The sequence below is a fragment of the Thalassophryne amazonica genome, chromosome 20, assembly GCF_902500255.1.
Source record: "Thalassophryne amazonica chromosome 20, fThaAma1.1, whole genome shotgun sequence".
In the NCBI taxonomy this organism is placed as follows: domain Eukaryota; kingdom Metazoa; phylum Chordata; class Actinopteri; order Batrachoidiformes; family Batrachoididae; genus Thalassophryne; species Thalassophryne amazonica.
The window spans coordinates 36,160,608-36,282,503 of record NC_047122.1 but is presented as its reverse complement, the minus strand read 5'-3'; the positions used below and the strand labels follow the sequence as shown (position 1 = coordinate 36,282,503).

Here is a 121,896-nt window from a genome sequence, read left to right as displayed (position 1 = left end):
GTAGGCACATTTAACAAACCGGCATAAACTGGATTCCAAAAAATATTTGCTGTGCTGATGCTCTGAGTAGTCTAACCCAACCGGCTGCAGAAGTGGTAATTTAGTTGTCAAATTACAGGAGGTGAATCCTGATGCACGCCACAATTTTGTGTTATATTTATTTATTTATGTATAATTTCGCACTCACTTACCTCATTCACTTTCAACCGCTTACTGCATTTCAGGGTCACGGGGGCAGCTGGAGCCTATCCCAGCAGTCATAGGGTGTGAGGCGGGGTACACCCTGGACAGGAACACACAGGCAAACAAACACATTCACACCAGCATGTGCACCTGCGGTCAATTTGGATGTGGGAGAAAGCATGCAAACTCCACACAGAAAGGCCACAGCTGGGAATCGATCCCATGACCTTTTTGCTGTGAGGCAACAGTGCTAATCACTAATCCACCATGCTGCTGTGTATAATTTCTATCTTGTTGTATGTATTCTTATTTTGAGATTAAAGAGTATAATTTTAAAACTTGTCATTGAAGAATCTGATTAGAAGTTTGGGGAAATTAACGGACCCAGTTTTATGTAGATACTTTTTTTTCCAACTTTTTGGAATCGTCTTACACCAGCTCGATAGGTGGCGACGACGCACCTTTCAGCTTGCATTCCAACGCCTAGTAAAAGACGAGGAAAAAGAAGAGCCGTAGCCGTAGCTGAGAGGAGAAGAAGAAGAAGAACTATTAGCTGGCTACAACGTTTTGAACGTTGAGCTAGCGAAAAATAAAAAAAAGTAACCTGCAACACCACCACGGATTTCTTGTGGGATAAACGTACAGGCTTGGCTGCCAAAACGGTAAATGCAATCTGCAGTCCATTTGAGCCACATTAGTATGGTGCAGTTCGAGTTAATTCACAGCTAAGCGATTAGCATTGTTGCTAACATTAGCTAAGGTAGTTAAGACAAGATGGCGGTCATATTATTTACGTTAGCCACTCTTCGTAGCTAAGTATGCTAACTACCAAGGCGTCACTTGTGGATCAGATTAAGCAGACTTTAAACATAACTTTGTTGTTGGCAAACGCTGGACATTATACATAAATTTATGCTATTATTTTTATGTCTCTATTTAATTAAGATCACAACGCGAACAACACAGGAAAAACGAAACAACTTGTGTTAATAGAAAAAAAAATGTCTCGACTGTTTCTGGCTATGTGCTTTTCTTGAATGGTTGTGTGCTAATCAGAAGTGGATTGGTTCACTTTATCACCAGTGCATTTACATGTTCATATCAGTAACATTTGGTGTTCTAGTTGCAATTTGATTGTTTATTATTCTGCTGTCCAATAACTAAGGAGTTGGTAGGTTGATCCCCGATTGCCAATGTGTTTCAGAGTGACTGAACCCCGAAGAGCTCGGTTTTGGGTAAATTGTACCCACACATTGAGTCCACATGGTGGAAAATTATGAAACTGTTTGAACATAGTCCTGTCACAATAACAAATTTTGCTGGACGATATATTGCCAAAGTAAATATCACAACATACAAATTAGTTATTTCATGAGGTGAAAGATGGAATGTTCGATCTTTCACCAAAATATTCATTCCATTGCAAGAATGAAAAAAAATCATTATTTGTTTTTTTTATAAAATATAAATATTATATAAAATAGATCCTTATCATTTGATATTTTATTAATGTATAAACAGAAAAGGGACTTACATTTTGGTGTGTATCACTGGTGCTTTGACATCAACAGTCCAACATGAACTTTAAATAGGAATTCAAAATTGTTCACAGTCAACTTGCAAAAACAGTCAGTCAGATAGTTGAAAAATAATTCTGACAATGTAGTCTGTGATACTGTGCATTGTGTACAGACTGCTATCTGCTTTTCTCAGTCCAGCAAAAAATTGCATCAGAAAGTCGTCCAGCTCTTCATCCTAACAGGTGTTCATGCCTCCAGATGCCTTATAGCATAGTGGATGTGTGCGTGTGTGTGTGTGTGTTAGAAGAATTAGCACCGTCGATTAGCTCCTTCAGATTGTTGTCCACCAGCAAAACAAACTCCGCTATGTTTAGCTAAACGCCGTCCCTGGTCAGGGTGTGCAATGACACATTACATATAGTACCAAAATTACACGCTAAAAAGCACTGTTGCACGATAAATGAGACACAATGGCAAATGGTACAAATAATCCATGTCACGTGACATACAAACCACCAATCAAATGACAAAGATCTACTCAACCGTTATATAATAATCAATAATATTGTGATAAACTCAACATTATTTTAAGACCATTTTATGCCACTGATGTAATTAGAGCCCGACTGATATGGATTTTTTTTTAGGCCGATGCCAATAACGATATTTGGATGAGAAAAATGCAGATATTCAGTAAATCGGCTGATTTGTCGACTTCCGATAAATCAGCCGATATTATTATTATTATTTTTTATTTTATTTTTTTTTTAATGAATAAAATGTTCTTTTTTGGACCGTTAACAAAAAAGGTATGCGCTAGTTATTTACAATTTAGTAAAGCTTGGTCCCAGCCGTCGTATACGACGGCGTTGGCCCCAGAGGGTTAATGGCGAACGGTAGTAATTCCCAGAACCCTTCTGGACGACCGTTGAATCTGAATGTTTCAACCTCTTAGCAGTAAATGAAAGTTTTTCATGCTAGAAATAAGGTCTACACAACGTGGGCTTAATAAAAAGTGTGACCGACGCAATGAAGCGCATTTGACACATTACTACATAAACTGAGTTAATCAAACAGTTGAACTGAAATGGGAGAAATGTGGGGTGAATGTAATCACAAAGTTATTACAAACAACATCCTTATAAACTTACTTGTATGCTTTTGTCAGCCGATCAGTGCAGTGTGACGGTGAACTACGGGGGCCGGTGATGAACACATTTAAACAGGGGTGTAAGCAGCTCTCAGTTGAATGGAGTCAGAGCTCCATCTACTGGACAAACGGTGCAAGGACATTTTACATTGCCGACACAAACATTATTTCAGTAACTGTTCTGTTTATGAAAAATTATAGATGTTCTATTGGCAAAATTTCGGCCGATAGTGAGTACTTTGAAAAGGGCTTATAGCGGCCGATAATATCGGCCGGCCTCTAGATGTAATGATATAGCATAATAATGCAAGTCCATCTTTTCAAATGCTGGTTTTTCAACTGTAATGTATGGCTGCACCTATTTATTTATAATATGTGTAATACTCTTTCTGAATGTGCGTTATTTTATGCTGTCTTGTTTATATTTGCATTGTTGGGCAAATGCATTCTTAATAGCAAACTGGCGGGGGGTCTCTCCGTGTCCATCTGCAGTTTTTGTTCCCAGTTTAATCAATCAATCAATCAATCAACATTTATTTATAAAGCGCTTTACAGCACCGACTGGTGTCCAAAGTGCTTAACATTAAAAACTCAAATTTACAAAAATAAAACACATATAAAATAAAAATTTTTTTTTAATTTTTTTATAACAACACATAAAAAAGAACATAAAAATAACAGAACATGTCACCTCCCCACTAAGTGTTAAAAGCCAGTTTAAATAAATAAGTCTTTAACTTAGATTTAAAAAGTGCTAGGTCAGGAATAGTACGTAACTCAAGAGGTAGCTCATTCCACAGTCTCGGGCCAGCTACTGCGAAAGCATGATCACCCCAGCGTTTATATCTTGACCTTGGAACATCTTATTAAAGCTGGCCAGACGCCCTTAATGTCCTACTGTAGGTGCGCAAAGTCAAAATTTCAGACAAGTAGGGAGGTGCAAGGCCGTAAATAGCTTTAAAAACAAACATTAAAATTTTAAAATCAATTCTAAAACGAACTGGAAGCCAGTGGAGTGAGTACAGGACGGGCGTAATATGCTCACGTCTAAAAGTGTTTGTCAAAAGACGAGCAGCAGCATTCTGCACCAACTGGAGACGTGCAAGAGACGACTGATTAGACAATATCAGTCGTGGCAGGGCTCTCCCTAAGCAATGACACAATGTCACTGTGCCATCATGCAGATTTTTAGTGTTTTCCCTACAGCAACAAAAATCACACCAAAAAAATATACAGCAAAATCTACTAATTTGGATGTCAAATCATATATATATATATATATATATATATATATATATATATATATATATATATATATATATATATATATATATATATATATATATATATATATATAGTGGTTTAACTAGTAATCTGTTAGCGGCAGCATGATTTTAAACACTCCCACTGCTGTCGACATCAATGCAGAGCTTTCAGTAGATACTAGGGATTTATGACCATGATGTTGTATATTAAATTCAATAGGCCTAAATGGAATATAGAGAAATCCCATGTGACAAGACTTTTATTTTCCCGGTTTTTCATACAGTGACTGCAACAGAATGTACAGTGTGTCATGGATGGAGGGTATTTGGCTGTTTGATACCTGAAAAATTTATGGAAGAAGGCAATTTAGCCCTCCATTTTTAAAATATATTTTTATCTATTTATTTGTTAATTTATTGGTGACAGTAAGCATTTTATGAATGCTAAATATCATTATTGCACAACAGTGTCATTAATTTTTGTTATTGAATGCCGGTGCCTTTTATGCTTCCTGAAAAAAAAAATGCACCAGATGCCTCACACTAGAAGATACTCCTCTTCAGAGAGAGACAGTCGGAGTAGCTACCAAGACCGTTACAGAGACAGAGGGCGCAGACATCGACATCGAAGATCACCTACTTATTCATCCAGCAGCGACAGAGACAGAAAAAGAGGATATAGACAGGAGGGCAGCTGTGTACGCTCCAGAAGGTATGATTATGTGGCTATTGGTTAGGGGTGTCATGGATCGCAAAACCCACAGTTCAAATCAGATATGTTTTTTAAGACTGTACGGTCCATACGGACAATGGATCAGCTGTGATCTAGCACCATTACTGTTGGTTAAATGTATCATTTTTGTTTATTATAGTTGATGTACTTTTATAATATTAACTAATGTCTACATTTAACACAAGGCTTCGATTTTTTGAGTGTTCTAAAGGGTATGCTTACCCTTGGGTCTTCATTTTATGGCGTGTTTTTAAACCTCTAAATTTTAATTCTGTGGTGTTTATGATTAAATACCGTAATTTCCGGACTATAGAGCACACCTGAAAATAAGCTGCACTCACCAATTTTAAAAAGAAAAAAAATATTGTACATAAATAGGCCACACTTGTCTATAAGCCGCAGGTCTCCACATTGTAACATGAGATATTTACACAGAAATATGTTAGACAGAAACATCTTTTAACTTTTAATTAAATACGTACTGTAAATGCTCTTTTTTTCTGAAGGTGTTACACGTAAATATTGACCAACACTGCATTCAGCACGCACATAGTGTCACACGGCGTCTCCGCTTCACAGAGAGAACTGAGTAACTTTAACTTTTTTTGTCTTTGGGAACATGAGATAATTTCATTGCGTACAGCCAGGATTGCCTGGTGTCTGTGATAAATGAGATGTTAGTGAGGCACTGTGCCTTTTTCAACTTGTGGCGCAAAGACAGAGACCTGGTGGGGAAGGTTGGGGGGAGAAGGCTCCGCTGACTGATCTGACGGTGCAACTGTGGTGCAAAGTGCAGAGAGTGACTTTTCTTCAGCAACAACAAGGACTTAAAAGTATTTTTTCAGATGTCGTTTTCTAAGGGCCCTGTCCCACTGGCGTTTAGGAGGATTTGCGGATGGAATGCGCACAAAAGTGGCCCACATCCGCCAAACAACCGTGTAACATTCCTGTATGAGTCGGCCGCCATCTGAACACGTCAGTGATCATCTGCAGAGGCACGCATGTCCGCAGCCAGGATTTTTGAGCGGCTCAAAAATCCTGCTGCGGATGAGATCCGCATCACTGCCTGAACGCATACTGAAGACATACGCAGGACATACACAACCAACGCGCCGCATATCCCCTGTCATCCGCTGATATCCGCAACCGACGGGTTGGCGCGGCTTGGCGGTGGACCGGGACAACGTGCAAAACAGATATGACGCGTGCCCGGCATGGCCACATCACGGTCACAAATGGTATGTCGCGCATGCAGACAGAGTGGGCACGGATGGAGCAAGTACATCACGGCCGCTGTGCCCCTCATGGGGGTGCCTCCGCGGTCGCCTTCGCTTCTGTTCCCTGTTATATCCACTTCCTCATGTATTCGCTGATCCACCCCGGGACATTTGTCATTTCCGCCCACCTTTGTTGCGGATGCTCAGCTTTTGTCTCCTCATTTCATGCGCAAATCCTCCTAAATGCCAGTGGGACAGGGCCCTAAAATCAGGAGGCTTTATGTGGATAATTTTTCTTCAGGACGTGATAATGAATCCACTAAAACGAATAGGTGAGACTTTATATTTACTTTGTGTGTGAATTTATGCTGCAAGAGGGCCACAGCTTTCAGCCAATCAATGGACAGCATCAATTGGTGTATTTCGACTTATGAGAAAGCCTGTAAAAATCCATAAATTAGCTGCATCATTGTTTAAGCTGCACTGTTCAAAGCGTGTGAAACAAGTAGCAGCTTATAGTCCGGAAACTATGGTACACAATCTGTATGTTTTCCAGAGCCCTGTAACAAAGTGTATGCATATGTACATAATGTGTTTTTACTTTTTTGTGCAATTGCTGTGACTAAAGTCACACTTGTGAAGCATAAACACCTGCCTCTGTATTCTGATACAGTCGTAGCTATGACAATCGCTCATTGGAGCGCCGGCCATTTGACCGGAGATACTGCGAGGGATACAGACGCCTGGATCAGAGCCGGGATGTTGATCGAGACAAGGAACCGCACGGAACAGCTGAAAATTACTACCCACGCAACTTCTCTCCGGCCATATATGACTACCGTCGCGGGCATGAGAGGGACCGCGAACGAGAAGAGTCATACCGACGGAAAGGCAGCAGGCGTAAGCACAAAAGAAGGCGGCGTAGAACCAGGTCCTATAGCCCGTCCTCCTCGGTGAGTACAACCAGACCTGAGATTGTGTTTTACGTTTCCTGATCCTGTCTCCGTCCCTCTCTGTCTCTGTCACTTCCACTCTGTCTCTCTTTCTTTAACTAATTCTTTTTCAGAGCCCTTGGATTTGGTAAGTAGCACAATCTTTATGATTTGTTTTTCTTGTGGCAGATTTTATTTGATGAGTTATGTTTACAGCAGGGCCCTTTTTGGGAAGAGCATTTTCATTTTTTTATGCCCCCCCCCCCCCCCCCCCCAAGTATTTTTATTTCAATCAAGCTTGAGTCGCATTATTCCCTATTGACTATCCTTTTGCTTTTGAACATCTAGCTAAAGGTGGCACTTAATTGACAGTGATTATACATACTTTCCCCCATTTGTTTTTTTTTGTTGATAATTGATACAGTTCTGTTGATTTTTATGGTTTAATGCCGATAGACTGAAAAGTGAAAATGTTCTCCCAAAGACTATGTAGAATTTAGGTTTTGATTGTTTACAACAGGGGTGCGCAAGTTCGGTCCTTGAGCTCTACCTTCCTGACACTCTTAATTGTCTCCCTGCTTCCAACACACTTGACTACAATGAAAGACTCATTAGCAGGCTTTTAATGAGTCTTTCATTGGATTCAGGTGTGTTGGAGCAGGGAGACAACTAAGAGTGTCAGGAAGGTAGATCTCGAGGACCGAAATTTGGCACCCCTGGTTTACAATATTTTGTTAGAATATTTTCACATCTAAAGTGTGCTAGACTTATTAAAACTCAGGATTGAATTTGATTTAGGATTTGTCTGTTGTGGATAGCTTTAATTATTTTCTTTTTTGCATTATGAACTTTTAATTTCATTTACCATCTTGGATAATAATCAACCTGTTGCAATTTAAATTAGCTAAATTTCTTTCTTAATTGGTTTGTGCGTTGATGAATGGGTGTGCCGGTTGCTTCCTTGTTTGTAAGCAACTGTGGTTTTTAGATGGGTGGGGGAATGGGTGAAGAGCAGAGGACAACATGTGATCTTTGACTTGTTCCCTTGCACTATATCCCTATCGTTTATATATTTCCTTCACGTGGTGTCATGCGTGAATCGCTCCATGACCACCAAACCCACCTACAACCACAACATCAACTACAACCAACACCACCCTTCTTCTCCCTCCGCATCTACCTGTGCCTCCTGATGCCATGGCTGTGGCTGTCCCTGAAAACCCCCCTGTTGCCTTCGGTCGTGTTGTGACCTGCTGATGGCGGTTTGGGTCTGAAAACAGCGGAGCGACAGCCGGACGCGGGCACTAAGTGTGAGGGACGACGAGGAAGGGCACCTGATCTGTCGGAGTGGGGACGTCCTGCAAGAGAGATGTACTCACTGCCACTACTCTATCGTAACCCTTCTCCATATGAATATTAAAGCATAGAGCATTTACATGGGAGTGCCTGATGATGATGATGATGATGATGATGCCTTGCTAGAATGCTCTTCGCTCCAGCTGACACAGCAGGGCGGACTGCAAAAATATACAAGAATCAGGGAGGGACTTTAGATACATGATATTTTGTATTGTAGGATTTTAGGCTGTGGGGCATTTCTGTGTTTCACAGGTTATTTGATTTTCCCAAACATAGAATCTTGTGTAGGTGTTTGTGGTACAATTTTGGTTTAAAATATGTTAGCAGTTTTAAATCTCCATCTTAAGATATCAGTCTGAGGATGTTAGGGGTTGGCTTCCTTGTGTTTTATTTCTTTTCTTTTTAAAGTAGGCTATTAGTTCTTTACTGCTTTTCATTAAGATCAGGCCTGTCAGTGGACAGATAGTCTGCAGTTATGTTGACACTTTCAGCCTTCGTAAGATGAGCAGTTCTATAATTGCACTACTACTGAGTGAAATTTAACACACACAAAGTATTTTTTATATTACGCTTTTGTCTGTTTGGGCAATAACATCCACACCATGAAAAGATGTGCCCTTATTTTTGATGGCTGCAAATTGGTCCTCAAAAGGAGCACATTATAGTTTCCTGTATTTTCTTCACGTTTATCGTAGTTCTGTCTGTCATGTGTTGTAATCTTTCCAGAATGAATAGGCTTTTGTTTGAAAAAGCGATGGGCGTTAATGTTGATAACGCCCATCAAACGACTGCATTGGTTATTCCTGCTTAGGTCCACATGTCTTATTCTCCTTTTTTTCTTTTTCTTCTTTCCGTACTATCTCTTTCTTTGTCTGTGTTGTATTGTAGATGAGATTGTCAGCACTCTGGGAGAAGGCACCTTTGGGAGGGTGATGCAGTGCATCGATCATCGCAGGTGTGCATCGCCAAGATTTTTTTCAGGGGGAGGGGCTGGTCAGCCATCAGTGTTTGACATCATATTTCCCCATACGTCAATGGTCACTTGCCCCTGGACCCCCTAGATTAGACTTTTTTTTATGGCGAAATACTCTTGAGGATTATTATCAGTCTTTAACATTTAACCTTAGCATTCTTTTGTAATGGGGCAGCACAGTCTCGTTTGACCCTCTGTGTGATATTGAGGGATTTGACCACTTCCGGGGACAGTGCCTGCCGTTGCGCAACACAAACACAGCATCATTTCACATGGAAAGATGATGTACTGTTTTGTTTTTGGCTGCAGTCACCGAAGCAGTCGCGAAAAGTGCAGTTTTTTTTTTTTTTTCAGTTCCCAGTGGAGAAGGGAAGACAAGGCAAATGGGAGAGGTTGTGACAGTAGGATTTAGCAAGATTTAATGTGAATAATGAGCCAGACAAGTGACTGGGCGATAATGCGGCTGTCCCCGGAAGTAGCATATGCACTTTCATTTTAGCCCTTTATCGCCCACCCTCAAACGAGACTACGGTGCCCAGTTGTTGCTGTTTACATTTTAAGTTGGTAAATAATATAAACTTCCAGCAGACCATCCCCAGCGTTAGTAAATTATTTTGCTACTTATGTTAACTCATTAGAGTTGCTGTATTTCAAACGTTAACTGTTGGCTTTTATGAAGAGCGTGTCTGTCATCTTTTGCTTTTCATCTTTCCTTTTGTTAAATAAGGGGAGGAACCAGTATTGCTCTAAAAATTATAAAGAATGTGGAAAAGTACAAGGAAGCAGCTCGTCTGGAGATTAATGTACTAGAGAAGATCAACGAGAAGGACCCAGACAACAAATTGTGAGTTTTGTTGGTGCGCTCTGGTAGTGCAGTGAAATCCGCATCACGGCCACAAGCCTGAGATTGACATTAAGATAATATTTCTTTTGTATGATTGCTCTGCCAAATTGTAAGCCTTTGCCAGTTGGTTTTGAAGGCTTCATCTTTTAAACCTCCAGTTGTCTTTGTCCCGATTTAGCAATAAATGTTTGAACTAGAGCCCTGTGCTTGTACAGCACAAACCTCTGCCAACACTAGTTTCCAATTCCACAAATTTTTACCTTTGGAAAAAGGTCAAAGTCCTGTTAGATATGACTTTTCATAACATATAGAACAAAAGGGCTTTTCAACGTTAAAATCAAATATCTACTAAATCTGCAATACGGATCAGATGTGGATCAAACTTGAACGTGCCAGTTTGCACCTCGCTCTCACAAATGAGAGATTGAGGTACTTTTGTTTGAAATGTAATGCAAAATGTACACCAAATGGGCTTTTCAATATTCAAATGTTCATGAAATACACAATAAGGGTCAGATCTGGATCAAACAATGCTAGACGATAGTGAGTGCCAGTCCGCACCCCACTTTGAAATATGAATGTGATTGGGACACGTTTGATTAAGATATAATGTAAACTATATATTAAATGGGGGTTTTCAATGTGTATGCAAATGGCCACAAAATCTGTAATCCAGAGAACTGGATCAATATTTGCCAGTTGATAAAGGATACCATCCTAGAAGAGGCTGTCAAATATGAAAGAAATTTGATCTTTTTTAACAGAGTTGTGAATTTTTGAAAATCTCTTTAATTTTAAAGATAGGGATTTTTCCTGACTTTGCCCTTTGACCTATGACCTTGGAAATTTAATCACTTCTTGCCTATCAGGATTTCAGTCTTCAGTAAAAAAAAAATTCAAAACATTATATGAAACATTGTGGGCTCCAGGCTGTTCACACACCGACAAACAAACAGGAAAACGTAATAATCCCCTTCAACTTCATTGGCTGAGGTAATTACAGCTCCATGCTTCCAATTCCCTGAAACAATTCTTGTGCCTGCCTGAGTTTGGTAAGGCTAGTATCTCACTGGGCTGTGACTTGTGGAGAGTAGGTGGAGACACAAAGCAGTGCCACACTGGGAGAATAGGCAACAAAGTTTTCATTTGGAGTCTTAATGTATTGGTCCTCCCGACACATTCACACATGATGGAAGAATGTTTTCCAGAGTGGTGGGAAAAATACAGCCATAACTCCCAAGAAGTCTGCACACACATTGTGCTAGAGTCATTGACAGGCCATGTGGTACAAACACGAGACTCAAGCAGTAGTGGCACTGCCTTTGCAATAGCAAGGATTTGCATGTGAACACCGCCATCATTCTCACAGATGTTGAGCACCACAGGTGTGGCTGAAAGATGACACGTTTGTGCACACAGTGCAGCACAAATATATTGCCATAGTAGAGGGCAATTATGCAAAAGAGGTTATGAAAATTCCCTGACTATAGGCAAATAAGAAAAAGCACTGTTAATAATAATAGTAATAAAAATTAATAATAGTTAATAATAAATAAGAATTCAAAACGCAAGAAGAAAAGTGTGGACAGCCACTCAAGGCCTTGCAGAGTGATGTCCAGGAGCTGCATCTCCTCACTATTATTGTCCCCGCTGGATGTAGTGTTCTGTCCTTGGAATAGCCAGCATACAATCCTTTCCTGGCCGACCTCTGGGATGTTCTGGAAGCACTCCTTGGTGCACTGGAATGAGCTGATAAAGTTTCAATTTCAATTTTTCAATTTATTTTCATTTATATAGCGCCAAATCACAACAGAGTTGCCTTAAAGGGCTTCACACAGGTAAGGCCTAACCTTAACAACCCCCAGAGCAACAGTGGTAAGGAAAAACTCCCTATGAGGAAGAAACCTTAAGCAGACCAGACTCAAAGGGGTGACCCTCTGCTTGGGCCATGCTACAAACATAAATTACAATTCACAGAACAATTCACGGACGAATATACAAGAAATTCTATTGGCGCACAGGACAGGAGGATCAACAACACGAACACAACTCCCATCTCTGGATGGAGCTGCACCTTAAACAGAGAAAAAACAGAATCAGGCAACAGAAAGACAAAAAAATATGTATAATTTGCTAGCATTAAACAACAAGAAAAACAGAAATACTAAAGTGATCGCCGGCCACTAGCCCTAAACTTCACTAAAAGACCCAGAATTTAGGTAAAGTTGAGGCCGCAGCCCGCTCCAATTACTAATAAATGAAGTAAAAGAGTAAAAAGCGTAAAACAAAACTGTACCAGTATGCTAGCCATATGAAAGGGAAAATAATTGCGTCTTAAGTCTGGACTTGACAATCTCCCCAGAATCTTGACTGTTTTATTGATGCAGGGAGATCATTCCACAGAACAGGGGCACGATAAGAGAAGGCTCTGTGACCCGCAGACTTTTTATTCACCTTAGGGACACAAAGTAGTCCTGCACCCTGAGAACGTAAAGCCCGGGCCGGTACGTAAGGTTTAATTAGGTCAGCTAGGTAGGGAGGTGCCAGTCCATGAATAATTTTATAGGTTAGCAGAACCTTAAAATCTGTTCTCACTGGGACAGGAAGCCAGTGAAGGGATGCCAAAATGGGTGTAATGTGGTTGTACTTTCTGCTTCGTGTCAAAAGTCTGGCTGCAGCATTTTGAACCAATTGGAGACCCCTAATGCTAGACTGCGGTAAACCAGAAAATAGAACATTGCAGTAGTCCAGAAGAGATATCTACAAGAGATAAATGCATGGATCAGGGTCTCGGCATCAGCCATAGACAGGATGGGACGAATCTTCGCTATATTTCACAGCTGGAAGAAAGCAGTTCTAGTAATATTTCTAATGTGGGGGCCAAAGGACAACGAAGGATCAAAAATTACCCCAAGGTTCCTCACTTTGTCAGTGTGATGTACGACACACGAGCCAGAAAGTTATGTTGATATCCCCACACACACACACACACACACAATCTCCTGATTGCGTGCCTTGTCCACAGCCTTCACACAGGTCTGCCCACTGTTCCTGTGTGCACGGGGCTTGTCACCATCTGAGGCGTTAAAATTATTTCCAGTGCAGTACTTAAAAAAAAAAAAAAAAAAAAATGCAATGCAACTTTTTTAAAGTTTTGCTTTAAAATGATTTGCTTTTTTACTGCTCTGTAAATCAGTCTATCATCTTGTACTTAATCTGTAATGGTCAGTATATGTTATTGGTCACATTGCTTATTTTGTTTATCTTCTAGTCTCTGTGTCCAAATGTATGACTGGTTTGACTACCACGGCCACATGTGTATCTCCTTTGAGCTGCTAGCTCTCAGCACTTTTGACTTTCTGAAAGACAACAACTACCTGCCGTACTCAATTGGTCAGGTCAGACACATGGCCTACCAAGTCTGTCTTGCTGTGAAATGTAAGTTTAAAATTTACAGTGCACATGATTTTGAAGAAATCGTCAACATTCTAACTTCTCAGTTCCTTATGCCGGTAATACTGATGAGTTTCCCCACTTTCCCCCCTTTCATAGTTCTCCATGATAATAAGCTGACACACACAGACCTAAAACCTGAGAACATCCTGTTTGTCAGCTCAGATTTCACAATATCCTATAATGTAGAAAAGGTAAGAGACAAAAGACATTTTAACATTTTCCTAGTCATAGTTGATGTTGATCAGGTCACATAAAAACAAACTGATAAAGTAGAACTCAATGTTTACTTGCTTTTTTTTTGCCTTTTGAATGTTGCTCCTACTAATGAAAATTTACTTGATTGTTTGAAGTAAGTACTTACAAATATGTAATTATTTCTTGAAAAACCTGGAGCTCCACAGTTTACGACATTTCTTTCCAACAGAAGCGAGAAGAGCGGACGGTTAAGAGCACAGCAGTCCGGGTGGTGGACTTTGGCAGCGCCACTTTTGATCACGAACACCACAGTACCATTGTGTCGACGAGGCATTACCGAGCCCCCGAGGTCATACTGGGTGAGAAAACTTAAGTCATCTATGCATAAATGCTTTTCTTGAGACTGGTGCATCTCAGAACTGAGTTTCTGAACTGCAAAATCAGTGTGTATTGCAGAACTGCTTGTCAGATCCTTGTGTATGGCTGTATGTTAAATGAGTGGTTACTTTGGGAGACTCCGAGGAGTATCACTTTTTATTATGAGGGTGTGGCAACTATGATGTTTTACCCATGTGACATATTTCTCTGGGTATGAACCACCATGCATCTGCTTCAATACTGAAGACTGCAGCGGCTGGAAAAGGCCAAGAGGACGCCCACGCTCTTGATGTGGGGTTGGATTGGTTGTCTGCCTGGGTGGTTAACATCTAGGACGCAAGGCCGCTGTGTAGTGTGGCGGATGAGACACCAGTGCACGGTCCCTGAATGGACTGAGCATGTGCATCAATTAATGATTGTCTGTCTCCAGATTGGGGAGGCACAGTGTCAAAACCTGGTAGTCATGCAAGTTATACTGCATTAAAATTATAGGTCTTGCAGTTTGGCAGTGGCATTCTTTTTTTGTGTGTGTGTGATTTCAGTGTTAGAACTGAATTTGAGTATTGAGAGTGTATAACACATCTCAGAGTTTTTAATTGTGTTTTTGTCCTTCAGAACTGGGCTGGAGCCATCCCTGTGATGTGTGGAGCATTGGTTGTATCCTATTTGAGTACTACTTGGGCTTCACCTTGTTTCAGGTTTGTGAACTCCCAGCAGGCCTGTCAGGGTCACATTATTGATTTATCTTATGATTCTATGAATGTGACCTTGTTCATTTTTCACGTTACCTAAGAATGTTGTCAACATGATGCCAGAATAAACAGTGGGGTTTTCACTACTATGGCGTCTACCCGCCTACTACTTGTGTCATCCCCTGAGCAACTCTCATTCTCTCTGCACACCGACCACTGGAGTTAAATCTGGCAGCTTCTACTTCAGTGGACTTCAGAGAGCATTGCCTATCATTCCAAGCTCCCTTGACCACAGTTGAAGATGATTGTCTTTGCTGAGTGCAAGTGTGTTCCAGATGCCCACCTGCACGACCCATCTCCGGTTCAGAGTGGACCATTGCACCAGTTGCCATCCTCTAGAGACAAAACCCTTGGTACTTTATCCCAGGGGTGAGGATCCAAATGGCTTTCCCTCACTCCCTTCATACTGCAGATCGCCCTCTGGTGGAAAGCAGCAGTAGTCTTACTTTCATGCTGAGATGACCTTTTCTGAAGGCCAGAGAATCAACCCTGCATGCTGCTGGACAGCCTACAGCCCCATTTGCAGTTTATCGTCGTCATTCCACAGCCCAGCTTTTACTATGAAGACTTTTTACTACTCAGCTGAAAATATAGATAATTTAGGTTGGATGTGAAATAAACATGCTGACACATACGCTCACAAATAACCATGTTGCAAATCAAATCGGCAGTAATTAAATCTTTCTTATCTTAATCTGTCTCTACAGAAGTGATGGCTGTTTGAACCAGTTAGACTCAATTGTTTCTTTCAGACTCATGACAACAGGGAGCATTTGGCCATGATGGAGCGCATCCTGGGACCAGTGCCTTCAAGAATGATTCGCAAGACAAGGTAAGAAAGCAAATACTTAAGCCTCGGTCCCACCGAATAATGAAGGCTGAAGAAGGAGCCACGCATGGGTGTGGGGTGATTATTTGAAGAATGACCCACGTTTTCATCTATCACGTATCCACTATGAAGGTGCCACTATGTGCCTCTCTGTACTCCACATGTGCCACGTAGCAGCCTCTAGTGAGCTACGACCACCTGTCATTATAGCCTCGAATGGCTCGCATCAGCCACACTAAGCCACGTAGTGCCATGATAACGCCATGTTGGCGCACGTTTAGGCATGAGTTTGGTCCAAACCTCCAGCCCTCCCACACCTGGTCCCTTCAAAGTGTGGGTTTGCAATTCACAGATTCACAGCAGCATTTAAAGATGTCCCTTCTTCTTTTTTTTTTTTTAAATGCAGTCCAAAAATAGACACTCCATCACAGTTCCGCAATTGTGCGCTGTGCACCAGGCTGCTGTCCACCTGTAATGCACCAGACCAGCTAGACCCGAACCACGGGTTCCTGGAGAGCTGCCTCTGTGCTCCTCGCTGGCTCTGCGGCTCTCTGGTTTTTTTTTTTTTTTTTTTTTTTGCGGCTTTAAACACACAAAACTTTATGTTTGTCCGTTTATTTCTGCAAAATCGCTCTTTTGCGCGTGCGCTGCTGTTGTCCTTTCATGGACAGCCGCCTCTCTGCTCTTTCTGGCTTCCTTTCTATCCGTGGCTTGCTGGCTTTATTTTTTCACTGGCTTTAAACACAATCATTTTTACAACGTGAATCCACTTTAACTTTGTGTTCGTCCGTTTATTTCAGCAAAAGCACTCTTTTGCACACGCGCTGCTGTTGTCCTTTAATCGACAGCCGCCTCTCTGCTCTTTCTATCCGTGGCTTGCTGGCTTTATTTTTTTCCTGGCTTTAAACACAATCATTTTTACAACGTGAATCCGCTTCTGACTTTGTGTTTGTCCGTTTATTTCTGCAAAAGCGCTCTTTTGCGCGCGGTGCCGTTCTGCATACAGAATGAGGTGGCCATTTTATTATATACACCTGTGGATCATTTTCAATATATATATATATATATATATATATAATATATATTTCTTCCGTAGCTTACAAGTCACCATGATACAACTTTTAACTTTGTGTTATGTCTTCAAAATCGGTCTTTTGCGCGCTCTCCACCTGTGTGGCCGCACAGCTCCTGCTCTTAGCTGCTCCACTGGAGTTATTATCTTCCATGGCTTTAAACACACATCCACTTTCACGCAGTCAACCAAAGTTTAACTTTGTGTTCATCCAATATTGACTGAAATATCACTCTTTTGTGAGCTGGTGTTCTGCCTAAATGCTCGTTTGAAGTGTGATGATGAGTCACTGCCTCAGTGCGCGCACACAGCGCGGAGCTCATGTGATCCATTAATTCCAGAAGTGATTAGAGGTGTTTTCAGTATCCAAGGTTTGACAGAAAATGATTAATCCGCTACAAAATAATTATTTTATATAGAGTCCAGCGCACAGAGCAGGTGAAATTGTGTGCGCAAGAGGAGAGCCCTCCCAAAATAGCCTCTCGGGTCCTGTCTCAGTGCGCACACACAGCGGAGGTCATGTGATCCATTAACAAGATATTAAATCAACATACTTTTACATACAACAGACATCAACATACAGACATACTTTTACAGCTAGGAACTGTTTTATCAAGCTATAAAAAAACATTAAAAATAATTACCTTAAGCTGTTCAAAATACATCCCACATGGAGCAGGAAAGAGAGGAAAAAAAGTGTCCAGATGAAACAGTCCTCTGTGATGCCAGAAGTGATTAGAAGTGTTTTCAACATCCAAGGTTTGGCAGAAAATGATTAATCCACTACAAAATATAAAGAGTCCAGCGCACAGAGCAGGTGCAATTGTGTGCGCAAGAGGAGGAGCCACTCCAAAAATAGCCTCTCAGGTCCTGCGAAGGTGCCAGGCGCACGGATAATGGACTTTTTGCAGACTCGTAAGCACCACGCAAATGCCACTAAGCCGTCGCAGTAACTCGAACACAAACTGCGCCACGCTGTTGTTGCTAAATTTTGAACATTTTGAAATTAGCGCCACGCTCAGAGAGGAGCCTCGTTAACTGAAGATAATGCCTCTAAGAGCCACTCTGAGCCACTATAATGCCACGATAGCTCACGAAACCAAAAAAACAGGGTGCGTGGCTCCTTCTTCACTCCTCCTTCACTCGGTGGGACAGAGGCTTTACAAATAAAAACAAAAAACTGAGCACTGCTCACACCGATCTTCTTACTTGCACAGGAAGCAGAAATATTTTTATCGAGGCCGTCTGGACTGGGATGAGAGTTCCTCAGCAGGGAAATACGTCAGAGAAAACTGCAAACCCTTGAGGGTAAGAAATGGATGTGCAGTGGCCAAAAAGAAGAAGCTGTTTTTAGGTCTTGTTGATGGTAACGTTCAGCCTCTCACATCGTGCGCTTTACCTGACAGCGGTACCTGCTCTCGGAGGCGGAGGAGCACCACCAGCTGTTTGACCTCATTGAAAGCATGCTGGAGTATGAACCATCCAAGCGGCTGGCACTCTCTGACTCGCTGAAGCACCCTTTTTTTGAAAGCGCCAGGATGTGCGAGGCAGCCAGCAGCAAGAACTGGGAGGGGAACCGAGACATCAGCCGGTGACCCCACGTCCCTCAAAAAGCCGAGTGGCCGAATCCAGCAAAGCCTACGAGACGTGGAGCAGGTTGCCTGTTGTCTCCCAGGGCTCAGATGCATTACGTTGTCTTTGAAGCATGGACACTATAAGATGTTACTCCTTCTCCTCCTCCCTGCTCCTCTGTTCACCTCCGCTGCCACAGGAGGACCCCGTTCATAGCAGAGGGTCCAGAATAACACACGAAAGCCAAAAGTCTCTCTTGCCGTCACAATCTAATGGATGTCTGTGCCCACAGTCAGCTCACTATGCAGCTTTTGTCTTCCTGAACATCTTTGGTCACTTTCCAGGTGTGACCGTGTTGAGACAATAAGAACTGATAGATCCTGAAGTGTAAGGAAAGGGCGATAACACCTGCATGTGCAGCACAAATATTGATCCACAACCTTAGAAACATGAATGTTGTCATAAAACATACAGGTAGTTTGATCAATTAACCTTTTTACATGAGTTATTTATATGTGCAAAGTAAATCCAAAAACAAATGATCAGAGTTTGTTAAATATTTAAGTGACAAAAGTTGTTGTTGCAAATATTTCCAGCAAGTGTCTCAGCTTTTTGTTTACTTCTGTGTTAAAGTGAGCACTTGCGTTGTGTATCAGTTTTTTGTTTGTTTTTTATGAAATTACACACAGTTTTGCCCTTAATTTTGTCTTTGCCACTGAGATGACGGTGATGGGCACTCCGAACCTTTGGGCTGCTGTAGCCCGCGCATGTGATGTGTACATGTGTGTGTGTGTGTGTATGTGTGCATTGCGTTATGCAAAACTTTCTGAGTGTGTAGGGGTGGGGGTCTTTGTTTTGCTCATCAGAAATTCTCACAAACTGTCTCTATCCACGTGTGGGTCAGTTTGACCTGTGGTGAAACATACTGACACACGCACAAAACCCCTGCTCATGTATGAGTTCCAGTGAACCCCCCCCCGCACACCACCACCTGTAAACAGTTTATATTTTGTATAAAATTATAGTGTATAAAACTGTATATATGTATGATTGTGTAGAATTAAAGTGAAGTCCTCCTCGCCAAAGCCTTGCAGTGCGCTTGGTGTCAGATTGGGTCTCTGGTGGAGGAGGTGTTCTGTCTTAAATATGTGTACGAGTTAATCTGTTACTCATTTAAAGCCATCATCGGGTAACTAGTTTCTGCTGTTTTGTCGTGTTTTACATTTTTGTTAATTCATAAAGAATAGCTGATGCGTTACATTGGCATTTTAATTGCACATCCTGACATTTACAATCTGACTTTCCTGTTGAAATGGGATGGGAGAGATGAAGAGCGGAAGCTCTTGTGCAGGTGAGTCTGCTGTGCATTGTCATGGAAGCTTCACCATCTGTCTGTAACTTGGCCGTCTGTTACTTTGCTGACCCCTTACAGAAGCATTCTTTCCGTGGGTGGTTGTTCCAGGAAGGGCCATGTTGGTGGATTGTCGAGGTGAGATCTTAGACCTCAAACTTTTAAACCTAACACCCTGCCTGTGTCTTTAGGTGATGCCATGGAGTGACCTCACACCAGCTGATGCAACTCATTAGGTGCCTCCTTCGCCGGTTGCTGATTCAGCCTTTGCCCCATTCTGAAGAGAAAAAAAAACATGAGGCAACTGCAGGTAAGAAGGTACAGGATGAGGCTAATGAGATCGACCACATGCTGTATCATCTAAAGTGCTGACCTCTGCCAAGGAGGTGATGGTTTCACTGCTGTTTCATTGGCTCTTTAAATTTTAGCAGGATTGTGCAGAAAAACAACTTATTGTAACTTGGGGAGGTAATGGTCTAGTGGTTAAAGCCTTGGGCTTGAGACCAAAGGATCCTGGGTTCAAATCCCAGTGAAGCATTGATGTGTAAAGCGCTTTGAGCATCTGATGCAGATGGAAAAGCACTATATAAATGCAGTCCATTTACCATTTGTGAAATTTGGTGGAAGCGTGCTCTAAGAGCCAAGGAGGAAACCAGTAACTTTTAGGATGGGCTGCTTGGTGTACTGCAACGCGACAAGTGACCGAAAATGAATAGTGCAATAGGAGACTGGGAACTTTAATGGCAGATGAGAAAATGTTTTGTGCTGAAAATTCATTCAGTATAAGTCAATCATTCAGCTTTATTTGGCTCCTCAATGAAGGAGCTTTGAATGGTTTGATTACTGGGACCTGAAGTGTTCATGTGGTTTGGTACTAAATCCAAGAGTCAAGCTGCAGCCTGATGACAGTTGGAATCACACGCTGCTTTGTTTAGAAGTGATCTGCTAATGACATTAAGGATTCTTGCGTCCGCAGCTAATCTCTTTGAGCATCAGGGAGGTCATCTGACAAATTCTCTTAAGAGGAGACGGCGACGGCGCAGAGACAAGTACACGTGGATGCTGCACTTTACAGCTTGGACAAACGAAGCCACTAATCTGAAGCAGGTATGTTTGGAGCCTTTTAATTTGCACTATTTGTGTCACTGTAATGTACAGTACAATAAAGAATTTATTTCCAAACTATGTACACAAGTAAAATGCTGATTTATGAGTGACATTCATACATACAACACATTCAATGGGAAAAAGAAGAGACTAGAGATACATAAGTAAACTAGAGCACTGCGCTCATAGAGCGCAAACCTATGTCAACACTAGTTTCCAACTGTCAAGAGGATGTATTTAGTTCATGCACTTGAATCAATTTTTTGTGGTGTTGTCACATTTTCTTTTTTCCTCCAACTTCGGTTTCTGAACTATTTTTCAGATCATTTTCAATTAACATTGGTTATCTCTGCTATGCACAATTTCATTGCTTTTTGGCATTTGGTTTCTGACTGATAGCCAAACAGGCATAAAATTGAAACCTCCATCCAATTTTGGCGGTGTGGGTAAATCTATGAGTGAGGCACTTTTGATAGAGATATAATGCAAATGTAAACCAAATGGGCTTTTCAATGTTAAACTCAAATGTCCACAAAATCCACAATCCAGATCCAGATAAAACTTTGTTAGGTGATAGTGCCAGTCTACATTTCACTTTCAAATGAGTGAGACTGGTATTTGTTTAAGATATAATGGAATATCTATATTAAGTGGGGTTGTCAATGTTGAATGGCCACAAACTCTGGATCAAACTTTGTCAGTCGATAAAGGATAACATCCTACATAACGCTGTCAAATACGAAAGAAATTCTTTTGACGGTTATGAAATTTTGAAAATTCGTTCAATATTAAATATAGGGATTTTATCTATGACCTTTGACTTTGAAAATTGAATCAGTTCTTGCTTATCAGGATATGAATCCTCTGATTAAAAAAAAAAATATATCAATGATAAATTATTAAAAAAAATGTGTTGCAGGCTGTTCACAAACGGGTGAAAACATTACCTCCGCCCAACTTCACTGGTGGAGGTAATGAAACAAATATGATTTAGCACACATCATATGAAAACAGTAACCAGTGAATACAGATGATCAAAATTCTGTGGTGTGTGTAGAATAGTTGTATTGTGGAGTCATGTTAATATTTTTGAGCTACTTTAGTGTAAGACCATTCACAATTTTGTACATCAAGATGCATTTCATAGGATGGAATCTTTGCCTAATATTTAACCATTTGAGTGTTGAGCATATCAGAAATGCAAGTCTTAATATGACATCCTTGTACAATGCGCATACCTCTATGTAATGTCTCTGTAGCTGATTGATGTTAGAATCTGAACATATATGGTACAGCAAGTCAAAATGGGGTGAAACTAGTTTTGTACATAATGTGAGCTGACAGAGGGGAAAAATTGATTACATCTTTTCCAAAATTCCCAGAGATCTGACTTTAACAGTGATATGAATATCAAATATAAACTCTTGGTTTGTAACCCTGAGGTATTTTAGTTCATCTACTTGTTCTGTTGATTACAGAGAAACTGAGTGAAGGTTGGTGTAAATGCAGTTTGCTTTGTACATAGCAGCATACAAGACATTTTGCCAATATGTAAGCTTAGTTTGTTTGCATCTAACCAATTACTGACATTACATAGATTGATTTGAAGCATCTGAGCTATTCAAGTTATGTTGGCCATGAGTATAAAACACATCATCTGCGTCCATGTTAACTTGACAGTGTTCTAATGCACCAGATATGTCAACGCACAATATAAACAGAGGTCCAAGAATGGAACCTTGTGGAACCCCTGCTTCAACATATAGATTCTGATGCAACACCAGTGATGAGAGGGTTCAGGGCTGTAGCCATGGCAACATGTTTGCCTGCAGATCTTCAGATAGTTCGTATTGCTGCTGAAATATGACGAATAGTCTTTCTGTTTTCAGACTTTCCCCTGGTTTAGACGTTAGTACCCACACTGCTGCTCCTCCAGATAATCTGCCAGATACTTGAGTCTGCTGCGGAAATGGCTTCCCTCATGTCTTTGGGAGCTCCTTTCAAGCAGTTCACCAGCTGCATGTCGGGGAGGAACACCGAGAGAGGGGAGAAGAGGAGCCAGTCTGCCCGCAGAATGAGCTTCACCTGGAGGAAGAGCATCAGGAGGAGGAGTGTCCCCTGCAGCAGCCAGAAAGTTCCAGACTCCTGGCTCAGGGTCTACCAGGCTGAACTCAAGAAAGAAAGGTAAAGAAAAAAAAAAACTGTGCTGGAACATTCTTAAGCTCTCAGGCAAGTTTTTCAGTGACGCAGAATGGTGGCCAGACAGATTTATCTTCACAAAGAGGATGTTCTTTATCCAAATAAGCTGCTTGAATGTGCTGTTGTGTGTTGTTGCCAAAGGAAACGACAGCAGGCCATGTTGGCTAAGAAGAACGCTGAAAGGACAGTGAGAAAAACTCACTTCAGGAGCCACCACTGCCTGCCCAGGGTGAGTGAGCAGCTCAGTGTAGGAAAGACCAGCTTTTACTCAACAGTATCAAAAGTCCAACCTGCTTCCATGTCTATATTCAGCAGAGCGCCACGGCCAAGAAACCAGTCAAGGGCGAGTCCTTCTTTGGTGCCTTCCAGGGTCTGAATCTGGACGGACTGACATTAGCCAATCAGGGTTCTGCTGCTGCAGCAGACCAGTGCAAAGTGATGTGAGACCCATCAAAGATGGACTACATAAGAAAACGAATGGGGGTGGGGGGGGGCAACCGATGTGGAGAAGTGATTTGGGGGGAGGGGGGGAGCTGTTATTAAAAGAACTACAACTTATTGTTCAGTCAGGATGTCTCAACAATCTTACAAATGTTTGTAAAATGTAAAGAATTTTTTTTTTTTTACTGAAAATTAAAAGTGAAAATCCTGCACAACTACTTCAGTTAAAACCACGGTAGTTGGAAAAGATGTTTAAATGAGTTTATTGTAGGTTTCCAAAACATAAATAGGAATTTGTTCTCTGGTAATTTCACTGACCATATTTGTACAGAAGACATGCACAAAGACAAACTGCATTTACACTGCAAGACGAGTGTAGAATTACTTCTCTAAAATCAGACTGTGACTTGCACATTTTAGAAGTTGGCTTTTGAAGATGATGCCAAGGGGAGGCTTCACGGGAACAAGATTTATTTCTAAAATAAAAAAAGGTCTTACTTACATATATTGAATATGCATTCTCTTTTGCAGATGAGACAAGTACTGAGTTCAGAACATCAATATTTACATTAGAAAACGGTACAAAACTACATGTGTCAGGATGGTAAAGTCTGAGGCGAGGGACACTGAACTTTGAAAATGATGATTTGTAATCGAATGAAGTCCTGTTTTCCATCATCATTCTCTCTGTTCCATCTTGACTTTTGGGGGTTTGAGGAAGGACCGGTTCTTCTTCTCTTTGCTCTTCTTGCCTTTAGCCTGGAAGTTCCTCCAACTGTCCACACGTCCGTCTCTCGTTTCCTGGCAAGATTTCACAAAATGTGTCATGAAGAATGCCAGTAACAAAACTTTTTGACTCAGTTTAGTAACTGAACACACCTCAAAGTTTTTCTGCCACTCTCTCTCTCGCTTCGCTTTTTCTGCAGCCTCGATTTCCTCTTCTCTTGCTCTTTTCCTGATGAAAAGTCAACCCAAAGAATTTTAAATGGATGTGTGCACCGGTGACAAAAACAGAAATTATTTTCAGACGTCATTGAAATCTGTATTTTTTTTTTTTTAAACATCTTGTAGAACTGGAATGGGGCTGTGCCAAATTAATTAGTTACCTTTCATGCATTTCCTTTGCTTCCCGTTCCTTCCTGTTGATTTCAAGCTCCGCAAACAGCTTCATGGTCTGTTTGTAAACGGCCTGTTTGAACTGAAGGTGGAACAACAAAAAAGTCAAATAACCCAAGTACAGTCACTTGCCCAGTTCCGGATCACTGCTGTAGTTTTTGCGCCGCCGTTTCTCAATCAGCACGAATAAGCTAATACTTGGTACCAACGGAAAGATTGATGTTTTGTCTACAAACGACCACAAGCTCGACTGGATCCAGCCGTCCTTGTGATCAGCAGAGGAATCAAAACATCCCGGTGTCTGCGGTGTGCGCACTTTTTCTGACTCACTCATTCCTGCAAGTTTTAAAAGTAACGATCTCTAAAACATAGCAAAGGTGAGTGAGCCAGTCGGTGTTTTTGGTTCTAGAGTGGGAAAATACTTACTTACTTGGGTAGAAAACGTCTGTGTTATGTCATGCTGTTTAATTGCTGCGTGCATTTATCTGTGACGCGAAAATTTGTACAGCAGCCTCGTGTCTGTAGTTGTGAGTCATGTGGACGTTGGGGGTCATCTCAACATCACAAATGGGCATGAATGTGGGGGCTTTTACTTTTTAATTCGGGCGAAATCTCAGCTCCATACTTCATTTTTTGCTCGTAAAAACGTATAACGGCGCTTTTCGAAACGAAGTAAATTCTCATTTATTAAGTAGAATTTATATCATTTTGTGTTCAAAACACATTCTCAGGCACAGTGTGCATCATTCTGTATTAGAAGGGCTCCAGCCCGATGCCAGGAATGAACCCAAAGTGATGCAGAGTGTCGTGATCCGGAACTAGCAAAAGTGATCCATTTCTGGCAAATGTTTGCACCACACATAATGTGGCTTCACACTTTAAGTAGAAGCGCTACTCCACCCAGACTTTTTCAGCTAAATAACATCCAAATACCCCATACAACAATACACAATAAAGGACATTCAGTTGCATTATGGCTCCGTATAGCGGGACTTTAAAAAAGGTGATCCGGAACTCAGCAACCGTCTGTATTCTAATAAAATCTGACAAACGCAGTGCTGTTTAGAGGGACTGGAGCTATGAATAAAAACATCAGGATGATGACAATTTCATTTGACAGATCTGCTAGTGAACACAAAGTTTAAAAGGTGGTCGTTTTTGAAAAATACTTGGTAATAACTAAATCTGGTTAACTGCATCTTTCACACAGCATCGAAATGAATACTTCTTGTAAGACAATGAGAAGTGGAAATTTAGATAGTGATTTGCCTTTCCACTGAAGTTTTGGATGGAATGTATGTATTTATTGATACTTTAGCAGGTTTTTTTTTTGTTTGTTTTTTTAAGGCATGCACTTTTGTGATCTTTACCACTTCAGGGTCATCCTCTTCCACAGTCTGTGATTTTCCAGCCTTCTTCAGCTGTTTCTTTTTCTCTTTTAACTGATGGAACACAAAAGAATAGGAGGAAGAGTTACAGAGCAAACAGAACAGCTGAGTGAACTCTTTGGACAGTAACTCCCTCACCATGTGTTCCACGTACTCCTGGCCTGCTTGGATCACATCTAAGGCCCTCTTCTTCTGCTCGGGGTCCAGTAGGAGTTTGTACGCCTTGTCCACAGCTGCAACACAAAATATTCAGCTGGAATCCAAGCTGCTCATTTAATCTCCACATCATGACAGTGAGCCCAACAACCATGTGTATGTTCAAACCTTCAAAAGCTTTCTGTGCTCTGTCTGCATCATCCTGATTTTTGTCTGGGTGGACCAAAATTGACAACTGTGAAGTAAAATACAAACACTTTGATTGGAAAGCCAGCAATCAAAACACAGCAGAAATCTAATTCTCTCTACCGATATCGCACGTCACTGAAATTTTTTTTTTTCTTACCGCCCGAAATCTTTTCTTCAGTTCCTCATCTGTAGCATCTGGATCAATCTGCAGCACCTTGAGATTGTGAACCATTAAAAAAAATGTTTAGGTTTCCTTTAAACAAGTCTGAACAATGTGACAAATTCAATTACTGAAATCCAAATGTTAAAAACAGTGGGGCTTTTTTGAGTTTATCACTAATAATGATCTGTTGGTTGGGAAACTGTGATATGCAATATTTGTGCTGCCAAAATATTTATGTACATAATGATGCACATTAAACTCGCAGGGAAAACTGATCTCTACATGACAGAAATAATTAAAAAAAAAAGCCAAAACAGGGATGTACGTAAGTATAATAACGAACAATCATTTTTACAACCAGTTTCCTTTAGCCAGGTCAGGTGATGGATACATTTCCAAGTTACTGAATATATCTTCGGTTTCGTTTATATTAGGGTGACCAAACGTCATTTCTTTCCCAGGACACGTCCTGTCCTGGCTGTTTTTTTTTTTTTTTGAGTAAACTTTAAGTATCATTTGTGTATCTCTTGCCAAGCCAAGTGTCCTGGTTTTCATTAATCAAAATATGGTCACCCTACGTTACATCTTTCATCCGGCACAAAGTATGTCAATTTGCATACAGAATCTTTGAAGTATGCTGATTTCAGATTTTGCCGGATCCAAGCACTTTTCCCAAGGGATCCAAAAGTAAAATGAGAATTAAAGATGGCCACCGACGTTATTGGTTCATTAGATTACATACTCCAATCTTTGACACAACATTACCTTTGAATGTCAGTAGGACTCAGGATAGCTCAACGGTTAGTGTTGAGTTCTCAAAAACTGAATGGCTGTGCAAGAAAGAGACTAGTGAGGAAAGCCACCAAGACACCCATGACAACTCCAAAGGAGTTATCAGCTTCTGTGGCTCCGATGAGGTAAGTTATGCATAGTGCAACTTTTGTCTCTTGCATCACCACACAGCTTCTAAGTGTAGCGGAGAAAGATTTTCATAGAACATGTTGGGTCAAGTTTAGGCTTGCATCTCTCATGTGCCTTCTGGTAAACTGTAGCAGAAATTTCACATATTTTTTAAGAAACTCCTCTGCCGAAATTACACCACGTACCATGTTACTCCAGTACAATAAACATGCATTTATCTAGCACTTTCAGCTGGAGAATTTCAAACATGCTCTCCACAGTAGACAAATACAAAATCTAAACACTGTCAGAACACCATTCCGATTTCTCCTCAGCTGACTACCAGTTCACACCTGCACACCTTGCTGGAACCTAATCACATGATGACAACATGGAATCCGTGATGACCTAGTTGCACACGGAAGTGGGAAAACTCTATTGATAATGGCTTGACATCACAGTTGTGTGACACAGGGCGGCATGGTGGCTTAGTACTAGTGCCTCACAGCAAGAAAGTCACTTCGCTTCTCGCCCTTTCTGTGTGGAGTTTGGTCCAAGTATCTGCATGGGTTTTGTCCGGGCACTCCGGTTTCCTCCCACAATCAAAACATGCTTATTTATGGTTTGCTCCTTTCACTGTTCCTGACAAAGGCAGTGTCTCTACTACATTAATTAAACAGCAGAAATGCCAGGAACCTGCCTCCAGAAACATACTGAAGTTTGTTTTACCCTCTGTCTGGGTTGCTACGGCAGCCAGTGCATCACTGGGCAAAGTGAAGATCAAAAAACAACTTTCAGATGAACCCTCATACAACATGAATGTAAACAATGAAAATATACTTTGTCTCACTCATTTACCTCAAAAGGATTGAGATTAAAGTATGATGAACCAGGTCTGAGAAGCCTGTCTATCTGCTGTTTGGAGGTTAACACAGAATCTCTCTTCTCAATTTGTTTCACCTGAAAACAAACAGAAACAACTTTACAGTGTTGTGAGTTTGAGACTGACACGCTGGATAAAGATATTAAACTAACAATAACGCGTCCTACTGAAGAAAAACAAGAGCTGAGGTGGTGTCCATCCGCTTACAAAAAGTATAGAGTTGTTTAATATGAAGCATCTTATTAATCGCTGGATAGCTCACAGTCGTTAGCTTCTGCTCCTTTCGGGCCTCGCAGCCACAAACCTAAGCACAACTTTACAGACTTCAGCATACGTATGAAGAACAGACTTTCGTATGAAAAACTAAATTCACAAATCTTATCGTACCTCCGAATAAAAATTCTGAAATAATTCGTCGGATACACTCGGAACGGAAGACTCTCCTGCGGCGGCCGCCATTTTCACGCAGGTTTACGTAACGCCAAGCACCACGTGACAAGCAGCGTTGTGCGTGCAATGCAGCGTTATATATGACGTAATTGGCTCGCAGCGCTGAACTCGAGTTCAGTGGCTCGCAGACGTCTACGGTCAAAACATGCTGGCTTTCTGAAGGCGGAACTTAAGTTATGTGACAAGACTACATTTTGTTGAACACACGCTGACGCCTTCTCTATAAGGAAGTTTTTTTTTCCTTGTATATCTTTTAAATTATAACGGTGATACTGTGACTTTTTTAGGGCCTTGTGCTTTGTTCATTTGTTTGTTATTGTATTTGTTGAAAAAGTTTTGGAAAAAAATAAAACATGCTATTTCCAAACAACTGTTCGCACGCGCAACTTCATGTCAACAATTCATACAATTAACATTCTTGAAGACGTATTTTGGGGGCAGCCCCACATCGTGGTCGCTTACGCTTTTATTTTGAAATAATCAAGAACAATTTCGGACATTTTCCCACAAATTTTAATGTAACCCCCCCCCCAAAAAAAGCGACACTACGCTGTATCCCTCTTGCAATTAGTTTATTATTCCATAGCGGTGGGTTCGCGATCGTTTTCGGATCACGGACAACTTGATGGAACGCCCTCATTTTTTTTTTTTTGTACGCGTGCGTACTATGTCCCACCCCCACACGTTTGGCGGGATTTTAATGTTTTTTTTTTTATTAAAGTATTCCCAAACAACAAACCTAATCCGTTAAATGTGCAATTTTAATTTAAGTGATGATTCTAAATGATCCACAAGTTCAATAACAACTGCAGCCAAACGTTTAATGACTGCTAGTTTGAAAAATGTTACCAGTTCATACACAGGAGTAAAATCAGATTCATGTGGACACACAAACAGCAATTTTGGTTGCATTTTTTTTTATTGAACATTCATGAGAAAATTTTCCCTTTACAGCATTAAATCTTCACACCTGGTACACACACCAAGTTCTGCTGCTACAATTTTAAGTGGATGAAGCTCTGGGTCACTACGAGGCCATCAGCTGGACTCCACCTCCTGCTTCTGCAGTGACTGAAAACATAATTAGATGCATTATTTAAAAAATTCTCCAGGGTACAATACATTTCAAGTGTTACAGCTTTGTCAACACTTCATCCTCATTACATACTTGTTTCACTCCAATAGATTACTGTTCTAGATCAGACTTCTGTTCTCGCCATCTAGTCTCTACATGGAGACTTTAATGAAGATTTACGGCATGTCGTCAGAGAAAGCAGACCACACCGGGGGTCAGTAGGCCTGCTCCTGGAGGTCACCTGTCCTGCTGCAACCATAGCTTAGTTAACCAGCAGCAGGTAGAGCAGGTATCTCCAGGAAGTGGGTCTGATGACACCTGGTCTCCACCCTGAAGCTGGCAAAATATGAAATTTTGCAACAATGCACAGGTCCACTCTTACTTCTCACCTCTATTTATTGCATGAGCACTCGACTCTCAGTCCTGCAGTTTTCTGAAGTGTGAGATCTCTTGCATACATCTTGTGGAGCACATCTGACAGTAGAAAAAAAAGGTTTAGTGACAAAGTTTAACTGATCTATTATTAATAGTATCTTGATGCCATTAACATTCTCTAATAAACATAAATCACTACTTAAACATGTGAAGTCTTTGCCCCTTAAATCGATACCAACCTTTGGGAAAAACAAATAATAGAGGCTTCATTAAAATTTGAAAAATGATGCTTTTTAAGCAGACAGCAATCTCAAAAACACGACAAATTAAATAAAAATATTAAAACCAAAAAAATGGAATGCAGAAATAAAGGTTTTCTTACTTATTCCTGACATGAAATTTTCAATAGATTGCAAGAAGGCACATGGGAGACTGAAGTCTAGACAGAATTTTTTTTTAAAAGTAAAAGTTGCCTGTCACACCACATCGATGGTGGTACAACAGGCAAAAGTTGCAGCGTCTTAAGCAACAGCCTATATTTCCCCTAGTTTTCACAGGTGTGTTGGCTTCTGCCACATTTCATTTTTACATCATCACCTGGGTTTTTAAGACCTAAACCCGGCAGGTGTATCATACAGCACGTTTTTATTGAATGCCTGATGACATGGAAAAGTTCATGTGTCCATTACCTTGCTTGTCTAAACAAAACTGTAGAAGTGATTTGTTTGTAATGGAGGCACATTCCATTGTGTTGGGTTTAGATATTTAAAATAAATAGGTAAAAAATGCACACCAAGATCCTCTGCTGAGGTGCATATGCAGAAATAGTAACCCAAATATAAAGAAAAAGCATAGCACACTCAAAATATTGATGTCCTGCTGCTGTTTTATTTCATAACGTTTCGGCCATGATGTATGGTAATCCTTGTCAGTTTGAACATCATTAACCAGATTTTTAAGTTTGATAACAACCCATAAGAAATCAGGCTTCAATGAAATTTATAAAATTCATTCACTCCCAGTGAATACAAAAAGGTTATAAAGAAATGACTGATACGTTTCAAAACAGGATTGCATTTAATATTGCAAAGACATCCTGACCATTAGTTCACCATTAATAATCTTACCATTATGTCTCATCCATGTTTCTGTCACAGGGATGGGCAGATCCTTGACTGCCTGCTAACAAGAGGCAACATATAAAGAAAAAAAAATCCACACAAACAACCTGTTCAAGAGTAGCAAATCAACAGATGAACCTTTCAATGCAAACAGGCATCAATGTAATTATCAGTAGTGTTACTCTGTCCCTACATCAGTCTTACCTGGCCATAATACTGCAGCTCACCTACTGCCATCTTGTGGTCTTAACGAGTACAGACACCAGTTTTGAGCTCTTCATTGTTCTGACATCACACTTTTGCCAACATGGAATTCAGTAACCCCACTGCAATCTGAATACATTTACAAGGAAGCTCCCAGTTATTGCCATCAACTTCTACCCCTAGTGGCGTAGCAGGGAAAATCCCCCCCCAATATTTATCAAGCCAAAAAGGGATTTTGAGGACCGACGTTTACAATTCTTACAAAATCCTATTTCTTCCAACTGATTAAACCAGTTTAAAAAAAAAACTAAAAAAAAACTGCTTTGCATGACCTTTAAACTGGCAAAAGAATTTCAATAACCAAATCTTTTTGCTGAATCTTCAACTTTAGTGACTTGTATTGAGTGTTCGACTCCTAATTAAAAGAAATCATCCATGATTTGTAGTACAGTCTAATTAGTAGGCTGAAAACAATCACAGAGTAATTAAAGCTGTTTATCCAGTGATTACAATTAGCTGAAGGAGAGACAGTACTCTGTGCAAGGCTAGCTCACCCTTGAGTACCGTTCAGGTGAGTTCCTCATTCTAGTGGTGCCGCTCTCATTTCTTCTCCACCTAGGCAGGTTGGAATAAGAGGACAAACACGTGAAACAAAATACAATGACACCATGGTACCAAAAGCCAGTGTCAAAATACTTTGGTATTTGGAGAACACACAAATGATCAATACCAAAAGCACAAAACAAGAATTTAGAGAATTTTAACCCTTTTAATGCTTTCAGGAAGTAAAGTCATTTCTGTAAAGATGTGCAGAGCAATGACTTCATCTGAATTCAAATCCAAAGTGAAATGGAGAATTTTATTAGACAGAGATGTTTTTAGGCCAATGCAGGTACAGATGATTTCCTTAGTCTAAGTTTGTGTGAATAGATGTACACCATAAACCAATGTTTCAGCAGTGTCTCAACCACAATTTATTGTACTGCAAACCTGAAAACACATTTTAGCCGTAAGCAATTCATCAATGAAACTTAAGAGAACTTTTTTTTTTTTTGCTTAAGTTCAACCATTTGAGTATGCAGACAAAACATCTTCACAGGTCCACAACATGAATTCTTCTGCACAGGACAGTGTCGCTATGCAGCCTCTGAATACAAAGTAAAACTAGAACATTTTCAGCCAAGTCTTCCAAAATGTGCAGACTTAGATCTCCTGTAATAATCTCAGTTAGTGTTGCAATGTATTTTCTATGGGTTAAATACTGATACTAATTAGATACTAATAAGTTAAATACTGATAGAAAGCCCTCAACACTTTTCCTCAGTGGGTTTATTCCCTTTGCAATCATGAACTGTACTTAGTTGACCGAGGTCTTTTAAAGATGAGTGTACATCAATGCACACAAAGTCTAATAGCACTATCAATAGTACTTGCTTTGGTCATTAAAATAGTTGTTTCTGCTATATTTAATACTTGAATTTTAAGTGTCAGCAATGACAATGGTGCGATGCAACAAATGAGAAAAGGAGAAAAAGAGAAGGGTTAAAATTCATTTCAATCATTGTGTCAATCACCTTAGAGTTCTCTTGTCCTGTGGTCTGATTGCACAATTTATTTCCCTTTGGAGCATAAAAATTTGACTTGAGAAAGAAGATCTTCATCCAAATGTGAGAATTGTGGTAGAAATCAAATAGTGAATGACAACACTGAATTTGAGTAGCTGACAATTTACTGATGCTCAGCTGAGTTTATTGAAATGGAACAAATGTAAGAGTTATAAATACAAAGAACACCAGAGAACAGACTGGCTCTTAAGGTAAGCCAAACCAAATTGTATTGGGCAAATTCAAAGAAAACATAGTAAGTTATGGTATCAGGTTAAAAAACAAAACACAATTTGTCTACCTCTAGAAATACTAGGCATACACTTTAAACATTAGAAAACGTCCCGCCCCCAATCCTTTCTGTTCTTTTTTCCCCCCCACCATTTGCAAAAGGAAAAAAAAAAGTATGAAGCTCTAACCATAGGCATTTATTTACAGCAAGTCCCTAAGCAACTATGATAAACGACAAATAAAGGGAGTACAAGAAGGGGAAGAAAAGGGCATGGACAAAAACTTTCTGCAAGGCAATGTCATGATTTGATGTCCTCTCAGACATTTGAGAATCAATGTCCACTTTTTTGGTGAATGTTCATTGTAGGTTTTAAAAGAATCAAAAACAGACAGTAAAAGTTTTGTGTGTGTATTTTAAGACATGTCCCAATGTAACCGTAGGAGTAACAAATGATTCACCACAACGGTTACGCTCACTTCTTCAGCCAAAAAGCTTTCCAGCCAATCACCATCTTGAGCCAATTCTGGGGTCTGTCCATTTTTTCTGGGCTATATACAGATTCTTTTCATGGGGGATGAAGAATAAAAAGTTAATCAAAAAATTGTGGCCAATCTCATTTTCTTTTTAATGTTCTTTTCCACTTTTATTGTTGTCACTTTGCCAAATACCTTTTGGTGCATCTACTTCCACTGTTGCCCATAAGAATCCTGTGAAAACTCCATGGTGTCATTACTGTAACCATAGTTACCGGAATAGTCGGCCCCTTGCTGCAGGGGTTGCTGGGCGATGGGCTGGGATCCCCAGTTCTGTTGGTTGTTGGTCTGGCGGCGCTTGGAGTCAGGCTGGTTAAACACATCTGCCTTCCTCTTTCCACCAACGTTTCCTCCACGATTTCCCCTGACTCCACGAGGACCGCGGCCCCTCTGTGGCTGGAAAGGGGTGCCCCTTCCTCCTCTGGCACCCCGTGGTGCACCTAGGGGCGGCCCTCTTTGAGCATAGCCCCCTCGGCCTCTTGCTGGTGGTGCTCCGCGAGCCCTAGGTGGAGGTGGAGCCCCCCTGCTTGGACGAGTACCACGGGCCCTCATGCTGTATACATCTTCATAGCCATAGTAAGGGTCTTCATAGCCACCACGGTAGTCATGATAATCATAGCCATAGTAGTCCTCATAATAATCGTCATAGCCATAGTAATCTGGCGGGTAGGCATAGCCCCCTCGACTACCACGAGCTCTGCCTCGGCCTGGTGGTGGCATACGAGGAGGTGGGTAGTAGTAGTAGTCTTCATACCTGCAGATGAAGAGAACAATGTTTCGGAAGTCGTAATTTTGAATCTGACTAAATAGCCAGACAAGCAGGCAAATTTCTATCTCTGACTCACCCTGAACCCCTAGTGGTCTGTCGAGCTGCTTGGCGCTCTTTCCGCTTCTTGTCTGGGGGCTTGGCCAGAACTATTTCAATTTCCTCTCCTCCCAGCTCCTTCCCATTCATTTCCTCCATTGCCTAATAAAACAGAAATTTACAATCAGAATCAAATTTATTGACAAGTTCTCACATACAAGGAATTTGATCTGGTGTCATTGGTGCATAAACAACAATAATATAAAGTAAAAGGAAAAAAAAATCTGTAGGAAGTAATTGGTGACAACATGCATAAAGATTAAACATAAAACATGCTGTTCAGAGGACCCAACCTTTACAGCAGCATCTCTGTCCTCAAAGTGCACAAATGCATAATCTTTCAGTTTCTTCACTCGTTCCAGCTTCCCAAACTGAGAGAAGGTCTTTTCAAGCAGCTCTTCAGTGACTGCTGTGGCCAGCTTCCTTACAAAGAGCACTTTAACCTGTACAGGGAGAAAAGGGTCTGCAGTGGGACTGTAGTGTTTATTAAGTTTTCCCAAAAAAGAATTAGAGATGAGGCTGACTAACCTTGGCCATCACTTCTGGGTCTGGTTCAGCAACAGGGTCAGCCCACTCTACAGTGACTGGGTTCCCCCACACCTTCACCTTGCCACTCATTAGACGACGCCGGGCCTGTGCTGCAGACTTGTGATCCTCATATTCCAGGAAACAGAAACCACGGTTCTTCTTCTTATCATCAGGCTGATGGTACAAAATTACTTCTTGAAGACCCTCTACAAGACAGAAACTTAATGTCTCACTTCATGTAACAGAAGTAGATCAGGCTGCATCTTTTCTAGTTTTCATAGGCCTTCTGAAGACACAATTATATTAAGATTACTCAAACAAGACATGTACAGAAACTGACCCGTAACTTTGCCAAAATCTTCCAGTATGCTTTCCCTAGTCTTATTCTTTGGAATTGAGCCAACAAATAGTCGATTGTTTGCAACAGATATACAAACTCCCAAGTACTTGCCAGCGCGGATTTCATGGTTATCACACTGAAAAACAAAGAGTTCAAGAAATGTATGAGACACAAACTGTAAATGTCAAAGGACCGACCCCAACGCCCCCAAAATGTTTATGTAAAGTTGTCCTTTAAAGAAATTTCAATGACACCATTCAATCTTGATTTGAGGTTGTGGACTAAGTTGTACTGCCCAAAAGAATGAGCAGGTACTATTACCTAACTCAAGTAGACATCAGTGTACTTTACAAAATCTGAAGCATTCCTTCAGAAATTCCATTTGGACACGTGTGGTTTTCCCCAATTCTGCGTCATACTACTTACAAGCTTCACGGCCTTCTGTGCATCCTCTTTACTGCAGAATGTAATAAAGGCGTAACCTCGATTCTGACCAGTAAGAGGATCCATCATTAACCTCAGGTCCCAGATGGGACCGGCAGATTCAAAGAGTGGTACCAGCTCGTCTTCGTACAAGTCTCTTGGAATTTTTCCAACAAACACCTGATGAAAAACAAAGAAGTCATGAGAGATATTTTTTTAAAAACATACAACACAGCTAGATATTGAAAATGTTCTTGTTACCACAGCATTTTTTTTTTACTCTTGCATCCAAAATGTTTCATTTTTTATATTTTTATTATAAAAAGTAGGATTGTGATTATTCATATGCTTATCCTATGCACACTGTATAAATGTTGTACATCTGTGTCGCTAACTAAATACACTCATTTACCTCAGTTCCAATTCCTGGCTGTGCTCCTTTAAACATATTCTCAGGCGGGGGGCCACCATATTTTCTCTGCCCTGTCGTCACATCTAGTGTGTACCCTGTCCGGTCCAACAGAGTCTGGAAAGACATGTTATGCACAAGTAAGTAATGTGGTGCAATTATAAAGTCAAAAGCTTTGAGTCCCCATTAAAAAAAGGTCCCTATACTTTGAGTACCTTTATTTTTGCCTCATCTGGGCCCTTGTTGGAATCTTGTACTTTACTTCCTTGTTTTTCTCTTTGTCGGAAAGTCTTCATGACTCCACAGAGAAAAGCACTTTTATTCTATATAAAAAACAAAACAAAATTACAACACGTAAATTGAATTTTAAACTTCTTTGAAAAAGAAATACAATCCGTGTGTTTACCTGCACATGAGACAGATCACTCTCTTTGAATTGCTGCAGCACAGTAAGTGCTGCTTCCTCATTGAACTCACGCAGGGCATCAATGGCCCTTTCATCCAGGTCAACATATGCTACCAAACCTGCAGTTACAAAGCATGGTCAACACACCCTGTAAGCATTTCACAGCTGTTCAAGCTAAATAAATAAATAAATAAATACCCACCTGTCTGGAAGATGTTATCAAGACTTTCAGCCACTTTTTGTGGAAGTCCGGCATTAATGAGTGTCTCATAATGCTCTGTGTGCGTTGCTGTAACATCCATAGGTTCGTCGTCTTCTTTTGCTGGGGCAGAACTACCATTCACCTCAGTTGCTGCCATTCTCCTGTACTATACAGTAAGAAATCAAATCTGAGCAATACATCCGAGTCCTTCTTCTACATGACTGATTTACTATTCATGATGCTAATGTGAATTAAAATTTTACAATCCACAAGACTATCTTGGTGCAGGGGTGGTGGCCAAGTGGTTAATGTGCTTGGTTTCAGTGCAGAAGGTTCCGGGTTCAAATCCCACCCCTGCCACATTTCTCCATGTAATGTGGAGTTGCGTCAGGAAGGGCATCCTGCGTAAAACCTATGCCAATTCAACATGCAGATCCACCTTGGATTTGCTGTGGCGACCCCGAGTGCAAACAAGGGAGCAGCCGAAGGGACATACTTTTACAAGACTATTTTGGTGTGTAATTTTTTATTTTTATTTTCATGAAACAAGGGGGGAAATGGGAGGAAAATATTAAAAAGAATGTAAATATGGCCTGAAGTGAATTACATCTGTTAAAGTTGTTATTTATAAGAGATGACAGACAATACATGTGAAATTAAAAGGTGAATTGGAATACAGAAAACAGGTCACAAATGACTAAACCACACAGACATTAACAGTAAGCCTGACTGCTTACTGTATGAGGAACATTTCTTCTCAACATTTTGGGAGTGGTGAAGTAGTACTAGTGGGTATGGCAAACAAAAAACGTGGTACATTTTACACAGCCAGCATATGGCCTTCGGGTATTGCCTTTTTCACCACTGGAGTCAACAACATATGTGCTACAAGTAAATACAGCACAGGTAACCAAGAAAAAAAAAGCCAAGAGTTTTCAGCTTGATGTTCGATATGAACATCAAATTACTGAATTGTCTCCATTATTTCCTCATGGTTCATGATTGTAATGCAAAAGTGATGGTGCCCTGTTGGCGAGGGCATTCATCAGTCAATCAAAAGGCCTGCGCATCATTTAATTGTCCCCAATTCTCTTCTTTGCGTCAGCCATAAGTGATGCAGAAGTGTAGCAGTACACGAGTAAAAACAGACCTGTAACAAACACAGACTTTGTTGGCACAAATCAGTATGAACATGTATACATCTCCAACATTAATTCAATAGATAAACTACCCACCCCTATGGTGAAGGTAACCCTAACTCATACCCATTGATTACCCCAATAGAATACCTTTCCATCTCCACCATAAAACTGAATAAACTACATTTTCTTAGATGTACATGAAATCCACCAGAGAAGATTCTTCTGACACTAACTAGACCGCTGAATCTGTAAATGAAACTTGTAGCCAAGAGGAAACGAGGCAGGAAAGCGTTAATTTCAATAAATTCCATTCATATAGCACACTGGCTCCCAAAAAACGTAAAAATTGTGAAAATAATTATTACACGCTATTTAAATGTGCAACTTAGGGCTAGAGGAGTATAACTATCGATTTAAGGCCGATCATACGCTGCGGTGTAAGGAAGAAATAGTTTCCACACAGAGGCAAAAATGCATGCCCACAGCCACTTATTAATAAAAATACATGCATACGTACGGACAAAATTACAATTTTGTGGCATGATTTTGTTCTTTGGTAAGCGAATCTCCGTCCAGCCCCCGTCACATGCAGTTTGCTAGCTAAATTAACCAGACATTTCGTTTTCAAATTTAAACAAAAATTACGCATGCGAAAAGTCAATATACATAAGAAATTAAACACTGAAACACACAGAATTCAAGAGAGATTTAAAAAAGAAAACTCAAAATTCTATCTCGAAAGCAAAAGGCGGCGTTAGCTAATGTTAGCTAGTTTTCTAGCTAAAGAACAGTAGGCCTCATCGTGCAGAAAGAACCCTTTTAACAAATAAAACACACATGCTCTATGAGGTTGAAATTAATAGTTAGCCAAACTTACCGACCTATTTCGAGAAACTAAGAGTGGCGTGAGTCAAAATTTGATAGGATTGGCTCGTAAATCGTAAATAAAACAGCTATAATTAAGAATTTGTTTGAGACTACCACGAGACAAATTTCCAGACAGATCGGTCTCGTCGTTCACCGTCCCGAACAACGCAACAGCTCCACAAACATCGCGAGAGTTGTGAACGAAACCCCGCGCTTGGCAGAGCTGGGGGGAGGGAGGGAGGACGTAAAATTCAAGGTTTAGGGGGAAAAAATAAACAAAGTAAATTAATAAAACGAATGTTGCGGGCGAGTAAAATAGCCAGATTATTAAAAGAAAAGTTTAAATTTGTCGTGTTTTGCGTGCATGCCATATAATGTGAATTTCTAACATAAATCTTTTATACCCTAATACTGCGAGGATAAATCCGTATTTCTGAAACCTCTTTATAATCCCAAATTTTATTCCTGTATGCTCGTTTACAGTGCTGTGGAAAAGTTTGACCCTTAAGCTTTTACATTTTTTATCTCATCAAATGAAAATGTAATCAGATTGCTTTGTATTAAACTTTCTGACACTTTGTGTTTTTACAGTGCATCCAAAGTATTCAGAGTGCTTCACTTTTTCCATATTTTATGTTACAGCCGTGTTAGAATTTTGAAGGAAAAAATCCTTCAACATTCTACACACAATACCCCACGACTCTCTCTCTCTCTATATAAATTGCCTTTCGTTTAGATTTTTGCAACTTTATTAGCCTTTGCCATGGAACTCAAACTTGAGCTCAGGTGCATCCTGTTTCTCCTGATCATCCTTGAGATGCTTCTACAGCTTAACTAGAGTCCACCTTGAGTAAACTGAGTTGATTGGACATGATTTGGAAAGGCACAGGCCCGTCTACATATGAGGTCCCACAGTTGACAGTGAAAGTCAGAATACAAACCGAGCATCAAGCCAAAGGAATTGTCTGTAGTCTTCTGAGACAGGATTTCATCGAGGCACAAATCTTGGGAAGAGTACAGAAATGTTTCTGCTGCTTTGAAGGTCTCAACGAGCACAGTGGCCTCCATCATCTGTAAATGGAAGTTCAGATCCACCAGGTCTCTTCCTAGAGCTGGCCCCCCGTCTAAACTCAGCGATCAAGGGAGAAGGGCCTCAGTCAGGGAGGTGACTGAGAACCTGATGATCACTCTGTCAGTGCTCCAGCATTCCCGTGGAGAGAGGAGAACCTTCCAGAAGGACAACCATCTCTGCAGCAATCCACCAATCAGGCCTGTATGGTATGTATGGTAAAGTGGCCAGATGGAAGCCACTCCTTGGTAAAAGGCACACGACAGCCTGCCTGGAGTTTGCCAAAAGGACTCTCAGACCATGAGAAACAAAATTCTCTGGTCTGATGAGGCAAAGATTGAACTCTTTGGTGTGAATGCCAGGACTGTAGACGAGTCAGGATTGAGGGTAAAAAGGAATAACGCAATGTACAGAGACATTCTGGATGAAAACTTGCTCCAGAGCACCCTTGACTTCAGACTGGGGCAATGGTTCATTTTTCAGCAGGACAATTGACCCTAAGCACGCAGCCAAGATATCAAAGGAGGAGTGGCTTCAGGACAACTCAATGTCCTTGAGTGGCCCAACCAAAGCCAAGACCTGAATCTGATTGAACATCTCTGGAGAGATCTGAAAATGGCTGTGCACCGACACTCCCCATCCAACCTCATGGAGCTTGAGGTGCTACAAAGATGATAAATATATACCCCTATTACTCTGACAAATCATCAATTTTAGTCAGTTCAGACAAATAAATGGATGGATACATTAACATTTATTACTAGTTACTTAATATGTTGTGGACTTTACATTGATCATAATGAAAAAATAACCAATATGGTATTACATGGTAAATCTGGCTAAGCAGTTATCAAAAAGTGAATATGTAAGGAGACCAGTGAGGGAAGCCAACAAGAAACCCATGACAATAATGGAGTTCTGTTGCTGTGATAGGAGAGACTGAGAACAGCGCAACACAGGATTTCCATACAAGAACATTTAATCCAAGCTAGGCTCAAGTCTCATATGCCTTCTGCCAAACTGTCTAAAATTTCAGTTTTAAACATTGGTGATCCAGATCTTCATCAAATGATTAGAAACACTGCCAGAGGTGTGCATTCATTTTTTCTTTGGTCTCCATGTAACTGTATGTATGTATGAATGTTAACAAGTGCTATATCCAATTTTGATCAAACCTGACAAGTACAGTACATTTGGCCTGCAGATGAGAACAGCTTTGTTTAAAAAACAAACAAAACAAACAAACAAAAAAAATCAAGGTCAGGTCAAATTTCAACCCCAATAATACACTCAACAAAAATATAAACGCAACACTTTTGGTTTTGCTCACATTTTGTATGAGATGAACTCAAAGATCTAAAACTTTTTCCACATACACAATATCACCATTTCCCTCAAATATTGTTCACAAACCAGTCTAAATCTGTGATAGTGAGCACTTCTCCTTTGCTGAGATAATCCATCCCACCTCACAGGTGTGCCATATCAAGATGCTGATTAGACACGATTAGTGCACAGGTGTGCCTTAGACTGTCCACAATAAAAGGCCACTCTGAAAGGTGCAGTTTTATCACACAGCACAATGCCACAGATGTTGCAAGATTCGAGGGAGCGTGCAATTGGCATGCTGACAGCAGGAATGTCAACCAGAGCTGTTGCTTGTGTATTGAATGTTCATTTCTCTAACATAAGCCGTCTCCAAAGGCGTTTCAGAGAATTTGGCAGTACATCAAACCAGCCTCACAACCACAGACCACGTGTAACCACACCAGCCCAGGACCTCCACATCCAGCATGTTCACCTCCAAGATCGTCTGAGACCAGCCACTCGGACAGCTGCTGGAACAATCGGTTTGCATAACCAAAGAATTTCTGCACAAACTGTCAGAAACCGTCTCAGGGAAGCTCATCTGCATGCTCGTCGTCCTCATCGGGGTCTCGACCTGACTCGTTTGTCGTCGTAACCGACTTGAGTGGGCAAATGCTCACATTCGCTGGCGTTTGGCACGTTGGAGAGGTGTTCTCTTCACAGATGAATCCCGGTTCACACTGTCCAGGGCAGATGGCAGACAGCGTGTGTGGGTGAGCGGTTTTCTGATGTCAATGTTGTGGATCGAGTGGCCCATGGTGGCGGTGGGGTTATGGTATGGGCAGGCGTCTGTTATAGACGAAGAACACAGGTGCATTTTATTGATGGCATTTTGAATGCAGAGATACCGTGACGAGATCCTGAGGCCCATTGTTGTGCCATACATCCAAGAACATCACCTCATGTTGCAGCAGGTTAATGCACGGCCCCATGTTGCAAGGATCTGTACACAATTCTTGGAAGCTGAAAATGTCCCAGTTCTTGCATGGCCGGCATACTCACCGGACAGGTCACCCATTGAGCATGTTTGGGATGCTCTGGACCGGTGTATATGACAGCGTGTACCAGTTCCTGCCAATATCCAGCAACTTCGCACAGCCAATGAAGAGGAGTGGACCAACATTCCACAGGCCACAATTGACAACCTGATCAACTCTATGCGAAGGAGATGTGTTGCACTGCATGAGGCAAATGGTGGTCACACCAGATACTGACTGGTATCCCCCCCCAATAAAACAAAACTGCACCTTTCAGAGTGGCCTTTTATTGTGGACAGTCTAAGGCACACCTATGCACTAATCATGGTGTCTAATCAGCATCGTGATATGGCACACACAAGTGTTGCGTTTATATTTTTGTTGAGTGTATATAGGAAAATGGCAAATTTTATGGAAGCATATTTGATTTTGGTAACTAACATTTCCTCTCCAAAGGGGGCGCATTAAGCACTACTTTTGATTTGCCAACAATGCAAGGTTGGTTTTCATATTACCATTTTTGCTGCATCTCACAAAGATCAAACTGGAAAAGTTTAGTAAGTGTGAGCACCAGTAATATGGCTGATCAATATTATCTGACAGAGGTATGTGTTCTGAGTGGCCCTCTTTATTCATATTATGATTTTGCTCGTGTCATTACATACTTTTTATTTTTTGCCCCTGCTAAAGTGGCTACAATACTCAGACATATAGCAATTCATAAAGTTAATATGTCTGACAAACAACTTGACAAATTAAGTCTACTGTCCTCGACCCATATACAGGTCATACTATATGGTAATGCAGCTCCACTTATTCAAATCACAATTAATTTGAACAAAAGAGACAAAAATAAAAACAAATGCAAAGACATACAAAGTATAGGTGCAAAGTTATCTTTTATTGGGATTTTATTTGTAATTATGTCAGTATGAAGTTTCAACCTATTTCTGCAAGCAATCCGTGTATGATTATGACTAACTGTAATGATACATAACAGTAAGACTGAACTCGTGTGAGGAAAAGATATTACTGGCTTCAGTCATCATATTCCAGCTTCCTTATTTTGCCCTTGTGGCGCTCAATCTCCTTCTGCAGGCGCTCAATCTCTTTCTTGTGATGGTTGATCTCCTCCTCATGATGCTTCCTCAGTGCTGCCAACTGCTCCATTTCCTTCCGCCTGTCAGTGACATCACAAAGTGAAGATGACCCAGATAAGCATATTACCTGGAATACTTTGCAGAAGTGGTAGGCACACCTCGAGTTTCAAACAGCATGTTTGATTTTATTTATTTTTTTAAGTTTGTCAATTTGAAAGCAGAAATGCAAAATCCATGCAGTAGTTTTGACATAATCCTGCTAACAGACAGACAAACACAGATGATTTTATTACGTCCTTGGTGGACGTAATAAAAAAAAATCATAAAGTTCTCATAATTGAAAAGCTATAACTTTTTCCTCTTTTCAGTATTATAATGATTAATCAAATATGATTAAAGTATTTGATTACTTTTCTGTTGATGGACTAACCAATTCAACTCTGAATGACCTTATTAATTCACTTTTTTTATTATTATGTCTGCCAAGGCCATAATAAAATTATCAGAATTTATTTATTTGTCTTAACAGAATTACATCAAAACTACGGCACAGATTTTGATGAAATTTTCAGAACAGATAGATATTACGCCATGGAAGAATCCATTCAATTTTGGAGGTGATCCGGATCCTGGATCAAGTTTCACTTAGGTTTTGATGGATTACTTTTAGCAGAATTACGTCATAGCTACTGCATGGACTGACGAAATTTTCACCACACACAGATATTACGACACAGAAGACAACATTAAATTTTGGAGGTGATCCAGATCCTGGATCAAGTTTCACTTTATCAGCTTTGAAGGATCACGTCAAAACTACTTCATAGATTCTCACCAAATTTTCACCACATACAGATATCAGGGTATGGAAGACTCTACTGAATTTGTGAGGTGAACCGGATATGGATTCTGGATTAAGATTTCACTTTCATGGTTCTCACCAGCATTATAACAATGTAACAGCCTATTACACTGCCGCATGAAAAAAAAACTATGCTGCAATTGGGCCGTTACGCTGTTTCCAAGGGCGTGTAATGGGAAATTCTGATTGTGGACCTGCACTGGGTCCAAAATCAACCTACAGAAATTCTTTTTTTTTTTAACCTCAGTCAAACCCATTTAAAGATGTTAATCGTGACTCACTTTTCTGCTGATTAAAGTCGCTACTGGACTAGCATCTGTTATTGCGAGCAAGAAAAGAAAATCGTCTACCGTTTCACACTGCAGCTTTTTTCCCCGTTCCTCATGATGTACACTTTCCATGGGACAGCACACAAAGGTTCTCTGGTGTGGATCATTGCGCGTATTGGTAAAGTTCTTGGGTTAAAGTTCTCATACAGCCACTAAAGTTCTCCTGCAGTGTGCCCTGCACTGAGCGCTGAAAGCAGCGGAGCGCGGAAAGTTCTGCAGCCGTTAAAGTTCTCCTCCCAGTGAGCTGTGTGCTGCAGGATAGGGGAGAATGGGGCCACCTTCCCCCGCTAGATTTTTAAATTTATAACGCTCTGAAACACCATTGTCTGCATTTTGAGTGCCAAATTGTGTGAAGAAAAGCCATGATTTTTTTTTTTAATCTTTGTTACAGCCTTACTTTAAAGCCAAAAGAAACAAGGCATCAGGCCAAAACAGAACAGTGTAGAAGTGTGTCATGAACATCAAAACTGCTAATTTATACACAGCAGTTTATTCAAGAAACTCCTTATGTGTTTTTTTCTTACATTAAATAACTTGTAATTAAAATACTTTTAAGTAAAAAAAAAGAAAAAAAAAAAGAAGATTCTTTGAAAATCTTTGATGTTTGTAAATTAAAATCATGACTACTGATTCCTTAATTTAATGTTAAAATAAGGAAAAGGTTTTTTGAAATAATAAAATAGTTGCTGTTTGAAGAGCCTTTGTTTTATTTAGAAGCATAACAGCAGGTGTGAGTTTGCAGACATGACAGGTGAGCTAGACTTTCAACACATTTAAGGCCTGGTTCACACGGCAGGATAATTAGGCCGATATCGGACCAGATCTTCCCCTTCTGACAAGCTTAAGGACACCCAAACAATCGTGATGACACTAAAGATAATCTTATCAGATATTCCTCCTGTTTGGTGCGTTAAGAGTGCTCTGATCTGCTTGGAAGGACGTCAGGGGCACTCCGATCGCAAATCGGGGATGTTCAACATGTTGGATCCTCTTGGCCCGATATCGCAGTGTGTGTGGTGTCCTCAGACCACAAACGAGTACACAGAATGCTGAATGTGACGTGCAGCCAATCAGAAAGCGGTGTGACGGACATAGGGAGCAGAAAATAAAATCAAAACAGCTGTTCTGATTTACCAGAAAGTCCGGTGGTCGTGCTGTCTCCACTCCTTTAAAGAACACCTTTTCTTTCCTTTTTGTATTGTTTTTTTCCCCCTCTGTTTTAAATAGTCCACAAAGTATCGCCGTTTGTTTACTCTGACGTCACGTTTAATCTCGAGAGATTTTGCAAGATTTCCTGTCTGAGCTGGGAATGTTTGTGTATGAAATCTGTTCATGTGTGGTGGTGCTGTCCTTACCGTGTGGCTGAACACCACACACTGTACGACCAAACTTGTTAGATCTATGATTTTTTTTTTAATCTTCACGTGTGTGGTCTTTCAGGTTTTGGAAACCTAAAGATAATTTTAAAATCCTGTCGTGTGAACCAGGCTTAACCAGATGAAGGTGAAGATTAACCTCAAATTGGTGGCATTTTTGTAAACACTTTTCTCACATTTTGAAACAGACTACGTTTACATGCAGCCAATAACCCTTTCATAACCGGAATATTAGCAATAACCCGGTTGCGCACGGCCACGTAAACACCTGCAAAAACCCGAATAAGACCCCTGGGTTACTCCTTTTCTAACCCGAATATCAGGTCATATAAACGCGCATCGGAATATCCCCATAGAAAAGAACATTATTTTGTGTTGTGCACGTCCTATCCGCAAGGAATCTTGGTCTTTTGAGTACGGCAACTACTTGTATGCGGTGCGCGCAACCCACCGGACACCACAGAAGCAGAGATAAACAGTGCATTGTGTTCTGCGTCCTCATCAGGCGGGCCGGTCGCGGCACCGGTCGGCATCACCGCGATTGCTCTCACTACCTACGATGCGCTTACTGAGTCTGCGGGCTTGGTAAACGCCACAGCGGGCCACTCACACTGCCCCCCTCTCTGCTGTGCAGAGCTGCGCCAACTCTGGCAACAAATCCAGAGACTACGCTCGCTGTTGAGTGCTCTGGCATTTGCGGAAAAATCCACAGCGCCGCAGGGTCTTGGTTTACTGCAGCCACAGAGCTCCGTCGCCATGACTTGGATTCTTTGCGGGTCCTGCATCCATACCCCCGGAGGCAGTGAGCGAAGGCAGAGCACACGCATTGTGTTCTGCGTGTGTCTGTTTATAATCTTCTCGCCCAGAAGAGAGTGTTTACACAGGAGAAAAAAGTGAGAAAATGTTAATGCCTGTTTGAGAAAAATGTATAAAGTGTGTAGTGAGGGGTTTTACACGAAGCAGGATTTGCACAAACGCCAGACCAAATTAAGCACCGGTGGAAGACGCGCGTCACTGTTTAGATGGGGATATTCCAAATGATACCAATGACCATGTATACAAGAGTAACTCTGTCTGCTTAAGCATGTAAACGGGTCATTCCTAATGATTCAGAAACCGGAATACTGACCTTAACCCGAATATTAACGGCATGTAAACGTAGTCACAGATGCACATAATGCAAAGGCTTCTGGGGGGTTTAATACCTGGCTTTTTAAGGTGATTTTTTTCCATCCCATTACCCTGAGAAAAAAATCCTGCTGAGAACCCTGACTTTATATAGGATTTGAAGGATCATGTCAAAACTACTTCACGGATTCTCACCAAATTTGCACCACAGATGGATATTATGCCATGAAAGTCTCCATTAAATTTTGGAGGTGATCTGGATTCTGGATCAAGTTTCTCTTTATAAAGGCTTTTAAGGATAACATCAAAACTTCTTCACGGATTCTCAACAAGTTTGCACCACAGATGAATAATGGGGCATGGAAGAATCCACTGAAGTATGGAAGTGATCTGGATCCGAATCCAGATTTCACTTTATATAGGCTATATAGGCTGAAACATGTCTTTTTTGAGAATGAGACTTGATGTCTCAATGAGACTACCTGTATAAATAAATAAGTAAAATTTCCTGCCATCCACGTCTAAGATAAAAGACACAGTTTTTTCTGGGGAGGTGATGGTCTAGTGGTTAAGTGTTGGGCTTGATACCAGAGAATCCTCTGTTTAACTCCCAGCCTGACCGGAAAGTCACTAAGGGCCCTTGGGCAAGGTCCTTAATCCACTAGTTGTGTAGTGAGTACCTTGTATGGCAGCACCCTCACACTGGTGTGAATGTGAGGCATTAGTGTGTAAAGTGCTTTGAGTGTCTGATGTAGATGGAAAAGCGCTATATAAATAAAGTCCATTTACCATTTTTCTGCTTTATACAATTGAACATTTGCTTAATTTTGCCATTTGGCACTGTTTTGGGCAAACAAGTAAAGACATTTGAAGAGACTAACAGCAATTTATTGAAGGGGTCACAAACACACATGCACCCTCCTCAGTAATGAAAATATTTGTTATGCCATAGTGTGATGCCTGTTACCTGAAGTATCGCTCCTCTTCTGCTGCTCCTCGCTTTCCAAGTGACCCTCCTGCCTCCCTCACAGACCCTCCACCACCTCCACCTCTCCCCGCTCCCTTGCCCAACTCTCCGAGCTGAAAAATACATCAATAGCATGCAAACACAGAATATTTCAAGACAGTTTACTGCACTATATACAAACCTGAATATTCAGTTTGCAAATCAATCGCATTACATAAAATGTATCTGTAAATTATTCCTGCTATTAATGGGACATTAACAATCACAGCATTTTTTTATAATGGTGAGCTAATATACAGCCAGATTTTGCTGTTAATGTATTTCCCTTACCACAGAATTGCCCCTATAAAACAATTCCTAGAAAAAAAGTTAAAACACCAGCTGTCTCAATGCAATTCATATTAACTCCTAGTACTAATTACTCTTTTTAATTGGAAGAAGTTTGTTCACTCCATGCCATTTCAAATACAAAAAGTAAATCAGGCTTCTCAATATAAACATTTCTAAAATTATCTTCTTTAAAAAACAAACAAAGCAAATCTCTACAACTTGATATAAATTAATTATCAGCTTGGGATTCCGGCAAGGGCGGTCGCATCTCCTCCTCTCTCCTCTATCTCTGCTCCAATCTTCAAGTCCCTACTTCACCGGACTGTGAATTCTTCAAACTGTACTGGATTAACCATGGAATTGATCAGCCAGTCTCTGAACACTAGTGACATCATTTTTTCCAACAAGGAAATCAGGGCCGTGGGCCCCTGTGTGCCCAGATGGAACCTATCCTGCGGGCTATGTTCTTGACGCCTGGGAGTAATGGCATGTCGCATGCTTGGTGCCATTCTCTGTGGCGGATGTCGAAGATTTATTTATATTTGGTTTTATTGTAGGAGGGCTGGTACTTATTGGTTTATGTACCGGAGAATTGGCAAGACAGCTGCCACCAGAAACACGACCCCTCACCTGTCCGTCATGATTAATGAGTTGGACAAGGTGATACGTTCTCAGACTGCATTAACCCTTGAACTCAGACGCAAATTGGATAACATCTCGGATCAAATGCACGCCTTGAAAGAGAAGATGTCAGAGACCAGGGAATACTCATAAATTGATCTGGTTGTTCGTGTGAGCTGCAAAGGTGTTTTCACTGCTCAACCATAAACATGGCAGGCTTATCAGCCTCTGAATAACAAATGCCCCGTTTTCCTCCAGAAGAATTTCTACAGCCTTCGTGATCCATTCAGCTGCCTTCTTATCTTCTGTAACTCCAGCACATACTGACAGAAACTGACAAATGTAACTCATTTGCCACTCACACATGGACAGAGGCTGATACGCATGCTCCCACCTACCATTGTACCCCCCCACCCCATCCCAGCCCCCGCTCACGCCACTCCCTTCCCCCTCCGGGGTGCAGCGCAGCTTTAGCTGCTGTAGCTCCCCCCACCCCAAGCTGGCGGCTGCACGACCACATGTTGCTGCAGCACCCCCCCCCCCCCCCCCCCCACACACACACACACATTGCCTCAATTCGGATAATGGACTGTTTCAAAGTTTTGTGCACATAAACAATGTCAAATGTATATGTGTTGTCTTTAATTCTGATGTGTACCATTATTACAGCAAACAAGTAATAATTGTGGATTAATTGCTGTATCTTGTCTGTGGTAACTGGAGTGTGGACGTAATCTCGTTGTTGCATTCGTGAAATGTCAATGACAATAAATCTCATCCATACAAAAATATAAAAACCAAGATGTTCCATTGCATAAGTAATGGAACCCTTTGCTATAATACCTGTAAATAATCAGTTTTATTGCCAGTTTTCTTCAGACAAGTAAGGGGATGGATACATACACATTTCCAAGTCACTGAATAAGTCTAGGATTTTATTGACATCAATACTGAAGAAACGCAAACAGTATGGCACTCTATGGAGTAGATAGTTTTTGAAAACTGAGTAACTGTGCAAGAAGGAGAAGAGTGAGAAAAGCCACCCAGACAACCCAGAAGAAGTTATAGGCTTCTGTGGCTGTGATTGGAGAAGTTGTTCATAGTGCAAGTTTTACATTTTGTATCACCAGTTATACAGCTTCATGATGTGGTATGGAGGAGGATTTTCTCCGCCAGGCCTACGCTTTGTCACCAATCCCGTTTGTGATATTAATGGACAGGATATCGAGGCGTAGTCGGGCAGAGGAGGGTTTCCAGTTTGGTGGGCTCAGGGTCTTATCACTGCTTTTTGCAGATGATGTGGTCCTGTTGGCTTCATCGACTGGTGACCTCCAACACTCACTGGATCGGTTTACAGCCGAGTGTGAAGCAGCTGGGATGAGGATCAGCACCTCTAAATCTGAGGCCATGGTTCTCTGCAGGAAACCAATGGATTGCCTACTACAGGTAGGGAATATGGTCTTGCCCCAAGTGAAGGAGTTCAAGTACCTCAGGGTCTTGTTCACGAGTGAGGGGACAATGGAGTGTGAGATTGGCAGGAGAATCGGTGCAGCAGGGGCGGTATTGCATGCGTGCTACCGTACTGTTCCGACGAAAAGGGAGTTGAGCCAAAAAGGCGAAGCTCTCGATGTACTAGTCAATCTTCGTTCCTACTCTCACCTATGGTCATGAGGGTTGGATCATGACCAAAAGAACTAGATCGTGGGTATAAGCGACCGAAATGGGCTTCCTCAGGAGGGTGGGTGGTGTCTCCCTTAGAGATAGGGTGAGAAGTTCAGTCATCCATGGGGAGCTCGGAGTAGACTCACCGCTCCTTTGCGTTGAAAGGAGCCAGCTGAGGTGGTTCGGGAATCTGGTAAAGATGTCTCCTGAGCATCTCTCTAGGGAGGTGTTCCAGGCATGTCCATCTGGGAGGAGACCCAGGACTAGGTGGAGAGATTATATCTCCACACTGGCCTGGGAACACCTGGGGATCCCACAGTCAGAGGTGGTCAATGTGGCACGGGAAAGGGAAGTCTGGGGTCCCCTGCTGGAGCTTTGTCCCTGCGACCTGAACCCGGAAAAGCGATTGAAGAAGTGTGAAATATCAAGAGGTCCAATGCTTTTGGAGGGGACTGTAAAAGTTTCCTTGATTATGGTCATGTTTTTTATGACGTGCTGTTTTGATAATGAAATCAAGTTGCAACATATCAGTGTTTGTGCCACTACTCAACACCAGAATGCATTCCAAAGTGTATAAAGTGTTATTAAATAATTGACTTCGAATTGGAGAAATAAAAAACAAAATATATCTAAAGTCTACTCATAACCAAGAGCTTGAGTGATTATTCCCGGTGACGTGACTATGACGTCATTATGACTTCACTTGATTTTTTCGCTGCTAAATTACCTTTTAAAGTCACTATGTTAAACACTTTCCGTGGTTCCAAAATATTTGACCGCAGCATCTCAAACCCTAAAAGCCACTGATAACCACTCTGAAATGTTTTCTGAATGCATTTTTATAAAAACACACACTCAAAAATAAGTTAGCAAAACATGCAAGCTATATAAAGCGAAAGCCATCATAACTTTACCTGATCGGACATCATCCTTATCTGAGAAACAACGCAACTCCTTAAATTTGTTCTCAAAAAAACACTTGCCATTATTACAAAAGCAAAAACAGCACAAGTTGATCGTTTTTCTCTGCAGCTTTTGGTTGGAAACGCGGAAGTTGCATTTACGGGCGAACGCACCTCCTCCTGGCACTCATTACTGCCACCTTGCGATCAGAATTAAAAACGGCAGCTCTTAATTTCAGTGTTTCACGCGGTGTGATTAATCTGAGCTCACCTGTTTTTTTTTCATAAAAAAATATTGCAAATCCAGTATGAATGCATTAAAGTCAGCGTATTGGCGCGTATATATTACCTTTATTCTGTAATCAGTGGGCCAGCTGCACGATCAAGTTTTCATACATTTATTATGCATACCAACTCCAACCGATTACTGAAATTGCGCTTTTTTTTTGCAAAGTTTGACCAATCAATCAGAACCACAGAACATACATGTGACAAATGCACACATCATGCATAAATAGAAATATAAAAATTGACCAGAAATATAAAAATGGTCAGAATTATAAAAATTGTTAGAAATAAGAAAATCATAAGACTCAAATCTAATCAAATATAAGAGAATCACATGACTTAGTAAATTTTTCCATATATGTATTGAAAAACTATACTTTCTTATAAAAATGTACAGTAGCAGATAAAAAGTACACAAGAAGCACAGATCATGTATTAATAGAAATATTAGAAACTGTCCAGAAATATAAAAATGATCTGAAATATAAAAATGTCCATAATTTATTTTAAAAGAAACATCTGGTGAGAGTCACATGACTTGGTAAATTATTCAGTACTGACTTGTTTGAAAAACTGTTCTTCCTAATATTAAGTCTACTATGATTATGTTTAAAAGTACATTTGTGACCTCCAAGTCCCTGATACTTTCTAGTACTGAAAAATGAACTGGGCTCATCTCACTCTATTCCATTGAGAATTTTATATATTTCAATTAGTTCACCCCAAATACAGTTTGGTGTCCATCAAGGAGACAGTGACTCATCCATCTATCTGTTTTACCCTTACCAAAAAGTATAGGTTATTAAATAAACTTAAGTAAACCTCAAGTTTACTTACTAAATATACCTTAGAGCAGTGGTTCTCAATCTTTTTACAAGAAGTATCCCCTTAGAAAATATTTGGCTTTCCAAGTATCACCATTACAACCGGAATTAAAATTCAATTCAACTCAGTTCATTTGTATAACACCAAATCACAAGATAGTTGCCTCAAGGCACTTCACAAGGCTAAGGTCTGACCTGACCCACCCCCCGAGCAAGTATACTGGCACCAGTGGTGAGGAAAAACTCCCTGGAAGAATTAAAGGGTACAAAGAAACTAGGCTACCATAGAGCGATTTGCACATCTTGACTTGCATGAGGCGGCACAGATATGTATAATTTTCATTTGTGTTATTTAACGACTGGCTGCAGAATGCAAAGGATTCAGTACTCACGTCTCAAGAGCTGGCTGAAACACACTGTGAGCATAAAGTGAAGTTTTCCACAGTTAGAGAACCAGTAGGCTTGTAAGTGCATGTGAGTCACAAAGAGGGAGCACAAATGAAGAGCCTCCTATCAGACAATACTCATTTTCGTACAGTGTGGTCTGAGCCACATGTCCTTGACACTCCTCTTATTAGTCCATGAGCCAGTTATTAATTTTGGCCTAATTGGTACAAATTATTGGTTGAAATAAAAGGATTAATAAATGGAATAGTTTTGATTGTGTTGAATGTTTGACCTCCAAAATAAAGGTCAAATAAGGTCAGCATCCATTGGATTTCATGACATATGACAAATGGTGAAAACTATTTTTAAAACCTTATTAACTCAACCAATAATTTGTATCACTTCTTACCAAAATCGGAGCAACTTTAACTTGTGACCCCCATACAAACTGAAACTGACCGTCACCATTCTTGCTGTATTTACCTCATAACTCCACAGAATTCAGTCATAGGTGGTCCAAAATATACCTATTTGGAATTTGTGTGATCAGACAAATAATGCAGTAGATTTTTCATTATGATCGGGGTATTTCTAAATTTTGACATCTGTCTAATTCTTTATTGACCCCTACCTGGCTATATAAGTGTCACTTTGTCCCCTTAAGTGGTATCAATAACCTGCTTGGCCCATGGACTAGATACTCCACTTTCAACATCTGCAACCACAAGTTGATGGTCACTGGCTGCATGTACGAGTGGTGCTTTTGTACATTCTGTCCAACCGTTTCCAGGAAGTTAAGCAATAAAAATGGAATGCTTCTATGAGAAGAAAATCAGTAGTTAGTGGTCCAGGTAGCCTTGGATTGTGCATAAAAGCAAATAAAGGTTTTTACTCAACCGGGTGCAACAATGTAAAAAATAGAAATAGAAAGAGAGCTATTCAATGATTTTTGTATTTATTTGTTGCATGAATTGAATGCCCATGACCTACACCACGAAGAGAACCGGAAACACTGAGGCAACAACACCTTTGCAACAAATGGTGGCAGTATGATCTCACACAGCTCATGTGCTGCAGTGTCAATGGAAGTGCATTATGTTACACTTTTACAGAAGAAGCTGTATTTTCCTTCACATCGACAAAGGCTGCTCTCAGTTTTGACTCAAGTGAGACTCGAAATGCTGAATATTATCATGTACTCCACAGAATCCTTGTACAGGTAGCAGATTCAGTTAATTTAAGAAGATTTGCAATTTCTGTTTGTATTATAACTGATTAACCAAGTTGGAAGGGTGACTTAAAAAAATACTTGATAAACAGGGAAATAGTTCTGTAAAAACTACAACCCCTGGCAATAATTATGGAATCACCGGCCTCGGAGGATGTTCATTCAGTTGTTTAATTTTGTAGAAAAAAAGCAGATCACAGACATGACACAAAACTAAAGTCATTTCAAATGGCAACTTTCTGGCTTTAAGAAACACTATAAGAAATCAGGAAAAATAATTGTGGCAGTCAGTAACGGTTACTTTTTTAGACCAAGCAGAGGGAAAAAAATATGGAATCACTCAATTCTGAGGAAAAAATTATGGAATCACCCTGTAAATTTTCATCCCCAAAACTAACACCTGCATCAAATCAGATCTGCTCGTTAGTCTGCATCTAAAAAGGAGTGATCACACCTTGGAGAGCTGTTGCACCAAGTGGTCTGACATGAATCATGGCTCCAACACAAGAGATGTCAATTGAAACAAAGGAGAGGATTATCAAACTCTTAAGAGGGTAAATCATCACGCAATGTTGCAAAAGATGTTGGTTGTTCACAGTCAGCTGTGTCTAAAATCTGGACCAAATACAAACAACATGGGAAGGTTGTTAAAGGCAAACATACTGGTAGACCAAGGAAGATATCAAAGCGTCAAGAAAGAAAACTTGTTGTGTGGGCCGCCAGAAGAGGAGGTACTGCTGGCCCACCACCAGAGGGCGCCCTGCCTGAAGTGCGGGCTTCAGGCACGAGAGGGCGCTGCCGTCACGGACACAGCCAGGGGTGACAGCTGTCACTCATTATCTCATGACAGCTGTCACCCATCTACACTTCATCTTACTACTCCAGAAAACCCGGACGTCATCTCCACCTCATTGCCGAGATATCATCTACCTGTGAAGGTAATATTCTCTGCTGTACTGAAAACTGTGTCATAGTCTGAACTCTTTTTGCAGCCGCTTTCCTGTTGTGAGCCTTATCTGCTGGATTGGCGTTTGGTGTGAACAGCGACGGCTTCGCTTCATACCCCAACCAGATAAGTGGTTAACAGGAGCTGCACGACTGTGTGATTAGGGGTGGAGGTGACTTTCCACCTTCTGACTGTTTTGGTTACTGGGTGTGCACACACCCACATCTCACTGTTTGTGCTCCTCGCCAGCAGTACCAGATCCGGCAGTCGGGGACGGTGATCACCTGGGAATTCAGGACTTGGCGGCTCCAGTATTCACCAGGTTTGGTGGCGGCGGAAATCGTGTGGTTCCGGCTTTTCTCAGGACAGACGTCTTCTATCCTCGAGCCTGCCCACACGTCACCTTTGTGTATTGACTGCTATCAGATTCTGAGATTGTCTGTATATTCGTTGTGCACATTCACAACATTAAATTGTTACCTTTTGACTCATCTATTGACCGTTCATTTGCGCCCCCTGTTGTGGGTTCGTGTCACTACACTTTCCCCAACAAAACTTAAAGCAGTATGTCTCAAAAATCGAAAATGCACAACAAAACAAATGAGGAACAAATGGGAGGAAACTGGAGTCAACGTCTGTGACCGAACTGTAAGAAACCGCCTAAAGGAAATGGGATTTACATACAGAAAGCTAAATGAAAGCCATCATTAACACCTAAACAGAAAAAAACAAGGTTACAGTGGGCTAGGGAAAAGCAATCGTGGACTGTGGATGACTGGATGAAAGTCATATTTAGTGATGAATCTCAAATCTGTATTGGGCAAGGTGATGATGCTGGAACTTTTGTTTGGTGCCGTTCCAATGAGATTTATAAAGATGACTGCCTGAAGAGAACATGTAAATTTCCACAGTCATTGATGATATGGGGCTGCATGTCAGGTAAAGGCACCGGGGAGATGGCTTTCATTACATCATCAATAAATGCACAAGTTTACGTTGATATTTTGGACACTTTTCTTATCCCATCAATTGAAAGGATGTTTGGGGATGATGAAATCATTTTTCAAGATGATAATGCATCTTGCCATAGAGCAAAAACTGTGAAAACATTCCTTGCAAAAAGACACATAGGGTCAATGTCATGGCCTGCAAATAGTCCGGATCTTAATCCAATTGAAAATCTTTGGAAGTTGAAGAAAATGGTCCATGACAAGGCTCCAACCTGCAAAGCTGATCTGGCAACAGCGATCAGAGAAAGTTGGAGCCAGATTGATGAAGAGTACTGTTTGTCACTCATTAAGTCCATGCCTCAGAGACTGCAAGCTGTTATAAAAGCCAGAGGTGGTGCAACAAAATACTAGTGATGTGTTGGAGCGTTCTTTTGTTTTCATGATTCCATAATTTTTTCCTCAGAATTGAGTGATTCCATAATTTTTTCCCTCTGCTTGGTCTAAAAAAGTAACCGTTACTGACTGCCACAATTATTTTTCCTGATTTCTTATAGTGTTTCTTAAAGCCAGAAAGTTGCCATTTGAAATGACTTTAGTTTTGTGTCATGTCTGTGATCTGCTTTTTTTCTACAAAATTAAACAACTGAATGAACATCCTCCGAGGCCGGTGATTCCATAATTTTTGCCAGGGGTTGTATTGCATATTCAGCTTGAAAGATTTAAGGTTCTGAAAGCTGCAGATGCTGTTTTGGCCAATGTTGGCATCTTGTAAGATGCACAATAACCACAGCATAAAATAAAGACAGGTAGGCCTTGCGATTTTAAGGTAATGTTAAACCATATATTAAAACGTATATGGTAACATATAGGTAAAACATATATGCAAGTGATTTTAATATAACAATTTAATCTAATAAAATTATAATATGGTCATTTTGATGTGTTGGGCAAAATATGCCGTGTGCATAAGTCATCTGTGAAACTTGTATACGAGGGCTGTCAATAAAGTAAGGGTCCTTTTTATTTTTTTCAAAAACTATATGGATTTCATTCATATGTTTTTACGTCAGACATGCTTGAACCCTCGTGCGCATGCGTGAGTTTTTCTACGCCTGTCGGTGACGTCATTCGCCTGTGAGCACTCCTTGTGGGAGGAGTCGTCCAGCCCCTCGTCGGAATTCCTTTGTCTGAGAAGTTGCTGAGAGACTGGCGCGTTGTTTGATCAAAATTTTTTCTAAACCTGTGAGACACATCGAAGTGGACACGGTTCGAAAAATTAAGCTGGTTTTCAGTGAAAATTTTAACGGCTGATGAGAGATTTTGAGGTGATTCTGTCGCTTTAAGGACTTCCCACGGTGCGAGATGTCGCTCAGCGCTCTCAGGCGCCATCGTCAGCCTGTTCAAGCTGAAAACCTCCACATTTCAGGCTCTATTGATCCAGGACGTCGTGAGAGAACAGAGAAGTTTCAGAAGAAGTCGGTTTCAGCATTTTATCCGGATATTCCACTGTTAAAGGAGATTTTTTTTAATGAAAGACGTGCGGACGGGTCCGTGCATCGGGACGCAGCCGACGCGGTGCGGCGGCACAGGAAAAACACCTCCGTGTTGATAACCATTTGTAAAATCCAGGCGGCTTTTGATGGCTTTCAGTGGAGTGAGTATATGAGAAATTGTTTAACAGGCAGGACATGTTCCAACTTGTCCTTAAGGCTTTCAACAGAGGTGTTTTTCCTGTGGCGGAGCGTCGCGGCGGCTGCGTCCCGATGCGCGGACCCGTCCGCACGTCTTTCATTAAAAAAATCTCCTTTAACAGTGGAATATCCGGATAAAATGATGAAACCGACTTCTTCTGAAACTTCTCTGTTCTCTCACGACGTCCTGGATCAATAGAACCTGAAATGTGGAGGTTTTCAGCTTGAAACAGGCTGACGACGGCGGCTGAGAGCGCTGAGCGACGTCTCGCATCGTGGGAAGTCCTTAAAGCGACAGAATCACCTCAAAATCTCTCATCAGCCGTTAAAATTTTCACTGAAAACCAGCTTAATTTTTCGAACCGTGTCCACTTCGATGTGTCTCACAGGTTTAGAAAAAATTTTGATCAAACAAAGCGGCAGTCTCTCAGCAACTTCTCAGACAAAGGAATTCCGACGAGGGGCTGGACGACTCCTCCCACAAGGAGTGCTCACAGGCGAATGACGTCACCGACAGGCGTGGAAAAACTCACGCATGCGCACGAGGGTTCAAGCATGTCTGATGTAAAAAAATATGAATGAAATCCATATAGTTTTTGAAAAAAATAAAAAGGACCGTTACTTTATTGACAGCCCTCGTATGTGTGTGTGTGTGTGTGTGTGTGTGCGCGCGTGCACATTTTTGTGCACGGTCCTGTATGGACTTCCAGTGCACATAATACAGAACAGCGAGTTACCTCAATGTTTTCACTGCTGCTCATCTCGCTCATTCATGTGTTGCCATTGGAAATAGTATCCTGGCAACAGCATGAACCCGAATAAATGCAAGACAAGATGTGGCACAATGTTTCTGTATGACCAGATCATTTTCATTAGCCACTCTTTGTATTTCTGTTAAAATGCCCTTTCAGAATTTTTGCCATATAATTTTTGTGACAGCTTAATGGGTGCATTATGTTTGCATCCCATTATTTCAGAGCCTCTGCAGGCCAGTATTTAATATACTCACATTTCAACTCTGTACCGTGCTTTATCAATACCTGGATAAAACTGCACAAATATCTCACATAGATCTACTGCTTCCATAACTGAAGATTTGATTATTATTATGCACATATTGTCAATGTAATCGTAACGTGACGTGTATATGCAGGTACAACACGCCGCCATGAAGTACTGAAATGTACGTGCATTCCTGAAAATACTCTTGCGTAACTGATGTGTTTAACAGAAATGTGCGTGTGTTTGAATTGAACTGATAAGTTGACCTTCATGTGCAGCAGCACAGTCAGATCACCTTATTCTCACGGTTGTGTGCTGGTGGTGCTGCAGCTCCTCATTGTTGCTAATAGCCCTCATGAGCTGCCTGGATGTTGCCGCTGTTGCCTTGGTAACCATCAGGATGGATAGCAAGCACTTGGTGTTATGGTTTAAGCAGAGTCAGAATGAACCCAGTCTGCAGGCAAAAAGGGTAGTGGAAAAACAAGAGGTTTTAATGTTCCATAAAGTGATTCTCAGTTCAAACATGTGACATGGAAAAAGACTAGAACGTTCAAACAAGGAGTCAACACAAAGAACTACAGGTGGTAACAACAAGCTTCAAGGTACTTACAACCAACAGGAGCTGCGTGAACAATAGGAGCACAGACAGACAATTAAATACAAACTCAAACTGATGAACAAATGGAGGACAGCTGTGTGACAACAAGGTCAAAGGTCAGGTGACAACTAACAAAAGATGATCAAAAACTTCAGACATCTAAAGGAGAGGCAGAAATAAAACATACAATTATAAAACATAACCTGAGCACAATAGAATCAGAAAACCAAAAGATAAATCTAAGTACATAATGCCAAAAAACAAACACAGACTCAAAAGTGTATAAAATGTCAAAGAGAAACAGAAGAAAACAAACATGAAGACTAATGCCTGGTTGCACCGCATAATAAACCATGAATAATGAGCCATGCATGGGTGTGTCAGCGATTATTTGAAGAATGATCTATTATATATCTGTTATGAAGAAGCCTGGCTCGTGTCGCCGCATATGATGCACGTCAAGCTGCGTATGATCCATGTAGTGCCACGTAATGCGATGTTGGTGCACGTTTAGGCACGGGTTTTGTTGGGAAAGTGTAGTGACACGGACCCACAACAGGGGGCGTAAATGAACGGACAATAGAGGGAGTTAAATTAGAACACTTTACTGTTGTGAATGTCACAACCACACACAGCAGATTACAGAATGAATACAAGTCAATTAATGAAGGTGTCGTGTGGGCAGGCTCGACGATAGGAGACGCCCGTCTGGAGACGAACCAGAACCACACGATTTCCACCGCCACCGAACCCGAAGGATACTGGAGCCGCCAAGTCCCGAAGTCCCCAGGTGGCCACCGTCTCAGCATGTCGGATCTGGTACTGCTGGCGGAGAACAAAGACAGTCAAGTGTGGGTGTGTGTACACCCAGTAACAATAATGGTGGGAATTCCACCTCCACCTTTAACACACACTCGTGCAGCGTCTGTTTAACCACTTATCTGATGAGACGAAGGACGAAACAGTCGCGACCCACGCCGGTCCTCTGGTTGACAGCTGCAACACAATAACTCTTGAAATCACAGAATACTGGCAGAGAATATTACCTCTCACAGAAGTCGATATCTCGGCGATGTGGTGGAGGTGTCATTCTGCTTTTATCCCGGGTGAGATGCAGATGATCGGTGACAGCTGTCATAGTTGATGAGTGACAGCTGTCACCTCGGCTGTTTCTGTAGGCGGCAGCGCCCTCTCGTGCCTGAAGCCCGCACTTCAGGCAGGGCGCCCTCTGGGGGTGGGCCAGCAGTACCTCCTCTTCTGGCGGCCCACACAACAGGTTTGGTCCAAAGCTCCAGCCCTCCCACACTTGGTCCCTTTAAAGTGTGGGTTTTCAGTTCACAGCGTCCATTCAAGATGTCACAGTTTTTAAATGCAGTCCAAAAGTAGATGCTCCAGTACAGTCCAGCGGGTGTGCGCTGTGCACTAGGCTGCAGTTCATCTGTGTTCCAGAGTCATTAATTGCAGCAGACCAGCTAGAACCAAACCATGGGTTCCTGGACAGTCACCTCAGCGCTTCCTCTCACTGGATTTATTTCTTCATGGCTTAACAGGCATTTTGACACCGCGATCCAAGTTCTAACTTTGTGTTTGTCCGTTAATGTCTATGAAATCACTCTTTTGCATTAGCGCATTCTGCGTTCTTGGACAGTTTCCTCTGCTCTCCTTCTCACTGGCTTCATTTCTTCCACAGCTTTAAACACCCATTTGACACCATGATCCATCTTTTAACTTTGTGTTCATCCTTTATTGCATGCGCTGCCGTTCGACGTTCTTGGACAGCTGCCTCTGCTCTCCTCAATGGCTTCCTTTCCATCCGTGGTTTTAAACACACATTTGACACTGTGATCCAACTTTTAACTTTGTGTTCGGGCATTATTGACTGCAAAATCACCGTTTTTTGAGCTGCCGTTTTGTGTAAATGCTCTTCTTGAGCACGAGTCATTGCGTCAGCGTGCACAGAACGCAGCTCATCTGACCCATTTAACAAGATGTTAAATCTATCATAAACATACTTTTACAGCAGCTCATAAGGAAGGAATGAACATGCAACTGTTTTACCAAGTTACTGCAATAAAAAATAGTTACCTTTTAAACTGTTCCCAAATACGTTCTCCGCTTCATGAAGCAGGTGAGAAAGGGACAAAAAGGGTCCAGATGAAACGGTCCTCTGTGATTCCAGAAGCAATTCTTGCAAATCATCTTACCTGCCGCACAAAGCAGGTGGATTTGTACACAAGAGGGCTGAGCCTGTCCAAAACGGTCCTCGTAGCTGCCAGGTGCTCGGATAATGAGCTTTTAGCAGCCTCGTCCTCAACACAAACATGCCTCTATAATCCTCGTTAGTCCTCGTAGTAACTCGTACACAAACTGCCCCACGCTGTTGTTGCTAAATTTTGAATATCTTGAGATTAGCACCACACTCAGAGATGAGCCTTGTTAACCAAATACGAGGGCTGTCAATAAAGTAACGGTCCTTTTTATTTTTTTCAAAAACTATATGGATTTCATTCATATATTTTTATGTCAGACATGCTTGAACCCTCGTGCGCATGCGTGAGTTTTTCCACGCCTGTCGGTGACGTCATTCGCCTGTGAGCACTCCTTGTGGGAGGAGTCGTCCAGCCCCTCGTCGGAATTCCTTTGTCTGAAAAGTTGCTGAGAGACTGGCGCGTTGTTTGATCAAAATTTTTTCTAAACCTGTGAGACACATCGAAGTGGACACGGTTCGAAAAATTAAGCTGGTTTTCAGTGAAAATTTTAACGGCTGATGAGAGATTTTGAGGTGATTCTGTCGCTTTAAGGACTTCCCACAGTGCGAGACGTCGCTCAGCGCTCTCAGCCGCCGTCGTCAGCCTGTTCAAGCTGAAAACCTCCACATTTCAGGCTCTATTGATCCAGGACGTCGTGAGAGAACAGAGAAGTTTCAGAAGAAGTTGGTTTCAGCATTTTATCCGGATATTCCACTGTTAAAGGAGATTTTTTTTAATGAAAGACGTGCAGACGGGTCCGCGCGTCGGGACGCAGCCGACGCGGTGCGGCGGCACAGGAAAAACACCTCCGTGTTGATAACCATTTGTAAAATCCAGGCGGCTTTTGATGGCTTTCAGTGGAGTGAGTATATGAGAAATTGTTTAACAGCAGGACATGTTCCAACTTGTCCTTAAGGCTTCCAACAGAGGTGTTTTTCCTGTGCCGCCGCACTGCGTCGGCTGCATCCCGACGCGCGGACGCGTCCGCACGTCTTTCATTAAAAAAATCTCCTTTAACAGTGGAATATTCGGATAAAATACTGAAACCGACTTCTTCTGAAACTTCTCTGTTCTCTCACGACGTCCTGGATCAATAGAGCCTGAAATGTGGAGGTTTTCAGCTTGAACAGGCTGACGACGGCGGCTGAGAGCGCTGAGCGACGTCTCGCACCGTGGGAAGTCCTTAAAGCGACAGAATCACCTCAAAATCTCTCATCACCCGTTAAAATTTTCACTGAAAACCAGCTTAATTTTTCGAACCGTGTCCACTTCGATGTGTCTCACAGGTTTAGAAAAAATTTTGATCAAACAAAGCGCCAGTCTCTCAGCAACTTCTCAGACAAAGGAATTCCGACGAGGGGCTGGACGACTCCTCCCACAAGGAGTGCTCACAGGGCGAATGATGTCACCGACAGGCGTGGAAAAACTCACGCATGCGCACGAGGGTTCAAGCATGTCTGACGTAAAAACATATGAATGAAATCCATATAGTTTTTGAAAAAAATAAAAAGGACCGTTACTTTATTGACAGCCCTCGTATACTGCCTCTAAGAGCCTCTCAGAGCCTTTATTCTCCACGATAGTTGAATAAATCCTCTCACAGCAAAAAACAAGCAAACAAACAAACAAACAAAAAAAACAAAAAAACATGCTGTGTGGCTCATTATTCATCCTTTATTATTTGGTGGGACCAGGGCTTAACCTCCTAAGACCTGGAGGTTCTCATGAAACAAAACTTAGTATTATGGTCTAGACAACCAAAAATGTTATGTCCACATACGAGGGCTGTCCGTAAAGTATAGGTCCTTTTTATTTTTTTCAAAAACTATATGGATTTCATTCATATGTTTTTACGTCAGACATGCTTGCACCCTCGTGCGCATGCGTGAGTTTTTCCATGCCTGTCGGTGACGTCATTCGCCTGTGAGCACTCCTTGTGGGAGGAGTCGTCCAGCCCCTCGTCGGAATTCCTTTGTCTGAGAAGTTGCTGAGAGACTGGCGCTTTGTTTGATCAAAATTTTTTCTACACCTGTGAGACACATCGAAGTGGACATGGTTCGAAAAATTAAGCTGGTTTTCAGTGAAAATTTTAACAGCTGATGAGAGATTTTGAGGTGATTCTGTCGCTTTAAGGACTTTTCACGGTGCGAGACATCGCGCTGCGCTCTCAGGCAGCATCATCAGCCTGTTTCAAGCTTAAAACCTCCACATTTCAGGCTCTGTTGATCCAGGACGTCGTGAGAGAACAGAGAAGTTTCAGAAGAAGTCGGTTTTAGCATTTTATCCGGATATTCCACTGTTAAAGGAGATTTTTTTAATGAAAGACGTGCGGACGGGTCCGCGCATCGGGACGCAGCCGACGCGGCGCGGCGGCACAGGAAAAACACCTCCGTGTTGATAACCATTTGTTAAAATCCAGTTGGCTTTTGATGGCTTTCAGTGGAGTGAGTATATGAAAAATTGTTTATCAGCTGGACATGTTCCAACTTGTCCTCAAGGCTTCCAACGGAGGTGTTTTTCCTGTGGCGGAGCGTTGCGGCGGCTGTGAGCCGACGCTGCAATCCGCCCGCACGTCTTTCATTAAAAAAATCTCCTTTAACAGTGGAATATCCTGATAAAATGCTGAAACCAACTTCTTCTGAAACTTCTCTGTTCTCTCACGATGTCCTGGATCAACAGAGCCTGAAATGTGGAGGTTTTAAGCTTGAAACAGGCTGATGACGCTGCCTGAGAGCGCTGCGCGACGTCTCGCACCGTGAAAAGTCCTTAAAGCGACAGAATCACCTCAAAATCTCTCATCAGCTGTTAAAATTTTCACTGAAGACCAGCTTAATTTTTCTAACCATGTCCACTTCGATGTGTCTCACAGGTTTAGAAAAAATTTTGATCAAACAAAGCGCCAGTCTCTCAGCAACTTCTCAGACAAAGGAATTCCGACGAGGGGCTGGACGACTCCTCCCACAAGGAGTGCTCACAGGCGAATGACGTCACCGACAGGCGTGGAAAAACTCACGCATGCGCACGAGGGTTCAAGCATGTCTGACGTAAAAACATATGAATGAAATCCATATAGTTTTTGAAAAAATAAAAAGGACCTATACTTTACGGACAGACCTCGTATATGGATGCCAGGCCCTAGGAGGTTAAGAGCAAAAGCAAGCAGTACATTAACTACAACAAGAACGAAACAGTGGCTAATGCTGCGTTTACACATGGCAACAAGTCACGAATGCCACAAAGTATACATTCTTGGCTGCTGATCATGAATTCGATTATTCGGGGCAGAGACGTCAGGAGTCCCCAGGAACTGTTGCAACTTGTTACCACGCGTTCCGATTAATGGCACGTTTTGATGGCAAATTATCAGGAACCATTACACATGGTCAAGAATAATGTCCTGCAATGTTGTGTGCTGTTGCACACTATTGCGTGTAACAGCACATAGTTATATTCTGTCACATTGTGAATCAGGCAAATTGTCTCCACACTACCCCCACCGCCACCATATTCATGCTATTCATGCTATATATTCAGCTGCTGAGTTGTGCAGGAAGGAGGAGGAGATGGACAGAGTTACATGTCTGGCTGCATGTGGTTCTCCTCTGGCTCAGACTCCGTTTCCCAAACATCAGGCACAACCGCGGGTGGAACACCTGCAGGAGCGCACTGAGTAGCACTGGAACGAGACTTAGCCAACTTGGTGTCACTGTCCTTCTGTGGCATACTGCACCAATAAAACTGAAAGTGGTGCAGCAGGGTTTAATTGTGTACACATGAGAGAAGTGATTCGTAGTGGCGTGCAGTGAAATGTGACACCGTGTTACAATTCGTGTCAAAATGACAGTTTATGTCACAATTCTTCATGGTGCGTAACAGTATGGGCTCCAAGAACCAGCACAGGAACCACTACGAACGCTGTCATGCTCTATTAAGGATCACCAATCAAGACGGATCAGCACGCTCAGTTGCAAACTCCACAACATGAGGCTAAATGAGGGTGGTGCATGGAAGATTGTTTGACAGCCAAAAACATGACTGGAGTGCACTCCTCCATGAATATCACGACTATCAGGCACCTACACGTACTGTTAAGAAACCTATTCAGATGCGTTAAGTCACGTTAGGGCCTCTTCACACATTGATGAATTTGGTCAAATTGTGCATGAAGTGTGCATGAAGCAGGAATTGTATGCAAAATGTGTAAAATCGTAGCTGCTTCCAAAGAGCGCTGTGAGAGCCCATCGAATCCTCTTGCAGCAGGTGTTGGCCAAATTCCAGCTGATACACATGACCATTTAACACTGCTCTCATGGCACTGAGAAAATGTGTGGTCATTCGCGCTGTCAACATGATAACAGTCAGCAGACAGTCACTGTCAAGCTGGATGTGAAATTTGTCTAAGTGCCCCACAACTATGGCGTTGCAAAAAGCCACACAAATGTGGTGCATGTCTCACACGCGTGCGTGTGTCGTGCCCCCCTGTGCTCCCCAGATCTATGAGTATAGATCTGATCACATGTGGGCCGGACACAGCACACCTCTTCCATGTCCTTGTTGATTTCAGGCACTTTTCTGCACTGATTATAGGCCGGTGATGGTAGCTCAGTCATAAAGTTTCTGGCTGGCAAACAGAGCTTTTGGAAAGTGTAGGTTCAAATCCCATAGGTGGGATGTATTTTTTTTTTATTTTCACAGCAGTTGCACATTGTGGTTACACATCGCATAGCTGCTCACGCTGTGTTCCCACTTGCACGAACCGTCGCAGTGGCATTGTGCACGCCTGCCTATTGGCGCAATGTTTTTGTGGTTCCCTCATACGAACTGTTCCGCCGTGAGTCACCCTAAGTTGTACTTATTCGTACTGTGTGAAGGGGCCCTTAAGAATGTCAGGAATGTGCCACAAATGACAGAAAAATTACATTCGTAATGTGTCCTGCCTATGTGTAAACGCATCATAAAGCTAAACCCATCAAAAAAAAAAACAAAAAAAAAAAACAGAAAATTAATGTGGAACTCAAAAATGGATAAAGTGTGAACTGGGAAAAGCCACATAGGACACCAAGGAGACAAATAACAAAACACAGAGACATGGACAGAAAAGTCAAGACACCGACAGAGGACAAACCACAAGGACAAACTGACACCAACCGGGATTAGAACAGAGAGACAACCCACAGAAGGAGCATGGACAGAACACAATGACATTTAACAACGTGGCACAGACAGGGGGCAGATCACACAGACAAATGAGAAGACAGACCATAAACCATATAAGTGAAAACAAAGAAACAGGACAGAGGACTAAATTACAAACCCATACACGTAAAGCACAGACAGTAATACAGACACACACACACACAACACTTTTTTGTGCACTCTGGGTGATTTGACAGGGGAACAGTATTTGTCTGTGGATTGTCAGACAGCTTGGCAGAAATTAAAGTGGAGCTAACTTATTTCACAAACAGACTGTTATGCATGCATCCAAAAAACAATACAGTGGTAATACTGCAGTTATGTGCACGGGCTCCTCATTCATCTTCTCAAGTGGCTGCAGTCAGGACATCCACTGGTTCCACAAAGATCACAGGATTATCCACAAAGTGAAGATCAGCAAATCTTTCCTCGCCGACAAAGGCACATAAGCCACTGGATTCCACCACCCAACACCCAGTCTGCAAGATGAGCACTTTTAACCATTTTTATTTTTATGCATTTAAGAAATTACATTTATTATTGTCTTTGCAAGTGACTTAATTAAAAAAAAAAAATCATTGTAACATCCACTTTCACATTGCAGCCTAGCTGGTCATTATCCTTTTCCATTCCAGCAAACCCCTATTTGTTATAAAAATTAATATTGTTAATGTTCTGTCAAATATATTTACCATTATAATTGTCTTAGTAAGTGACTGAACAATGTCATGGAAGAGGAAGTGTACAAAGAGCACAGATAAGATTGATGAGGCAAGACATTCGTTCATTAGTATATAATAAACAATCAGGAAAAGACTTTAAGACTGACTGTCTTATGCTATCAAATGATTTCATTCAATGAACTTTGGCACACCTTGGGGCTGTGTTTAAGTGGCATGAAAACTGAATGTAGTTGTATTTGTCTTCAGACCTACACAGGAAATTTTGCTGAGTAAAATTTACTCTGCTGGGATAGCATTTGATCCCAGTCTAAATAGAGTAAATTACACTCTATAATAGAGTGAATCAGCTCGACAGTTGTTGCAGACTGAACGGTCCGCTCCTAAACATTGGTCCACCCTGCCTCCACTATGCATGTGCCCAGCCGCCTGTCTGACACAGAGTCTCTCCACCCAAACCAATCAAATGGATTAATAGGATTATTAACCATCAGATGACAAGGTAAAACCTCTTGAATCATTCTAAAGTCAGTTTTTTAAGCAGAAATGAGGCAGTTTTAAGCAGAAACGAGGCTTTAAACATTAACGCATTGAAATGTCTGATGTGCAGCGAATACATCCGCTCGCTAACAGCTTACACGGCTGCGTCGCTCTGATCGCTTCCTCCATCTGTTATTATGGAATAATGCTGAATTTATGTGGACAGGATTGTTGTACAAAAGCTTCAGATATCTGTCGCTGAGATAGATGATGACTGGAGTGCAGTTTGAAGCAGAAACGAGGTGATTATCAGTGAACTGTGGCTGATGACGTAAGCGCAGTGACGGCAGGGCTGACGGACGACTGCACCCTGCTCAGAGTGCCGCTCTCGTTGGAGCGACATCTTTGCTATTTTGGCATTGTGGGATAGCTTGCCGGACTACTTTCATCTGACCCAGCGCTGAATTTATTTGCCGACATGAGAAGATGCTGCTGGATGAGTGTCAGTATTGACTTACGATCATTTAAGCATAAAAACAAACAAGATACACAAGTTCTTGTGCCAGATATACTCCCGATGTTTTTGTTACCCATGAAAACGCACTCATCGCAGGTCTGGGAACTACTTTTTGCGCAGGAATTCATTAAGCACGTCGGCCGCGAGTGCGTACTAACACAGAATACCCAGAAACTGGTTAGTTGTTCAGCCAAAACGAGAGCGTCCACTTTTAGCTTGCCATAAGCTAAGCTAGTGGCGCTAGTGGAGAGCATGGGAGGACCGTTTGGTCTGCGACACCATCTCTTCAATGCAAGTGGTTTTACTCCAATAAGAGTTGATTTTACACTGTTTTGAGTTGATTTAGCACCGGGATAGAGTATCAAATGCTATCCCAGCAGAGTAAATTTTACTCAGCAAAATTTACACTCTGTATGACATGTACCTTTAAAGCTTTAAATAACAAAAGATCTTAAACTGAAACCTGGTTTCCCTGGTGTCTCATTTGTTGTCTGTGTCAGATAGAGAGTTTTTGGGTAATTTTTCCTAACACTATTGTTATCTTAAGGACTGACAGTATAATAAGCATGAAAATCAGCTGGAAAACACATCTTGGAACTTGTTGGCTTTTTGCTATGACGCACAAACAGCTGTAACCTATTGTAGTCTGTTATTTATCTACACGGGGAGCAGGAACCAACAATGTAGACAGAAAGCTCAACAGACCAGTGACCCATTTTAAAGTGCACTTTGAATGCAAATCGGAAACCTTAAAATCAGCATGAACAGTCACCATCTCCCTGCCTCCCAACTATTCACTGAAGATTATTTCTATTAATATTTTTTTTTTATGGCTTTTAGTTCATGCTGTGCTAAAAACCCTGAGTGCTGTTCATGCACAAAACGTGTCCAAAAAGCTCCTTCAGTAATCCATAAATAATAATCCGTTTGTCACCACATCATAGAATGCAGTACAAAACAACATATTAACTAAATGTGTTATTCTGAGGTCGAACTCTGCTCAGTAGTACCAGAGGTTACTGACATAATGTGCAGAACATTTTAATGAGACAAATATCAAAATATAGATATTTTCTTTCATAATGAAGAAAAATGGTCATTTGGATCAAATAGAGACTTCTGGTTTCTGAACAGTTTAAGGCTGAGGTCTGCTTTAACCTGAGTAATTGGTTAGTTTTGTTATTTTTGGCTATTACCATGGAGGTGTTTCTCTATCTGAGTCTCTCATGGTGTGTCCTTTTAAAGACAATAGAAACTTACAATATATACTTAAAATTGCATAGTGTAGCTATTAATGCTAGGATTTAATGATTTGTTATATATTTTTGGTGATATTATTACCCACTGCTGATACTCATTCCACCGAAGTTGTTTATTGTAAAGTTTTGGGGGAAATAGTAGCGCTGTATAGATGTATGCTAGCTGATTTAGCTAATGGTAAATGACATGGAAATAGAGACCTGGAATGGCCGCCGCCTTGAGCCAGTTACGGCACCTGTTAAACAGAAGTGAAATGAGGGGAAAAAAAGGCAGCCAGTGCTTCACCATCAACTGCACCAACTACAAAAACAAATTCTCGAATATTAAAATGAACTTTACAAGAGCCTTAATGTAATTATGTAAAACAAATGTCTATTTTAAAGTTGTTATGTCGCAATTTAATGGGTGATTCTTTAACTACGGGCACTATTGGCCTTGTAAATGTAATTTCCACCACACCATTGCCTTACAATATAAAGCGCCTTGGGGCAACTGTTTGTTGTGATTTGGCACTATATACATGTGCTCTGATGTCACTGTTTATCTCCATAGAAACTACCCAAACAATCTTTCATACAAACTGTTTAGGGACATTACAGTGTTGTGGTGGAAACTACGACAATAGTGTGGGACAACTACATTTTGTTTAAAAAAAATCACAACAGTTGTATGACATTGAATACCCCAATTATGTTTGGATTATTTTACTGATATTTTATTCTGAGATATTTTAAAACATTAGAAAAAACGTTTCTTTACCATTCATTTTTATCATTGAAGATCAAAAGTCTGGGTGTGGGACAAGCACAAAACGGCAATATTTGCATATAATGATGCTGAAAAAAGGTGAAAAAGTCATCATAGACTACTAGAACAAATTTCTTAACACACTTACATTGTAAAGATAACTATAAAAGTGTGAAATTTCCTCTTTTTTCTGTTTTTCATACAATATGATCAAAGGACATAATAAGTGCCCGTAGTCTAAGAATCACCCTAATACCAATATACTGAGACTATAACTCAACGCCATAAGTTCTTTTCATTAAGCTGCGTTCACATGCATACAAATACGGAAACAAAAATGTTTAAATATATTTATGTATATATACTTGCAGTGTTGTTTAATATATGTACATGGTGGTCACAGGCGGCATTTACATTTTTACAGTGTGGTTGGAGGGGATGGAGGAGGTACTTTTTACCCTGACTGAGGGTCAAAAGTCATAAATTCTGAATGGCTTTATATCTACTTGGAATAAAATGTTAGTAAAAATCATATATATGTTGTTGTCATTAAAAGACTAGCAATAATATTACAGTGGAAAAAGCTGCAAGGTAAATGAGCACAATGGCAAGGCATACTTCAGATTTATATTTTAATACATAAGGACTGTTTATCCAGGCATCTATGGGTTCATTAGAGCTTTTAATCAGCTTGAATACAACTTACAAGGCCTCATTTATAAAAATCCATAGAGAATTATGATGACAGGATAAAAACCATCACAGAAAATGAACAGAATGGCATATTTTCCCCCAAATTTCCACACTTTACATAAAACGTTTTTTTTCTACCCAGACATGTATGGATTCATTAGAAAGAGCAATTAAAGGGCTTTAAAACAAGCCTACTTTTATTAAAATCTGTTAACACATCGCGACAATAGAGCAAGAAAAGCAGCACAGTTTGTCATAATTTCCCCAAATTTCTGCATTTTACATAAAAGTTTTTTTCACCCACACATGCATAGATTCATTGGAAAGAGCTTTCAAATGGCTTTAAAACAAGCCTACATTTATTAAAATCCGTTAAGAACTAGTGACCCTAGTGCAAAAAAAGTGGTCAGTTTATTATTGATGATCTGCACATCTCCACCCTTAGTAATGGTGCCTTCCTGTCCTGAGCGACACTAAAAGATTGAGGTGAGCACGTCCATTCCAGGTCCATATTTCCATGGTAAATGAGTGCCACCTTTGGCTTGGCTAGTTTACCAGAGAGGCTTGCAACATATTTAATATTAGACCTTAACTGTTTACATTGCTTGATTTTAGTTTTATTCTGTTGTTTGTTATGTAATGGAAGCCAGCAAGTGGTGTGATGCACAAGTTTGTAAGCTTCACTCCCCAAGGCCAAACGACGCTCTAGCGACAGACACTAGAGCCCATGGGTTTAAAGAACTTTTTATGCTTCTACTACGGTACTCTGTAACTCTGTGGCCATGCAATTACCTTGACGTGTGCATAACCCTTTCGAAGTTTTCCGTTGTGTTGGTGGGCAGGCTTGGGAAGTAACAGAATACATGTAACGGCGTTACGTAATTAGGATACAAAAAAAGGTAACTGTATTCCGCTACAGTTACAGAAAAAAAGACGTATTTAGATTACAGGTATATTTAGTAAAAATGGGGAGTAGTTCGCAGGATTACAATTTTAATGCATTTTATGATATTATCTGTATATAATATATTTTTTTCTCTGAAACAAAAATGTCCCTTTCATGGACAGCGACATGACGTCTCCTAACTGGGCAAAATATTGATGAAGTTCCCGGATGTTAATGCATTTTCAATGGAGATCTGCGACTGAACACAATGCTCGCAAAAAATGCTCGCAAAAAACATGTTAAAATGCCATTTTGACCTGGATATCGAGCCAGTAAAATTAAATGACATTAAATTATGTCAGGAAAGTAATAAACTTACTCTGACACACACACATTCCCAAATATTAGTGTTGAAAGTTACACGGATCTGCGCTGGTGACTGTGAGCGGCACAGCGCGGGTCATTATAATCTCATTATTTTAAGGTGCAAATAAAAAAAAAATCCCCAGTCTTGTCGAACAATTTTAATCACTAACGACAAGCATTTTAACTAGACGTTGGTCTAGCACTGGAAAATATCAACTCGACATAAGTGAAGAGTTAATGGTCCGTGTCATCGGGCGACACAGGTACAGCAGGAAACATACAGTTGTTTATCATCCAAATATCACGGACAAAGTAACAAGAATAACTAAAACCACTTACTTATGGAAGGAAATATTGTCTCCCTTGTACCTCTGTTTGTGGCTTTGCCAACATTCGCAGCTTTCCGACATATTCCACCTGTTTCTTGAACTTCTATGCACGCAAGTCACTAACTTGCCCGGAATTAAAATGGCGATCACGCCTCCTTACTGACAGTATTTACTTAATGGTTTTCATTATGCTTTTGTTCTTATTTTGAAAGTTCAATAAGTGGACTGATATGTTAAACATGGTGCGAATGCAACGTGAAAGACTAAAGTAAGCTAATTTTATGTTTACTGAACTAGTAGCAGACTTTTGTTCTGCAAGCCACTTTTCATTACAAATTCATCCGCACACCGCCTGAGTTTTCATTATCCTTCATTTGTTTGGCATTTTTTGTTGAAAATATAGCAGGTGAACACTGGGTGTGTTTAAAACAATATTGTGGGTACTCTTAATTCATAATGTGAAATAAAACAGAGCATGCCATATAAAAGAAACAGTTTTGTTTTTGCTTAACAAACTGTACTATGTGGTCAAGACTATTTATATTTAGTTTCTTTTGTCTGTATTAGCATATTTGATATTGCAGTAATCCAGAAGTAATTGAAAGTAATCAAATTACATTCCTTTAATTACTTGAATTAATTTAATTCCTTCCCACTGTAGCCAAGTGCTTGCTCACAGGGGGTCGTTTTGACCGTTGGGGTTTTACATCATTATTGTGTGGCCTTGCCATACAATATAAAGCGCCTTGGGGCAACTGTTTGTTGTGATTTGGCGCTATATAAAAAAAAATTGATTGATTGATTGATTGATTAATATTATGGTACTTGGATTACGTTACTGACTACATTTTTCAACAGGTAACTAGTAACTGTATCGGAAAACATTTTTAAAGTAACCCTCCCAACCCTGTTGGTGAGTGTTGCAAAGCAGTTTACCAACAGAACAGTAGGGGCTACAACGTGAAAGCTGGCTTACTATCCCATAAGATCTATGGCCATGAACATCGTTGATTATTTACCATCCGGCCTTGTTCCTCCACACACAGTGAACAGTGGCAAGGAAGAGAGAAAGACAGTTGTTGAAGTTGGAGTTGATGAACACTGAACAGCAATTGTTTTCATTGCAATTGTCGAAAAGAGAACAAAAGAGGAGACGGGTGCAGAGGTGGTCTTGTCTATTGAACGAATCCAGGTAGAGGACGAGTGAATATTCAACATTTGTTCAAACTCTTTGGGACAAGGAGTACTGACGGGGACTAGAAGGAGAGAGCATATCTCACCCATATTGGCCTCTCTTCATTGGCTTCCTGTTAATTCTAGAATAGAATTTAAAATTCTTCTTCTTACTTATAAGGTTTTGAATAATCAGGTCCCTTCTTATCTTAGGGACCTCATAGTACCATATCACCCCAATAGAGCGCTTCGCTCTCAGACTGCAGGCTTACTTGTAGTTCCTAGGGTTTGTAAGAGTAGAATGGGAGGCAGAGCCTTCAGCTTTCAGGCTCCTCTCCTGTGGAAACAGCTCCCAATTCAGATCAGGGAGACAGACACCCTCTCTACTTTTAAGATTAGTCTTAAAACTTTCCTTTTTGCTAAAGCTTATAGTTAGGGCTGGATCAGGTGACCCTGAACCATCCCTTAGTTATGCTGCTATAGACTTAGACTGCTGGGGGGTTCCCATAATGCACTGAGTGTTTCTTTCTCTTTTTGCTCTGTATGCACCACTCTGCATTTAATCATTAGTGATTGATCTCTGCTCCCCTTCCACAGCATGTCTTTTTCCTGGTTCTCTCCCTCAGCCCCAACCAGTCCCAGCAGAAGACTGCCCCTCCCTGAGCCTGGTTCTGCTGGAGGTTTCTTCCTGTTAAAAGGGAGTTTTTCCTTCCCACTGTCGCCAAGTGCTTGCTCACAGGGGGTCGTTTTGACCTTTGGGGTTTTTACGTAATTATTGTATGGCCTTGCCTTACAATATAAAGCGCCTTGGGGCAACTGTTTGTTGTGATTTGGTGCTATATAAATAAAATTGAATTGAATTGAATTGAAGGATGAAGAAATGCACTTCAGGTATTTTTGTATGTCGGCCGACAGATTAGCATAAAGTGGGCTTTAGCCTTGTGGTTACAGCGCCTGCCTTCCATCCCAGAGGTTGTGAGTTTGCGCCCAGAGTGGGACACAGCAATGCAGGTACTGTTGTACTGCAAAGAAGTAAGTTATATATAGGCCTATTCGTGATTCCGTACTGTCACGTGGATGAGAGCTTACGACTCCCACTGGATAGGATGCCAGTCTGACACAGATTACCTCTCCAGCAGAGGGCTGTACCCATTTACAGCTGGGTACACTGAGACAACACAGATTAAGTGTCTTGTCCAAGGACACAGACAGGTAGCACAAGAGGGATTCGAAATAAGGTCTACATATTGGCAGGGCAGCTCCTTATCCACTAAGCCACCTGCTCTACGTGGTACTGTGCATTCACTATATTGCTAATAAAGTTTAAAATATAAGGACTTGCAAGATCTGTGCACTACATGGGCAACGGCAATAAAGAAACCAATTGGAACTAACTTTGAAGGCGATAGAGGATTTTGACATTAAAGTGGTAGTTAACTCACTCACTCATCTTCAACCACTTACTGCTATTAAGGAGGATGCCAGCCTGTTGCAGGGCTGGTAGTTAAGTAATCTAGTTCTATTTCTTTAGATGCTGTTATATGGTTAACATGCTGACAACTACAGTGTAGGTTGCACACATTATTTTGTTGTCATTTTGAGCATATCATAGATTTTTGTAACTGCTTTGACAACTTCTCCCTTCAATTCCACTCATTCTTTCTTAAACAAGTTGTTAATAAAAGGATTTGTTGTAAACTAGACAATAGCCAAAGGTGAGCACTCAGAGGTTTGATTACTAACGACATCTTAATATGACAAAAGTTAAAACAGGAACTTATGCTTTAATTTGTCTGCATTTGCAAGAATATCTTCACTCTATCTGCAGCCTGGTCTCATGGCAAGTTGTGATATGACTCATTTCGTGACTGGAGGATGTAAAAAAAAAAACAAAAAACGTGAGACTGGGCTGCAACATCAGATCACTCCCCTGGTGCACATGTCTACAAAATGCCCTCATATAAAGTAAATTTCCTCAGTTGGTATGACTAATACCAGCTTATGAGAACTTTGAAGAACCTGATCAGAGAAAGTTAAAAATAAAGAGAATTACAAATTTAGTCTGCCAATGACGTGTCTATAATCTGCAGTTCACATGAATTTAATCAAGTCATTCAAAACTGAACTGTTTCAGAGGATTTAATTTCCTCTGTCTTAACAAAAATCTATTTGCTGTGTGTGTGTGTGTGTGTGTGTGTGTGTGTGTGTGTGTGTGTGTGTGTGTGTGTGTGTGTGTGTGTGTGTGTGTGTGTGTGTGTGTGTGTGTGTGTGTAGTCACTCCAAAGTTAACTTTACCGTGAGTCACAATTTTTCCACTAATATCACATTTGACATATAAAGATGCCTGTCTTTTCTCTGCATGCTAAGTCTTTTCTCTGCATGCTTAAACCTTTTAAGATCTTCTCTTCTATGATTATCTGGAGGACTGGCATCTGTTGTTTCCATAGCAACAGCCTTCATTTAAGCACCAGGCAGGACCTTGTGCTGTTGCTGCCAGCATGATGTTAATTGATGCAAGATTTCACATTGCGATAAGCAAAAATGTTTATAGCACTGAGCCTGTGCTGCACACATACATAACTGTGTGCATGCACATACACAACAGTTTTTTTCATAATTAGTGTGGTTCAGGTTGGACTGAGGTAACGATGCCCTCAGTAGATACAAAAGTGCATGTGACAGAGTGCATCTGTGTAAATGAGTCGTTCTTGCTGCTTTTGTGGATTTAGGTGTGAATATGCATCATAGTGGTGCATATTCACACCTAAATCCAGGACCTTAGTCAGGGAGGTGACCAAGAACCTGATGGTCACTCTGTCAGAGCTCCAGTATTCCTGTGGAGAGAGGATAACCTTCCAGAAGGACAACCATCTCTTCAGCAATCCACCAATCAGGCCTGTATGGTAAAGTGGCCAGATGGAAGCCACTCCTTAGTAAAAGGCACATGGCAGCCCACCTGGAGTTAGCACAAGGCACCTGAAGGACTCTCAGACCATGAGAAACAAAATTCTCTGGTCTGATGAGACAGAGATTGAACTCTCTGGCGTGAATGCCAGGCATCATGTTTGGAGGAAACCATCCCTACAGTGAAGCATGGTGGTGGCAGCATCATGCTGTTGGGATGTTTTTCAGCGGCAGGAACCTGTAGACTAGACAGGATTGAGGGAAAGATGAATGCAGAAATTTACAGAGACATCCTACATGAAACCTGCTCCAAAGTGCTCTTGACCTCAGACTGGGCAACAGTTCATTTTTCAGCAGGACAATGACCCTAAGCACCCACCAAGATATCAATGGAGTGGCTTCAGGACAACTCTGTGAATGTCCTTGAGTGGCCCAGCCAGAGCCCAGACCTGAATCTGATTGAACATGTCTGGAGAGATCTGAAAATGGCTGTGCACCGACGCTCCCCATCCAACCTGATGGAGTGTGAGAGGTGCTGTAAAGAGGAATGGGCAAGACTGCCCAAAGATAGGTGCACCAAGCTTGTAGCATCATATTCAAGAAGACTTGAGGCTGTAATTGCTGACAAAGGTGCATCAACAAAGTATTGATCAAATGGTGTGAATACTTATGTACATATGGTTTCTTTTTTCATGTTGTCATTATGGGATATTGTGAGTAGAATTTTGAGGGAAAAAATGAATTTACTCCATTTTAGAATAAGGCTAAAGCATAACAAAATGTGGAAAACATCAAGCACTGTGAATACTTTCTACAGTAGATGCATTTAACTGTTACTTTGGAGACCAAGCATTCAACACAGTCAAAGTTATTCCATTTATTAATCCTATTAGCTCAACCAATAATTTGCATCTTATATTTAGGAACAGACAAATAATGTGGTATATTTTGTAATACGACTGGAGCATTTTTTAATATTCATTTTGAAAAATGGCTGCCATGGCAACCATGGTCAAAATACATGATGGCTCAATGTCCAGTTTTGTGCTTTTATAACAAAATGCACAATTTTTGCTGTGCTGTCCCATTATCATGACAGAGGCCAACAACATTACTGTGTTTTTGTAAATACAAACATAAATAGATGGTAACATGCGCACATGTGCAGACATCCATGAGGCATTTGTGATGTTTTCCGTCCAGCTTTCCCATTCTGCCTTTCTCTATGAATATATGTAAACCAATGTGTGTCCACTTAGTGCTGCAATGATTATTCAGCTTGCCTGCTGATATGAAACAAATACTTTACAAAAGAGAAGGCACGGGAACTTGTCAGTTACACATTTTCTGTGCCATTTTCAAAAGGCTTAGCACTCTGATGGTGTGGTGCAGACATTCCACACTGACTGACATTTGGTGTGAAAAGACACAAGCACAGAATGTTATAGTGAGTAAAAATTATTCAGTTGCAGCGAAAGTGATGCATATGGTATGTTGACGTTGCCATGGCTACAATGTATGTTAATATGGTTTCAGCTTGTACCCCGCCTCCCAAACCCGTCTGTCCATGTTAATTCTCTACTGTTTCCCAAAAAGTGTTATATGTAAAGTATACATAAAATGTTATGAATAAAAAGAACTCACATTTTTTTTTGTAATTTGCAAACACAAAATATACTCAACATATAGTCATTAAAGGGGTTATATTGTACTAGATCTTTCTTATCTACATATTAAAAGCCAAGTGGCCTCTGTGTATGTGTATGTGTGCATGTGTGTGTGTTACTTCGATCATGGAGAAACTGGGGAGAGGTGACATTTGCCATTTGGTATGCTTATGTATTTTGGATCAAGGATAAGCGCCGCGAAAACGTTAAGTTGATCGGACTAATATTTTTGGAGAAATTAGGGATATCACCATTAATCAACCCCTGGTAACCAGATAAGCTCTGAACAAAGGGAATATCTCATCCTTGCCAGTTGTAAAACATGACATTTGCCAAATAATGAATACAATTATTCACAAAACATTCTCATTTTAATTTCCTGCGCTTTCAGTTAAAATCATCATAGAAACTGCATAATTTATAATTACCCTTGAAAAATGTCAACTACCTATTTTGTAAACACTACCCATTCTAGAGCCCATGGATCCCCACGGGCAACACGCTAGTCTTTTGTTTAAAGTCAAATATATTTGGGGTTTCATGTTAAACATTATTAAAGATCCACAGTTTTGTGGATGTGTATGGACAAATTGCACCTCCACAAGCTATCAAAAGTGCCCAAGACTCACTCGACACCACCAAGAGTATCTTAGCAGGTCCTGGGGATACTCTTGGTGGTGTCAAAGATCCTGTGGTCAAAAACCATATATTTTGGAATGGGGCCTCAGTGCACCAGGCGCACAGCTCGGAGGTATTGAGGCAACAAACTGAAAAGATTTTTGATGAGTTAATGGATTAGAATCAACATGTCAGAGTGCAGTACACACTTCCCACCAAAGCTCCCTGAGGTGAAGCAGTAAGGTGAGGTTTTACATTAATTCGTGAGTCTTTGTTTTCATTTTACTTTTGTTGTGTATTTTATGGCCCATATGAGTGCAAGTAGTGTAATGATTTAGAGGATGTGGGGGCGCTAGGTGTAACACTGGTGAGGTGGAAACTAGCAATAACACTTACAAATGGATGTGCACTGCTTTGCACTAGGTCAGAGATACATCCCCATAGCGGAAGACCTGCTTACTCTTTGCAACATCGACATGACCACATTACATGATGGGAATGGGGGCATGGCAAGTGGTAGCTCCTTTTCAATTAAAGGAGCAGGCAGAGAAATTGGTCATTTCTTAGCAATCTGATTTTTTCATTATTATTTTTTGAGGGGGGATATATGTCATCTCTGTGTCTACACTCTGATTGCTCTGGTTCTAATCTAGTAACACTGGGTGCTGATCTGGGGTATGTCAGGCTGGTTTGACAGGTTTTGTGGGTGCTGAGTAAAAAGGTTGAGAAATACTGTTCTCACAGTTTGCATCAAAATGTGAAGAACAGATGGGATCATATAAATGTTTTCTTTTTTATGCTTTGCAGTAGAATTTGACTGGTGCAGTTAAAACCAACCGCGTGAACTGATGTGCTGTAACACTGCAGGTGAAACAAGAAAGAAACAATTGATGAGAACATTACCTATTTTTAGAGAGATCATTCTGCCCTGTCAAATTTGTCTTCTAATTTCTCCGCTTTCATAGGTGTTGTTTTTTTTTTTTTTGTATTTGGTTACGGGTTGTCTGGAAACGCATGGAAATAGAACAAAAGAAACTCACACTTGAGAGGTTGCCTTCATCCTAACTGCAAATCACTTCTATATTTAGTGAGCGCCTTGCTGGCAGACGCTTCATCAAGAGGCAGGTTATGACAAAATACTATTACTGCAGAATCTGTTCCTCTGCTGTTTTTGTTTCCCATCAACTTAACAGTACGTCTGAATATTATGCTTAAAATACGATGCACAATGTTGCACTTAAAAGCTGCCATCTCAAACTTAATAGGTGTGACCGCTTTTCAGAAACGTAAAAATAACAATCTGGGACTGTTTGGCTTCGTGTAATATAGATATGTTTTATTAGAAATTGTCACATTCATGTTGTGCTGTGAAAACTACATTTGCAGAAGGTAAAACAGAACATACAAAACAAATCAGTGACAAGAAAATGCAAATGGTTTTTCAGTACAAGTAAGTTGAGGTACTGTATGAACTGGACTGTTTTGGGGTTGGGGGGGTGGTTTGACAGCATGATGTCATAAAGGACGGGAACAATGGCTGGTACTGTTGACTTACTGACAACAAGGTTATCAAAACACTGTTACAGAAGACATGAGATTCAGTTACTCGTCGCTACAGCGTGGAGTAAAGACAAATATCCTGCAGCACACTTTATATTCATATGCTATCATTCATACTATATAATACTCGCTTTATAGAAGAACATTTATCTAAGTGCCACAGAGGACTCCAAACACGAAGTCTTGTGCTAACAAATCTCTAGTGAATAAATTCCTTGAATTACTAATACAGATTTGTTATACAATATTCTCATAAAGCATCTATATTCTCTGTAAATATGAGGAAGATGGTATAAAAGTTTGGAAACATCGGTAAGAAAAAACCCCCACCTAAATCTTAATATCAGTCTTGCTTGAGCATCAAGCACCCATCATATTGCACTATTTCACACTGATGGCTGAAAACACAAATGTGTTGAAGTCTCGAGGACCCGTGGAAGTCACGTCGGCGCTGGGAGCCTCAGCTCGCTTCATGAGTCCTGCAAAGCTGAGAAACAAAAGGCCTATGTTGAAAGGACCCCCGCTGACCCTTAAATCCGCATGTACGACATGGAAGAGCCTGCATCTTTTTCCAGCCGAGGGAGCTGGTGAGACCGCGTCGTCTCCTTATCCCGACCTCACGAGTCCGCCCAGCATTTCCCAGAGCGCATTGCTCTACCTGTGTGAGAGTCCGTGTCTGTCCTCATGCTGGTGGTTTGGTATCAAAGCAGAGAGCTGCAGACACCAGGGCATGTTGGGTAACTAGCCGCCGGCACTCCGCTCACCACCCGCTATGTTTGTCCCATTGCAGTCCATATGGGGACACAACGCATTACACATCTTTATTGTTGTTGTTGTTTTCTTTGTGGGAGCTTAATTTTGCAGATCACAGCACAAAACAACTAAAATTAGCACCTGACAGTTGGGGGGGAGAACAAACTAAAATGTAAAGATATTCAGGTAATATTAATGAAAACAGTAACAATAACTAAAATAAGAATAAAAATGATAACAAGTAAGAATCACAATATACAGCATGATCCCACCTTGTCAAAGTTTTACTCTTTAGCTAGTCTGAAACACTTCCAGAGGTGTAGCCGTACAAACAACCACGCAAACCCTCCACTGACCCACATCACAGAAACAGCACGTGTGTGCACATCCAGCAAAGTGCAGAGTGTTCGACTCCGTTAAACCGCTCCTGTACGCTATCTTGCCTTGTGCGTCGTTGGAAGTTTTCCTGGCTCGAAAAAAAAAACAAAAGTAGTTCCACAAGTAGTAGTCTACTTGTAGTAGTAGTTCCTCCCAAGATGAAAGGGAGGATACAGTTTTCATTTTTTTTTTTCCAAGGTGACTTGAAGAAAAAAAGAAGCACTGACATGTTGACCACGTCTTCTGAAACCCTGACGGGAGGGTTCAGGAACCTCCAAGTGAAGCATTAATGGAACCACAGCCAGTCCCGGTTATGGAAACCGCTTCACTCAGCCTTTGACCTTCAGAGCACTCTGACGTTTAAGTCCACACAGAGAAGCTACATTAAATATCTCAACCTTACCACCTTGACTCCTCCCATCCCTCCTTCTCTCCTTTCCTCCTGCTCTGGCTGAGGGTTTGAAGACATTGATTGTGGGACCTACTTCCTCCCTCCTTGGTTTCCTCTATTCTATCCATGTAGGATTCCTTTCTCAAAACCAAAAAGGTGAACGAGGTGAAATCAGGCGGCTTCTCGAGCCCCCCTGCTCAGACCTCCGTCTGCAGGTCGATGATGTCCTGCCCCACCAGAGGGATAGTGGTACTTGTCTTCTCCCACTCCACAGAGTGAAGCTCCAGAGGTGAAGCGGCCAGGGGCTCCAGGTCTTTGCGGACCCACGCAGGTGGAGACTGCGGGATGCCCCGGACTCCCTCCCACGGCCTCTCCAGAGGAGCCTGCTGTTTGTCCTGTTGGGGCACAAAGAGTTCCCGTGTTAGTGCTGGAGTTCCCCATCAGTTCCTGGGCATTTCCTCATTGAATCAAAGTGACTTCAGATTCTGACTTCAGGATTTTCATGACTGCTGTGAGTTATTCGTTACTGTGGCAAGTGTAATCTCAGACTGTGTCTCTACACAGGCGTCACTTGAGACTGTGAGGTGTATATAAACACTCACGCTGTGGTTTGTTTTGTCACTTCCTCCTGAAGACACACTCCATCTCACAGACTGTAAGAAGGAAGGAAGGAAGAAAATACATCCTTATTTTAAAAATGACCTGAAGGTAACGACAACCATGTTTTAACACACAAATCAGTGGTTGTTTATTCAGGTCATTTTATTTCTTAAAACAGCACCATAATTGCTGATTTATTCCTTTTACATCTTAGAATTGCCACTTTTGAATGAATTGTCTGGTCTGTGCTGAATTTACTGGACATTAATGTCTCCCTGGAGATGGATGGTGAGTTTATGATCAGGGCGTTACCTTGGTGTCAGACGCAGGCGACTCTCTGTCTTTCTCGGCATGATGTAATTTTCTGTTGAGGTCCTGAAACATGTTCTGGTGGCGCTTCTTTGTGTGCATGATTTTCTACAAAATACAAAGAAAAGGAATTTACTCTCACAGTGAATGTTTGCTCACGTACATTCAATGCATCTCACATGTTTTTCATAATCTGGTGAAGACGTTCTAGATGATATTTACCTCAAAGTCCAACTCGGCGTAGCGAGATTTCTGCCTCTGCAATGAGAAGGTAAAAGAAAGAAAAATGTTGAGATTCAAATCCACCTTAGAAACAATGCATTAAAGATGTGCAAATGTCACACCATCCCTTCTGTCGTACCTCCAAAGAGCTCATGGACAACGTGGAGATCGTTTCACTCTTGGACATCATGGAGTTCATGGACTCAAAGGTGTTCTCCAGGCTGCTGTGGGTGATGTGAGACTCACTGGACATGTTGTGGATGTTCTGGATAGGCGAGTCCCTCTCTGAGTATGACATGCTGACTTGGTCAGGGGGCAGTGATTTTATTCCAAAGGCAGCCTGGGGTTCGGCAAAGGGCCCTCCGAGGTGCATCAACCTGGCTTGTGGCAGCTGCTCCACGCTGATGTTGTATTTTGATGAGTCATCTTTGGGTTTGGACCTCAGGGTGGAGGTGGTGTTGGGCATGAGGACGTACCCGCTGCTGTCAGAGACGCCACCTTCAGCCTGAACCAGGGCGAGGTCGGCATCCAGCTGTTTGAAGAGCTCTCCTTCGCAGACGTAGACAGGTTTGCCACAGGACGGGTCAACTCCTCCTGCCAGCCGACTTTTCTCCCTCTTCAGGGTCAGTGTGTGGCTGGAGTATTCTGGAACTGCCTGCATGTGACTCTTACTGGGGTTAGATGGTAGGGTGTGAAAGTTTGAGCCCATGGGAAGGGGCATCTGAGGAGGAGGCATCTTCTCTTCAGAGGAGCTCTTCGTTCCTTTTAACCCAAAGAAGAATAATAGCAGGCATTATGAAAAAGAGACAAAATACAAAAAAAACAAAACAAAACCCATTTGGTTCATTAAACTGAGTCTGTGAATGCACAATCAGACGGTTTAAGTGCAAGTGCACAGAAATCGAACTACTAATGGAAAGATGAGAAAAGAAAAATGTAAAAGGAAATTGCTCACCTTGTCTGTTTGAATCTCCATCCTTTTCATTATCAGACTGCTGAAAAAAAGATGAGAAAAAAGTTCAATTACTGCTTAAAGTATGCACATATTCATTAAGAAGTAAAATGCAAGAAGCACTCAAGACATTAAAAAGGCAAAAAGCCAAGAAGCATACCATCTGGGTGTGGCCATTGTGATGGGAACTGCCAGAATCTCCATTGCCATCATCCTTGCGGTCGACCACTCTGCACTTTACAGCCTCTTGAACCTAATTGACAGAGAAAAAAAAACATTAGAATGGCACCAGATACAGTCTGTTGTTACTTGATCTTATCTTGGTGTTTAGTTTTATCCTACCTCTCTACGGAGGATGCAGTGGACCATCACGATGATGAAACCCTCCAGAGAATCAAAGACAGCGAAGAGAATCTGGAAGAGGGCAGATCGGCGGTCTGTGATGGCGAGGACAGCGGACATCCAGGTGAGGGCCAGAAGGGGCAGAACCACACAGGAGCTCCACAGGGAAGCGCTGTAGGAGAAGAACACCACAGGAACATTGTTAGAATCGACCCCAACAGCAACTCTTTTAGAAAAGAACTCTGCTGCTGCTTGACCATGACAGAATGGATGGGTGAGGGTAGATCAATAAAACCCACCCTGCTCGCTCCTTCAGCTTCACATCAGTGATGCCGTCCTTGGATACCAACTTGTTGAAGACCAGAATACCAATAACCATATTCACCTGTGAGCAATAAAGACCGTAGATGAGAAAGAAAATTAGCAAAGGACGCATTTTGAAACAGTGCACCATTTTCATGCATTGTTAAAAGGATGTCACAGAATACAAACCAGGACAACAGCTGCAGCAGGACCAACAAAGGAGTAGAGGAGCCCACCCTCAAGAGACAACCAGCAGCTACAAAAGAGGAGAAAGATTCTTAGTGCTTCAGCTTGGAGAAGATTAGCCATGGAGGTGGTTGGATATGTTAAACTTACTAGTTGACAGTGCCATATCCCTTAGCTTTGGTGAAACCCACTGACACGGCCACCACCAACGCAGGAAGTCCTGGGAGAGAGCAAATAAGTAGGTACAAAAAGGTTAGACTGTGACATGGGTGGAAAAGCAGTCGTGGAAAGTGATACCACACACAGAACAAACACCAAGAGGTCTTACCCCAGCCTAAGCACAAGAAGCGCTTGCGGATTATGCGGTTGCGCAGACGACCTGTGACAGCCATGTAGGACTGCCAAGCTTCAGTCAGCACCCAGCAGAAAGATGAGAGGAAAAAGAAATGCAGGAAAGCAGCCACAAGCGTGCACACCACCTGTGGGCGTGTTAAAGTAGAGAGCGGTGAGAAACCAGGTTTTGGCCTGCGGCTGCTTTCAGAGTCACATAAGCAGCCAAGATGCTTAAAAGAAGAGTGACGACTGGGTGGAAGTGCACATTACCTTGTTGCGAGCCTGAGTCTGTCCAATGAGAATGAGTGCATTGGAGCAGATAATCGAGAGGCAGAAGTTGATGAGGATGACCGAGCGCTCGGAGCGAATGTACCTGCAAAAAGGGTGGGGAGAGGAAAAGCTTGAGTTTGGCAATGAATGATTAAGAAACACCAGACCACCTGCCACAGGATGTTAGACGCTGAAGTGCGCTTTGCTCGTGAGCTTACTTACTTCCACACAGATACGTAAATGATGATCAGGAGCAGCAGGGTGAGAGAGGAGACTCCACAGCCAACAATGAGAGTCACGGATGGAAGCAACGGCTTGTCCATGATCTGTGGAGAGAAGACAAAACACAAACATACCTCTTAGGACTGGAGCTCTAAATATATTCATGCAAAACAGCAGAGAGAAAGATAGCAGTAATGCGCGCTACAAAGGCTTCTGAGTGAGCGCTATCAGGAAGAGTAGACAGCTCCCTGTCGGCAAACAGATGAATGGCACAATCAGGACACGGCTGAGGCAAGGTGGCCCCAAGGTGAACATATCACACAGACGCTTTTACTTTTGAGTCCAGGAAGGATTTCTGCTCTCATGTGTTTTTGGGTTTTATTGCATTATATTTTTTCCAAGAACTACTGAATCCATATCATTTGGGAATTAACCTGCCACCACCTGCCCTCTGACCACCCCACATGTCACACAGACACGGCACAGAGTCTCAGGTGGAAGACATACAGAAGGGTTCGGTTCCCGTCTGTCTTCCCAGATGCTGATACACCCACAGGGGTTCACACAGGGTGCTTACTGAAAAGAAAATTCCACTTGTAGACCTGCAGAGCTCCAGAAACTAAGATGCTGCTGCCCCAATCTGTCTTGCACCTCGAGGCTTTAATTTAATCTGACACTTCTAATCAAACTGTCACCACCGTAATGGGACTGAGTCACAGGAACGTATGTGGGTCTCGTATGAAAAAAATGTCATTCTTGATCTTGACAAATCACTACAGTATATTTTTTTCACAAAGGATGTAATGTGTTGAGGGAAAATAAAGGCGAGAACACCCCAAGTGCCTCCCTACAACCACTGTGAACATGTCCTTATATAATAAATCCATCTTTCTGAAGGTCACACAGAATTGCTACTGTAATGTGTCAAGAATAATAAGAAAAAAACGAACAACAAAACCTGGAAATTTCTCAGTTCTGTCTCAAAACTGAATAGACAGGAGTGGAGAAACCCGGCCTACGGCATCCAAACACTAGCAAATTTGTTAAAAACTCAATTCAACTGCATCAAAAACACCTCCAAGCACAGAAAATGGAGCAGTGAGATGCTCTATAGTTTTTTTGTTTACACAATCCGGAAAATGACATATAACAAGGACAAAACTTTAAGTTCCACTTCCTCTCTCCCTAATCCCTCTACTTGGGTTGATGCTGGTGCCGGGGGCCCGCTGAGCGAAATCCAGACATCTAGTTTGACCTAAATATGAAACATGTCATTTGCCTGTCCTTGAACAAACCCTGTGTCCTCGTTTCCAAACAGATCTACATCAGATATTCTGCGCAGAGACTTAAGCAGCCGCTCAACAGCAGACCTGCTATAATGTAGAGCTTGGGATGGTTGTGACAGCTGAACGTGTGTGTGGCTGCACTCAAAGCTGGTCAAGGGCATCTGTTGTACTAACGAGGCAGGCAGTTCCCACTGGACCAGTGTGTGAATCAGAGCATGCTGAAAGAGTGGACGCGCTGCAGCATCTCTCCGTTAATCCCGTTAATGGAAGACATGATAGAAAATGCCAAAGAATGGATGAAGAGGAAGAAGCATCAAAGCGTGTCCAGATGGCCATCGCTTATTGGTCCTGTTCTCTGGCATTTTCAGACTGTAGCTACAGTGACTGAATAGGAGGGAGATGGAAGCTGGGGGTAGATGGAATAGAGAATTCAGAGATATGTGCGCACAGAATGATTGGTACATCTGCAGGAGGGGGCATGTGTGCAGGCTTTAACAAATAATGGGGACAATTGGATGCAAAAAAAAAATAAAAAAATTATGGAGCAACAGATTTAAGAGATGTTTTGCCATTAACTGCAGGTCGGAGGAAGGGAAGGACAGTTTAAGACACATTTTGTTTACACTAATTGTCTAACTTGATATTTTACGCGCACAGACAACTGACGCTTTATGGTGTTGGGGAGCTTTTCAAAACGGGGAGGAGGGAGGGCGCTGTGCACCCCCCCACCCACCCCCCACCCCCGTTTCTTCAGCATCTCCAGAAATCACAGTTTGCTCTGCAGAAGCCGTTACTAGGGTAACTGGAGAGCTGCAGCCTCAGAGGCACATAATAATACACAGAAATTTACACATTGTCTTTGCGCATGAAGCTATGCGCAATTTGGCAATCTAATAAGCACCCTTGTGCGCACGAACGATTTACATTGACCACTCAATCCAGACAACATCGTGCATTTTTTGATCAGCTGTAATAATATTTATCAATACCCCCCCCCCCCCACACACACACACACACTGTCGATTGCTGCGTAAATACGTTAGTCGTTTAACAAGACGGTTGCAAGCGATTAACAAAATATAAAGCGCATGATGCACGATCGATAACGTGCAATCCAGATCTGCTTCACTTTTACATCCGAATGCAATCCGCAGCTCATCAACACATTATTATTTCCCTCGTTCGGATGATCGAAGCTGAGATTCCGCTGCGCGGAGGCAAAAGCGGCACCGCGCGCTCCAAAAAAACAAAAAACAAAACAAAAAAGCAAAACCAAAACCAAAACCAAAATAACAACAACATCCACACCCCGCGCTGCACATTTAAGACAAATGATGGACAAAAACCAAGAGAAAGCTGCGTGCAGACAGAAGACTTACCGAGTCGAAGTTGATACGCGCTAAAATGGCGAAGGTGGAGAGGCTGTCACACACGCATTTGGTCCTGAATGAATGAACGGGCACCGCTCTGCAGCTCCGAGCCGACCAAGACCCGAGCAGAGACGAACTGCACAGGCAGGGAGAGGGAAACCACACGTTAGACTGTTTTCAGCTCTGACACATTCTTCAGACCAGAAGCACCGAAGGGAATTAAACAGGATGCATGTTAAAAAAAAAGAAAAAGAAAAAAAAAGAAAGAAAGAAAGAAATGGAATGGAATCACTTTCTGCAGCTTTTATATTCTGATTCAGTTTTTTTTCTTTATATCATTCTAATGCAAAATGGCACAATCCTTAATTCTACCCATTACATTATTTGCATACTTTTAATTATTCCTGTTTTGATTTTCAGATGTGAGATGATTGGCGAGATCTGTTATGTCCTCTCAGAAAGAACAAAGTGTTCTTTCTTTGGAAACAGAGCAGGTGGGAGTTTAAACTCAATCTGAACAACGATGACACTTTTACCTCTATAAGCTTTGTCTTAAACTATTCATTTACTATATTATTGTCTGAGACATAAATTGGACCAAAAACTGGACCATACTGTGAATGCACTTCAACCTCAGATCTTGCTTTGACGTATTAGCCAAGCAAAACAAGATGTACCACTGTGCCAAATAAGTGGCAACAGATGCCTTAAAGTAGGCAGGGGGGCAAAGCAGCACCCTGGAGCTCTGACTGGCTGCTTATTATTATTTTTTTTTTTTAGATTTTCATCACAGGCAGCAGGTCCAACCCTGTACAGTGTGCTATGTCCTGAAGGCTGCAGGGCACAGTCACTGTGGCTCGTGCACAAAGGCATGCTGATATGGATGTGAGGTGATGGAGGGGAGGTGATGGTCTAGTGGTTAAGGCAATGGGCTTGAGACCAGAAGATCCTCAGTTCAAATCCCACCCTGACTGGAAAATCACTAAGGGCCCTTGGGCAAGGTGTGTTGTGAGCACCTTGTATGGCTGCACCCTGACATCGGGGTGAATGTGAGGCATTATTGTAAAGCGCTTTGAGCGTCTGATGCAGATGGAAAAGCGTTATATAAATGCAGTCCATTTACCATATGTGGGCCTTTTATTTTTATGCCACAAAATACAGCAGGACCCGTCTTATCTCTGCCCGTCTGTGATTATCACAAATGTTTAATACATGCAGCCCTGGAAGGAAACATTGACATACACATGAGCATCAGACAGTGCTTCCTCCTCTGCTATTTCCACTATCTACGTCCTGCCATTAATCAGATTTGATGCGAAAAATGAATCCAGTTTGCCCGGAGGTGCATTGGCCTCTCTCTGAAAGTACATGAGTTAATTGCATTTTCTCCTCTCGATCAGTTTTTCTTTGCTGGGGTTATGTGCATGCAGCTCTACTCCATCTAAATGTAAAAGGTCCACCTGTGGCCCGCCTGCTTCTTTTTACAAGTCATTTAAATGCAGCTAAGACTTTTTATAAATTGTTTTAACCCCCTTTAATATGATGCTTTGCAGGCTCTAGTAAATGTCATTACCGCCCCTAACTTTGAATCCCTTTTAAAGTGATGCAAGAGCAGAGGGTGAACTACATCCACCCGGCTGTGCTGAGCATCATCGAGGCTGTCATTTCTGAAGTCTGCGTCATGCAGAGTTTCCGGTTGGAAGAGGCAGGTCAACATGGGGCACTGCTCTGCCCTTCTTGTTGGAAGTGATTGACAGTAAAACTTATCAAGTGTGCTAAGTGGTAAGTGTGCATCTGGGTGGTGGGGCGGTTAATGCTTATGTGCAGTGACAGCTGCATGACAGAAAGGATCTCAGCAGTGAGTAAAGAGAAAAAAAAGAGGTAGTGGTGGTGGTGGTGGTGGGGGTGCTGTAAGGCCAAGTGGGACAGATGTGAGGTAGAATGGTGGATGAACACTTACGTTTCGCTCTCATCCCATGAAAGACATGTCTCATTCACGGTGCCCTGCAAAGAGAAGCAGACGGAGAAGGCAACATGAGGAATCACTGCTGGAAAAAATGAGGAGTGTGTAGGTTGGGACCCTGCAAATGTGCAAGATGCAACAGCTTGCCTTTCCACCACCCTCCCCCGTGATATGTGCCTAAAGTGAAACCAGCCTCTCGTCAGCTGCATAAACTAATTACTGTACGTGAATTTTCATCATCATCGCTGAACTGAGCATTATGGCTACACTGTGATGTTTGCATGCTTTCAAGTGACAGTGAAATGTCAGCAAAATGTCAACCTCCATGTGCCGTGGTGAGCAAACACCCAGGTGGGAAGCTGAGATTTTTTTTTTTTTGTAAGACTTCATCAAACTGGGGAATCCATTAGCAACTTACATTATGGAGGTGGGGGAACTCGATCTCGACGGGGGATGACAGAAGAGTTGGGGTGGGTTTGACGATCACAGTCACCACCTTGGAGTTGAGCAGGGTGGTGTTGCTGCAGAGAAGGGACAAATGGCAGGCTGAGTGAGATCTTATGATTGAATGAATGTGGCAACAGTCAGGTGTCTGGGAGACCAGACACAAGGCATTGAAGTGAAAAAATTACTTTGTTAAGGCACATAAACACATAAATGTATCATAATTGCTCCCCTTGGACTACACAAAGGCATACTTGGGGGATCAGGGTAGAGGTGATTTCAGATTTAAAGCCCTTCTGAAATGTTCCACACAGTGACAGCAGAGCTGAGTTTTTTTTAAACATCCAATAAATTGAATCAGTTGTTTCAGAAAATGATTTACTGCTTCAAAGTGCTTGAAACATTAAATGAAGTAACTGCTTCAAAAAACAAACAAAACAACAACAACAACAACAACAACAACAAAACTGTTCACTGTTTCCAAAATGTAAAGTGAAACCAAAAGAATTAACATGCCATGCAGAAATACTTTGAGGATATAGTGACATCTAGTGGACAATGGCAAGCTCAACTTCCTAACTCCCCTTAATGATCACAATGCAATTATTTGGCTTGTTTACTAACTAATTTATGGGTTAGGTTTATTGACAGCTGGTACGTAGGTGGATCATAGGCTGAGAAAGCTCCCATTAATTTGTGGGGTGGAACCATTAATTTTGTTTGCCATTTTTTCTCATGCAATAATACAATGTATTCGTAAAAAATATACATATAGTCAAATTATTGGAATGTGTGATCAGGTTGACATGTTCAAATTGCCTGATGCACCTTGACAGAGCTATGAACTACAGTGAGTGCCGTTCTAGTTACGTTCTTGTCATTTTTACCTTTGAAAGGACATAATTGAAGCAAGGTTCCTATAGAGGACAATGCCAGTCACAAAAGCATCATTTCCACCTAGAAAGAAGAAAAAAAAAAAACCCAAAACTGCATTAGACAACTATCGATTAATTTTGACAGCAATTCATGTTTGAGCCTTAAGCTGAAGGTCTCACCAGCCTGCTCGATGGATAGTGCATCACGGACCACCGAAATCTTCTCTTCAGAAGTCCTGACCCAGTCCAACATTCCCCTCCAGCCCTTCAAGGGGAAGGTGAAGTTGGAGCTGGTGGTGGTTGGACGTTTGTGGATGCTCATCACTGTGGAGGACAGAGATGCAGGAGGCAGGGGCCTCATGAGTAAACGGCACTACACACACATCATCTAAACACTTCCAGGTGGTGCTGCGGGTGAAGAACTTAATCATGCCAAGAACATTTTGACTCCATGCGTCATGGATCTGACTGGAGAAGTCATTAGTTAGATAGATAGAAGTCAGCAGGAGTGATTTAGAGTGCAATTTTGCACGTTCATTTGTTCGCGTAAAAGTCATCTGTGTGTGCCTCGCTAAATATATTTAGGGTCCGATGGCCAGCATATTGAAGACGGCGGAGATAATGTGGGATGGCTGATGGACCTGTCACTCTGTCACTCTGTCAACTGATGCATTCTTCTGCTTTTATGGACTCTGATTCACAGGTGTGATTAAGGCTGATGCATCCTCACACCGAAGGAAGAACAAATTGCACTGACTGGATGTGAGCACAGAACAGCTGGCAGTGGAACTGGGGGCTCACCTAAATTCTCCGTGACTTCATAAATGTCCTGAAAGCCGCTCATTTGCATGCCGATCATGTTCACAAAGTCCTCCACAAGGCCGAGGAACTCCTTAATGTTGGCACCCATCTGGAAGAAAACAAAAAACAAAGAAAGATAAATTAAGAGAGGAAAAAAATTTGGGTATGTGGTTTGACAAGTTTAATTATATGCAGTTTCCACAATAGTTTAATGGAACATTGAGGAAAGACATTTTGCTTTGGCATTCTTGCATCAGTTCTGGTATTCCTGGTCCCAATTGCTGCTAAGCAACCACAGAACTTCCTTAAGGCCATAAATGGACAAGCTGTTGATTCACAGTTTTTCTGTCTTCTACGGCTCTGTGGAAGGGAGGGCAGCTTGACTTGCGTGTCTCTGACGCAGAACTGCAGCCATGTGGGCATAAGGTGTGCACGTCTCCGTGATGCGCTGTCTGTGTGCTCGTACGGCTGACATCGGTATGGAGAAGCACAGATTGGAGAGTGGGTGCAGTGATTCTCCCTGATTCAATCTCGCTTTTTTCTCTCTCTCCCTCTCTTTCTGTCACCTTGAAGTGTTCCTTTTTCTCATCTGAAACTGCTCCCGGTAATTCACCATCCAGTCTCAATTTACACTCAGATATGTGTTTGCTGCCAGCAGTCGAAGGTTTCTCCACACTTTGGTGACTCGTTAATTGGTGATGTGTTTCTTCACTTATTTTAATTGCGATGCACAGGTGTTATTTAAGAATTTAGAAAATGCCAGCAGTCAAATGTTTGGTCTGATTAGATGTGGATAGATGACGTGTCTCATGGTTGAGGTCTGCATCTTATTATCATCTTGGATTTGCAACTAGAGGCAGGAGGGCTGGATACATCCCTCGCCCGCAAACATTTGGGCCCTCCAGAAAAAATCCAGTTAAGAATGATGAAAAATATAAATGAGTTTTTGTTTGTTAGTAACTAACATCCATAATCAGAGGAAGTTAACAGCATCATTGTTGTGGAATAATAATGTTGTTTGGTCAGGCAAAATAAGCAAAACAAGCTGACCCATAGAACCATGTGTCAGGCAAAACTGGAAACAATTTTTGCTTAAATTTACAAACTCAGTAAAGCTTTATACCAAGGTCTTTAGTTAACTGGCACTGGTGTATCCAGGGGGTGGCCTCGGGTAGCGTGGCCCACCTGTGGAACCTGATTGGCCACAACATTATTGTAAAGTATGTTTGTCTGTCTGCCCAGTTAGAAGTGGGACTGAGAATGAATGTGTTTATTACAATTGTTGTCAAAGTAACTTTGAAAAGTTACTTCATTACTTACTTTATACAGTTATATTTTACAGTTATTTTATACAGATACTTCATTAGCAGCTGCGGACAACTTGCCGGCAGCTGCTGAATGTAATTAATGAAGTAACTCATAATCTAACTTGGTTATTTTTAAGATTTAGTACTCAGAAAAGTAACTATTAGTTACTTTGCTGATTGCTCAATCTTAAGAGTAACCAAGTTAGATTACTAGTTACCTTATTAGTTACATTACTTATTAGTTGCAAGTTTTCTGCAGATTCTAATAAAGTAATTACATAAAGCTGCTAATGAAGCAACTGTATAAAGTAACTAAAAAAGTAACTTTGACAACACTGTTTATTACATCCGCCAAGGACATAATAAAATCATTGGCATTTATTTATTTGTCTGTCCGTCTGTTAGCTTGATTACGTCAAAACTACTGCGCGAATTTTGACGACATTTTTACAACAGATAGATATTAAACCACGGAAGAACCCATTAAATTGTGAAGGTGATCCAAATCCAGATCCTGATTCTGGATGAAGTTTTACTTTATATAGGCTTTGAAGGATTATGTCAAAACTACTACATGGATTCTCACCAAATTTACACCACAGATATATAATTAGGGCATAGAGGACTCCACTGAAATTTGAAGTTGATCCATATCCGGATTGGCGGATATCAGAAATGTCTGATTGCTCTTGTTATATGTGCAGAGGTGCAATATCCATGATGCTATTTTGGTCATCTGGCCTGGGTATCATCCTAGTTAGCTAACTTAGAAAAAGGCTGATGTATTATCTCTCTGATGGCACCTTGTACTCATTAGCCTTAAATCCTGAACATTAAATTATGCTTTATTGTTAATCAAGTAAAATAATCTGATGTGGCCACCTTGTACTTCCTATCTCCTTTGTGCCTCTCGGGTCTAATAATTTTGGACATGCCTCTGCTTGGCAAGTCCTTGTAAGGCTTATAAAGAAACATTGATGTGGTTGCACTGGTGAGTCCACGGACCCCCGAGGGGTTTTATTATTAGCTGCTAACCAATAAATCAGCCACTCAAATTGGAACAGGTGAGTCACTGCCTGTCAGGGATTATTTTAGGTGTTAGTGTCACAGCCTCATCAGGTGACAAAAAACACCTTTACAAACGTGATACTCAGTGCTTATTTTTCAGCTTCCAGAATTTTTCTAATATGGACTCATCCCATTACAAGTCCTTTAATACCACAGACTTATTTTGTTGCTGTGCTCATTTTGCTCTCACAGGTACACCTGCTTATCACGTACCAGCTGTGCTTCTTGCCATTTGTCACGATGTTCCTCCTTCAGTAAGTTGCTGATGGTCTGGACGTAGTTCTGCAGATCAATAGTGGAGAGGTGTAAAAAACACCAAATATACCTTCATTAAAATTATTTTTTGACAGCTGATCTGCCTTTTTTTTAAAAAAAGTTACCTTGTGACGTTAATTTAAAATATGCCTGAACTGGTTTCTAACAACATGGACTTGGAGTCTTACCTCAACATCAGCGCTGCTCAGTCTCAGCCTAGTCGCCTTGAACAATTCAGTTGTGTTTTTTAGGATTTCCATGGTGGCCAAGATGTCCCCGCTGTACTTGGCGCCATCATCTGAGGAGAATCTAAGGCGTGAAATCACCTCAGCGATCCCGTCCACACTCTGGCCCTCCTGAGCCTTGGTCACGTAGTCCCTTGACTGCAACAGAAAATTAACAGATTAATTTAAATCGGAATACATTCTTGGAAAACCAGTCTAACATTTAAGGTTCTGGTGCTTTTTCTAACTGACTTACCAAGGTCTGAATATTGTCATAGGTCTTGGAGACACACTTGATATGAGTTGGGTTCTCCCAGAAGGCGAGGCCTACAGCATCGAGGGTGCAACGGCGCAGGATCAGACCTGTTTAGAGGGCAAAGAAGAGTTGGTTGGTGTGAATGCATTTCAAATATCTCACTTACACTTAGCTACATTTTGTTGTTTGTCATCTGCATATCCTCTTGTGCACCTGAGGCATCAGCGGGGCAGGAAAAGGCAGCAACATCTCCAGCAGGCGTTTTCTTCCACACTGCATCGCCAGTGTTCTCCTCAGGGCAGATTTCATGGGGCTCTGCAAGATCGCAGGGATTATATCGTATGATGCTGAGTTTACACCTCAGGTTTCATTTTAGTGAGGTTATCTATCTGCGGCACAGAAACTCACCTGGACATCTCCTCTCATTGCAACGCTTTTGCTCCTCCCTCTCCCCAGGGCAAGATTCTCCACCAAAGAAAGGTCCTTCACAAACTCTCTGTCTCTGCTGGATGCCTCCACCACAAGTCTTACTGCAGCTGCCCCATGAGCTCCACGCATGCCAGCGTCCATCGACTAAAAGCAGATGATAGAATGCATCACGAACCTTCACTTTAAAGCTATTTAACTGTCTTTTCAGAGTATATTTCTTTGTTTTTGTTTTTAACTTACCAGGACACTCTTTCAGGAAGCAGCTGACCGTCTCTTCCCAGTTGCCATGGCACTCAGAGCCGCCGTAAGATGGACCGTTGCACTCACGGGTCCTCTGCTTGGTACCATTGGAGCAAGAAGTAGAGCACGCAGTCCAGGCGGACCATTCATTCCAGGATCCATCCACTAGAGGAAAGCAGAGAAGAAGATGCTCAGGCCGAGAGTCAGAGCCAGGATAAGAGAGGCCATCTGGCTGTGCTGTGGCAGATTTACTGATACATACATTTAGCATGAACTATGACTTTATCTGAGTCTTCATTTAATCCCAGCCAAAGAATCATTATTACACCCACTGTGGTCATTTTTCAATCAAAGCAAGTTGATTCTGCTCATGTTTTTCAAAATAAAACTTTCAGTTGTATTGATTTAATGACATTTATTCACTCAAACAACATCTCTGTGAGGACCGATACAAATTTTTAATCTAAGTCATAAAGTATTTCAATGCCAAAACAACGCAGATTAGAAACTTATATTGATTGATGACCGAAAGATACTTTTTGCATTGCAGTTTTAATCTTGGAAAGATTACAACACGCAAAGGTGGAAAGAAAATCAGTGATGACTGCTATGAAACGCTGCTTAGAAAGATAAAATAGAAAAGTCAAACTTGTCATTCTACTAAGAATAACACTTCCAAAGCCGTTTTAATTTCAAATGAAGTGTTAAATCGTTTCTGAATAATGATTTTGATTCAGGCCTCAGAACTTTTCATTTGATTTATTTGCAAAGGTACAGAGACATTTAGTGGTGGTAGCGTGGAACTGCAATAAAAGAACCGGTGGAAAGATCAAGTAGTCTCATTTTTAAATTCGGTTTAAAATGTGATGATGATCAGTGAAGTTCGTCAAACACGCACAATTGCACTTGTAAGTCAAGAGGATTCGTTTTAGCTCATGTGTAGGTTGCGTTATAGGAAAGTACAGAGTGACTACGCCATACAAAGTGTGAGTCATCTGTCCATATTATTGAATTCTCTGACTGCCCACAGAATCTGTTTAATCTGTTGATGATTCAGATGCAACATCAGCCCTCCTCTGCCCTATGGGATGCAGGTGATGCCATTCACTGCTTTCATTAGTCCCTCATACATGCGTCAGTTGTTTTAAGGTCAAGTATCCAAGGTCAGAGACATTTCAAATTTGTAATTGTGGTGTCACAGACAAACCCACTGGCTGTATTATTTTTTTGCACTAACACATTTTTGTTTTTTTGTTTCATTTTGTGTGAAAAACAGTGCACACTCCTGTCTCACCTGGGCATACAGCAATGGTGCAGAACTTGGTTTGCTTGGAAGGTCCGTCGCATTGTTCACCTCCATTCTGGGGCTGCTTGCATTTGCGGGTTCGCTCACGGTAACCACGGCCACATGTGGAGGAGCAGAGGCTCCAGGGGGCCCATTCATCCCAAGCACCATCCACTGCACACGAACAACAACACAGTTAAAACCCCTTTAGAATCTTGCAGCGTGTTTGAAAAAGAAAGTACAACGAATCTGCCACTAGATGGGGTGATGCTCCTCACAATCTTTCAGACGGTTATATGATACTGAGGTGAACTTCTGAAGAACAGGCAACACACTCACATTTTTTTTTAAATTATGCATACAGATTAACCACTAATCTGGTAACAGCTTTTATCTCCATGTGTATGTCAAAAATGGATGCGTGCACATACCTGGGCATGCCATCGTATTGTTGCAGGGCCGGTTCTCACGGAGGGGTCCGGTGCACTGGGTAGTGTACGCTGAAGTTGCACAGATGCGCGAGCGGCTCTGCCAGCCCTCCCCACAGGTGACGGAACATGTGCTCCAGGGGGACCACTCGTCTGTTACAGCATCTGGATGGAGTGAGTTACAGGGTCAGCACTCAGTGACCTTTAGCTCAAACAAAGCACTTTGCAGACATTGTGGTCCAGTTCTAGTTGTTGTATTCTGCATAATCTGCACTATGCATGAAGAAACCTGATGAAGATTCTCACCTGTCTGGGTTGCAACAATTCCATGATTAGAATCATCAGTGCCGTCTCGCTTCAGGCCAATAATGGAACGCAGGCCTTGGCTCCTGTTGCGCACTTTGCCTGAAAGAATTAAATAATCGTATAATTATTTTATTGAATATAAGACAGCTGCGGTTAAATGAGCTCAGTAATTAACGGGTGGTTTTACCAATGCAGGCCTGAGGGTTGCAAGCCCGCCCCTCTTCGACTGTGCCCTCACATGCACTGTCGTCTGGCTGGCAAGTTCGGCTGCGCACCTGGACTCCACCGCCACATTCCTGGCTGCATTCTGACCAGCGGCCCCAACCAGCCCATCCCTCTGCAGGAAGTGATGAAACAGAAGAAACGAACAAGGTCAGAATGTGATAAATGTGATGCAGAGACTGAATGCTTGAATTGATCGGTGTTTCTCACATAAAGCATCATCAGTTGCCACTTGAAAATTGTATATATGCACTTAAAAGGGGTGAGGGAGTTATGATCCACACTAGAGTGATACATACAGGCAAAAACCCTGAAAGATGATCCTTTTGAAATGGTGATTGTTTTCTTTGTACCACTTGGTGTGAACTAACAGAGCAGGATGTAAGGTCTGCAATCTAGTTGCCATGACTACAACAAGTGCTGTGCTTCGCTTTCCGCTGCCGGCTGACTGTGCTGTCTTTGTGCTCTTGTCTGGCCCCCTGCCTAACACAAACACGCCCGTTGTCGTTTGCCAACACCTGGACTTCTTGCTGAGCATGGAAGCCGATCACATGTTCTCCTGAAGCAAAATGCAGAACTACAGGTGTGTGCGTTTTAAGCTGTTTTACCATTTAGTCTTGGAGAAACACCAGCAAATGTCTTCAGCACATTCGATTTAGTTTTCATTACTCTGTGACTGCTGAGGGCACATCTTGATCCTGTGCACCTGCTCTTAACACATGGGTCATTATCCTCATCAGCCGCTAGACACAAACAGGGACTGTTGAATGACAGCAAGGCTGGAGCCTGCATGTTTGGGGGTCTGAGGGGCATAAATCTCCCTATCAGCTTCAGTGTAACCGCCATAAAGTGAGATAATAGCACACCTTAGGAGATGTAGTGTTTGCCGCTTTTGATTGCAAATGTTTGTTAGATTTCACATAAAATTCACTTACTGATTATCTCAGCATCACGCCCATTGTCTCTTGGGACAGGAAGGCATTTCTCAACGTAGACCCCACCCCTGTAGCAGCTTCCTGGCTTCCTCTTTGGTGTCTCCCAGCACTGACATGGGGTGTTCATGATTCCACAGGGATAATCGTGGGTGCTGCTAGACAGGCATTTCGCCAGCCACTGGCACAACATCTGGCAGGCAGGCATGCTTGGGTTCCTCTTTCCCACGACTAGGAACTCGGCTTTGAACTCACTGACTTCAGCGTTTCCCTCTGGGATCTCCAGGCCATTTCTTGGGGCTACTTTACGGATCTGCAGGAACTGCTTGGTGGACTCCAGATAAGTGACCGTGGTAGAAGCGTCGCACAGGCGCACCACCTCATCGAAACTCTCCATTCCCAGGTAGGTACGTGAAGTCTCGATGAAGGAGTCAAACTGGAAGGTCTTGATTTGGCGGGGCATGCAGGATTCAGTGGGTTTAGTGATCTTCATGTAAACGGTGTAGCGGCGTGGGTCGGGATTCTGCAGAGTCCAGGAGCACGGAGTGGCAGGCAAGGTGGTTGTAGAGGAGAATACACCAAAGAAGCGGCTTTGTTCCAGTGTAGCACAGGTGGTGGAGGCAGGGCCGGATGGAGTGCAGGAGGCCAAACCAAAGAAGAGCAAGATCACGGCCACACAGGGGCCCGAAGGAGCTGACCACGCCATGGGGTCGGCTTAAGTAGAGGATGCTTTTGCTGTTCTTTCTGCAATTGCTCGTTTAATTAGGTTGTTGAAGACTTCTTTTGCCGCTTGTTCCTAAGTATCTTCAAGAGCTTTTGACTGATCTGTGCAAACCTCCTGAAGAATTTTAATTTGCAGGTTTTAGTGCATCAAACACTCTAGCATCTCTGTATTAGAAAGAGCTGCAGAGAAAAGGGGACATAAAAAGAACAACAAAAAAATTACATGTTGCAAAATTTAAACAATCAAAACATGAACCGCTGTCTCAATGAGAAAAAGTGATGTAACAATTTGCACTGATTATTTTAAAGTTATTTCAACTTAACTAGAGAAGTCTTGTGGCATAAACTCAGATGAAAGTTGAAATAACTAAGTTGAAATTACTTCAAAAAATGTATGCAAATTGTTACATCAGTTTATCTCATTGTGACAGCAGTTCCTTTTTTAGTGTATCAGTATCATCAATATGCAATAGAAATGGCCAGTTTCTTCACTTTATTGCTGAGAAGCATTGCAGCTGAACCCACTGCCATTTGATATTAATGCATTTGGGGTTTGCCCCTGATTGTTGTCATATTATGTTTCAGGACAGACCAACTCATTGATCTAAAATGCCCAGTGTTTTCTACATAATTACCCTGCTCACTGCAATTACAGTCCTTCACAACAGGCTGGTTTCTCCAAGCACTTGCACTTTCCTCCCACACACTGAACTGAACTGCGAAGCATGTGCGTCAGTCTGACGTCCATGCAAGCATTGCCAATGGCAACCACAGATGCTTATTAGTTCCGCTATTCCAACAATGCACTTGACTTTTTGAAGGGCAAATTAGGGAAAATGTGACTGCACCTAGGTGTGATAACGTGTCCAGTTGCAACATCTCTGAAACAACTTTCATCCACTTCATACCAGTGCAACTGACAGTTAATGCAAATGCCGCATATTAAAGCAGCTGCATGCACTTTCTATGAACCTTAATACCACTTTGAACTGCATCGCTAAAAGGTGCTACATGGATTAAAGTGAAGAGCAGATTATTTTTAATATCTTCACTGCAGCTTGTTTTCATGTAACTCATCTTCAGTTCATCTTGTGTAGGCACCTTCTCTCCTCCGCACACTGAATTAATTGATGCACTTATCCACACACACACTGAAGTGACAAGTGATTCTCAACAGAGCTCAAGCAAGAATAAACTGTTGCCTAGTAACATACATGCAGCTGACTTTTTTGCTTACTCATATATCATTTTCAGATGACTACCAGAAGAAATCGGCGCTTTGTGCGCTCAAATGCACAAAGTCTGAGCAGCATTGAAAAGATGATGATGTTTGGTTGACTTATTGGTGCTTCAGGGCTGTGAAGAGTTGCATCTGTGCTCATAGGAACATTCGCACTTGCACTCCTCAAGAAGGAACTCAGCATCGTGTTTCTCAAATCTTTATCCCTACATCCTTCAATCTGCACTCTTTCCTCCTCTACCTCCCCTTTTGTTTGAGCAACACAGTGCAGCTCTGCTTTGTACTTGTGGGCGTTTCTGTCCTGCTTCCCAAACAACCGGAAGGTCCATAAATGGGCTTCTAGTTCTAGCTGTCATAGGAAAGACTCATTCTCTGTGCTGCCCCTCCCACCTCACATGCTGCCTCCATCCTTGTTTTTCCTCTGCCCATCGCTTTTCTTCTTTTGTGCATTTGCTGTCGTCAACACCATTTGTGCAAAGCAGGGAGCGTGAAGCGGGGGCAGTTTAATCGTTATTTTTGCAGCTCAGTGTAAAGGCAGAGAGCAACTTATGCTGGCATGAACAGTTCTGATAGAGAACTGAATATGTTCTGCCTAAGCTCCTCACAAAGTTGCATTCGATGAAAATGCACGTGGCATTTTCGGTGATTGCACATCACCGCAAACACGTTGTCATAGAAATTCTAAGTCAAGTTCAAATAAGTTTGGAGAATTGCTGTTGGAATGTGAAGCACGTTAGTCACGTGATTTTCCACACAGGCTTAAGCAGTTTAACCCAATATCATTTCTCTCTAAATGTTTTCACCCCATTGTGTTTGTGCACACGTGTGTCCGCGTGCACGTTTTGCTGAGGGATACGAACTGCATGGACAGACAACTGCAATTTCTTGACGTCAGTCTTTATTGTGCGTTTAGCTCTCTTTTGTTGCTGCAAACGTCAGAGCAATCATGCGCCAATTAGGCATTATTCTTTATGTCCAAGTTGTCCACTCTGTGAATTCGTGCCTCCGCTCTGCGCAAATGCACGCACGTGTCACCGAGATACTAAACCACATTGTGGCTTTGCTGTAAATCCACTACACATCAAAAACAGCAAGGAGCAAACACTGAGCAATGCTGACAAAATCGTCCTGCAATATGGGCGAAAGATTTTGGAAGAACTGGGTTTTGTTTGCATTCCTGCCTGCAAATAAAAAGCCGTAGCTGGAAGTAAGTAATGCTACATAGTGAGTTTTATAATTTCCATGCACAATATTTGCTGATTGCTGTGCAAAAATAATGTGCTTGACTTAAAAAAAATCACATAGAAATGCATTCAATCATAGCAGATGACTAATAAGAAACAAAAATCACCATTATTGCAACATCTTAATCCAAATTGCCGTGCAGTCCGAGCAAGAGTTAAACCAGAAAGTTCGAGCAACCTGTTGCCACAGTCTAACTTTCCGCTGCAATCACACGGTCCGGTTCGCTTCATCCGGATGGGCTGCAACCACCAGAAACAACTAAGAAGGAAGTGGGAGAAAGCGCAGAGTTTGGGAAGGGTTGTTCGAACTTTCAGAAGCTGGAGAGCGTTTCAGCACCATGGACAGCGACAGACGCAAAGTCCCAAATCAACTTCAATTAAAGCCAAATTCATACGTAAAGCAAGCAGAAGTGATCGTTTTCCTTACCTTAAAGCTGTGTCTTAGATGTCTCGCCAGTTGTCACTGGTTCGAAGTCTTCAGACTGACTTCTGCTCAAAACTTTCTCGGCGTCGGACGGGGTGCCAGGTCCCAGCGCGACCCGGCCGGGTCGAACCCAAGTTTCAGTGCAGTCCACTCTCACAAGCAAAGAAATATGAAAGCGACTCTAACCAAACTCCAAAGAGTTTACTACCAACTTTGTTTAGCTGCTATATCCAGAGAAGCTGGCGTATAGCGGAGTGACAAATTGGTTGTGTCGGAGCTCCAGTTGACGGTCCGCGTGAAAGCAAAAAACGCTGCTCGTCTCTTCTCTCTAAGCTCCAGGATGAATGTGTTGGTACTTCTACTCCCGGCTTCGGAGTCTTCTTGCTTGTGGTCTTTGCACTGCAAGTGGGTCCAGTCTCTGTGTAGCTCGTGGCCTCCTCTCGCAGGTATATATCCAACCCCGCCCCCCCCGCTCCCCCTGCCACGCGCTGGAGTCAGTGCGTGGATGGCGCGCAGAAATGAATGAGACAGCACCCATGCGAAGCGAGTGTGCGGGGGAGAAGTGTTTGCGTGTGTGCGCGCGTGCGTGCTGGAAGTGTGAGAGTGAGCGTGAGCACTCGGAGGAGGGAGGGAGGGATTTTCGATGAGTGAGGAAAGAGGGAGGGGGAGAACTGTGCAGGGAGACGGCAAACTACGCACGTATCAACGCACAGCCAAAGCTACCGGAAAGAGAAAAAGAAAAAGTGCTTAAAACACAGATCATTGAAAGTGAGTGAGGCAAAGAAAGAAAGAAAAAAGAAATCCTAGGATAAGTGCAGGGATGAGGCACTTTTATGTCCATTCATGTGTTTTAATTAATGCACATTTCTGGCGCACATCATGACTGTGGCGCATTTTCCCACTTCATTAAGTTCACACGTTGATGACCTCCTGCTATGATCGTGTCACTGTGGGTTAATGCGTGAAGCGGCTCCAGGGTCACGGGGGGCGCTATCCCAGCAGTCACGTGGCGTGAATTGGGGTACACTCTGGACAGGACGCCAGCCTGACGCAGAGCCATATATTACATATTACATATAGACACCCGGAGGGGACCCACGCAAACACGGGGAGAACATGCAAACGCCACAAAGAATGTCCACAGGTGGGAATCTATCCGATGACCTTCTTGTTCTGAGGTTGTGCTAACCATTAAACCACCGCGCAGCCCACGGTCACGTAAAAAAGAAAGAAAGAAAAAAAAAATATCCATGTGCGCAGCACACGCTGTCGTAATGCAGCAGCAGCGGGCGCGCACAGGCGCGCGCACGCACATGAACAGACGTCGTTCCCTCTCCGAGCTGCCTGTGGTGGGTGGATCTGGGTAGGTCTCTCCAAAGTGTGAAGGGAAAACCTAATGTGGGCGTCTGCCTGCTGCTGTTTGACACCTTCAGCCAAGAAAGATCGAGAGAGAGAGAGAAAAAACATCCCACTGATAAATAAAAAAGAGTCCAAACAACATGACTCAGTGTGAAACAGAAGCGCTGCTTACGAATCATCACCTGTCACTGGAATATTTTTGTGACACAAAGTAAAAAACATGGAGCCTCGAGGCTTTACTGTCAAAAAACATGAATTTACAGTACATTTTCTGGAGGTATAACAACCATCAGGTTTTTTTTTTTTTTTTTTTTGTAACCTAAGCGACCTCGGGAGAGAAAACCCTCATGAAACTTCATCCGGAATACACATATATATGTTTCTTTCTTTTTTTTTTTTTTTAAGTTTTTTTTCTTAGTTTTCAGTGACGCAAGATCTCAGTTTGACGTGTCTGTTCTTCAAACTGGCCCCAGACTGATATCAGAGCTTTCTGAAGGTTGTGAAGCAGAAAGACTGCTATCGGAAATGATTTCTAGCCACAGGCGAACCTAAAACGGTTATATTTTCAGGTTACCCCCCCATAAAATGATATGGTAAATTAAGCTTCCTGAGATCAACCACACAAATCAATTGCTTCTGAAAATGATTCAGTTATCTCACACTCATCTTCAGCCGCTTAGTCCAATCAAGGGTTGCGGGGGGCTGGAGCCTATCCCAGCAGTCATAGAGCGTGAGGCGGGGTACACCCAGGACAGGACGCCAGTCTGTGGCAGGGCCACAAACAAACACATTCACACCCACTCGCACACCTATGGACAATTTAAAGATCCCAATCCACCTAACCCGCATGTCTTTGGATGTGGGAGGAAACCGGAGCACCCGGAGGAAACCCACGCAAACACGGGGAGAAGATGCAAACTCCACACAGAATGCGATGGCGTGTGCACATACGCAAACAAACAAAAAAAAATCTTTGAATTTACTTAATTCACATGTGTACATTCATCCCACATGATCAGGATGTGTCCAGCTGACATAATATTCCTCTGTATTTTAAATAGGTAAAGAAGAAAACTGCATCAAAATGCCACAAGGGAGAGATTTAACAGTTAGTGAAGATTTATTGGTTCAGAAAATATATGATTTCTTTCAAATATTAAAAAAAAAAACCCAAATAAAAATTTTTTTCATAAAATGTTTTACTGTTTTGAAAATCTTAAAAAACTAAACAGTTGCATCAGAAACATTAAATAAAATGAAATACTTTAGAAAACAATCCAGTTTTTTTAAACCAAAAGCAATAAATTAAACAAATGCTTCAGAAAACAATCACTGATTCACTGTTTCAAAACAGTTGATACATTGAACAAAACAACTACCTTAGAAAACAGCTAGCCCATTACATCCAGCTAGTTCATTATGTCCAGCTAGCCTATTATGTCCATCTAGCCTATTACGTCCAGCTAGTTCATTACATCCAGCTAGCCTATTATGTCCAGCTAGCCTATTACGTCCAGCTAGTTCATTATGTCCAGCTAGTTCCTTATGTCCAGCTAGCCTATTATTTCCAGCTAGCCTATTACATCCAGCTAGTTCATTACGTCCAGCTAGTCCATTATGTCCAGCTAGCCCATTACATCCAGCTAGCCCATTACGTCCAGCTAGCCCATTACATCCAGGCTAGCCCATAACCTGGCCCAGGGTGACTGAAAAGAGACTGAAAAGAAAACTTCATCTTTATAAAACAAAACAACACTGTGACCTCTATGACCCATCTATCCAGGATTCCAGATAATCGTTAGGGCGTGACTAAAACTGCCTCAAGAAGAGACAGCTGCTACTACTATTACTACTACAACTACTACTACTAAAGTGCTCAATAGCCTATGTTGCTCTCCATATATCAAAGTATATGTGTGTCAAGTTTGTCTCAATTCTGCAGCACGCACACACGCGCGCGCACGCGCGCACACACACACACACACACACACACACACACACACACACACACACACACACACACACACACACACACACACACACACACACACACACACACACACACACACACACACACACACACACACTTGTCTCTTAGTGCATAGATTTAATATTTTGCTTGAAACAATTACTCCCAGCTGGGAGGAGGCCAGTGGGAAACACACTCGAGGGATTGTACCTCCCAGCCAGCTTGGAAATGCCTCGGGATCCCCCAGGAAGAGTTACAGGATGTAAATGAGGATAGGGAAGTGTGGGATGAGCTGCTTGGTCTGCTGCCACTGCAACCTGGACCAAAACAAGTGGCAAAACAAGAATGAATGAATGATTGAACTATGCCTATGCCTATAGAGCACTTTTTTCTTCAGTACTCATTACCTTAAAGTCATTCTCGTTTTGTAAATGAAGGCCTGAGTGAGCGTTTGCCCTCGAGATCAAACAGAATCATTATCTCTACTGCACTTGTCTGACACATGCTCTGCACAAACGTGTGTTCTGGCACTTTATTAAAAGCGTGACTGTGTCCCTTTAATGCAGCCCTCATAGCACTGAACAAGAGTACAAGCTGCAGCAAATTGTTTTTAATGTTTGCTTGTTTGAGTCTACAAATCTGCTATGACGGTGGTATGAGCAAATAAGACTTCTTTGCACGCCTTCATCATCAGTGTAAAATGGGTCACTACAAACAAGTTATTGTACAGGGATAAGTCATGTCACATGCTGACGTGCTTGTCACATGACACAAGTTGATGTGGCACATTTTGTGCACATCATTACAATCCCTGATCACATTTTGTGTGGCTACACAAAGATAAGCCCCTACAGGTAGATGAGATATACTTTACTTTATTGATCTCACAGTGGAGAAATTACGTTTACACTCCAATTACCTCAGACAGCAATTAGTCCACAATTATTACTTGTTTACCGTAATAATGGCACACATCAGAATTAAAGACAGCACATACACATTTGACATTGTTTATGTGCACTAAATTTGAAGTCCGTTATCTGAATTGAGGCAAGTGGGTGAAGGTCTCGCAGCAACCCTGAGTTGCGCCACTGTCAGCGTGGGGGGGCTGCCGCAGCTAAAACTGCGCCGCCCCCGCAGAAGGGAAGGGATGACATGAGCAGAAGCCAGAGTGGGGGGTGTATGATGGGGGCAGGAGGGGGGTGGGGAGAGGGAGTGGAGCATGCTTCAGTCCTGTGAAACAGTTTATTGTCTTTGTGAGTTGAGATAAGAAACAGCCAAATGTTCACCAAGGCCGAAGACATTCCTCTGGAGGAAAACAGCAGGGCAATTTGTCCTTCAGGCTGATAAGCCTGCCGTGTTGTGGTTTGAGCAGTGAAAAACACTTTTTACAGCGTCACTTGAACAACCAAATCTCCATTATGAATTAAGAATATTCTGCTATCCTTTGCAACTATTTTTTTTCTAAATTAATCATAAATGCACAAATTATTCTGCCTCTTAGTGAAACAGGCATTAAAGCAGTATCACATTATAGTATTTTACACACAAATTCCAAATACCTCTTCACACAGTTTGCACATCAGCCTGTGTGGCCTATACAATTGAAATCTTTCTTGTTTGTTTGACACAAACTGCATACAGTGGACACATTTACAAAATGTTTTAACTTCTATTACAAAGAAGCTCTACCAAGGCCAAAAACAATTGACTTGGACTCAGAAATTTACAAATGCTTTCACACAGTATGTCAGAACAGATAACCTCATGTTCTAAATGTAACCAATATAGGGCAGCAGTTGACTTTATAGATTCAAATAAATTACGTCTTTTGAAGTTGAAGTCACAGCTGAATGAAATCACAGCCACAGTAATACCTAAAAAGCTTGGTGTGGCGTGTCGGTTTTGGGTCTGAAGAAATTCCAATTCAGTTTCAATTTATTTTAATTTACAACAGTGCCAAATAAAAAAAATAAAATAAAAAAAAAGTTGTCCCAAGGCGCTTGACACAAGTAAGGTCTAACCTTACCAACCCCCAGAGCAAGCACACAGGCCATAGTGGTAAAGAAAAACTCCCTCTGAGGAAGAAACCTCAAGCAGACCAGACTCAATGGGGTGACCCTGTGCTTGGGTCATGCTACCGACACAAATTACAAAGCAATTCACAAAACAATATAGAAGAAATGTTGCCGGTGCACAGGACAGGAGGGTTTCCAAAGCAGTGTCTTGAGCAATGTCTTAAGGCACAAATCTGGGGAAGGGTACAGAAACATTTCTGCTGCTTTGAAGATCTCAATGAGCACAGTGGCCTCCATCATTCATAAATGGAAGAAATTCTGATCCACCAGGACGCTTCCTAGAGCTGACCGCCCCGTCTAAACTGAGTGATCGGGGGAGAAGGACCAAGAACCTGATGGTCATTCTGTCAGAACTCCAGCATTCCTCTGAGGAGACAGGAGAACGTTCCAGAAGGACAACCATCTCTGCAGCAATCCACCAATCAGGCCTGCATGGTAGTGGCCAGATGGAAGCCACTCCTTAGTAAACGTCCCACGGCAGCCCACCTGGAGTTTGCCAAAAGGCACCTGATGGACTCCCAGACCATGAGAAACAAAATTCTCTGGTCTGATGAGATAAAGACTGAACTCTTTGGTGGGAATGTCAGGCATCATGTTTGGACAGAACCAGGAACCATCCCTACAGTGAAGCATGGTGGTGGCAGCATCATGCTGTGGGGATGTTTTTCAGTGGCAGGAACTGGGAGACTAGTCAGGATTGAGGGGAAGATGAATGCAGGAATGTACAGAGACATCCTGGATGAAAACCTGCTCCAGAGCGCTCTTGACCTCAGGCTGAGAAGACGGTTCATCTTTCAGCAGGACAATGACCCTAAGCACACAGCCAAGATGTCAAAGAAGTGGTTTCAGGACACCTCTGTGAATGTCCTTGAGTGACCCAGCCAGAACCCAGACCTGAATCTGATTGAACATGTCTAGAGAGATCTGAAAATGGCTGTTCACCTATGCTCCCCATCCAACCTGTTGCTTGAAAAAGGAATGGGCAAAACTGCCCACAGACAGGTGCACCAAGCTTGTAGCATCATAATCAAGAAGACTTGAGTCTGTAAATTGCTGCCAAAGGTGCATCAGCAAAGTATTGAGCAAAGGGTGTGAATTCTTATGTACACGTGATTTCTTAGATTTTTACTTTTAATAAATTTGGAAAAAAACTTTTTTTCGTGTTGTCATTATGGGGTTTTGTGAGTAGAATTTTGAGGAGGAAAAATTAATTTACTCCATTTTGGAATAAGGCTATAACATAACAAAATGTGGAAGACTTGAAGCACTATGAATACTTTCCGGATGCACTGCAAGTGGACAAACAGAGAGAAATCTGCAGACAAAGTGGGAAGGTCATGTTTAAGAAATGAGCAAATCGTCTGTAGAATGTCTGTGAACACTTGAAACAACTGCACTGCAACAAAATGTAAAGGCAATACATCAATACACTCATAAGTTTAAAAATTTAATGCTGAACAACTGTTTCACAGTCTCATTTGTACCTTCAGGAGCTTGTTATTTGGTCAGGCGTGGGCTGTTGCATGGTTACATAAATAATTGCTGATGTGATTTCAGGAACCACCGGTGCACCTCTGCACCTGACACCCACGCACTCCATTCCCCAGCAGCCAGGACAACCCTATCACTGCACAGGTGTTTTGTAGGCCCCGGAAAGCACTTAAAAACACAGGAGAGCTATTAAAAATAAGTACGTATCAAATCTGAATCACAGGGGGTGACATATTTTCACAGTTCCAACAAAATTATTGTAGATTGTGTTAATTGGATGAAAAAGCAGCAGCAATCATAACCATATGACTATGAAAATTGTATATTTCCTCCTCAGTTTTTGATAAAGCGACAAATTTTCTTGGTACTTAAACAAAATTACGTCATTGTTAATTCCTGCTCTGCAGCCATGAGGGTATCAAGGTAAAAATTTATGTAAAAAAATAAGTTAAGAAACATTCCGGTTCTTTTATTACTATTAAGATGATGATGATGAAGATAATTCTGCTGCTGCTGCTGATTATTAGGCTGCAGTATTTTGCATTATTATATGTAATGTTATATATGTATGTTTAAATACAGTTCAATACTAGAAAAATAGTATAATATATAATTAATACATATTCATTGTTAATTATATATGTTATGTGCTAGACAACACAGTAGCATAAGCGGTCAGTGTGCATGCTTCCAAAACAGAAGATATATATATATATCACTTAAATATGTCACTTAAAGTGATATTTTTTTCTGACCATGATAATTTGTGCGCACGTTTTAATGGCCGTGATAATTCGTGCACACGTTTTCCTTTAATCGAGCCCTCGAATTAATAAAACGTGCACACGTTTTCTTTTAATTGAGCCTTCGAATTAATAAAATGTGCACACGTTTTCCTTTCGTTCAAAATGAACGAAAGGGATGAGGATTGGGTGGCGGTCGAGGGCGGGTGGCCCGGCGGCCCGGTCCATGCTCACAGCCCCTGGCTGTTGGGACGTGGAATGTCACCTTGCTGGGGGGTAAGGAGCCTGAGCTTGTGCGGGAGGTTGAGAGATACCGACTAGAGACAGTCGGTCTCACCTCCACGCACAGCTTGGACTCTGATAACAAACTCCTGGAGAGGGAATGGACGCTTCATTTTTCTGGCGTTGCCCACGGGGAGAGGCGGAGAGCTGGGGTCGCATTGCTTATTGCTCCCCAGCTCAGTCGCCATGTGTTGGAGTTCACCCCCATGAACGAGAGGGTCGCGTCCCTACGCCTTTGGGTCGGGGACAGGTCTCTCACCATTGTCTCGGCCTACGGGCCGAGCAGCAGTGTAGAGTACCCGACCTTCCTGGAGTCCCTGGGAGGGGTACTAGATAGCGCTCGGACTGGGGACTCCATTGTTCTCCTGGGGGATTTCAACGCCCACGTGGGCGGAGACAGTGAGACCTGGAGGGGGGTGATCGGGAAGCACGGCCTCCCGATCTGAACCCGAGTGGTGTTCAGTTGTTGGACTTCTGTGCTAGTCACAGTTTGTCTATCACGAACACCATGTTCGAGCACAAGGGTGTCCATAAGTGCACGTGGCACCAGGACACCCTTAGCTGGAGGTCGATGATCGACTTTGTAGTCATATCATCTGACTTTTGGCCACGTATCTCGGACACTCGGGTGAAGAGAGGGGCAGAGCTGTCGACCGATCACAACCTGGTGGTGAGTTGGATCCGCTGGGAGGGGAGGAAGCCGGTCAGACCTGGCAGGCCCAAACGTATCGTGAGGGTCTGCTGGGAACAACTGGCGGAACCCTCTGTCAGCGAGGTCTTCAACTGCTACCTAGGGGGGAGGTTGGAGACATGGAGTCCGAGTGGACCATGTTCTCCACCTCCACTGTCGATGCAGCTGCTCATAGCTGTGGTTGCAAGGTCTCTGGTGCCTGTCGCGGCGGCAATCCCCGAACCCGGTGGTGGACGCAGGAAGTAAGGGATGCCGTCAAGCTGAAGAAGGAGTCCTACTTATCTTTGTTGGTAGGTGGGACCCCGGAGGCAGCTGACAGGTACCGGCAGGCCAAGCGTGCCGCAGCCCGTGCGGTCGCAGAGGCAAAAACTCGGGTCTGGGAGGAGGACTACTGGTCGGCCTCGAAGAGATTCTGGCAAACCGTCCGACGCCTCAGGAAGCGGAAGCAGCTCTCCACCAGCACTGTTTACGGTGTGGGTGGGGACCTGTTGACCCTGACTGGGGATGTTGTCGGGCGGTGGAAGGAATACTTCGAGGATCTCCTCAATCCCATCGTCACATCTTCCAAAGAGGAAGCAGAGACTGGGGACTCAGAGGCGGACTCATCCATTACCCAGGCTGAAGTCACCGAGGTGGTTAGAAAGCTCCTCGGTGGCAAGGCTCCTGGGGTGGATGAAATCCGTCCTGAGTACCTTAAGTCTCTGGATGTTGTGGGACTGTCTTGGCTGACACGCCTCTGCAACATCGCGTGGCGATCGGGGACAGTGCCTCTGGATTGGCAGACCAGGGTGGTGGTCCCTCTGTTTAAGAAGGGGGGCCGGAGGGTGTGTTCCAACTATAGGGGGATCACACTCCTCAGCCTCCCCGGTAAGGTCTATTCCAGAGTACTGGAGAGGAGAATTCGAACGATGGTCGAACCTCAGATTCAGGAGGAGCAGTGTGGTTTTCATCCTGGTCGTGGCACACTGGACCAGCTCTACACACTCCATCGGGTGCTCGAGGGTTCATGGGAATTCGCACAACCAGTCCACATGTGTTTTGTGGATCTGGAGAAGGCATTTGACCATGTCCCTCGGGGCACCCTGTGGGGGGTGCTCCGGGAGTACGGGGTCCGGGGTCCTTTGCTAAGGGCTATCCGGTCCCTGTACGACCGCAGCAGGAGCTTGGTTTGCATTGCCGGTAGTAAGTCAAACCTGTTTCCAGTGCACGGTGGCCTCTGCCAGGGCTGCCCTTTGTCACCGGTTCTGTTCATTATTTTTATGGACAGAATTTCTAGGTGCAGCCAGGGTGTAGAGGGGGTCTGGTTTGGGAACCACAGAATCTCGTCTCTGCTGTTTGTGGATGATGTGGTTCTGTTGGCTTTGTCAAATCAGGACCTTCAGCGTGCACTGGGGCGGTTTGCAGCCGAGTGTGAAGCGTCCGGGATGAAAATCAGCACCTCCAAATCCGAGGCCATGGTTTCTCGCCAGGAAAAAGGTGCTTTGCCCTCTTCAGGTTGGTGGAGTGTCCTTACCTCAAGTGGAGGAGTTTAAGTATCTCAGGGTCTTGTTCACGAGTGAGGGTGGATGGAGCATGAGATTGATAGACGGATCGGTGCAGCATCTACAGTGATGCGGTCGCTGTATTGGACCATCGTGGTGAAGCGAGAGCTGAGTAGGGGGGCAAAGCTCTCGATTTTCCGATCCTCACCTATGGTCATGAGATTTGGCTCATGACCAAAAGAATGAGATCGCGAGTACAAGCGGCCGAGATGAGTTTCCTCTGCAGGGTGGCTGGGCGCTCCCTTAGAGATAGGGTGAGGAGCTCAGTCACTTGGGAGGAGCTCGGAGTCGAGCCGCTGCTCCTCCATGTCGAAAGGAGTCAGTTGAGGTGGCTCGGGCATCTTTTCCGGATGCCCCCTGGACGCCTCGCTGGAGAGGTGTTCCGGGCACGTCCCATTGGGAGGAGGCCCCGGGGAAGACCCAGGACACGCTGGAGGGACTACATCTCTCGGCTGGCTTGGGAACGCCTTGGGGTTCCCCCGGAGGAGCTGGGGGAGGTGTGCGTGGATCGGGAGGTCTGGGCGGGTTTGCTTGAGCTGCTGCCCCTGCGACCCGACTCCGGATAAAGCGGAAGAAAATGGATGGATGAATGGATGGATGGACGTTTTCTTTTAATTGAGCCCTCGAATTAATAAAACGTGCGCACGTTTTCCTTTCGTTCAAAATGAACTTTATAATGACCTAAATTGTCATCCTCATGACGGGGAGACGCTTCGCCCTCAGCATCCTTTTTAATGTGCTTAAACTTCAGATGATGTCATGCTGGGTAGCTGGAGTTCTCTATATGTCCTTGTGCGCCCAAACCATGATGATATAACCTGACTAGAGCCATTTCTAAAGGGGAAATGTATTACACTGTCTGCTGGTTTGTTGGCTAATATCCAACATTTATGTGTCACAACAATATTGAATGCATGTTTGTGCACACAATGTAATAAAACGAGCGCACAATATAACAAAACGTGTGCGCAATATAACAAAATGTGCGCACAAAAATGTGCGCACAATATAATAAAACGTGCACACAATATAATAAAACATGCGCACGTTCTCTCCACATGCAAAACATTTTGCAATGACACTTCCAGGGCACCGTAGAAATATGAATACCAGGAAATGGTTTTAGTGGGAAATAATGGTGTTTTTCTCATTTCAGGAACCCTACATTTTCTTCTGCAAGACAAAGTCCAGGAAAAATGCCACAGTTGACCCTAATTCAGAGAACAAAAATCATCAAGTTTTGTGCAAAGCATCCTAAGGGCTGATTTGCATCTCTTTTTAAATTCAGTCTCAGAGTGAACTAACTCCCCAGCAAACAGCAAGGAGACTTGAATTTGCTTGGTGGTTCTCTGGAAAACTGGAGACAGATGATTTGTTTCTTAGAAAACTTCAGACGAAGAGGTTACATTGATCACGTGATGTAAAAGATAAAGGGTTAAAACATCAAAAAGGAAAGACTGAACTACAAAACTGTGCATTGGGGAGAAAAAAAATGACACTTCGCCCACATGGTCAGAAAATATCTGATAATATTGACTGGTTTTTCTGTGCTGTCAAAATACTTTTGGGTACATTTTTTGACACACCCTATTTACACACACACACACACACACACACACACACACACACACACACACACACACACACACACACACACACACACACACACACACACACACACACACACACACACACACACACACAACTAACATTATTATTGTTATTATTATTGTTAACAACAACAACAAGTATAATAATAATAATAATAATAATCACTATAGTAGTGTGAGATTTGGGTCAAAGCTGGAGTCTGTCCCAGCTGACATTTGTACAATTATATCAAGACAATACAGACTGAAGCTTCAGTAAACTCTGGAGTTGTGTAAGTGATGAGCTTCCTTCCTATTTAACACTCTAATATGATAAATAATGGTTCCTTTTGTTGATATGGCTGAAATTTAGGCAGAACTTCAGGTGCAGAAACATGTAAATCCCACACATTTTTGTGTAACTGCAGAAAGTCTTCTGGGCCAGTGTGTTGCACAAGAAGCCTGCAGTCAAAAATCAATTTGGCTGTCATTCTGCTGAAAATGTCTGTTTCAGGATGAACACTCACTGCAGCATTAATGTGACTGACCTTTATGCAATCTGACAGAGAGTGAGAAGAGAAGTAGGACATCCAGACAGGAAAAAGCAGGACAGGATGATATTTGTTAAAAGCCCAATTACCATGACCTCTCTCTGGAAGCAACTCATACAAAAGAAGTGGTGCTCCACTTTGAGGGACCTTGAGTCTAGTGCAGCTGATGTTTCCCCTTTCACACTGGGCCTGCTTAGAGTTGCGTCGTGCGCGTCATGACGATGCCAAGTTGATGCAATCTAGTGCCGAGGTGATGCCGCCTAACGCCACAACACCGTGAAGTACGCAAAGGGCGAAGTGAAACGGACGCCAAAAATTAAATGATTAATTATTTCTGTGCCGAGCACAGGACGCAGAAAGGAAGTAGTTTTCTCGCACGTTGAGGCAACTTAACGGTACTTAGCGTGACTGGATGCCACACCCACACAATATAATATTACCCAATGCCAATTTATGATTCCTGCTGTGCTCCATTGTTGTAAAGCTATAAATCACGCAGGACTGTTGTCAAACTTTTTATACAGTGTACACAATGCAGTAAAACTACACCGCTTAAAGAGCACATGTGAACAATTAAAAGAGCTGAGAATGGGGAGCAGGTCAAGGGCAGTCTGGAGAAGTGGCGATATGCTCTGGAGAGAAAGGGAATGAAAATCTGTAGGAGCAACATGGAGTACAAGGGCTGTCCATAAAGTATAGGTCCTTTTTTTTTTTTCAAAAACTATATGGATTTCATTAATATGTTTTTACGTCAGACATGCATGAACCCTCGTGCGCATGCGTGAGTTTTTCCACGCCTGTCGGTGACGTCATTCGCCTGTGAGCACTCCTTGTGGGAGGAGTCGTCCAGCCCCTCGTCGGAATTCCTTTGTCTGAGAAGTTGCTGAGAGACTGGCGCTTTGTTTGATCAAAATTTTTTCTAAACCTGTGAGACACATCAAAGTGGACATGGTTTGAAAAATTAAGCTGGTTTTCAGTGAAAATTTTAACGGCTGATGAGAGATTTTGAGGTGACACTGTCGCTTTAAGGACTTCCCACGGTGCGAGACGTCGCGCTGCGCTCTCAGGCGCCGTCATCAGCCTGTTTCAAGCTGAAAACCTCCACATTTCAGGCTCTATTGATCCAGGACGTCGTGAGAGAACAGAGAAGTTTCAGAAGAAGTCGGTTTCAGCATTTTATCCGGATATTCCACTGTTAAAGGAGATTTTTTTAATGAAAGACGTGCGGACGGGTCCGCGCGTCGGGACGCAGCCGGCGCGGAGCGGCGGCACAGGAAAAACACCTCCATGTTGATAACCATTTGTAAAATCCAGGCGGCTTTTGATGGCTTTCAGTGGAGTGAGTATATGAGAAATTGTTTAACAGCTGGACATGTTCCAACTTGTCCTTAAGGCTTCCAACAGAGGTGTTTTTCCTGTGGCGGAGCGTCGCGGCGGCTGCGAGCCGACGCGCGGACCCGTCCGCACGTCTTTCATTAAAAAAATCTCCTTTAACAGTGGAATATCCGGATAAAATGCTGAAACCGACTTCTTCTGAAACTTCTCTGTTCTCTCACGACGTCCTGGATCAATAGAGCCTGAAATGTGGAGGTTTTCAGCTTGAACAGGCTGACGACGGCGCCTGGGAGCGCTGAGCGACGTCTCGCACCGTGGGAAGTCCTTAAAGCGACAGTGTCACCTCAAAATCTCTCATCAGCCGTTAAAATTTTCACTGAAAACCAGCTTAATTTTTCGAACCATGTCCACTTCGATGTGTCTCACAGGTTTAGAAAAAATTTTGATCAAACAAAGCGCCAGTCTCTCAGCAACTTCTCAGACAAAGGAATTCCGACGAGGGGCTGGACGACTCCTCCCACAAGGAGTGCTCACAGGCGAATGACGTCACCGACAGGCGTGGAAAAACTCACGCATGCGCACGAGGGTTCAAGCATGTCTGACGTAAAAACATATGAATGAAATCCATATAGTTTTTGAAAAAAATAAAAAGGACCTATACTTTATTGACAGACCTCGTACATTTGCATCAATGAGAGGGAGCACAGTGGAATGGTGCAGTTAGAATGAATAGAGGTGGGAGATGAATTTGAATACTTTATTAACTGTACAGAGTAATGTACAATGTGGTAGAGAGGTGAATAAGAGAGTGCCATCAGGGTAGGGGGGATGGAGGGGTGACAGGAGCCTTTTGTGATAGAAGGAAGTCTGCAAGAGTGAAAGGGAAAGATTGAAAGACGATAATGAGTCCAGATTTGTTGCATGGTTTAAAAGTCGTAGCAATGACAAAAACACAGGAGGTGGAGCTGGAGGTGGCAGAGCTGCAGATGCTATAATTTTTCTTGGGAGTGATGATGACTGACTGAACTACGAATAGTATGTTCCAGAACAGAGGTTTGAGACTGAGATTGAGCATATGCAGTGGAGATATGTGGGGTATATCTAGAGAAGGATACTGAGGATGGAGCCACCCAGGAGAAGAAGAAGAATGAGGTCAAAGAGGAAGTTTGTGGTTGTGGTAAAGGAGGATATATAGCAAAAGTAGTAGTAGTAGTAGTAGTAGTAGTAGTAGTAGTAGTAGTAGTAGTAGTAGTAGTAGTAGTAGTAATAGTAGTAGAAGAAGAAGACTCATTCATTTTCATTTCATTTATTTATTTAAAAGGGACAACACATATTAATGAACACATAAAGTGTAAATATGTCAGATTATAGCCATGGGCTAATTTCCATCTATAGTCCCTGACAGACTATAAGGATTAAATAATTTACAGTAAAAACACACAAACATCACAGGAGCTTACAATACAACAGACTACATTACATAGGGGTCACCAACTACTACAACAGACTAGACTGACTAGACAAAAGACAGGAAACAAAAGGACACTGACATGATCTGAGCATGAAGGTTAGCTTACACAAATTCAGTCAAAGGAGGACACACAGTTAAAAAACAACAACAAAAAAAAACTACATGTACAATTCAATTAGAATAAGTTAATTAAAACTGCAAGTCTAATTTCATACATTTATATATTTTAAAAACCATAACTAATTTATAAAGTGCTGTGGTGCATTGCACATTCCCTACAGTTCTTCTTAGTTTCTACAATTGAGTTCATAATGCTCACATTTTTTATTTGATTTGAGCCACTCCTTTAAGTGACTTTTGAAGGCTTTAAAGCTTGGAGCCTCTCTCACTGTAGTTGGCAAAGCGTTCCATTGGACACTGCCTTTGTAGGACAGAACACTTCACAGTCCCCTCTACTCATAGCCCTGGTGACCCTCGGACCAACTGTTCTATATTTAATATAATTTGCAAGAGGTGGAGGAGCCAACCCATGTAAAATTTTATATATTAGACAAGCATTTTTAAATTTTATAAAATTTTCAAAACGAAATAAGTTATACTTTGTTAAAATTTTGCAGTGATGATATGAAAATGGTCTTTTATCTAAAATTTTCAGTGCTCTTTTATAAAGAGAAGCCTTTCAATCGGTTTTAAAATTGTCACACCTGTGAGAGACCAGCTGGTTATGAAGTAACCTACATGAGAAAAAATCATACAGTGCAAGAACATCATAGCCGCTTGATCTGTCATTGACCTCCTTATTTGGTTGAAGTTAAACACATTGTATTTGATTATTTTAGTTATCATTTTAATATGATTTTTAAAGGAGAGTGTCGAGTCCAGCAACACTCCCAAATATTTGAATTCTTTAACTAACTGCAGTTCATCATCTCTGAAGTACACATTGGAGTGCTCAATATTGGAAGCCTTTTTTGAAAAATACATACAGACAGTTTTCTGTATGTTTAATTTCAGACATGATCCGTTAAGCCAATTTGAAATATACTTTAGGGCTGATGTAAGAGTTTGAGCTGCTGCCTCAGGTGATCTTGCACTTGTGTAGATTACCGCATCATCAGCGTAAAGTTGTATGTCCACATCCTCACAAACACTTGGTAGGTCATTAATGAATAATGAAAATAAAATGGGCCCCAAGATAGAACTTGGGGGACTCCTCGTGCACAATCTAAGTCGGGGGATTTAATACCATTAACCACGGTGGCTTGTTTTCTATTTGATGAATAAGATTCCATCCATTTTATGGCATGCTCAGAAAAATTAAAAGATTGCAACTTTAATAATAAAATATGATTCACTAGATCAAATGCTTTATGCAAATCTAAGAAAACTGCTCCTACACAATTGTTTTTATCCAAAAGATTTTTCACTTTTTCCATGAACATTGTTATGGCAGTCTCAGTTGAATGGTAGGTACGAAAACCAAATTGCAGGGGATGCAGAGTAGTTTGACCACTTTGTAGATGTTGAATCAATTGCTTGGCAACCCACTTTTCAAGGACTTTAGAAAAGACTGACAGTATGCTAATTGGTCTGTAGTTATTAATATTATTTTTGTCACCCCCCTTAAAAATTGGGGTAACTGTGGCCATATTCCATATCTGTGGTACAATCGGATGCTCAACTGACAAATTTATTAAATGCATAACTGGATGTGCTAGAGCCATTTTATGTGTTTTTAGGAATCCAACATCAAAGCCATGATGGTCTTTAGCTTTGGACTCCTTCATGGCATTTATAATCTTTAAAGTTTCAACCTCTGATATTGGTTCTATATTAAAAGTTTGACTGTGTACTGGAATGTTGTAGGTTATTGCAGGCGATTTGAAACTTGCTGCCATCTCTTCAACAGAGCATAGAAATGATAAATTCAGCTCTTTTGCTAAGATCGTAGGATCATTTACAAGCTGGTTATTAATTTTCAATTCCAAATCATTTGCATCTTTCTTTTTCTGCCTCACTAAAAGTTTGTTAATATTCTGCCATATTTGTTTTCCATTTCCGTTTGCGTTTTGCATTATTGTGATATAAAATTTGCTTTTGCTCTTCGCATTTCTGATATTACTCTATTTCGCATTGAAGTATATTTCTGTCTGTCTGTTGTCAACCTGGATTTTTTCAATAACTGGTCTCTTTTTTTCATTAAATTTATACAATTTGAATCTACCAATGGGACAGAGTAAGATTTTTTTTTTTCCCTATAATTCATGTTTTTTGTAAAAGAACTACATTCATTTTGAATTTTGTTAAGAAATATATCAGAGCATATTTCAATATTGTCACATAAGGTTACACTTTCCCAAGTGAGATCTTTTAATGCTTTTCCCAAGTTTTGCTGTTGATTCTTTGGTATAAATTTAGACATTTGTTTCCTAACATGATTGGAGTATGAATGCTCAAAATGTTGCTTAGTTAATTTTCTTGTACAAAGAATAACATTATGGTCTGAGAGACCAGTTAATAAATTATATGTTTTAGTGATCCTTTCAGGCCTATTTGAGAAAAGCAAGTCAATTCGGGATTCTGAACGATTTGTAATTCTGGTCGGATTCTCAATTAATTGTGTAAAATTAAATTGATCAGTAATTAATTTCAGATTTTCCTGTCTTTTTTGTCATTCCAATTGACACTGAAGTCTCCTAATATGATTTCTTTTTTATGATCACATGTTTTAAGTAAATCCTGCAATTGATCATAAAACTCGTTTGTGGAAGATGGTTTACGGTAGAGACAGATTACAGTCAGTGACATTTCCACAGAAAGAGAAATGTTTACTCCAATGCATTCTAGTGTCATCTTATTGGGCCATACCATTTGATTACATTTAAATTTACTCCTGACATATAGCCGTACCCCACCCCCTTTTCCTTGATCTCTGTCTTTTCTAAAAATATTATAGCCTGGTATCAGTACCGCTGAATCTGGCGAGCCACTAGTAAGCCATGTTTCTGATAAACCAAAAAAAAATCAAGATTTGAATCACACATTAAATATTCTAATTGTTCGCGTTTTGATACCATACTGCGCACATTTAAGTGACCTCCGAGCATGCCAGTTTTCTTAGAACTTGGATCCCTCATAATCCAGGCGTGGTTCAGAGTAGTAAACAATTTTGAACGCCTATGCT

At 41.9% G+C, this 121,896-nt stretch overlaps 6 protein-coding genes and 1 long non-coding RNA gene across 20 annotated transcripts; 3 read left to right on the top strand and 4 right to left on the bottom strand.

Annotated features, from left to right (window-relative positions):
• The first annotated feature begins 683 nt into the window (after nt 1-683).
• clk2a (CDC-like kinase 2a) lies at nt 684-19,577 on the top strand. Of its 2 annotated transcripts, XM_034161453.1 has the most exons (13): nt 684-845; nt 4,652-4,830; nt 6,742-7,021; nt 8,281-8,371; nt 9,248-9,314; nt 10,060-10,176; nt 13,448-13,614; nt 13,729-13,823; nt 14,057-14,186; nt 14,821-14,903; nt 15,710-15,789; nt 18,076-18,166; nt 18,265-19,577. In XM_034161453.1, exons 2-13 carry the CDS (start codon nt 4,652-4,654, stop codon nt 18,451-18,453), a joined length of 1,569 nt encoding a protein of 522 aa, XP_034017344.1. In that variant the 5' UTR covers nt 684-845; the 3' UTR covers nt 18,454-19,577. The 2 variants fall into 2 exon arrangements, with proteins under 2 accessions (XP_034017344.1, XP_034017345.1); XM_034161454.1 differs by lacking the exons at nt 684-845; nt 4,652-4,830; nt 8,281-8,371 and having other exon boundaries at nt 6,891-7,021.
• Nucleotides 19,578-20,102: 525 nt separating this feature from the next.
• On the top strand, nt 20,103-24,349 carry si:ch211-81a5.8 (uncharacterized protein LOC560648 homolog). Of its 4 annotated transcripts, none has more exons than XM_034161458.1 (4): nt 22,562-22,809; nt 22,847-23,072; nt 23,229-23,316; nt 23,403-24,010. In XM_034161458.1, exons 1-4 carry the CDS (start codon nt 22,752-22,754, stop codon nt 23,529-23,531), a joined length of 501 nt encoding a protein of 166 aa, XP_034017349.1. In that variant the 5' UTR covers nt 22,562-22,751; the 3' UTR covers nt 23,532-24,010. The 4 variants fall into 4 exon arrangements, with proteins under 4 accessions (XP_034017350.1, XP_034017349.1, XP_034017347.1 ...); XM_034161457.1 differs by having other exon boundaries at nt 22,563-22,809; nt 23,400-24,349; XM_034161459.1 differs by adding an exon at nt 20,103-20,888 and having other exon boundaries at nt 22,778-23,072; nt 23,229-24,010.
• dnajc8 (DnaJ (Hsp40) homolog, subfamily C, member 8) lies at nt 23,776-28,823 on the bottom strand. Its single transcript, XM_034161455.1, has 9 exons — nt 28,711-28,823; nt 28,299-28,400; nt 26,535-26,591; nt 26,357-26,423; nt 26,171-26,265; nt 26,015-26,086; nt 24,635-24,726; nt 24,408-24,483; nt 23,776-24,329 (listed from the first exon to the last, which is right to left on the bottom strand). The coding sequence occupies exons 1-9, from the start codon at nt 28,780-28,782 to the stop codon at nt 24,207-24,209; spliced, it is 756 nt and encodes a 251-aa protein (XP_034017346.1). The 5' UTR covers nt 28,783-28,823; the 3' UTR covers nt 23,776-24,206.
• An 865-nt stretch (nt 28,824-29,688) lies between these two features.
• Nucleotides 29,689-39,273, bottom strand: LOC117502406 (heterogeneous nuclear ribonucleoprotein R-like). 8 transcript variants are annotated; one of them, XR_004558286.1, is made up of 15 exons: nt 39,110-39,273; nt 37,091-37,251; nt 36,889-37,007; nt 36,698-36,805; nt 36,486-36,599; nt 36,077-36,253; nt 35,651-35,786; nt 35,311-35,516; nt 35,076-35,225; nt 34,763-34,884; nt 34,133-34,671; nt 32,103-32,163; nt 31,351-31,677; nt 30,238-30,322; nt 29,689-29,844 (listed from the first exon to the last, which is right to left on the bottom strand). XR_004558286.1 is itself a non-coding variant. In XM_034161452.1 (12 exons), the coding sequence occupies exons 2-12, from the start codon at nt 37,245-37,247 to the stop codon at nt 32,129-32,131; spliced, it is 1,863 nt and encodes a 620-aa protein (XP_034017343.1). In that variant the 5' UTR covers nt 37,248-37,251; nt 39,110-39,273; the 3' UTR covers nt 31,934-32,128. The 8 variants fall into 8 exon arrangements, 5 of the variants coding, with proteins under 5 accessions (XP_034017343.1, XP_034017341.1, XP_034017339.1 ...); XR_004558288.1 differs by having other exon boundaries at nt 31,351-31,405; XR_004558287.1 differs by having other exon boundaries at nt 31,351-31,402.
• LOC117502413 lies at nt 37,264-38,687 on the top strand. The gene is made up of 2 exons (XR_004558290.1): nt 37,264-37,878; nt 37,919-38,687. It is a non-coding gene; the product is annotated as an uncharacterized LOC117502413 (long non-coding RNA).
• A 4,120-nt stretch (nt 39,274-43,393) lies between the features above and the next one.
• Nucleotides 43,394-51,969, bottom strand: atp5if1a (ATP synthase inhibitory factor subunit 1a). The gene is made up of 3 exons (XM_034161460.1): nt 51,803-51,969; nt 48,276-48,388; nt 43,394-43,693 (listed from the first exon to the last, which is right to left on the bottom strand). Exons 1-3 carry the CDS (start codon nt 51,872-51,874, stop codon nt 43,552-43,554), a joined length of 327 nt encoding a protein of 108 aa, XP_034017351.1. The 5' UTR covers nt 51,875-51,969; the 3' UTR covers nt 43,394-43,551.
• A 28,819-nt stretch (nt 51,970-80,788) lies between these two features.
• Nucleotides 80,789-104,096, bottom strand: LOC117502405 (adhesion G protein-coupled receptor B1-like). 3 transcript variants are annotated; one of them, XM_034161445.1, is made up of 32 exons: nt 103,616-104,096; nt 99,985-100,884; nt 99,015-99,164; nt 98,828-98,926; nt 98,525-98,686; nt 98,103-98,267; nt 96,809-96,973; nt 96,548-96,712; nt 96,353-96,454; nt 96,140-96,246; nt 95,848-96,042; nt 95,618-95,686; nt 93,030-93,138; nt 92,409-92,552; nt 92,241-92,310; nt 91,328-91,430; nt 90,907-90,950; nt 88,956-89,082; nt 86,291-86,394; nt 86,069-86,171; nt 85,794-85,944; nt 85,616-85,685; nt 85,469-85,535; nt 85,276-85,361; nt 84,977-85,148; nt 84,795-84,887; nt 84,638-84,677; nt 83,822-84,444; nt 83,683-83,718; nt 83,464-83,568; nt 83,154-83,204; nt 80,789-82,946 (listed from the first exon to the last, which is right to left on the bottom strand). In XM_034161445.1, the coding sequence occupies exons 2-32, from the start codon at nt 100,685-100,687 to the stop codon at nt 82,749-82,751; spliced, it is 4,578 nt and encodes a 1,525-aa protein (XP_034017336.1). In that variant the 5' UTR covers nt 100,688-100,884; nt 103,616-104,096; the 3' UTR covers nt 80,789-82,748. The 3 variants fall into 3 exon arrangements, with proteins under 3 accessions (XP_034017336.1, XP_034017337.1, XP_034017338.1); XM_034161446.1 differs by having other exon boundaries at nt 84,638-84,674; XM_034161447.1 differs by lacking the exon at nt 83,154-83,204.
• Nucleotides 104,097-121,896: the final 17,800 nt, after the last annotated feature.

Bases quoted from the DNA above. Each gene is read 5' to 3' on its own strand.
- atp5if1a (XM_034161460.1), bottom strand. From the start codon at position 51,874: ATGGCAAGTGTTTTTTTGAGAACAAATTTAAGGAGTTGCGTTGTTTCT. The intron at 48,389-51,802 runs GTAAAGTTATGA...TGTATTTTTCAG, and splicing joins TAAGGATGATGTCCGATCAG to CTCGGAGAGTTGGGCAAGGG. The intron at 43,694-48,275 runs GTAACAGGCATC...TGTCACTGACAG, and splicing joins GAAGAGGAGCGATACTTCAG to GCGGAAGGAAATGGAGCAGT.
- si:ch211-81a5.8 (XM_034161456.1), top strand. From the start codon at position 22,752: ATGACGAATAGTCTTTCTGTTTTCAGACTTTCCCCTGGTTTAGACGTT. The intron at 22,810-22,846 runs CTGCTGCTCCTC...AGATACTTGAGT, and splicing joins TTTAGACGTTAGTACCCACA to CTGCTGCGGAAATGGCTTCC. The intron at 23,073-23,228 runs GTAAAGAAAAAA...TTGTTGCCAAAG, and splicing joins GCTGAACTCAAGAAAGAAAG to GAAACGACAGCAGGCCATGT.
- LOC117502406 (XM_034161450.1), bottom strand. From the start codon at position 37,247: ATGGCAGCAACTGAGGTGAATGGTAGTTCTGCCCCAGCAAAAGAAGAC. The intron at 35,787-36,076 runs GTAAGTAGTATG...TTTGTTTTTCAG, and splicing joins CACAGAAGGCCGTGAAGCTT to TGTGATAACCATGAAATCCG. The intron at 35,517-35,650 runs GTCAGTTTCTGT...TCTGTCTTGTAG, and splicing joins AGATTTTGGCAAAGTTACGG to AGGGTCTTCAAGAAGTAATT.
- clk2a (XM_034161453.1), top strand. From the start codon at position 4,652: ATGCCTCACACTAGAAGATACTCCTCTTCAGAGAGAGACAGTCGGAGT. The intron at 4,831-6,741 runs GTATGATTATGT...ATTCTGATACAG, and splicing joins AGCTGTGTACGCTCCAGAAG to TCGTAGCTATGACAATCGCT. The intron at 7,022-8,280 runs GTGAGTACAACC...GTCTGAAAACAG, and splicing joins CCTATAGCCCGTCCTCCTCG to CGGAGCGACAGCCGGACGCG.
- dnajc8 (XM_034161455.1), bottom strand. From the start codon at position 28,782: ATGGCGGCCGCCGCAGGAGAGTCTTCCGTTCCGAGTGTATCCGACGAA. The intron at 28,401-28,710 runs GTACGATAAGAT...GTTTGTTTTCAG, and splicing joins TTCAGAATTTTTATTCGGAG to GTGAAACAAATTGAGAAGAG. The intron at 26,087-26,170 runs GTGAGGGAGTTA...GTGTTCCATCAG, and splicing joins AGGAGTACGTGGAACACATG to TTAAAAGAGAAAAAGAAACA.
- LOC117502405 (XM_034161445.1), bottom strand. From the start codon at position 100,687: ATGGCGTGGTCAGCTCCTTCGGGCCCCTGTGTGGCCGTGATCTTGCTC. The intron at 98,268-98,524 runs GTATGTGCACGC...GTTCGTGTGCAG, and splicing joins CAATACGATGGCATGCCCAG to TGGATGGTGCTTGGGATGAA. The intron at 96,247-96,352 runs GTGCACAAGAGG...CCCTCTAAACAG, and splicing joins CTGCCCCGCTGATGCCTCAG to GTCTGATCCTGCGCCGTTGC.